The following is a 126,161-nucleotide window of genomic DNA, read 5'->3' as shown; positions in this document are numbered from 1 at the left end:
GGCCATGGAGGAGTCCTGGAGCCACAGTTCACCACCAGAGTTGTCCCCTGTCTCCCAGTAATGGCTTGCCTTAGTGTGCCTGCTGTGACCGGTCACTGGCTAGGAACAACTCATGGGAAGCAGGGATTCTGCACTAATCCTGCTGAGGATGTCAGAGCACAGGAGCACAGCCTTGGGAGATTACCCAGGAGTATCACTCAATCCTTCCTTCTTGAGTGTTCTGGGCTCTTGAATATCAAACCTTCTCAGGGTCAGTTGCTGTATGATTCTGCTCACACTTAACAATAGGACAAGGGGAGCAAGGAGATCCCCATGTGGATCTCTTATGTCCACACACACTTCTCCTGCCCTCCTTGTGTGATAGCAGCCCTGTATCCTCCTCTTCTCACCTGCTTGTGTCTGGACACATACTATTCAAACATCCCTGAGGACAACCATAATGTGTAGTTCCATGGACTCTCATTTGTCCCCTTGCCAGGGTGCCCCCTTTGGGAAACCAGGACCTCCTACCCTACACAGTCCAGATTTTGGAGATGAGAAGTACAAGATCACTCTGAGACTGAATATAAGGGATGAGACATTGAGCCACACCTGTTTCAACTTCTTGGTTTTTGGACCCACGAATTCTTTTTTCTGAAAACACAGCACCATAGAGACATCTTTGATTTAATATGTGCAGCACATCCTGAAAGATGGCCCCATTCCTCAGAGGGTTTCATCCAAGCCGGTACTAAGTTGTGTCTGTGGAGACCTGTCCATGACTCTGTGTGTCTGGCAGCCCCTGGGAGGTGCAGGTGGTGATATGACCAGGGGATCCCATGGTCATGGCCCACGCTTCATCCCCTTCCCTCTGAGGTATGTCCCGCAGGCAAATAATGTACTGAAATTGTGAGCCAGTGGATCAGGACTGTCTATAGTGATGCTGGCTGAAGGTCTTCAGAGCAGAGAGAAAAACCACACCACATTGAATAGGTGCCTATCCCTGTGAGGATGAACCCCTGGCCCTTCCAGGATAGATGGGGCTCAAGCTATTCAACTTGTCACTTAGGGGCTAGTCAGTTACCTGAAGAAATAGTGCCCTCTCGGGGCCCATCATTGCTCTGGAATGCTCATCAGCAGAGTATTCAGAGGAAGCAGCAGCTGGATGGGCCTTGGTAGCAGGGAGTCAGTGCTGCTGGACCCATTTGTAGCCTCATCCCTGCCACTGTGGTTGCTCCACTCATGGGTCTTTCCTGTCAGGCCTGGGATGATCCATGATGCGGGCTGGCTAACTTCAATTTGTCTTCAATTTGTTTGGTTATTCAGGGCCACGTCAGGGCTGGGTGTTTTCTGTGGGTGTTAACATGGAATTGAGGCTCAACCCACATGGACCATTTTCATCTCATGATAGATGCCGCTAGGCCTATCCAATCTGTGATTCTGTGGGTCACATAGAAGCCAATACATTTGGGCACTTGGAATCATATTGTTGCTTGGTGTCCCATGATCAAGCATTCTCTTATTAGGGCCAGTAAGATGAAAAAAGTTGCCTCTAACAGGCAGCATATTTCTCTGTTGTGGATTCCATGGCCTTACTCCAGATCCCAGGCCCTCCATTCTGACTCTCACTGATGCGTGGTTCAGCTCCATCCTGCATCTTTCCCCACATCACCACCTCCAGCACCAGGGGTCTGAGGGATGGTGACTGACTGCACCACAGCCTGGGTCGGCTGCAGTGTCCTTTCCTGACCAGGCCCCACTCAAAGCTGGCCTCCTCCTATATCACCCAGAGTGTGGACCAAGGCAATATACTTAGATGTAGAATGTGGCATTGCCAGAACCCAGCGAGGCTCACCAGGCAGTGTGCGTCCTTCCTTCTAGTGAGGATGCAAGATGCAAGTGTGTCTTTTACTTTGGAGGGAGAGCCCTGCATGCCTGTAACCACTGGACATATCACACCTCACTGCAGTGGCCACTCTTGAAGCTCTGTAAGGTTAATCTTCACCTTCTGTAGTGCAAGTTTTGCCAAGGAATTCAGTGTACTTTCCTCCTCTTGCTCATCCTTCCCAATCCATGTGATATTGCCAATGAGATGAAGAGATTTAGTATTCTGTGTGATGTCTGATTTGTCCAGATCTCTTAAGGCGATTTTTATAGAAGTTTCAGGAGTTAAGGTAGCCCTGAGGGAAGCTATAAATAAATGCATTATAAATCCCATGTGAATGTGAATCATTCCATATCCATTTTCTAAATGGAATGGGAAGGAATGCAATCACCAAATTCACAGCTGCTTGCCATGTGCCTGAGGCCTTATTAATCTCCCCAAGCAGTGATATCCAGCCAGCATGGCAGCTGCAATCAGGACTCCTACTTGGTCAAGTGTGGAGAAATTCCATTCATTCTTTATCCATATCAGGCTTCTTTAGGGACAGATTGCTGAATGATATGGAAGTAACAGGATCTTGGCAGGTGGCCAACACCATCCCACATCCTTCAGCTCTCTAATGGCAGTGCTACCCCTACAATACCTGTAGTACCCTCCACAAGACCCACCCTGTGACACAATATTGCTTCTGGCTTGGCTGGGATGAGGGAAGTTTTAGAGGATTCCCTTTGGGCTTCAGCACAATGAGAGCCCTTACTCTCCAGACTAGGGATGCAGTGTGGGGTGACTCCAGTTGCCAGTGCATCAAGGCCAATTATGCACATGGGGAAAGGGGAGATAACCAGGACCGGGTTTATGTATCCAGTGCTCCCACTCTGGGTCATAATGTGTCCAGGTTTATTCCCTGGCCTCTGTAAGCCCCACTGTGATGGGGATGTGATGGTGCTGTGGGAATCTGGGTATCAATGTCTGCTCACACCCAGTGTTTATACTTATCCGTCTCCTGATTAAATGGCTACAGGCTCCTTTGGAGAAGGGCTGATGGATTTGTCCCAACATGTACTCGACACGGTGTCCCAAGGTCCCTCCTTTTAGGAATGTGGACACCTCCTCAGTCACTGGATTCTGAATCTGAAGCTTGGCCAAAGTCTAGGAATTGAGACTGGGATCATGACTTTGTATTTCCTCAAACACCCTTGGCCTTCTGCTCCTGAATTCTTGCATTCCTGTCATAAATATCAAGCAGTGTCCTTGCTGGCTGCCCTTCTGTTCTGACCCTGGAACACCACTCTGTTAACCTTCCCCACAACTCCTTGAAGGTCGAGCCTGCTTGGCTGCTACTCTGGGTTCTCACAGTAATATGGCCTCTATTTTTGCAGATCACTGCAAAGGAGGGTTCTAAAGCATTCACTCTTGACCCTGAGGGAGGTGGGTGCACTCACTCCAGGTCTCAGGTCTGCCACAGATAAGCAAAAGAGTCCTCATATTCAAAACCTGTCCTGGGCCACATGCAGCGTGCAAGCCATGCAAGTTTGCATCTAGAACGCATGCACCAGAATGCCAGAAACCTTTCTGTTTTTACTTTAGTGATGCTTTCTAAATGCAAAAACAGGTCATATCCCTAGCAGACAACAAATGTCAGTTGAATGAATGATCACTGTAGTGCACCTCCCTATTCTAAAGGCAATATCTTTATTAATGTAGCCTCAGGACAAATGCCGTTTTGTGGCATCTAAATAACAACATCCTCTCATGCAGACATCGATGCCACAGTACTTTTCTCACCAGGGCTGCTTTTGTGTCCTCCCTCCCTCCCTCCTCCCACACCAACCCTCCTGGACACTGCAACACACAACCATATTTTTCTCTTCAGGAAAGATAACCCTAGACTTATGGGTCCAATTATCCAACCACATATGAATCTAAATTAGTCTCTACTTTATAAAACCATGAGTTTGGCTTGGAACCAGCGCTAGGATGACTACAACTCAGGGCAGGAAGAAGAGTAGGAGAGCAGAAGAGGAGCTCCAACAGAAACTTACCTACGATGAGAAATTATGGGACCCCTCCTCTCTGCAAATTTCCAAATCTCATTCCTTTAAAGACTGGAGAGAAGATGGAAAATACAATCCAGGAAAGAGCCCCGGGAGGAGGGCAAGAGGTGAACAGGTGTGAAAATTTGTTTCTTGATACCACAAGGACCCTCGTATGTAGGGACCGCCCTAGGTGACATCCAAATCTCTGTGATCACAGGTCGTGGTGGGTCAAGGTTCTACTGAAGGGCTACAGACAATGGAGCAGCAAAGATGACTCAGCTGAGCAGTGACCACATAAAGCCCACGGTGGCCTGAGCACCCACTGAGCACAGCCCCGTCTACTCTCCACCCCTGCAACAAATCAGCACAAGAAACACGTGGACCGTGGAAGGTTCTCATGTCTTCCATTTATTTTTTCTCTTAAATTTTAGGAATCTTCTCCTTTAATTAACTCATCTACCTCTTATGGCAAGAATTTTAAAAGTAAATTTATACTCGGATTCTAATTTCAATAGGGAAGTAAGAAGTTACAGCTCAGTGCATATAAAGTTTAGACAGGGATGCAGACATCTCAGCCCCACCTCTCTGGAGCAGGAAAGATGATTGGGGAGGGAGCACAGGTCGGCGTGGGGAAGAGGGTCATGGTGAACATGGGGGTGGGGTGATCTCCCCATCTACTCACATTATGCCTACAGGAACACAGACACATTCAGGTGCCTTTGCAGAAAGCAAGTCAGGGTTCTTGAAGTCGCAAAGGGAAGGTGTGGACAAATCTTGCCTCTCAGTCCCACACAAGGCAGCTGTCTCACACTATAGAAAAAATACTCATGAACAAATTCATATCCATCACAGTGAAGAGTCACACTTTAAACAACCCATCCCATGTTCAAAACATCCAACCCAAAGAAACCCTATGGCACAGCTGCATCCACTGTTCCCCCCAACAACCCACATGCATCAGGCCCCCCAGGGTCTCACCTTTACAAGCCTTGAGAGACACATCAGAGCCCTGGGCACTGCCACTGCCTGGGGTATAACAAAAACAGGACCTGGTCAGAGCCCACAGGAGATGTGGCTAGAGGAGGAACTGTGGGCTGGGTGAGCTCCCACATACGCTCCCGACCACAATATCCCAAGGATCTCAGGGATCAGCCTCCTTCACACTTACTTGCAGCCTGAGAGTAGCTCCCTCCTTTTATATCTGTGGGAAGAAAATGTCCTGTAAGAAACCAGAAAGGACGCAGCGTCATGAGGTCCTAGAGGAACCTCCTAGTCTTGGAACTTAGAGAAGTTTCCAGAAATGTGTGACTGTAGACCTTGGACAGGATCAGGAAACACGAAGAAAGCAGGTGTGGGTCCTGGACCAACTGCCCTCCTAAGATCTGTCCTCTGCTGCGACCTTCCTCCGTGACCTGTGACTGCTGGGATCAGGTCCCCATCACCACAATCATCAAGGTGATAAATCTGTCCTTCATTGTCACAGGTGCTTTACAAAAGAGTAGGTGCTGGCACACAGGGCCCAGGCTGGGTCGGCCCATGAGTCTGGATGGTGCTTCCCAGTAACCAGGCAGGGCACATTTCTATCTGGGGCTTGAAACCCCCGGTTGGACAAGAAATCTCAGACTTCCACTCCTCACCCCTTCCTCACCTGAGCTCCTCCTCCTCCACATCACAGCAGCAACCACAGCTCCAGTGACCACAGCTCCAAGCAGAACCAGGCCAGCAATGATGCCCACGATGGAGATGGTGGACTGGGAAGATGGCTCTGGGAAAAGAGGGGAAGGTGAGGGGTCCTGACCCCTAGGCCCTAGCCCCGACCTTGCTAAAGGTGTCCAGAGAGGCTCCTGATTTCCCGAGGAGACATGACATCCCCATCTCCCTCCTCACCTCATCTCAGAGTGAAGGGCTCAGGCAGTCCCTGATGCTGTACATGGCAGGTGTATCTCTGCTCCTCTCCAGAACGCACCACCACAGCTGCCCACTTCTGGAAGATTCCGTTCCCTGCAGGCTTGGTCTCCACAAGCTCTGTGTCCTGGGTCTGGTCCTCCCCATCCCGCTGCCAGGTCAGTGTGATCTGGGTAGAAGCCCAGGGCCCAGCACCTCAGGGTGGCCTCATGGTCAGAGATGGGATGGTGTCACATGTGTCTTGGTAGGGGGTCTGACGTGAAGAATCAGAAAATTCAGACATTTTGCATCTCTCACGGGACACTCCAGTAGCAGGCATGTGGCCCTCATGAGAATGGACAGGACACCTAGGATAGGGAAGAGAGCACAGAACCCAGACACCAGCCTGGTCAATGGCACCTGGGATATCTGCGGAGCCACTCCACGCACTCGCCCTCCAGGTAGGCTCTCCACTGCTCCACTGCGTCCTTGGCATCTGGGGAGAATCTGAGTCCAGGTAGGTGACTGGGGACTTTAAAAAAGGGGCCGCAGCGACAATGTTTGGCTTCTCTAGAAACTCGACACCCAATGGGAGTGAGAACTGAGTCTGCCTCATGAGTATCCAGGAAGAAGGATCTGACGCAGGTTGGGAGAGGAAGAGAAACGCTGCGGAGCTGGAGAATCCCTAACCTTGTGCCTCCCTAGTCCATACACCGCTTGTGGGGCCTGAGATCCTGAGAGCCACGCCCGGGGTCCTGGGACTTCACCCTGACCTCGATCCTCCTGTGCCAAGTGTTCTGTCCCAATGTCTCCCTGAGTCTTGGCCCAGGAGTCTGAGAAACCAGGGAGAAACCGTGGGCATGGTCCCTGTCCCTCTCCCTTCAATTTCATCCCAGAAACCCCGTCCCAGGACTCCCTGCCTCCCACTACTTACATGTCCCCCTGAACTCTTCTAGGAGAAAACTCAACCCAGGGAGCTTAGCACCAGAGAGTGAGCCCGCCCCGGGAATGGAGGTGTAGAGACAGGTTTCTTTTCTTTTCTTTTCTTTTTCTTTTTCTTTTTCTTTTCTTTAAACCTAGAAAAGTTGTACTTGCATGCATGAGATAGAATAGAGACCAGTTTGCTTTTTGTTTATTAAATACAACGGGTAGCAGAATCTCGGTAACCCCTAAATGATCAGAAATCTAGTCGGTAAAAAGTGTGTCTTTAGCCGCTTGATATATAAATGTGTCTAAAAGCATTACAACAGCACTCACAAAGCTCCTAAGTTTCACTTTCCCAGACAATGTATCTGTGACTCCCACTTGTATTTTAAATATACTTTCATTCCATAGCCCTGAGTTTCTGTGTGAGTCCAGGACATCTCCTCAATACAAAGTAGCACACTGTGTTACTGTATGTTGCAACCAGGAGCCAGTAGACTTTATTCACCTCAAAGTTGCAAGTGTTCACAATGCCCCTCACCAGTGCTAAATGCACTGCCTGATTTTAGGAAGTATACACATCTAAGTGGTGGTGTGTATATTTTATAGGAACACTTAGTATTTTATAAATCTGATTAACACAAAAAACAACTAGTTTTTTGGCAGACTCATATAAGGTATTAAAGGCCAACTGCAAAGAACACCCTGCGAGGCTCTATAGACAGATGTATTAAAATCTATAAAACAATGTGTTTAAACCTCAGAATTCTGCAGCTTTTGAATTCTTCCCTCTGCTCCTTTTCCTCACCTCCTGCTTCTCCAGCCCTTCCCTCCGTCACTTTCATCCCTCAGCCCCTCCTCTCCCCTTAGTCATCACCAGGCTGTCACTCCTGAACTGTGGCTCTAGCACTGACCAATTACCTGCTACATGACTCTTCTCTTCACAGTGGTCATGATACTGTGAGTGAGAATGTGCAGCGTGTGTCATTCCTTCACCTAAAACACTCCAGTGGCTCCGTGTTGGTCTTGTGAGGCTTCTAGGTTGTCAGGCACAGGAACATACAAGGGCATACTTGGTTCATCGTAGGGACTAAATTAATTTTGTTAACTGACTGAATGAAATATGAGTGTATTAAATTGCACCACAGAAAATTATAAAATGTAAAACACTGAAAAAATTTTAAAAGATTTTATTTTATGAAACTAGTGTGCATATAAATTCATCAACTCATTCCATGAGTCTGTTGAGCCTGTGTATGAATTCTATAAGACTGGGTAACAAGTTATCACAAACATTGGCTTTAAACAACACCCATTTGTTATATTCATTGATTTATTTTTAAAGACAGAGTCTCCCTCTCTCATCCAGGGTGAAGTGCAGTCACATGATCATGGCTCACGGCAGCCTCAAACTCCTGGGCTCAAGGGACCCTCCTGCCTCAGTCTTCAGAGTAGCTAGGACTGCAGGCAAGTATCATCATGCCCAGCTAATTAAAAAAAAATTTGTGGAGACCAGTGTCTCATTTTATTATCCTGGCTTGTCTCAAAGTCCTGGCTGCAAGTGATCCTCCTGTGTCAGCTCCTCAAATGTTAGGATACAGGCGTGTACTACCACGCCTGGCCAAACAACACCCATTTATCTGCTTATAGTTCCTTAGTCAGAAATGTGGGCATGATGTGGACAAAATCTCTATTCTGGGCTTCCCAAGCTGCATTTTCATTTTGAATCCTCCTTTAGGCTTATACAGAGGTGGCAGAATGCAGTTTCTGGAAGTTGTAAGACTGAGGTCCCTGTTGCTTGCTGGCTGACACTGTAGAGAACAGAGAGGGCTGCGCTCAATTCCTGATGCCCATCAGTGTTCTTTCCTACACAGCCTCTTCATTTTCAAAGCCCACAGTGGAGAAAACCCCTCATGTTGAATCCCTCTCACACTGTGGATCTCTATGCTCAGGAAGAACCCGGTCCTTTCAAGGGCTCACCTGATTAGGACAGTCCAAGCAGGATAAACCCAGTCTAAAGTCAACTAATTGAGGCCCTTAATTATAGCTGCTAAATTTCTTCATAGCAGCACCTACATTAGAGTTGGCTGAATAACTGGAGGAAGGTGAATGACCAGGAGTTGGTTGTTGAGGCCATCGCAGAGTCAGCCTAGCAAGGGTTAGATCTTCTTTTGTGTTTTATAGGGACACAGTTGGAAATTGAAGTTGTAGTAAAGTGATCATTGTGAACAGTAATAAAATACATCCTCTTCAGCCATGGACATTCTCCTTACCTTTTAAAACTAAGTTACATGTTTAATGTCTTATAATTAGTTTAGGCAAGGTGTGGTGGCTCATGCCTGCCATCGTAGTACTGTGAAAGGCAGAGGAAGGCAGATTTGTTGACTCCAGAAGTTCAAGATGAGCCTGGGCAACATGGTGAAACCCCCATCTCTACAAAAAAATTAGCAAATTAGTCAGGCATGGTGGTTTATGCCTGTGGTCCCAGCTATTCAGGAGGCTGAGGTCAAAGGATCCATTGAGCCCAGGAGGTCAACACTACAGTGCATGGTGATCATGCCACTGCCCTCCAGCCTGGGTGACAGAGTGAGACCCTGTCTCAGTAATAATAATAAATAAATAAATTTAGAGTAAATGCAAATTACCATGTAATAATACATCCTGTCTTGTGAAAATGTATTAGTTATTTACTATTGCATAACAAATTATGTAAAACTTAGCGGCTCAAAACAGCAAATATTCATCATCTCCCGCAGTTTCCAATGGTCAGGAATCCAGGAGGGGTTTCCCTGAGTGCTTCTGGCTCAGGGCCTCTCACAAGGTTGCAGTCCAGTTGTCAGCGTAGGCCTGCATCATCTAAGGGCTTCACTGAGGATTCACATGAAACATGGCTCAGTCACATGGCTGTTGGAAAAGGCCTAGTTCCTTGTTGTCTGGTCCCAGAAGTCTGCAGTTCTTAGCCACATGGACCTTCCTTCAGGGCTGCTTACAGCACAGCAGCTGGCTTCCCCCAGAGCTCATGATCCCAGAGAGAGAGAGAGAGAAGGGGGAAACCACAGAGTGTTTTATTTTCTACCCACAGAGTCAAAAACTGTTATGTCAGCATTACTCTATCAGTTAGAAGTTGTATTAGTCCATTCTCACACTGCTATAAAGAAATAACAGACTGCAAAATTTATAAAGAAAGGAGATTTAATTGATACACTTCTGCATGGCTGAGGAGGCTGTCCCAGAAAATTTACAATCATGTCAGAAGTGGAAGCAAACACATTCTTCTTCACATGGTGGCAGGAGAGAGAAATGCAGAGCAAAGTGGGGAAAAGCCCCTTATAAAACCATCAGATCTCATGAGAACTCACTCACTATCGTGAGAACAGCATGGGGGAACGATTCCCATGATCCAATCACCTCCCATGAGGTCTTTTCCCCAATACCTGGGGATTGCAATTCCCATGAAAATTCAAGATGAGATTTGGGTGGGAACACAGAACTGGGCCATATCAGAAGTGCATCATTAAGTCCAAGCCACACTCAAGAGAGGGAATTAAGCTGCATCTCTGGAAGGGAGCAGTATTAAAGGATTTGCATATATGTTAAAAACAAAATTGAAACTATTGTTTCAGTATTTCATAAATCAAAGGCTTCTTTTATCTAATTATTTTTTTAATGCTTTAAGCTTGTCTTTTAATTAAATTTAATTTTATTTCAAGTTCCCCGGTACATGTGCAGGATGTGCAGGTTTGTTACATAGGTAAACGTGTGCCATGGTGGTTTACTGCACTTATCAACCCATCACCTAGGTACTAACCCTGGCATGCATTAGCTATTTTTCCTAATGTTCCCCCCACCACTGCCCTCCCCCAACAGGCCCCAGTGTGTGCCATTCCTCTCCCTGTGTCCATGTGTTCTCATTTTTCAGCTCCCAGTTATAAGTGAGAACATTGGTGTTTGGTTGTCTGTTCCTGTGTTAGTTTGCTGAGGATAATGGCTTCCAGCTTCATCCATATCCCTACAAAGGACACTGTCTCACTCATTTTTATGGCTGTATAATATTCCTTAGTGTATATGAACCACATTTTCTTTATTCTGTCCATCATTGATGGGCATTTGGGTTGATTCCATGTCTTTGCTCTTGTAAAAAGTCCTGCAATGAAGATACACATGCATGTATCTTTATAATAGAATGACCTATATTCCTTTGGGTGTATACCCTGTAATGGGATTGTTGGGCAAAATGGTATTTCTGGTTCTAAATGTTTGAGGAATTGCCACACTGTCTTCCACAGTGGTTGAACCAATTTACATTTCCAACAACAGTGTAAAAGCATTGCTATTTCTCCACAACCTCACCAGCATCTGTTGCTTCTTGACTTTTTAATAATTGCCATTCTGACTGGCATGAGAAGGTATCTTATTGTGGTTTTGATTTACATTTCTCTAATGATTAGTGATGTTGCGCTTTTTAAAATATGTTTGTTGGCCTCATGTATTTCTTCTTTTGAGAGGTGCCTGTACATGTCCATTTTCTACTTTTCAATGAAGTTGTTTTTTCATGTAAATTTGCTGAAGTTCTTTGTAGATTCTCAATATTAGACCTTTGTCGGATGGATAGATAGCAGAAATTTTCTACCATTCTGTAGGATGTCTGTTCACTCTGATAATAGTTTCTTTTGCTCTGCAGAAGCTCTTTTGTTTAATTAGATCCCATTTGTCAATTTTTGCTTTTGTGGCCATTGCTTTTGGTGATTTCATCATAAAATCTTTGAACATGCCTATGTCTTGAATGGAATTGCCTAGATTTTCTTCTGGGATTTTTGTAGTTTTGGGTTTTACATTTAAGTCTTCAACCCATCTTGAGTTAATTTTTGTGTAAGGTGTAAGGAAGGAATCCAGTTTCAATTTTCTGCATATGGCTACCAGTTTTCCCAGCATCATTTATTAAATAGGGAATCCTTTCCCCATTGCTTGTTTTTGTCAGGTTTTTTGAAGGTCACATGGTTTTAGATGTGCAGCCTTACTTCTGAGTTCTCTATTCTGTTCCATTGGTCTATGTGCCTGTTTTTGTACCAATACCATGCTGTTTTGGTTACTGTAGCCTTGTAGTATAGTTTTACGTCAGGTAGCCTGATTCCTCCACTTTGTTCTTTCTGCTTAGAATTCTCTGGGCTATATGAGCTCTTTTTTGGATCCACATGAATTTTAAAATAGTGTTTTTCTAATTCTGTGATAAGCTTTTCTTTTTAAATTAATGAATAAAAATTCAAGACATCACAGAGCCTTGGGTGCGGAGGGGAAAACAGTTTGAGACAGAATAGAGATAAAACAGCATCTCTGAGTTTTTCTTGCAAATACCTTTAGTAATAATGTTCTCTTCAATGAGTTAACATGGTCGAGAACATAGAGTAACTAGATCAAATAGTTCCAAGACTTCAGTGCCATAAAAATAATGTCTTGAAAATAAGTCTTTGTTTTGTCTGAGATGTCTGAAATTTAGTGGAAGCATGCCCCTAGTGCCAACTTTATTACTGAATTATCATGTTTTAAAAAATATTTGCCTACACTTAAGAAAAAAAAAAAACAACAGCACTGCTCTCTCTATGGAGTAGCCCTTCTTTTGTTTCTTTACTTCTCTAATAAACTTGCTTTCACTTAGAAGACAATCGCCTAATCAGATTGCTCTTCATTTACAAAAATGTGAATTTCATACTTCAGTCAACACATCTAGATGCCAATAACTTTGGTTTGACGCAGTAGCCCGAAGCGGTTAACTCAAATGGAGAAATAAGTTTTTGCAAAAACTGGCTGTTCAGTGGGCATTCTATAATAAACTTAACATCTTTCTTTCTGCTATTGAATGAGATGTGATAGAAGTGATTTGGACACCAGTATGATTGTAAAGGCACTGCTATTATGTGTTTCTGAAGTTTTTTTCCATTCATAGTTGCTATTCCATCACCGGCTATTCCTTCTACTCTTTTTTGTTTCATTTATTTTGATCAATAATACTCATTTCCAACTCTGTAAAAGTTTATTTCAGTTGTATGTGTGGTAAAATGTAACATCAAATCCTTTGCAAGATGGAATTACCTTGCACATCAGATTGAAGATTGTATACTGGAAAATCTAGAGATGCCGGTGACCAAGGATCAAATGACCTATTTTTAACCAAGGCCATTTTCATGGCATCCTGGTCCTCTCTGTCACATGGCTCCTTACAATTCTCTGTGGTTTTCTTCCAAATGCAAGTAGTCCTTGCTAAGGATCCTTGCAATGAACTTTGGTATTCTTTTCTCTTTCATTTTTATAAAATGATTGGGGCCATTAGCCACTTGATAGGCAATGCTCTCCTAGTCAGTCTGCCTGTCTGCCTGTCTGCCTGGTTCCTTCTGAGGGTTTATGGCTTGACTGGGTTCACCAGCGCCAGCCCCAGCAAGAACAGGGAGAAGTGACTGGGCAAATCCCCCAACAGCAGTGGGATCCCTACACATGAGATGGGGCAAAACCATCATTCTAGTCCCTCCCATACCTGAGACTTCTTGCACATCACAGGTCCCAGGACCAGAGCAGGAAGTAGCTCTGAGTCAGAAATGGCTTCCATGATGGTTAGGATGAGCTGGGAAGGGGGTTCTGAGAAGGGAATGAAAGGGGTCTCGACCTGCAGGTCAAAACTCTGAGCCTGTCACAGGGTCCAGAACAGCTCCTGCCTGCCAGTTCTGTGAAGGGGTTTCCACCTGATACCCGGTTTTACCCACTTCAGCATAAAAGGCCTGAGCAGCCCCTCACGCTACACACACACGGGGATTCCTGCTCGTCCCCAGAAGGCACCACCACAGCTGCCCACTTCTTGAAGGTCCTATTGCCCTGAGGCCTGGGGTCCCCATGCTGTGCGTCCTGGGTGTGGTCCGCCCTCCCACAGTCAAATCAATGTGATCTCTGCTGGGTAGAATCCTTTGGCCCAGCACCTCAAGGTGACCTTCCCATTAGGTCCTGAGTGATGGGTCGCAAGTGCTGATGGCTGATCTGAGGAGAGTCTCAGAGGTGGAAAAAATTTAATGAGAATCCCAGCTCTCAGCCTCCTTGTTAGAGGTCGAGAAGAAATTTCAAAATTAAAAACAGGTGCAGGATAAGCAATTGTCCTAACATCTAGTGCGCTTTTTCTACACATGTGTCTCATTGTCTGGGAAGCCACTATTATGCTTCTAAAGTTGGTGATACTATTTTTCAGTTTTAAAATTTCTGGTTTTATTTTCTAATTTACATGCAGATTTTACAACCTTCTGACAGTCACCAACTATTACATTGTGATGTTAGAAACTAGCAGTCGTTTGTGGCACTTTCATGCACTGTGTCTCTGCTGATTCAGTTTCCTGGTATTTTATCTTCTGGTTGTGTTAAAGGTTATCTCTAATTGTTGGGCACAGAAGACCAGGGAAGAAAAAGATCCCCCGGTGAAGTACACCACTACTGACAAACACATCACTGTTGACAAGGGGAACTGCTGTCCTTTCCTAGTTACCTCCCTGCACTCCTCCTCCCTGTCCCTTCTCCCCACCCACCCTCAAGACAGCCTCAGGAGCCTGGGCAGAATCCCCAGATCCACAATAGAAATGCTGAGGAGGAGAAGGAAGCGGCACGATTCGGGCCTCCTTCCTTCCTACAGGGACGCCTCCAGGTAACACAATTCCAGCTTCAGGAGATCCTGACGCGCGGCCCCGAGGACTACAGTACCTTCCAGCAGCATCGTCTGTTTACCATGTTCCGGGCTTCTGCGCCTAGTGTAGTGACCCATTACTGGTTCCCTTGCAGCCTCGGTGATCCAGAACCTCTTCCAGGTGCGCTTGATCCTCTGAGCCGCGGATCGCGCCGCTGTCCAGGTCTTTACGTCCTGCTTCAGGGACATGGACTATTATTTCCCGTCCTAGGCGGGCTGGAAGTGTCCTCCAAGAAAGTCCCCAACTGGTGCCAGCACGCAGCCGCGCAGCAACTGCAGGTATGGGACCCTGAACCTCTCCAGGTGTCAGCCCCAGGGAGGGCCAGAATCCCCGCTTCGCCCCGCCCACGCCAGCTTCCTCCCTCCCACTGTGATTAGTCACAGCAGAAGTCAGTCACCATCCAGATGAAGGAGAGACCTGGAGCAAAATGTCCCTAGCGCTTCCCCACCCGTGGGGGGTCAACTGAGGCCCCGCACCCCCACGCCTGGGATACCCTGACCAGTCAGCCAGGGTAGGGTGGGAGGGACACCTGTGCCCGGAGCCTGACGTCACTCACCCGCTGGCCGGGTGGTTGTGCCGGCTCAGGAACCTCAGGCCACTCAGTAACACGTTCTTTGCGGTCATCGAGAACTTTCTTCAGGGCGTCCACAGTCCTGTCCTATCTTCAGCCGCGGCGCCCGCGGCTTCATTCTCTGATCCTTGCCACGGCTGTAGAAGCGCAGGAACCGCATGTTGCCCACGAAGGGGCCGCCGAGGAGCCCAGGGAGCACGTGGATGGAGGCGGAGCCCGGCCTCCACCTACTGGGGACTGCGGGCCTGCGCCCCGGGAACCTGCATTTTGGGGGTAGGAGAGGCCCAGGGAGCCTGGGACCCCGCCCCGCTCCCCTCGGGTCCCAATCTGCCCACTGTCTCCGGGACGTGCTCCCTCCGCCTCCCCGCCGGGACCCAGCCTCCCGGGCTCCCTCCCACGTCCCGCCCGTCCCCCGGAGCCGCTCATCTGGGAGTTTCTTACTGTGTGTGGGGACCTGGGGAGAGGACAGCGGGGCGGGGACCAAGGAACGGTGGCTTAGGGCGGCGGCATTTGGAGATAGGACCTCAGGAGTCTGCAGACCCCAGCCCGGGGCAGAGGCCCCCCGGGAGGAGCTGCTGAGTCCTGCAGGCCGCCCTTTACCTCCTGTCTCCCCAGCCCAGTTCATCCTGATTCTCTCCTCAACAGCCCAGGTCTTCCCCAAAGTCAGGGCCCACAGAGTAGCAGGGTAGGGGTTCCAGGACGCGGGATCCGGCTTCTCTGGGTATCTTGGATCCAGGGAGAATCCTGGAGATCTCCCACTTTATGAATCCCATTCTCCACTCACTCTGATGGTTTCTCTAGACCCCGGTGGAAACCAGATATTACGCCCTCATCAGTCCTGGGGGAAAAACAAGAGTAAAGTATAAGAGGTAGCCATGAGGTCAGGAAAACTCCTATAGAATTCTCGGGAGAGGAAACTCTTCTGAGCTGGACCCTTGGCTTAGTTTGTCTTCCCTGCCCAGCCACCTGTCCCAGAGCCGGAAACGCCCCAGTTTAAGCCAGAGACTTTGGATACTTTCCTTGATGCTGACATAATTTTTGTCTTCTCTCCTGGAAAGGAAGCCCCAGAACCATCAGAATGATCCCGTCTGCCCACTCTTTTTATTCTTCTGTGTCTCCAATCTCTCTCCCTGAGCTGGACTCTCCACCCACCCTCACATTCTGGACAGTGCAGAGATGAGTGAGCATGACCCTCGGTCAGGATTGGCTGCATGCAAACCCAGCTCCACCACGATTTGTGTGCAACCTTCATTCCTATTGTATCACCTGAAAATGGAAAATTTTGCAGGCACACCCCATAGAGGTGTTGTGAGAATTAAATGAATTCATATTTTTAAAATGCTAAGGACACAGATTAACACATAGCACCATGACAGTGTATGATATTATCACTGTTGCTATTTCTTTCCTTTTGTTTTAATTTTGATATGGACTTCTGCCCTTGTTGCCCAGACTGGAGTGCAGTGGCACTATCTTGGCTCAATGCAACCTCCGCCTCCTGCGTTCAAGCGATTCTTCTGCCTCAGCATCCAGAGTAGCTGGGATTACAGGCGCCTGCTACCACATCTGGCTCATTTTTTTTATTTTTATTTTTTAGTAGAAACAGGATTCGCCATGTTGGGCAGGCTCGTCTTGAACTCCTGACCTCAGGTGATCCACCCTCCTCGGCCTCCCAAAGCTCTGGGATTACAGGTGTGAGCCACCGTGCCCAGCCATGGTTGCTATTTCTTTCATCCCTTTTGCCTGAGCCTCTTCTCTTCTTTCTGGGTTCCCAGGGAAATTCTCTGTTGGAAGATTATGTCGGCAAGAGGCCTCCACCTGGGAAATGCTGGCCTGTGGTGGGATCTCCCTTTTATTAAATGGAATGATTGTTGGTGAATTGACAGCTAGTGAGCCACTTACAGTACAGTTCATGTAAAAAAGACCACATACCTAGGATTAACTCCATTTTAATAAAGACACATCCCACACATTATAAGTCCAATGTGATTTGTGAGGAGATTGGTTTGATTGGGTCATGGGGATATCACTCTACTTTCTTTGAGAGAGTTTTGCAACACATTTCAAATCTCTGCTTCTCATTTCACACTATCTGGCTCACGAGTGAAGGTGATGAGAAGTGTCCTTGTACTATGGTCCCTGGTTTGTCTATCAGAATCATAGTCATATATTACACATAGAGATTATTTTCTTAGAATATATAATTTATTTATATATATTATACTCAGGGTATATAGAGAGATATTATTACAGTGCTTAAGTGGCTACTTGTATCTATGCATTTTCTATCTTGGTACATGACATTAACATATAGAATTGTACACTGTACTTTGGTTTCCAGCAATTGCTGATTAGGTCATTTGGACCAGCTCTCCCACTGAGTATCACTGGAAAAGTGGGAGGAAAATACATGTTTGAAAATTGTGCTTGAATTTATCGATGGGCTAGTAAAGCAGTGAAGATTTGCCAGGCCAGGAACTAGGAAGAGGCAGAAATCCAGAAGAGCACCTTGAGCTGTGGGGCTGCTTCTGTGGACCAGATGCAGTGACACCTGCCTCCCAGGCAAGAAGGCAGCTTCTGGGATTCAGAACTAAAGTGTCCGAATATTTAGAAGGTCTCTTGGTCTCTCTAGAATTCAGTGCTCATTGGCCAGGGCTAAGATGTTCACACTCATTCCTCGGAGGAGCCAAGCTTTGGGTTTGACTGCCTTTTGGGCATTTCATGCTAGAAAAACCCCAACATGTGTAGATAAATGGTGTAGAGGACACCAGCCACTGGAGCTCTGCCTAGTGGTCTCCCCTGACTTCCACTGGTAGACAACATGGCCATTTCACTAAATTCCTGAGGACATGGCCAACATAATAAGAGAACACTGGGAGGTACCTTGGACAGAGTTCCAGGCAGTTACAACTTTTGGGTTTCTGTGTCCTTTGCCTTCATCTCAACCAGAGAACATTTGTGGAGGCTGAAGAACAAAAGACTTTAAATATCAGAGGTGAATCTAGGACCATTGATTCATTGTGGTCAAGAGGCTGGAGCCATGTGGTCCAGCAGTAATGAAGTCTATGAGTCTTTGGTCACCCCGAGGCTCTCTCCCATTAGGAGCAGCTTATCACTGCTATCAGGGACCCCAGTAGCTGGACAAGGCATTTTTTTTTGTCATTTCTGATGAGAACTTGGAGAGGTCCCAGAGCATAGAGACCTTAGATTGAAATGAGATCAGAGTAGAGTCAGGCAAAACTTTGCAATGATTCAGAGGTACCTAAGTATAAAATAAAATTTCAACTCAGAGCTTCCATTAGAGCATCAGGCTCAGTAGCTCCTGTGTTTGCACTGTGAGAACTGGGGCTTGATGAGAACAGAAATAGTTACATGTGCAGAAAAGCATATATAGTTAGAAAACAGTCATGATTCAAGGCGTGGGAGGGCCATTGTCTTTACCATGGTAGAAAGTGGGGCTTTCTGTCATCTTGGTTCTGATAGGCCAAGTGCAGAAGATTAACCTTCCTGCTTTCAGCTGAGTGACTGGTAATAGAAGCTGGAATTAAGAGAATCAGTGGCAGCCTCTCTCCCTCCACCCCCCAGCCCAGTAAATATAAGCGAAAGACTTGGGGCTCTGGCAATTTATTCTCATTGTGCGTTCTCCTTCTCTGGCTCAAAAGAGAACCACATGTATCAGAAAACAAGGGCTACAATTCTCATAGAACCCAGAAATTGGACTAGAGGCCTGGAATGTCATGTGCCCATCATTGCTCCACCACCCAGGTGCTGTGTGACCTCAGGAGAAGCTCTCTGCTCCTGGGATCTCTTTGATTCATCTGTGAATCATTGACAAACACCTCCACTCTAACAACGTTACTGAAATGCAGGGAGGAACAAGCAATCAATGGGTAGGAAAAAAGCAAAGTGATAACATTTACTCCTAGACAAAACTTTTTAGGAAAACGTATCTTAAAAATAGGAGAAAAAGCATATAGTACCTGCGATCCCCTGCCAGAAAAGCCTCTCTATTTAGTAATTGTGATTGTTCATCATCTTTCTATAAAATTTGGGCAAAACTACCTTCTTCAATATCTCAAATAAATTAAATACAGTTGTGATTCTATGTCAGTTTAGGTCTACAACTTTTGCTTTGTGTGAAACTGAAAGGCGATGGGCACATCTTCATTTTTCTATGGTGGCCAGGGGACACTCAGAGACTTGGAAATGACCCTATATCTTCCATTTTCATTCGACTTATTCTATCCTTTGGAATTCCAGGTAATTCATACTCCTAAAAAATCTCATGTTCATACGTAGAAGAAGGTAGAAAAGGTAATATTTCTGTTTTAATTTGCTAGAGCTGCCATAACAAAGTACCAAAGGCTGGGTGACTTAAATAATAAATATGTATCATCTCACAGTTCTAGAGGCTACAGGTGCAAGGTCAAGGTGCTGCAGGGTTGATTTGTTCTGAGCCCTCTCTCCTTGGCTTGCAGATGGCCACTTCTTCTGTCTTCTCAACATAGGACTTCAACATATGGATTTTGGTGGCATAGTGTAGCAGGACAAGCTGCAGACAAAACTCCTCAGACACTAGATTAAAGAAGGAAGAGCTTTATTCGGCCAGGAGCATCACCAGACTTGTGTCTTAAGATCTGAGCTCCCTGAAAAAGAAATTCTTGGCCTTTTTAAATGCTTACAACTCTAAAGGGTCCACGTGAAAAGATCATGATAAATTGAGCAAGCGTGAGGAACATGACTGGGGGGCTACATGCATCAGCTAACAGAACAGAAAGTTTTGCAATGCTTTTTCATAACAATGCCTGGAATTTACAGATAACCAAGTAGTTTAGGTCAGGGGTTGATGTTATTATTATTACTTTTTTTTTTTGAGACGGAGTCTTGCTCTGTTGCCCATGCTGGAGTGCAGTGGTGCAATCTCAGCTCACTGCAAGCTCCACCTCCTGGGTTCACGGCATTGTCCTGCCTCAGCCTCCCCAGTAGCTGGGACTACAGGCGCCTGCCACCAAGCCTGGCTAATTTTTTGTATTTTTAGTAGAGGTGGGGTTTCACTGTGTTAGCCAGGATGGTCTCGATCTCCTGACCTCGTGATCCACCCACCTCAGCCTCCCAAAGTGCTGGGATTACAGGCGTGAGCCACTGTGCCTGGCCTATTATTACTTTTTTAACTCCTAGGGCCGGGTGGTGGTGCCAAGGTTGTCTGGCTATATATCTTACTTCTGTTTCTTTCCAGCTTTTTGCTTTCTCCCTTTTCTCCTGTCTTATAAACTAGGCAAGGTGAGGGGAGGAGGGCAGCAGGAGTAGTAGTGGTCTCCTTCCTTAATAGGAACACAATTCTTCTTGTAACTGTCTGGATCTTCTTTGGCAGTGGATATTCTAAGAAATTAAAGAGAGTAAAAGACAGTACATCCCTTTGACTGAATTCTTTCTCTTGGTTTTCTGAAATTTTGATCTTGCAATACAAATAAACAAGAAAGAGAACCAAAGTTTAGTTCTTCATGGAAGGTGAACCCTCCTCCCTAAGTCTTGGTAATTCCAGACACTAAGACGTGGTGCTGTGCAGTTCTCCAAAGTCCAACTCACTCCAATGATTCTGTTTCTGTCTTTTTAACTGGGAAGAGGATTCTCTCTCAGGAGAGCCACCTCTTCTGATGCTGTATGGACTTTATTATCCTTAAACATACAGAATGAAAAAGATGTTAATATAAAGGAAAATATTTGCTAAATTTTTATCATGCTCATAACTTTTGTACCTTTTAAAATGCCCCATATTGTGTTGTTTATTTTTAAAATATTTTAAAAATTGGTGCATAATATTTGTACATGTTTATGGGATACATGTGACGTTTTGATACATGCATAGAATGTGTGTATAATAAGTCAGGATATTTAGGATATCCAGCACCTCAAGCATTTATCATTTCTTTGTGTTGGGAACATTTTAAATCCACTCTTATAGCTATACTGAAATATACATTTTTGTAACTTTAATCAGTCTGCTGTGCTATCAATATTAGAACTTATTTTCTCTAATAACTGAACATTTGGATCCATTAACCTGCCTTTCTATATTTTCCTATCCATACATTCTTTCCAGATTCTGGTAACTGTTATTCTACTCTCTTGAATTCCCTGAGATTAACCATTTTGGCTCGCACATATGAGTGACAACACGTGATATCTGCCTTTCCTTGCTTGGCTTATTTCACCTAACGTAATGGCCTTTGGTTCCATCCACGTTCCTGCAACTGACAGGATTTCATTCTTTTTTATGGCTGAATTGCATTCCATTGTGTATATATACCACTGTTTATTCAGTCACCCATGGATGGATTCACCTACTGATTTTATATCTTTGCTACTGTGAACAGTGCCTCAATAAACCCGAGAATGCAGGTACTCTTTTGATATGATTTCTTTTCCTTTGTATAAATACCCAGCAGTAGAGTTGTTGGGTCAGCCAGTAGTTCTATTTTTAATTTTTTGAGAAATTACTATACTGTTTTCTATAATTGCTGTACTTACTTTCCCACCAACAGTGTACAACAGTTCTGGTTTCTCCACATGCTCGACAGTATCTATTATTTTTTATTCCCAACGATAACCACTCTAACTAGGATAAGATGACATTTTACTGTAGTTTTGGTTTGCATTTTCCTGCTATTTAATAATGTTGAGTGCTTTTCACATCCTGTTGGCCATTTGTATGTCTCCTTTTGAGAAACATCTATTCAGATCCTTTGTCCACTTTTTAATTGGATTATTTGTGTTTTTACTGCTGAGTTTTTGAGTTCCTTATATATTGTAGATATTAGTTCCTTGTAGGATGAATACATAGCAAATATTTTCTCTATTCAACAGGTTGCCTTTTAATTCTGTTGATTGTTTCATTTGCTGTGTTGAAGCTATTTAGCTTAATGTAGTCTCATTTGTCTATTTTTATTTTTGTTGCCTGTGCTTTTGAGGTACTTAACCATAAAATTTTTGCCTAGACCCATGTCTAGAGTGTTTCCTATATGCATTATTGTAGTCATTTTATAGTTTTAGGACCTGCATTTATACCTATTTTGAGTTGATTTTTGTATATAGTGAGAGACAAGGGTCTAGTGGTATTCCTCTGCATCTGGGAGCATTTTCTCAGCTCCATTTATTTAAGAGACTTGTTCTTTCCCCGTTGTATATTCTCTGTTCCTTTGCCAAAAATGAGTTGGCTATCAATACATGGATTTATATGTAAGTTCTCTTTTGTGTTCCATTGATTTATGTGTCTATTTTTATGCCAGTACCATACTGATTTGGTTACTCTAACCTTACAGTATATTTTGAATTCAGGTAGCATCATGCCTTTAGCTTTGTTCTTCTTGTTTACAATTGCCTTGGCTATTTGGGATATTTTATGGTTCCATATGAATTTCATATTTTTTCTAGATCTGTGAAGAATGATACTGGTATTTTGATAGGTATTGAATTGAATCTGTAAATTGCTTTGGGTAGTATGAATATTTTAACAATATTAATTCTTCCAATTTATGTGCATGAAATATGTTTCATTTTTTTTTTCCTTTAGAGACAGGGTCTCACTATGCTTCCCAGGCCTTGAATTCCTGGGCTCAAACAATTCTCCTGTCTCATCCTCCCAAAGTCCCAGGATTACAGATGTGTGTCACCATGCCTGGTTCTTTCAGTTTTGTGTACTCTTCAATTTCCTTCATTGGTGCTTTATAGTTTTTGTTTTACTTCCTGGGATAAGTTGATTTTTAGGTATTTTATCTTCTTTGTGATTTGTAAATGGTGTTGCTTTCTTGATTTATTTTTCAGATTGTATAGTGCTGGTATATATAAATGCTATGAAAGTTTGCACATTAATTTTGTATCCTGAGGTTTTGTTGAATTTGTTTATTAGTTATAACTATTTCTTTGGTGGAATCTTTCATTTTTTCTAAGTAAAAGATCATGTCACTTGCGAATAAGGCTAAGTTGGCTTTCTCCTATCTGACTTGGATGCCCTTTATTTCCTCACTTGCCTGATTGCTCTGGCTAGGACTTCTAGTACTGGATAGAATAAAAGTGGTGAAAGTGGGAGTATGTGCCTCCTTCCAGATCTTACAGAGGAGGCTATAAACTTGTCTCCATTCACTATACTGTTAGCTGTGTGTTTTTCATATATGGACATATCATGGTGCATTATCCTTTTGGTGCGCTGTTGGATTTGGTTGCTAATGTTTTTAATTATTATTTTTATCACTAACATAATTTTTATTATAAGCATTTTAAACTTATAAAATTTACATTTACCAAAATAAGCAAATCTTCATCAACTTTATCAGTGAATTTTGACAAATATAGCCATATCACTCTTGCCACTATCAATGTACACAAAGATCCCTTTTTCTCCCTTCAACTCAGCTTCCCTGCCCCCAGCAGCCATTGATTTGATGGCTATCATGATAGCGCAGTTCTTTCCTGTTTTAACACTTCGTGTCTGACTTTTTGCACTTGGCATAATAATTATGTGATCAATCCATGTTGTTGCATGTATCAGTAGTTCATTCATTTTTATTTCTGATAATATTCCGTTGTATGAATGAATCATGATTTTTGTACATTGGCAGTTATTTCTGATTTTTTACTATTATAAATAAAGAAACTATGAACATTCTTATACAGAGATTTTTGACAGAATCTTCACTTCTCTTGAGTAAATATCTAGGAGTGGAAAGGTAGCCGTAGAGTACTAGGTTGTTTAACTTTATTACATGATACAAAATTGATTTTCAAAGTGGCTGTTTTATATTCCTATAGGTAATGGATGAGAGTACAGATTGTTCGACATCCTTGCCAACATTTATAGTTATTAATCATTTTAAATTTAGCCATTTGAATGGTTGCTTAGTGGTTTCTCACTGTGGTTTTACTTTGTGTTTTTCCCTGAAGACAATTGGCCATTCACATATCTTTTTTTGTAATGTTTCAGATTTCTTTACAGATTGTGGAAGGTGCTAAATAAACATGAGTTCTCTTTCTCTAGTGCTGGACATAAAGCAGAATGTTCAGAGTCCATCGACACCTCCCAATCTGGCCAAACACACGTCATATTTGCCTCCAGAAGTTCCTACTCCTTCATCCCTCTTTCACAGTCTATCCACTTCGTTCTGGCTCCAGCTCACACTCCTCCAGGAAATCTGTTATTGTGAAGGTCACTAACATGCTCAGTATTGTCATCTCTCCATCTGTCTTTACTTCTCTGCAGCTTTCCTCACACTCAATACATCCTTTTTTATTTTGCTCAATTTCTATGGACTCACTTCACAAATTTTTATTATGAATTAGTTCTAGCTGGAAGTAAAAATAGAGAATTATAAGAAATCTTTGTGAAGCCACCACTCAGGTTTGTCAATTTGGGACATTTTAACATTATTGGCTATATGTAGTATACACAGCAAATAATAGAAATACATGTAGATAGCCCTGATTTTCCACACTTCTGATATGCAAGTGTTTCAGTCAATGCTGTACTGAGCAAACCAAGAACTGCTGGTGAACGTTTGTCTTGAATTTGATGTATGCCCTTATATTCTTACTAAATTTTAGAAAAGTCTCTTTGTTTGACATGCTTTCAGTCTTTTTTTTTTTTTTTTTTTGAAACAGGGTCTCAGTCTGTCACTGGGGCTGAAATGCAGTGGCATAAACACAGTTTGCTTCAGCCTCGACCTGCCAGACTCAAGCAATTCCTCCCACCTCGGTCTCTTGAGTAGCTAGGACTAGAGGTTTGCACCACCATGCCTGGGTAATTTTTGTACTTTCTGTAGAGATGGGGTTTTGCCATGTTTCCCAGGCTGGCCTGGAACTCCTGGGGTCAAGCAACCCTGCTCTCCTTGGCCTCCCAAGGTGCTAGGATTACAGGCATAGGCACCCACACCTGGCTTTGCTTTTAAACTTTTTATAAATTGTTTGTTGCTGATATTATTCATTGTCAAGACCAGCTCGGTCGGGGAGACCCCAACCCAGCAGCGCTAGAGGAATTAAAGACACACACACAGAAATATGGCATGTGGAGTGGGAGATCGGGGTCTCATAGCCTTCAGAGCTGACAGCCTCCAACAGAGATTTACACACATATTTATTGACAGCAAGCCAGTGATAAGCATTATTTCTGTAAATTATAGATTAACTGAAAGCATTTCTTATGGGAAATAAAGGGATGGGCTTTGGCTAGTTATCTGCCACAGGAACATGTCCTTAAGGCACAGATTGCTCATGCTATTGTGCTGGTTCAGGAACACCTTTAAGCGGTTTTCCGCTCTGGGTGGGCCAGGTGTTCCTTGCCCTCATTCCGGTAAACCCACAACCTTCAACGTGGGCGTCATGGCCATCATGAACATGTCACAGTGCTGCAGAGATTTTGTTTATGTCCAGTTTTGGGGCCAGTTTATGGCCAGATTTGGGGGCCTGTTCCCAACAATTCTTTTGCTTGTTTTTTCAGTTAACGTGGTCTACAAGATGAATCAATGTTCAGACAAATAGTTCATTTGTTTACGTTGCAGTGTAGTATTCCATGGCAGGAATGTGCTACAATTATCTCTTCCCCTTTTCATTGCCTCTATATAGTCTCTAGTAGACACATTGCTGCAATGAACATGCTTTAAATTTCAAATTTAAATAAGTAAATAAAAATTCTACCTCACCAAAACTCCTCAGGACCCAGACGCAGGCACTGCAGCGGCGAATGGAGAAGAGGGCGCTGGGAACAGAAAGGACACCACCACTTGGCCTCGGGCACCTGAAGGACCACCTGGAGGGCTCCGGGAGCACAGCAAAGGTCCAGACAGAGCCAACTCTCACAGAGCCCAGGGAAGGGCAGCCCCACAGGCCGACAGGGCAGTCCCACCTGCCGCGAAGAGGGGCAGCCCAAAAGGCAACAGCCACAGGAGATGAGCAGGGGTAGGACTCATCTCCCCAACCCCACCGACGCCACGAGGCAGACGGGCGGGGACAGCGAGGTCGGACCGGATTCCGCACCCCTGTCTCCCACGCACCACCCATATGCGGGGAGGAGAGACTACGGGCTGCAGGCAGAACGAGAAGAGTGGTCTCACTAGCCATGATGTCAGTCCCTCATGTGTGGTACCTCCTGCCCCGCCCGGGAGAACGTGACGTCACCACATCCATCACTTGTTCTCTTTCACTCTTCCCATTCCTTCCTCTTCCCGGTATATTTATATAGTAATTATGTTTAGTTTGTTGTAACCAAGCGAGTTATAGAGAAACGCCACACTTTGAGACAAATTATGGAGTCCTTTATTAGCTGGAGACCAGGAGGCAGCTGGCGCTCAAAATTCTCCTGGCCCCGAAGAAGGGGCTAGATTTTCTTTTATACTATGGTCTAAATAGGGGAGGGGGGGTTAACTGAAGCAATTTTACAGAAACAGAATAGGCAAAAAAAAATAATTGGTTATAGAAGAAGTTACAAAAAATAAACAGTTCCAGGGGCAGGGGCTTAAACCAATATCATTAAAAGATAAATGCAGGTGCTTTAGGTACCTTCCACTGAGCACATTCCCAGGAGCTACTGGTACAGCCTGCTCAATATCTTATCAGCAAGTGCATTCCTGGATGTGCTTGGAGTCAGTTTGCACTAGTTATTCCCTTAAGAGGGATAAAAGAGGCTGCAAGTGAAGAAACTAAAATGGAGTCTGTCCGGCTATCTCTCCTAGGAGAGAGTCACTCAGGTAAAAACAAGGCAAGGTATCACAAGTTCAGCCATTCCTTGTTTCTTTTTCTGTGACTAATCTTCTCATATGACAACTTGACTACTTTTCACTTGCTTCGTAGTATTTGCTCTTCCTCAAGGTAATACTTGCCTTTGTTTTTATTTTCTTTTCTTTTTTTTTTTTTTTTGAGACGGAGTCTTGCTCTGCCGCCCAGGCTGGAGTGCAGTGGCCGGCTCTCAGCTCACTGCAAGCTCCGCCTCCCGGGTTCAAGCCATTCTCCTATCTCAGCCTCCCGAGTAGCTGGAACTACTTTTTTTTTTTTTTCTGGCTTTGTCACCAGGCTGGAGTGCAGTGGTGCGATCTCAGCTCCCTGTACCCTCTGCCTTCCAGGTTCAAGCGATTCTCCTGCCTCAGCCTCTCGAGTAGCTGGGATTATAGGCATGCACCACAACACCCGGCTAATTTTTGTATTTTTAATAGAGACAGGGTTTCACCATGTTGGACAGGATAGTCTCGATCTCTTGACCTTGTGATCCACCCTCCTCGATCTCCCAAAGTGCTGGGATTACAGGCATGAGCCACCTCGCCTGGCCTGTTTATTTTCTACATAACTCTCTCATTAATTTAAATTTTGATATCTCATCCATTTGTATGATTCTTTTAAGAAGTTAGAGACTTTGGACATTCCATTAATTTTACTTTCTTGGAAATGTCCCTCCTGGGCCCTTCTGGCTGCTCCCATCTGGACTGGAGGCTCCTACCTGTGGGGCAGAGTCACCATCCTAGGATGTCCCTCCACCACCACCTGGGGCAGTGCCTTACATGCAGTGGAGCCACCTGGGGTCCTGACAAATGCAGACTGATTCAAGATGCCAAGGCTGGGCCTGTGAGCCTTTCTGTCTAGTTTCATGAGATGCTGATTCTGTCGATTCATGGGTGATAGCTGGGGTAGCAAGGATCTCTCTTTTTGTTTCAAGTTTTCTGTGTCTCTTTTTCATAGTAAGCACATACTGATATATTTTCAATGAATTCATGTGCTTTTTTCCTAAGTTAGTAAGAGAGCTAATTATCTTTTATTGTGCCAAAAACCATATTATGTAAAATTTTGTATCATAGCCATTTTAAGTATAGAGTACTATCATATTAACTGTAAGCACATTGTTATGCACCAGATCTATAGAATGTTGCATTTTGCAAAACTGAAACTATGCCCCAAAACTCCTCATGAATCCCCAACTGAACCCCTGGCAGCCACCATTCTACTTTCAGGTTCTAAGAGTTTAGACGCCTCATATAACTGGAATTGTGCAGTATTGGAATTTCCTTGTGATTGGCTTATTTCACCTAGCATTGTTCTCCAGGTTCATCCATGTTGCAGCATATAACAGAATTTCCTTCTTTTTAAGGTTGAATCATATTCCGTTGTCTACATAGACCACATGTTCTTCATCTATGCAGGTGTTGATGGCTGCTTTGTTTGCTTCCTTGTCTTGGCTATGGTGAGTAATGCTGCTGTGAATACGAGTATACAATGTTGTCCGTTTTCACACCTTCCTCATTTTGGTGGAATTAATGTTTTAGTAGCTACTTGTGACAGCACATATTTAAAGTATGTTTGCATGTTTCAATGTGTCCATTGTTGTTTTGATTCTCTCCTGGAAGAGGATAGAAATGTATGAAGGTGCTATTTGGCACAGCATTTAATGGTGAAGAAAGAGAAAGTGTAACTGACCACTGCTGGCTCTCAGCATCCTGCAATTTCAGAACTACTGTGAATACAAAAAGAATAAAAAACAGTTCTACCCAGAAAGGGGGAGTCATCCCAAAATATGGTGGCCCTGGGACAACTGGCCTCCCTGCCAGGCCTCTTCCATGGGGGCCCTTTTCTGCAGTGACTGGGGTTTCTTCCCATTTCTCTCTATCCCGTGTCCTGACCCAAAAGACAAGGCATGTCTGCAGCTGTGCCCACACTTGGAGTGTGTCAGTACATTATAAACACTGGCTCAGTGGTATCAGTACATTATAAACATTGGCTTATCATGGGTTATTTTATTATTTATTAAGTGTGTATTTTCACTTTACTGACAACACAATAAACCAGGACAATCTAGTGATCGCATCCTCTTTCTTGTGTCAAAAAGCACCTTCGAGGAACGTGAGAAGGAGACACTTTTCGCTAGAGTTGGTTAAGGGAGAGCCAGATGGGCTGGGCAGGAGGATTTTTACCTGGAACCTGTGCGATGAGCTGTGACATCCCTCTCCCCACCTTCAATCTCAGCCCCAGCATCCACCTCCTGGGCGAAGAGGCCTGCAGTGGCGCCACCTGGTGGTCTATGCTCTTCCAATCCCAGATCAAGCACAGCCCTGAAATCCACCTGTCCCTTCTCTGTGCCAGGGTTTCTTCACTGGACACCAGCATGAGTCAACTTTCCTGTAAAGCAGAACGAGCATGAAATGGGACCATGTTAGAGGAGGAATGGTGTCATCTCCACCTCTGGAGAGATCCCTGTCACCCTGTTCAGGGGAAGGACCAAGCCTCACTCCCACGCAGAGAGGAGACTCTGGCTGTAACTGCGCCTGTGGAGAGGTGAAGACCTGTTCGCTCTATGCTGACGGCCAAAGCCTACACACTGGGGCCAGACTTCCCCTCAGCTGTGTCCTATCAGGTTCATCCAGGCCTCAAGGAATAGATCATGGACATTGCCTGCCAGTGATGGGGAGCTGGGTGCACACTCAGAAATGAGGTAGTCCTGGCAGGAGTCCTGGGGCTGCCGGTTGTTCTGGGTGCTCAGTGTCCAGAGAGGAGGATGGGGTGGAGGCTTTGTGCAGAACAGGAACCTATGCCCCATAACTTATTTTACTCTGCATTGGCCTTTTTATCATAAAATAAAACACAGATAACATAAAAGAAAAAAGATCTTAAAATGGTGACCTTTAATCAAAGGTAAACACCCTTTAACCATCAGAGAGGGAGAAGTTTGGCAGCTGACATAGAAGCCCCATCAATTGCCCCGGCTCAATAATAAACTCTTCCCCTTTTCAAATAAAAATCAATCACATCCTGACTTTTATGGTCATCACTCCTTTGTTCTATTTTATATTTTCATCATCCAAAATTATGGTTTAGTTTTACCTTTAAAATATGTTTTGTGTTCTCTTTTGTTCTATAGGTTCCTCCTTGAAATTTATATTGTATGGTAAGGTTTCCTATTGTTTGAATTTTGTGGTTGCGTGCCAAGGTGTGGTTTGACATTTATCTTTATTACCTGTATTTTCTATAAATTGGTAGTTTGGTATACAGGCTTGTGCATATTCAGGGTTTTTTCTGTAAGTATTGATGGTTCTGTAAGAGGAAAATAAATCTTGGGGCCCCAAAATTACTAAGCTAAAAGGGAAAAGTCAAGCTGGGAACTGCTCAGGGCAAACCTGCCTCCCGTCTATCCAATAGTCACCCCTCTGCTCACTGAGATAAAGTCATGTCTGATTGCCTCCTTTGGAGAGGCTAATCAGAAACTCAAAAGACTGCAACCATTTGTCTCTCATGTACCCATGACCTGGAAGCTCCCTCCTTGCTTCGAGTTGTCCCTGCCTTTCCAGGTGGAATCAATGTTCAGCTTACATATGTTGGTCAATGTCTCGGGTCTCCCTAAAATATATAAAACCAAGTTGTGCTCTGACCGCCTAGGGCACATGTCGTCAGGACCTCCTGAGGCTGTGTCATGGGCATGTATCCTCAACCTTGGCCAAATAAACTTTCTAAAACTGAGATCTGTCTCAGATTTTCAGGATTCACAGTACAATATCGTGTTTTTCATCAAGGAAGAATAATGTAATACCTGGTTAATTCTTTTCCTGTGATGTTAATTGCCATCGCTGTTCAATGGCGAAATCTGTTAGTTCACTGTGGATTGCAAAAGGGTTATTTATTTCATGTATTAGCTGAATAATTTGTAGAATAAGAGATTTACCCTCTGTCTATTATTTGTCGGTTCCATAGACACTTGTGTTTTGAGATACTAAACCAAGCATCCACTCACCTACGACTCAGCAATTGCACTATTGGTTATATACCAATAGAAATGCATGCATTTGTGTCCCAAAATATGTGAAAATATTATTTATAGCAGCACATTTGTAAAATCTGGATATAACACACATGTTTATCAACAGTGGAAGGATAAGAAGAGTGAGTTATTTGTAAAATGGAGCACTGACAGCCATGGGAGTGAATAGGCTACAATCACACACAGCAAGACCCGGGACATGAGGGTGACTGTATTCAGAACTGATGGATCTCGTCTATGGTGTTAGAAATGAAGAAAGTGGCTGCTCTAGCATCGGGGGTTGATTTACGATCAAGTAGAATCTAAGGATGTTTCCTGGAGGCTGGAAATACTGTACCTTGATGTGAGTGTTGTTTACTCAACTGTTCACTTTATGAAAATCCACTGGCACACTCAAGATTTGTTCACCTCTCTCCAAGCATGTTGTCCTTCAGTTCCAGCATACATTTCTGATGTTTTGAAACAATTCTCTCTCAGCTAATATTAGAATCTCCCTTGCTGGAAGTCCTTAGAAATGCTTGCATTGAACAAATCAGTGCAATTTTTAGAAATCCCAGGAAATAGATGCCTGTGACTCAGATATAAAGAGGAGAGCCTACAACAAGAGCAGTAGGCTTGGGAGCTGACACAGGTACAGCTTTGGTAATGGCTGTTGAGCCAGGAACTAGAAATCAAATCCCAAACAGGCCCATAGAAGGTGGGGGGTGTGAAATGATGCCCCAATAGTGCATGAGTGAATGAGTCATGGGCAGTGGCTCATGGGTCATCTTGCCAGTCAGGAACTTGGGAAAAATAGAGGGGTCTGCATACGCCTCTTGCTATGGGCAGACTGTGTGATGATAGTGATTGCACGTGGATGCCCAACAGAGGGGCTCCAAGGGGCTGGGGCTCCCTGTAATCAGGTGGGCAAGATGGCTTGACAGACGATGCCACTCCGCCACACAGGGCTTGCTCATGGAGTCCGTGCACAAAGTGGCCATGGTGGCTGCGATAGACACTCCATGGACACAGCAACTGACTCAACTCACCAAGGCTGACCTGGCAGCTGCCACTGCTGAGAACCCAGCCTGCCAAAAGCAGCTGTTCATTGAACAGAGAAATAAAACAGGCAATGCTAATTAAGAACAAGACAGTGTCATAACAGACAAATATACCACTGCAGATATAGGAGAGATTTAAACAGTCTTGAAACTGAAAAAAATTTTGTCAACAGAAAGACTCACTATAAGTAAACAAGTTAAAACAATTGTAAGTATTCTATTTCCCTTCAAACATATCCAGTTTTATAAGTACGCTCATATATCAAAAATATACTGGACTTACATAAAATATTAAAGATATATAGGGAAACGTAGGAAAATCCAAACAACTCAAATTTTATTAGGCATGAATAACATTGATTCAAGAATCAGTTAGGAAATCAATAAGGAAAGATTACTATAGGAGAATCACTTTTATGTAACTATGTGTGAAAATCCTGAGAAAAATATTAGTAGACTATATCTACCTGTGTGCAATGAACAGATTATCTTGACCAAGTTATGTATCCCAAGAATGCAATAATATATAAACTGTAAATCTTTTAATGCATTTCACCACTTAAAGAATTAAAAAAGCAGAGATGACCATATTTTAGTAGATGAAGAAATTACTGTAAAAGAAATTCAACACTCCATCTGACCCACATTTCTTCAGTCATCTCTACTTTTAAGAATTCATGATCAGATTGGGCTCACCCAGAAAATCCAAGATAATCTCCACAAATAAAGGTCCATCCTGTTAATCATATTGGCAATTTCTCTTTTGTTTCGTAAGGTAACATATGTAAAGATGATGAGGCTTAGGGCTTGGAGATATTTGTGGGGCCATTATTTTAGATTTCACAGTGTACATGGTGGTCAAATGAGATTTAACATTAGTCTAGTCAAATTCCTACACATCAAAAAGTGAGTAAATGTATGAGGCATTCCATAAAAAGGTTATGGGTAAAGATGAAGCAAATGTATACACAGCACTGTGAATGAAGGATCCACATTTACTCACACTGCACTGGAACTTCAGATGTTAAAGGGAAATGATCATCTTAAAAGTAGCCACAGAAGAAACACAGATCATCTAAGAAGCAACTGGTTTAAGATGTAATTGATTTTTCCCTGTCAGCCACAGCAGCCAGAAGAGGCATAATGATCAAGAGCTGAGAGAAAACCAATGTCCAACCAGAAGTTTGTGGCTGGCAAATCTCTCTTTAAGGAATAAGAGTCAAACAAAATATCATCGTATAAATGAAACTGTTGAACTATCTCCAAAATGCCCAGTCTAAAAATATTTACAAAGACAGAGAAATATATAAGAAAGAAACAGAGAAAGAAAGCAGAAATTTTAATTTGTAATCATTGGTACCTGTCAGTAGTCATTATAAAATATTAATAATGTAGCATTCAAAGGAAAAAATAATATAAAATACTGTAACATGTTGTGTTATGATTTCCTTACCCGTATTCCAACCCCCCACCTGTACCATCTATGAGGTCCAACGAATTTGATTCTTTTTTCTGAGATCAACTCCATAGAGTACAGCCCCAAGAACAAGTTAGGTGCTTGATGAATTTTGACCATATGAATAACTTTCTTGAAAGTACTTAGCAGATCAGGAATGTGATGCATAAGCACAATTCAAAAGTGGCTGAGGAGTGACACAAAAGAACATAGTGGCATAAGAACTCCAAGGACCTCCCCTCCACAGCGGCAATGTGCTTGTTGAAACACCAGTATTAAAAAATCTCGGTGAGAGCTGTGATTGGATTTAGTGTGGATACATTTTTTAAAATTGTGGTAAAACAAACATACTGTCATGCGCGTCTGTGTGAAGAGACCACCAAACAGGCTTTGTGTGAGCAACATGACTATTTATTTCACCTGGGTGCAGGCAGGCTGAGTCCGAAAAAGGAGTCAGCGAAGGGTGATAAGGGTGGGGCTGTTTTATAGGATTTGGGTAGGTAAAGGAAAATTACAGTCAAAGGGGGGTTGTTTTCTGGCGGGCAGGAGTGGGGGTCACAAGGTGCTTAGTGGGGGAGCTTTTTGAGCCAGGATGAGCCAGGAAAAGGACTTTCACAAGGTAATGTCATCACTTAAGGCAAGGACTGGCCATTTTCACTTCTTTTGTGGTGGAATGTCATCAGTTAAGGTGGGGCAGGGCATTTTCACTTCTTCTGTGACTCTTCAGTTACTTCAGGCCATCTGAGCATATACCTGCAAGTCATAGGGGATGCGAGGGCTTGGCTTGGGCTCAGAGGCCTGACACATAATATATAATTTACCATCCAACTATTTTTTCAGTGTACAGTTTGGTGACATTAAACACATTTACAGTGTTATGTAACCACCACCAATATCCATTTCCAGAACATTTTCATGTTCCCAAACAGAAACTGTACCCATTAAACCATAACTGCCCATTCCCTGGTAACCTCTATTCTACTTCCCGTTTCTGTGAATTAGCTTATTCTAGCTACCTCATATAAGTCAAATATCATATTTGTTTATTTCTGGCTTATTTCACTTACAGTGCTTTCAAGGTTCATTCAATCAGAATTTTATTCACTTTTAAGGCTGAATAATATTCCATGTGTATGTGCACTGTGGACTGTTTCCTCCGAGTGTCATCCTCTGATGGACACTCGGTTGCTTCCACCTTTTGGGTATTGGGAATAGTGCTGCTATGGGCCTGAGTGTACAAATATCTGTGTGAGTTCCTGCTTTCAATTCTTTTAACTATATGCCTCAAAAGTGGAATTGTTGTCTCCTACAGTAATTCTATTTTTACTTTCTTGAGGAGTCAGTATACTGTTTTCCATGGTGGCTGCACCACTGTACACTCTCACCAGCAGTGTGCAAGTGTTCCCATTTCTCCATATCTTCAACACTTGGCCTAGTGAAGTTTACCATATTTTTATGTCCTTGTTGGAATTCCTTATTTTTATGTCCTTATTGTATATCTTCTTTGGATAATTGTCTATTCATGTATTTCACCAATTTTTGAATGAGATTGTTTTGCTATTGTTGAATTATAGTTCTTTACATATTCTGGATATTAATTCTTTATCAGATATATGATTGGCAAATAGTTTCTCCTATTCTGTGCATTTTCTTTTGCCTCTTTTAATAGTGTCCTTTGATGCAAAAAAGCTTTTACATTTTGAGGAAGTCTAATTGTCATTTTTCTTTTATTACTTGTGCTTTTGGTCACCAGCCAAGAAACCACTACCAATTCGAATGTCCATAAGCTTTTCCTTAGTGCTTTCTTAAGGGTTTTACAAGTTCAACTCTTAAGGTTAATTCTTTGAGTCATTCTGACTTAATTTTTGAAAAGGGTGTAATGGAAGGGCATGAATTTTCTCCAGCATCATTCTTTTGCATGTGGATATCCAGGTTTCCAGCACCATTTGTTGATGCACCATGTGTTGCAGTGGGGCTGACACATTTGTAAGAGGCAGTGAGCACTAACACATGGGAGCACCATGCATTTATTCACCTGTCTTTCCTCCACAGTTGTTTTGAGAAGGCTTTCACTAACAAACCCAACAGAAATGAATATATATGACTTCCTATAAAATGAAATTTAAGTGAAATTATATATTTTTAAATGTTAAGACTGGAGCAAGACTAGAACATCACCAGACAAAGACGCTGAAATGAAGGGTTTATGTTTACCTTGCTACAAATTCTGTTGGCCCACGATCTCTTATGTTTATTGCATAAGAGAGCCACAAAGTGGGGTGATAGCTCATAACCAGTCCCTGGTTTTCTGCTTCAGAAACAAGTTTAAATCCTCTGCTTAGATAGAGTAAGGAAAATAACGGAAAGATGTCGAATGTGAAATTGGCATCTACAAAGTCAAAGAAGTGAGTAGTAAATGTAAACATCAGGAATCAAGGAGATTCTTTTTTACACAGCAACGGCCTCACTATATACTGCTAAAGGGAGAAGGTCCCTTCAGGGGACCTTCATGATGAGGAAAAACCCTATATTGAAGGGGTGGCCTGCCCCTCCACACCTGTGGGCGTTTCTCGTTACGTGGAAGGAGAGACTTGAGAAAAGAAATGAGACACAGAGACAAAGTATAGAGAAAGAAAAAGTGGGCCCAGGGGACCGGTGCTCAGCATACAGAAGACCCGCGACGGCACCGGTCTCTGAGTTCCCTCAGTATTTATTGATCATTATCTTTACCATCTCGGAAAAGGGGAAGTGGCAGGACAATAGGATCATAGCAGGGAGAAGGTCAGCAGAAAGACATATGAATAAAGATCTCTGTGACACGAATAAGTTTAAGGAAAAGTGCTGTGCCTTGACATGCATATGCAAATATCTCCATAAACCTTTTTAGTGCATAAAGAGCAGCATTGCCACTAGCAAGTCCCACCTTCAGCCCTAAGGTGGTTTTCTCTTATCTCAGTAGATAGAACATACAATCGGGTTTTACACGGAGACATTCCATCTCCCAGGGACGGGCAGGAGACAGATGCCTTCCTCTATCTCAGCTGCCCAGAGGCCTTCTTTCCTCTTTTACTAATCCTCCTCAGCACAGACCCTTCACGGGTGTCGGACTGGGGGACCATCAGGTCTTTCCCTTCCCACAAGGCCATATTTCAGACTATCACATGGGGAGAAACCTTGGACAATACCTAGCTTTCCTAGGCAGAGGTCCCTGCGAACTTCCACAGTGTATGTGCCCCTGGGTACTTGAGATTAAGAGAATGGTGATGCCTTTTAACCAGCAAGCTGCCTTCAGGCACTTGTTTAACAAAGCACACCCTGCACATGCCCAAAATCCTTTAAACCTTGAGTCACTACAGCACATGTCTCTTGCAAGGACAGGATTGGGGATAGGGTTACAGATTAACAGCATCTCAAATACAGAACAGAATGGAGTCTCTTATGTCTACTTCTTTCTATATAGACACAGTAACAGTCTGATCTCTCTTTCTTTTCCCCACACTATATAATGTAGGGGTTTTCTGCTGCACCCCCAAATTGAATTGTCCTTCTCTGTAACTACAGGTCTCACAAAGTTTCATAGCTTCAATGATTTCACCTGGGCTGATACTTTGTTTTGTTTTTGATGTTGTTTGTTTTGAGCTGCTGCCCAGGGCTTAGAAAAGTGACTTGGATATTTTGCCAAAATTGTATTTCTTTGATGGAATTTGAAATCCATCAACTCTCTGCCTTCCCGGTGTATCCCCAGAGCAGGTTGAGTACTTTGCACTTCTTTTCAGCACTTCCCTGGAAGTGGTAGAAGATTTGGAGTTAGGACCTCCCTCAATCTCTACCTTTTCTTTAATTCAGAGTATCACAAACTGTTGGGGGAAGAGTGATGTCTTGGGCCCCCCGCTGATCTGATGAATATTAATATCCAATGTCCTGTAATGAAGTCATGTGTGCATGTAACATCACTTCTGCATGCAGTGTCATAGGAAAGTGGGTTCGCGGACCCCAGGTTAAGAGCCTAAGCACTAAACGCACGGAGTTAGAGCTCTAGGAAGGGAGGGATGGCTGGGGTGGAACCTCGTCTTGTCCTTTAGTCCTGGGGCCTTTTCGCTCCTCACATGGTGGGTGCTGGGCATCTGGCAGGTACTGATGTTGATGCAGTCGAGGGAGGGAACTGGACGGGACTGGGAAAAACAGGGTTGGAGAGATAATTAAGGCGGACATTATTTTTTCTGAGTGTAAGTCATGGCTTGAAATCTGGAGAGCCTGAAGGAGTATCCCGCTATCCAAACCTGTTTCCTTTTCTCTCAAGCCTCATTTGGCTCCAGGGCCAGTGTCAACACCAGGGGGCGCCCACAGACCATGAAGGCGCCCACAGACCATGAAGGCACCACGCAGCTGGGATTGTTTGTGGTCGGCTCCCGGGTCCCTGACTTAATCAGGGGAGCCAAGACCCTGCAGCCAGGTGGCCTGGATTCAGCCTGCAGCTCTGGTCGTACTGACACTTTTCTTCCTGGTGCCTCAGTTTCTTAATCGGTGAAATGGTGAGGACACTACAGCACTTACCTCTGGGGCGGGTTTCTCAATAGCGCACTATTAACAGTTTGGGACAGAGAATCCCTTGTGGAGTGGCCTGTGCATTGTGGGAGATTTGCCAGCAGCACCCCCACTCACCCACTCCCACCAATCCCCATATGACAACCGAAAATGTCCCGGGATTTTTAGGTCTCCCTTAGGTCTGGAAGCTGCACTTAGGCATTTTCCCACCTGACACTTGAACTCATCTTTACTTTGGTCCACATAAGTCCACTTAAAAAAAAAATGTTGTTTCTTTAAAGATTCTGTCCATCTTTTAAACAAATCTATTTTCTTCCTTTATTTCTGCGTTCAATTAATCCTCCCAAACCCTTTGTTTAGTGTATCTCAAAATGTATCAATTCCAATTCTAGTAATTAGCGGCGTATCTGACTTGCATGATACCTGCTATGACCCCTGGTAGAGCTCTGATTCCTTTACCACAGGGAATATGTTCTCAGTTCTGCTCTGGATGATGTAAATCAGTTTATTTTACTTGTCTGGGATGTTGCTCCTCACCTGTAAAATGTAAATGTGGATATGGCTTGGATTACTAAATAGTTTTATTTCTTAATTTACCCGACATTTGTTATGTACCTGCTGCAAGTCAAATATATGGCACGATATTGTTTCCTTGATCACACCTCAGCAAATGAGAAAATGAGACATTATAGTAGGTGTGGTGGCACATGCCTGTCGTCCTAGTTACTCGGAAGGCTGAGGCAGGAGGATTGCTTCAGCCCAGGAGTTTGAGGTTACAGTGAGGTATGATATCACCATTGCATTGCAGCCTGGGCAACAGACCTTGTCTCTGAAAAAAAGGAAAAACACATTGTGAGCTGTCTGCATGTACTCTATGTCTCAGGAGACTCATGTCCTGTAATTTTTCTAAATGACATCTCCATGTGGTTTCTCATGAATGTTTGTCTGGTATTTCTTTTCTATCCTTTTAACTTTTCTGTACCTTCTACTGAAATTATGGCATTTGTAAATAGCCTATGGTTATTTATTTATTTACTTATTTATTTTTACCCCTCTGCACTATTTGTCTTGTAATTGGAGTGTCTGAGTCCATTATGTTTAATGTAATTGTTGACCTCATTGGGTTTATTTAAGTCTGTACATTGTCATTTGCTGCCTTCTAATATTATTTCTTTCTTGCTCAACTATTTCCTTATGTTGCCTTCTTTAGATGAATAAAAACTTTGCATTATTGTGGTCTTCTCAATAAGTGTTCTAGTTAAAAATTCTCTTATTATTTCTTTAATTATCTGAGAAAGTATAATAATCTGTGACTTATAACCAACAGCAGACCGTAACTTCCTTTTCACCTGCCTGTGCAGACAGCCCAGGGGAGAATCAGTGCTCTGGCTCTGAGACACAGGGGTGGTGGAATTAGGAGAGTGATTGGATGATGAATCTGTAGCTGCAGAGGCATCTGGGCCCCTCACCTGCATTCCTCACAGATGTCTCCTCCACGAATGCCTGCGATGCCCTCTCCTCTGTATGCTCCTGCCAGAGTCTCCCCATCTCCACTGACAGCAGCTCCACCCTTCTGCTCACTCAGTCCAACACTGTGGGTGCCCTTGATTCTTCTTCTCACACCACAGATAAATCCATTAGCAAGTGCTGTGAAGTCCATCTTCACATTCATCCAGAGTCCCTTCACTTCCCACTATTTCCCCTGCTCACACCCCAGTCAAGGTAAGCAACATCTCCATCCTGGAATACTCCACTGCTTTCCCACCGTTTTCCCCACTGCCTCACTGGTCCCCACCTCTGAATTCTGTTCTCGGCACAGCAGCCAGAGAGAAGCTTTCAAAGGATAAGTCCTACCATGTCCCACTTTTCAAAACTGTCCTCTAACTCCCCATGTCATTCAGAGCAAAGGTCAACACCCTTCCCACACCCTCCAGGGCTACCTGCTCTGTCCACACCTCTGACCTCATTTCAGTTTCTCTCTGTTCAACCCTTCTGACCTCTTCATCCTTCCAGGAACACAGACAATTTCCTGCCCTAGTGCATCTGCACTAAAGGTTCCCCTGCCTGAAAAGAACTTTCCCAGGCATCCTTGTGGATAACTCCTCACATACCTCAAATCTTTACTTCAAGGTCACATTTGCAACAAGGCCCATGCTGACCACCCAGCACAACAGCCACCTCCCTGTCCCCACAGCCCACACTCTGGATCACCTGCCACACAGCACTTGCCACCTTCTCACTCAAGCATCTTCTGTTCCTACTCTGCTTATACTATATCTATCATCTGCCTACAGAGGTGTCCAATCGTTTGTCTTCCTTGGTTCACATGGGAAGAATTGTCTTGAGCCACACAAAAAAATACACTAATTACAGCTGATGAGCAGAAAAAAATAGAGAAAAGAAAAAAAGGTGCATGGATAATTTTCATGATATCTGCCACTACAAATAAGCAAAAAAGTTGTCACATTCTAAAGCTGTCCTGGGCCCCATGCATCGCGAGAGCCACGGGTTGGACAAGCTTGCATCTAGAACGTATACACCACAAGGCCAGAAATGTTTCTGTTTTTACTTTAGTGATGTTTTCTAAATGCAAAAACAGTCGTATACCTAGCAGACAACAAATGTCAGTTGAATGGATGATCACTGTAGAGCACCTCCCTATTCTAAAGGCAATACCTTTATTAATGTAACCTCAGGTCAAATGTCATTTTGTAGCAGCTACAGAACAATATTATCTCATGTGGACATAAATGCACCAGTGCTTTTCTTGCCAGGGCTACTTTTGTGTCGCCCCTCCCTCCCTCCTCCCACACCAACCCTCCTGCACACTGCAGCACACAAACGTATTTTTCTCTTCAGGAAAGATAACCCTAGGCTTATGGGTCCAATTATCCAACCACATGTGAATCTAAATTAGACTCTGCTTTACAAATCCATGAGTTTGAATTGGAGCCAGCACTAGGATTACTACAACTCAGGGCAGGAAGAAGAGTAGGAGAGAGAGCAGAAGAGGAGTTCCAATAGAAAATAACCTATGATGAAAAACTCTGGGACCTCTCCTCTCTGGAAGTTTCAGAATCTGCTTCCTTTAAGAATGTTGGGAAGGCCAGGCTTGGTGGCTCATGCCTGTAATCCCAGCACTTTGGGAGGCAGAGGTGGGCGGATCACAAGGTCAGGAGATCAAGACCATCCTGTCTAACATGGTGAAATTCCATCTCCACTAAAAATACAAAAAATAAGCTGGGCGTTGTGGCACGTACCTGTAGTCCCAGTTACTAGGGAGACTGAGACAGGAGAATCACTTGAATCCAGGAGGTGGAGGTTGCAGTGAGCCGAGATGGCGCCACTGCACTCCAGCCTGAGTGAGACTCAGTCTCAAAAAAAAAAAGAAGGTTGGGGAAAAGATGGAAATACAATTGAAAGAGCCCTGGAAGGAGGGGAAGAGGTATAGGGGTCTGAAGATTTTTCTTCTGATAACACAGGAACTTCTATGTATAGGGGCCACCCTAGATGATATCCAAGTCCCTGTTGTAAAGGTAAACTGAGGCTGGAGCCAAACCGGGAACGAAGACACAAGGCAAATGGCAGTGAGAATAGCCTTTATTAGGACTCGCTGGTGAGATTCCTCAGTCCAAAGGTGCGGGCCGAGGAAGTCGCGCTGAGGGAGGAGGGTAGGGACTTTTTGTAGCCCGAGAGGTAGGGAAGCTGGTTGTGCAAACAGGGCCTGGGGGGTCTTGAAACTACTAGGGCAGGAGTTGAGTAAGGGTCATGAGAAGGAGTCTTTGGAAACTGTCAACCGAAACTGCTGTTTAGGAACTTGTGGAATGCAGGTGAGCTGCAGGTCATGGGAGAGTGTGGCTGCCTAGCCAGAACTCTGACGCATGTAAGTCTGCGGGTGTGTACAAGGGTGAAGGGAGTCTTTAACAAAAGGCCTGCTACGCCGGGTAATGCCGCCATGTTGGGTCTAGATTCCTGCCTAACACCTGTGATCACAGATCCTGGTGGGGCAAGGTTGTACTGAAAGGCCAAAGACAATGGAGCAGCAAAGACGACCCAGCCGAGCAGTGACCACATGAAGTTCATGGTGGCCTGAGCACCCACTGGGCACAGCCCCATCTAGTCTCCTCCTCTGCAACAAATCAGCACAAGAAACACCTGTACCGTGGAAGGTTCTCATGTCTTCCATTTATTTTGTCTCTCAAATTTCAGGAATCTTCTCCTTTAATTAACCCATCAACCTCTCTTGGAAATAATTTGAAAAAGTAAATTTATACTCAGATTCTAATTTTAATAGGGAAGTAAGAAGTTATAGCTCAGTACACCATAAAGTTGAGACAGAGATGGAGACATCCCAGCCCCAATTCTGGAACAGGGAAGGTGATTGGGGAAGGAATGCAGGTCAGCGTGGGGAAGAGGGTCATGGTGGACATGGGGTTGGGCTGGTCTCCCCACCTCTTCACATTATGCCTACAGGAACACAGACACATTCAGATGCCTTTGCAGAAAAAGAAGTCAGGGTTCTTGAAGTCACAAAGGGAAAGCGTGAACAAATCTTGCCACTCAGTCCCACACAAGGCAGCTGTCTCAGACTGCAGAAAAACATTCATGAACAAATTCATATCTGTCACAGTGAGGGGTGACACTTTAAACAGCCCATCACGTGCTCAATACATCCAAGTCAAAGAAACCTCATGACACAGCTATGTCCACTGTTCCCCCCAACAACCCACACACATCAGGCCCCCAGGGTCTCACATTTACAAGCCGTGAGAGACATCAGAGCCCTGGACACTGTCACTGCCTGGGGTACAACAAAAACAGGACCTGGTCAGAGCCCACAGGAGATATGGCCAGAGGAGGAAATATTGCCTGAGTGAGCTCCCCCATGGGCTCCCAACCACAAGATCCCAAGGATCTCAGGGATCAGCCGCCTTCATTCTTACTTGCAGCCTGAGAGTAGCTCCCTCCTTTTCTATCTGTGGGAAGAAAATGTCCTGTGAGAGGTCAGAAAGGTGGCAGTGCCATGAGGCCCTAGAGGAAACTCCTAGTCTTGGACCCCAGAGAAGTTTCCAGAAATGTGTGACAGCAGACCGAAGGCAGGATCAGGGAAAACAAGGAAAGCAGATGTGGGTCCTGGACTAACTGCCCTCCTAAAGTCTGTCCTTAGCCAGGGACCTTCCCCTGACCTGTGATTACTGGGATCAGGTCCCCATCACTACAATCATCAATGTGATAAATCTGTCCTTCACTGTCACAGGTGCTTTACAAAAGAGTAGGTGCTGGCCCACAGGGCCCAGGCTGGGTCGGCCCATGAGTGTGGATGGTGCTTCCCAGTAACCAGGCAGGGTACACTTCTACCTGGGGCTTGGAACCCTCAGTGGGACAAAAAAACTCAGACCCCACTTGTCACCCCTTCCTTACCTGAGCTCTTCTTCCTCCACAGCACAGAAATGACCACAGCTCCAGTGACGGCAGCTGCAAGGACAGCCAGGCCAGCAATGATGCCCACGATGGGGATGTTGGGCTGGGAAGACTGCTCTGGAAAAGGAGGGGAAGGTGAGGGTCTCTGATCCCAGGCCCCACCACCGACCCTGTTAAAGGTCTCCAGAGGGGCTCCTGCTTTCCCTAAGAGACATGATACCTCTATCTCCCTCCTTACCCTATCTCAGCATGAGGGGCTCAGGCAGCCCCTGGTGCTGCACATAGCACGTGAATCTCTGCTCCTCTCCAGAAGGCACCACTACAGCTGCCCACTTCTGGAAGGTTCCATCCCCTGCAGGCCTGGTCCCCACGAGCTCCATGTCGTGGGTCTGGTCCTCTCCGTCCTGCTGCCAGGTCAGTCTGATCTCCACAGGATAGAAGCCCAGGGCTCAGCACCTCAGGGTGGCCTCATAGTCAAAGACAGGATGGGGGGTCACGTGTGAATTGGGGGGGTCTGAAAGGAAGAGTCCCAAAACTCAGGCACTTTGCATCTCTCATGGGACACTCCAGCAGCACCAGTATGTGACCATACTAAGAATGAATCAGATACTTGGCAGGGGAAGGGGGAAGGGAGCACAGAACCCAGACACCAGCCTGGACACGGGCACCTGGGATAATCTCCTAATCCTTGGAAAGTTCTAGTCTCTAAGCGGGGGAGCAGGGAATTCCGATTCTGACCTGAGTGAAGGCCAAAGGACTCAGAGGAGCTAGAGTCAGACTCCCACACACATTGAGTGTGAGGCAGAGAACAAGGCCTGAGGGGAGAAGTCCTGGTGCCCAAGGCTGCTGTGGGGTCAAAGGGAACCCCGATCAGTATTCCAGGGATTGTCTTCCCCTCCACTTCCTCAGAGACTTCATCCCTTAATTGTCCCAGAGAGCAGGACGAGCCCTCAGAATCACTCTCTGGTACAGGATCTGGAAACCCAGGAGAATTCCTCTCCCTCAGGACCAGAGGGAGGGCGCTATTCTAGTGTTGGTCCCATTTTCTTCCTCTCCTTGTGCTAGGCCAGCCTGGGAGGTCTACAGGAGATCAGGGAGGCGCCCCATGGCCCCTGGTACCCGAACGATGCAGCATCTCCTTCCCATTCTCCAGGTATCTGTGGAGCCACTCCACGCACGTGCCCTCCAGGTAGGCTCTTCTTCGTTCAGTCACTTTGGCCGCCTCACACTTGCGCTTGGAGATCTGAGCCATAGTGTCTGCTGTGGTTCAGGAGCACAGGTCCTCGTTCAGGGCGAGGTAATCCTTGCCATCGTAGGCGAACTGTTCATACCTGCGGAGTAGGCGCCCGTCGGGCCCCAGGTCGCAACTAATCATCCACTGGAGGGTGTGAGACCCTGGCCCCGCCCCCTCGGTCAGCCCCGCCCACCGAGCCTCGCCCCCTCCCGGACCAACCCGCAGGGATTTTGGTAAAGGCGCATGGGCTTCTCCCAGGTAGAGGGTCTGGGCGGGTCCCGTGGCCTCGGGGTGGATCTCAGACCTGGAGATTCGGGAGTACCCGGGTGGACCGTAGGGCATGGAGGTGGGGGGTTGTGATCTGCACCCCCGGCCGGGGTCACTCACCGGCCTGGCTCTGGTTGTGGTAGCTGCGCAGGGTCCGCGGGTTCACTCTGTCAGTCTGTGCGTGGGCCTTGGTGTTCCGTGTCTGCTCTTCCCAATACTCTGGCCCCTCCTGCTCCACCCACGGCTCCCGCGGCTCCATCCTCGGACTCGCGGCGTCGCTGTCGAACCGCATGAACTACTTCATGAACTACTTGTCGTCCACGTAGCCCACGGCGATGAAGCGGTGGGCCTTCATCGATGATGCCGGGCCGGGACACGGCAGCGATGAAGTACCTCATGGAGTGGGAGCCTGGGGGCGAGGAGGGGCTGAGACCCGCCCGACCCTCCTCCGGGCGCGGCGCGGCTCCCCTGGTCCTGCACCACCGTCGGGCGCGCCCCTGGTCCCTCCCTGCAGAGGCCATCTCTCGACCGATCCCGCACTCACCCGCCCAGGTCTCTGTCAGGGCCAGAGCCCCCGAGAGCAGCAGGAGGAGGGTTCAGGGCGCCATGATCACCATCCTTGGCGTCTAGGGAGAATCAGAGTCCGAGTGGGTGAGCGAGGACTTTAGAACCGGGACCGCGGCGACTCTGGCTTCTCTAAAAACCTGTCACCTAATGGGAGTGAGAACTGGAGTCGCCCGGTGAGAATCCAGGAAGAAGGACCCGACACAGGTTGGGAGAAGGAGGAGAGAAACTCTGCGGAGATGGGGAATCCTCAAGACGGGGCCTCCCCAATCCACACACTGCCTGTGGGGCCTGAGACCCTGGGAGCCACGCCTGGGGCCCTGGGACGTCGCCCTGACCCATTACTCCTGTGCCAAGCGCTCTGTCTCAATGTCTCCCTGAGTCTTGGCCCAGGAGCTGTCTAAGAAACCAGGGAGAAGCCCTCGACATGGGCCCCGTTCCTCTTCCTTCACTTTTCATCCCGGAATCCCTGTCCCTGAACTGGACTCCCTGCCTCCCATTCCTTGCTTGTCCCTCTGTACTCTTCTAGAAGAAAACTCACCCCAGGGAGCTTGGTGCCAGAGAGTGAACTCGCCCTGGGGTTGGAGGTGTAAAGACACGGTGTTTTGTTTTGTTTTGTTTTGTTTTTTTCTTTCTTTAAATCTGGAAAAGTTGTGCCTGAGTGCATGAGATAGAATACAGACCAGTTTGCTTTTTGTTTATTAACTATAGTGGTAGCGGAATCTTGGTAACCCCTGAATGATCAGAAATCTAATCGGTAAAAAATGGCCGGGCGCGGTGGCTCAAGCCTGTAATCCCAGCACTTTGGGAGGCCGAGACGGGTGGATCACTAGGTCAGGAGATCGAGACCATCCTGGCTAACACGGTGAAACCCCGCCTCTACTAAAAAAATACAAAAAACTAGCCGGTTGAGGTGGCGGACGCCTGTAGTCCTAGCTACTTGGGAGGCTGAGGCAGGAGAATGGCATGAACCCGGGAGGCAGAGCTTTCAGTGAGCTGAGATCTGGCCACTGCACTCCAGCCTGGGTGACAGAGCAAGACTCCGTCTCAAAAAAAAAAAAAAAAAAATGTGACTTTGGCTCCTTGATATATAAATGTGTCTAAAGCGTTACAACAGGACTCACAAAGCTCCTAAGTTTCATTTTCCCGGACAATGTATCTGTGACTCCCACTTGTTGTACTTTAAATTTACCACCATTCTGTAGCCCTGAGTTTCCCTGTGAGTCCAAGACATCTCCTCAATACAAAGCAGCACACTGTGTATGTTGCAACCACGAGTCAGTACAGACTTTATCCACCTCACAGTTGCAAGTGCTCAATGCAGTCACAGTGCCCCTCACTAGTGCTCATGCACTGGCTGTTTTTAGGAAGTATCCACATGTAAGTGGCGTGTATATTTTTTAGGAATACTCAGTACTTTTAAACCTGATTAACATAAAAACGATTAGTTTCTAGGTAGACCCACATAAGACATTAAAGGCCAACCTCAAAGGTCACCCTGCAAGGCTCTGTAGATGGATGTATTAAAATCTATAAAACAATGTATTTAAACCTAAGAATTCTGCTGCTTTGGAATTCTTTCCCTCTGCTCCTTTTCCTCAACTTCTGCTTCTCCAGCCCTTCCCTCCGTCCCTCTCATCCCTCAGGCCCTCTTCTCCCCTTAATCCCCACCACCCTGTCACTCCTGAATTGTGGCTCTAGCACTGTCACATGACCTGCTGCGTGACTGTTCTCTCCACAGTGGTCCTGCTGCTGTGAGTAGAGTGTGTCATTTCTCCACCAAAACACTCCAGTGGCTCCACCTTGTTCTTGTGAAGCTTCTAGAATGTCAGGCACTTGAGCATATGAGGGCATACCAGGTTCATCGTAGGGATTAAATTAATTTTTGTTGACTGACTGAATGAAATATGAATGTATTAAATTGCATCACAGACAATTATAAAATGTAAAACACTGAAAAAGTTAAAATACATTTTATTTTATGTAACTAGTGTGCGTATCAATTCATCAATTCATTCCATGAGTCTTTTGAGTCTCTATGAATTTTATAAGACTGTGTAACAAATTGTCACAAGCATTGACTTTAAACACACCCATTTATTGTATTCATTGATTTGTTATTAGAGACAGAGTCTCCCACTGTCATCCAGGGTGAAGTGTAGTCACATGATCATGGCTCACGGCAGCCTCAAACTTCTGGGCTCAAGGGACCCTCCTGCCTCAGTCTTCAGAGTAGCTAGGACTGCAGGCGAGTGCCACCATGCCAAGGTACTTTAAAAAAACTGTAGAGACGAGTGTCTCACTGTATTATCCTGGCTGGTCTCAAAGTCCTGGCTGCAAGTGATCCTCCTGTGTCAGCTCCTCAAATGTTAGGATACAGGTGTGCGCTACTACACCCGGCCAAACAACACCCGTTTATCTGTTTATAGTTCCTTAGTCAGAAATCTGGGCATGATGTGGATAGAATCTCTGCTGCGGGCTTCCCAAAGCTGTGTTTTCATTTTGAATCCCCTTCAGGCTTATACAGAGGTGGCAGAATGCAGTTTCTGGCAATTGTAAGACTGAGGTCCCTGTTCTTCACTGGCTGTCACTGTAGAGAACAGAGAGGGCTGTGCTCAATTCCTGGTTCCCCCCCAGCGTTCTTTCCTACACAGCCTCTTCATTTTCAAAGCCCACGGTGGAGGAAACCCCTCATGTTGAATCCCTCTCACACTGTGAATCTCTATGCTCAGGAAGAACCCAGTCCTTTAAAGGGCTCATCTGATTAGGACAGTCCAAGCAGGATAAACCCAGCCTAAAGTCAACTAATTGAGCCCCTTAATTATATCTGCTAAATCCCTTCACAGCAGCACCTACCTTAGAGTTGGTTGAATAACTAGAGGAAGGTGAATGACCAGGAGCTGGCTGTTGGGGGCCATCACAGAATCAGCCTAGCAAGGATTGGATCTTCCTTTTGTGCTTTATTGGGACACAGCTGGAAATTGAAGTTGTAGTAAAGTGATCATTGTGAATGGTAATAAAATACGTCCCCTTCAGCCATGAAAATTCTCCTTACCTTTTAAAACTAAGTTACATGTTTATTATCTTATAGCTAATTTAGACCAGGTGTAGTGTCTCATGCCTGCAATCCTAGCACTGTTGAAGACAGAGGAAGGAAGATTTGACTGCAGAAGTTCAAGATCAACCTGAGCAACATGGTGAAACCCCCATTTCTACAAAAGAATAAAAAATAGAAAATTAGCCAGGCATGTTAATTCATGCCTGCTGTCCCAGTTGCTTAGGAGGTTGAGATCAGAGGATCCCTTGAGCCCAGGAGGTTGACACTGCAGTGCATGATGATCATGCCACTGCACTCCAGTCTGGGTGACAGAGCAAGACCCTGTCTCAAAAATAGTAATATGATGATGATAAATTTAGAGCAAATGCAAATTAACGTGTAATAATACATCCTCTTGTGAAAATGTATTATTTACTATTGCATAACAAATTATGTAAAATTTAGCAGCTCAAAACAACAAATATTCATCATCTCCCACAGTTTCCAATGGTCAGAAATCCAGGAGAGGTTTCCCTGAATGCTTCTGGCTCAGGGCCTCTCACAAGGTTGCAGTCCAGTTGTCAGCCTAGGGCTGCATTGTCTGAGGGCTTCACTGGGGCTGGGGACTCACTTGAAACATGGCTCACTCACATGGCTGTTGGAAAAGGCCTAGTTCCTTGTTTTCTGGTCCCAAGCAGCCTCAGCTGTTAGCCACATAGACCTTCCTGCAGGGCTGCTTATGGCACAGCAGCTGGCTTCCCCCAGAGCTCATGATCCCAGAGACAGAGAGAAGGTGGAAGCCACAGTGAGTTTCACATTCTACACCCAGAGTCACAAACTGTTATGTCAGCATTATTCTATCAGTTAGAAGTTGTATTAGTCTGTTCTCACATTGCTATAAAGAAATACCTAAGACTGGGTAGTGTATAAAGGAAAGAGCTCAATTGACTCGTAGTTCTGCATGGCTGAGGAGGCTGCCCCAGGAAACTTACAATCATGGCAGAAGGGGAAGCAAACATGTCCTTCTTCGCATGGTGGCAGGAGAGAGAAATGCAGAGTGAAGTGGGGAAAATCCCCTTATATGGTACATACACACCATGGAATATTATGCAGCCATAAAAAGGAATGAGATCAAGTCCTTTGCCGGGACATGGATGAAGCTGGAAGCCATTATCCTCAGCAAACTAACACAGGAACGAGAAACCAAACACCGCATGTTCTCACTTATAGTTGTGAGCTGAGCAATGAGAACACATGGACACAGGGAGAGGCAAAACACACACCGGGGCCTATTATGGGAGGGCAGTGCTGAGGGGAGCATTAGGAAAAACAGGTTCAACCACTGACTTCCACAGCTTGGGGGAACCATCCCCATGATTCAATCACCTCCCATGAGGTCCCTCCCCCAATATGTGGGGATTACAATTCACAAGACAATTCAAAATGAGATTTGGGTGGGAACACAGAGCCAGGCCATATCAGAAGTGCATCATTAAGTCCAAGCCAGACTCAAGAGAGGGAATTAAGCTGCACCTCTGAAAGAGAGCTGTACTAAAGGACTTGCTGTACGTTAAAAGCAAAATTAAAATTATTGTGTCAGGATTTTGTAAAACAAAGCCTTCTTTTATCTAATTATTTTTCTTTAATGCTTTAAGCTTGCCTTTTTATTTTATTTTATTTTATTTTATTTTATTTTATTTTATTTTATTTTATTTTATTTTAAGTTCCAGGGTACATGTGCAGGTTTGTTACATAGGTAAACATGTGCCATGGTGGTTTGCTGCACCTATCAACCCATCACCTAGGTGTTTACCCTGGCATGCATTAGCTATTTTTGCTAATGATCCTCCCATCACTGCACTCTCCCAACAGGCCCCAGTGTGTGCTGCTCCTCTCCCTGGTTCCATGTGTTCTCATTGCTCAGTTCCCAATTATAAGTGAGAACATGTGGTGTTTGGTTTTCTCTTCCTGTGTGAGTTTGCTGAGGATAATGGCTTCCAGCTTCATTCATATTCCTGCAAAGGACTTGATCTCAATCCTTTTTATGGTTGCATAATATTCCATGGTGTATATGTACCATATTTTCTTCATCCAGTCCATCATTGGTGGGCACTTGGATTGATTCTGTGTCTTTGCTATTGTGAATAGTGCTGCAATGAACATACACATGCATATACCTTTATAATAGAATGATTTATATTCCTTTGGGTATATAACCTATAGTGGGATTGCTGGGTCAAATGGTATTTCTGGTTCTAAATCTTTGAGGAATTGCCACACTGTCTTCCACAATGGTTGAACAATTTACATTTCCACCAACAGTGTAAAAGCCTTCCTGTTTCTCTGCAACCTCACCAGCATCTGTTGTTTCTTGACTTTTAATAATTGCCATTCTGACTGGCATGAGATGGTATCTCATTGTAGTGTTGATTTGCATTTTTCTTCTGATCAGTGATGTTTAGCTTTTTTTCTTATGTTTATTGGCCACATGTATGTCTTCTTTTGAGAAGTGTCTGTTTAGGTCCTTTGTCCACTTTTTAACGAAGTTGTTTTTCTCATGTAAATTTGCTTAAATTCTTTGTAGATTCTGAATACGAGACCTTTGTCAGATGGACAGATTGCAAAAGTTTTCTCCCATTCTGTAGGATGTCTGTTCACTCTGATAATAGTTTCTTTCGCTCTATAGAAGCTCTTTTGTTTAATTAGATCCCATTTGTCAATTTTTGGTTTTGTGGCAGTTGCTTTTGGCGTTTTCATCATAAAATCTTTGCCATCCCTATGTCCTGAATGGTATTGCCTAGATTTTCTTCCAGGGTTTTTATAGTTTTGGAATTTACATTTAAGTCTTTAATCCATCATAAGTTAATTTTTGGGTAAGGTGTAAGGAAGGAGTCCAGTTTCAATTTTCTGCATATTGCTAACCAGTTCTCCCAGCACCGTTTATTAAATAGGGAATCCTTTGCCCATTGATTATTTTTGTCAGGATCGTTGAAGATCACAAGGTTTTAGATGTGTGATCTTATTTCTGAGTTTTCTATTCATTGGTCTATGTGCCTGTTTTGTGCCAGTACCATGCTGTTTTGGTTACTGTGCCTTGTAGTATAGTTTTAAGTGGGGTGGCCTCATGCCTCCAGCTTTGTTCTTTTTGCTTAGGATTCTCCTGGCTATATGAGCTCTTTTTTGGATCCATATGAATTTTAAAATAGTTTTTTTGTAATTCTGTGATAAACTTCACTTTTTAAATTAATGATTAAAAGTTTGAGACATCACGGAGCCTTACGTGTTGAGGAGAAAACAGTTTGAGGCAGATAAAGGAGATACAACAGCATCTCTGAGATTTTCTTGCCAATATCTTTAATAACAACAATGTTCTCTTCAATGAGTTAACACAGTTGAGAACATAGAGTAACTAGATCAAATAGTTCCAAGACTTTAGTGCCATAAAAATAATGTCTTGAAAATAAGTCTTTGTTTTGTCTAAAATGTCTCAAATTTAGTGGAAGTATGTCCCAAGCGCCAATTTTCTTATTGAAATACATGTTCAAAAAACATTTGCCTACACTTAAAAAAAGAAGCACTGCTCTATCTCTGGAGTAGCCGTTCTTTGTTTCTTTACTTCTCTAATTAACTTGCTTTCACTTAGAAAAATATTGCCTAATCAGATTGCTTTTCATTTACGAAGATGTGAATCTCATACTTCAGTCAACACATCTAGCTTAGCCTGATGCCAATAACTGGTTTGATGCAGTCTAATGAAATTGTTAGCTCGAATTGAGAAACAAGGTTTTTCGATAACTGGCTATTCGATCAGCATTCTATAATACACTTAACATCTTTTGTTGTGGTGTTGAATGATATGTGATAGAAGTGATTTGGACACCGGCCGGGCGCGGTGGCTCAAGCCTGTAATCCCAGCACTTTGGGAGGCCGAGACGGGCGGATCACGAGGTCAGGAGATCGAGACCATCCTGGCTAACATGGTGAAACCCCGTCTCTACTAAAAATACAAAAAACTAGCCGGGCGAGGTGGCGGGCGCCTGTAGTCCCAGCTACTCGGGAGGCTGAGGCAGGAGAATGGCGTGAACCCGGGAGGCAGAGCTTGCAGTGAGCCGAGATTGCGCCACTGCACTCCAGTCTGGGCGACAGAGCGAGACTCCGCCTAAAAAAAAAAAAAAAAAAGAAATGATTTGGACACCACTATGATTCTAAATAGCACTGCTATCAGGTGCTTCTGAGGTGGTTTTGTTTGTTTCTTTGTTGTTTTAGCAGTCCTATTGCGTTTTCTATTCATATTGCTATTCCGTCACTGGTTATTCCTTTCTACTCTTTTCTTGTTTCATTTATTTTGATCAATGATGTGTATTTCCAATTCTGTAATTGTTTAACTCAGTTGTATGTGTGGCAAAATGTAACACCAAATCCTTTGCAAGATGGAATTACCTTGCATATCAGATTGAAGATTGTATACTTCAAAAATCTAGAGAGATGCCAGTGAGCCAAGGATCAAATGACCTATTTGTAGCCAAGGACCATTTTCATGGCATACTGGTCCTCTCTGTCACATGGCTCCTTACGATTCTCTGTCGTTTTCTTCCAGTGTAAGTAGCTCTTGTTAAGCATGCTTGCAATGAAGCAAGCATCTTTTCTCTTTCATTTTAATAAAAACCAGGTATATTTTAATTTGAAAAACTCTGTTTAAGGAATTATAAATTTAAGTCAATTCTTTCAACTCAATGTTTTCAGAACACATCATCAACATCAAGTATTACAAATTTATTTTAAAAGTTCCCTTTTAAGAGGGAATGGATATGTTGTATGGACTTTAGTCAGCACTGTTGTAAACACAGACCCTGTAAACTACCCTGGGCTGCTGCCCATTCACATCCCCCAAAACGAGACTCATCCTGCGTCTTGTGATTATTTTTCCTTTATATTTATTTAAAGATTTGTGTAACAAGTATAGATATATCCCCAATCCAAATATTAGTTTTGTTGGTTTTTAAGCTTCCAGTACAGCAAATTCCTACTGCATTTATTTTCCCATGATGCGCATTACGTATAGGAGTTATCTGTGGTGTGGGAGGCTGTCATTCACTCATTTTTACTGCTGAAGGTTTACATTTTATGGTTATACTATAATTGCACTAGTTTTCTATTGATGTATATGTAGCTGATTCCAGTTTTTGCCATAAACATTAGTGTGCATGTCTCCTGGGCACATAGGCAGGAAAGCCCGCAGAGTGTATGATTAGGAGTAGGATGGTTGCATTATATGTTGTATGTACTTTAACCATACTAGATAATAATAATATTAGTTCCAAAGTGATTGTGCCAACTTAAACTTATTTATTTATTTATTTTTGAGACAAAGTCTTGCTCTGTTACCCAGGCTGAAGTGCAGTCGTGCCATCTCGGCTGATTGCAACTTCTTCCTCCCAGTTCAAGCAATTCTCCTGCCTCAGCCTCCAGAGTAGTTGGGATTACAGGCATTCACCACCACGCCCAGCTAATTTTTGCATTTTTAGTAGAGACGGGGTGTTGGAGGCCAAAAGAATGAGGGTCGTGATCAACTCACTATACCACTGGAGGACTGTATGAGCAAACAACAAACTATTCTCATGAAAGCAGGATGTTGGCAAACTGACAAACTGCGTTTGCCACCAGAAGGAATCACTAGTAGCAAGAAGCCCCCGACCCCTTCTTTCAGAACAGATCTTTTTGTCTTTGTCTTTATTTCTGTGTTCGTCCCCTTCATTATATCCCGTAGTAACCGATTGCAACAATGGGGTTTCACCATGTTAGCCAGACTGGTCTTGAACTCCTGACTGCAGGTGGCCACCCGCCTCGGCTTCCCAAAGTGCTGGGATTACAGGCGTGAACCACCACGCCTGGCCTAAACTTTTGAAATAAATGTGTAATACTTGATGTTGATGATGTGTTCTAAAAACACTGAGTTGAAGGAATTGAGTTGAAAGCCACTGTCTTGGCTGCAGAATTATTGCAGGCATTTTTGTTTAGATTCTGTTAATAACTTCCTGTTGTTTACTTGTTTCTCATATACCATGGCATTATACTTTTGACATATAGATCCAGAAAATGCTTACTTATAGCCCAAACTCATAGGGTTACTTTATATGTTAGGAATATTTCATAATAAAAAGGAAAAAATGGAGGAAGGGAGGGAAAGAAGGAGGAATGGAGGAAGGAGTGAAAGAAGAAAAGAAGGAAGGGGAAGGGGAAGGAAAGCGGAATGAAAAGGAGGAGGGCGGGCGGTTGAATGGAAATAGAGAAGAAAGAGAGGGAGGGAGAGACAGAAGGAAGGAGAAACGGAAGGAATAAAAAATAAAAGAAACTAAAATAAAGAAAAGAATAGACGTGAGAAACTAGAAACCCTATGTATGGCCAATATTATGAAAATGGGAGGAAATAAAACAGATGTAGTGAACCTCTATAGAATAATGGAAGTGTAAGAGGGCTTCATTTGTTTATCCATTGCTGTGTAACAAACTACTCCCAAATTGAATGCAAATTGAATTTAGTGATTAAAGCAACAAACATGGACGAATTCAAAAACATAATACAAATACCAGCAAAATGGAGCCAATGCAAGTAGAAAAAGTTGAATAAACAAAAGGATTTTACAAATTGGAATAAGTAAGAGGTCACCGGTGTGCAGATGAAAATGATTCTGTAGTCCAAATCCTCCAAAAAGCAAGTGCCACCATGGAGTAAAGTTACAGCATTTTATTAGGGGACACACCTGTCAGACAATATTGCAAGGGAGGCAGGTTACCCTGGGAAAGGCAACAGACCAAGATGTAAGTGTGACCCTCCCATGATGGACAGAAGGAGAGAAGATTTACTGGACGTGTCCTAGACCACAGGTAATCAAGGAGAGTTGAGCAAGGCCATGGAGGAGTCCTCGAGCTACAGTTGGCCATCAGAAGAGTCCCCCACCTCCTAGGAATGTCCTGCCTTAGTGTCACTGGTATGACCCGTCACTGATTGGGAGCAGCCCATGGGAAGCAGGGCCTCAGCACCGATGCTACTGAGGATATTAGAGCACAGGAGCAGGGCCTTGGGAGATTACCCATGAGTGTGACTCAAACCTGCTGCCCTGACAGGTCTGTGCCCTTGGAAATCAAATCCTCTCAGGCTGAATTGCTGGATGATTCTGCTCACACTTACAATGAGGTAAGGGAAACCAGAAGGCCCCCAGGTGGATCTCTGGTTTCCACACATGCTTTTGTCCTCCTGTGTGAAAGTAGCCATGCCTCCTCCTGGGAATGAGGGTCTATTACCTGGGCCTGGAGAGGAGGAGACTCCTCTTCTCACCAGGTGGTCTCTGGGCACACACTGTCCAAACTTCTGTGGTGACTAAAGTAATGTGTAGTTCAACAGGCTCTCTTTCGTCTCCTTTTAAGTGTACCCTCCTTTGGAAACCAGGACCTCCTAACCTGCACAGCCCAGTGTTGGAGATAAAACATGCAAAATACCCTAGTGGGTGAATCAAAGAGATTGGACATGGAGCCATACCTGCTTCCACCTTTTGATTTCTGGACCCACATGTTCTTCCACTGAGAACACAGCACCATAGAGACGTCTCTGATTCAAACAATGTACCATGTTCTGAAAGATGGCACCCACCCCTCAGAGTGCTTCCTCCAGGCTGGCACTGAGCTGTGCCTATAGAAGACCTGTCCAGCATTCCTTGTGGCTGGCAGCCTCTGGGTGGTGCAGATGGTGATAGGATTAGTGGAACCCACAGCCATGGAAACACTGAAACTTTTCCCTGCCAAGTGGGTCCTTCAGGGAGATAATGGGCTAGGAGCACTGCCTAGCATGTGGATCAGGAATGTCAACATCACCAGAGAGTGGTGCTGGTTGAGTGTCTGAGAACAGCACAGGAAAACCCACCCCTGGAATAGGAGCCTATCCCTATGAAGATGAACCTCTGGCCCTTCCAGAATGGAAGTAGCTAAATGTAGTCACTTGTTACTTAGTGGCTAGGTAGTCACCTAAAGAAATAGTGCCCCACTGGGGCACATCATGGGCTCCAAATGCTGATGAGTTGACATTCAGAGGTGGCAGTAGCTGCATCTACCTTAGTAGGGCTGGGGGAGAGGGTCAGTGTTTCTGGCCCCATATGTAGCCTCATACCTGCCACTGTGGTTGCTCCATTCATGCGCCCATCCTACCAGGCCTGGGCTGACCCATGGTGAAGGCGGCTAACTTCCATTTGTCTGTTTAGCTGTTCAGTGCCACATCAGACTTGGGTGTTTTCTGTGGGTGTCAATATGGGATTCAAGTTGAACCCAGGTGGACCATTTTCACCCCATGATGGATGCTGTTGGGCCTGTGCAATCTATGACTTTGTGGGTCATGCAGGCACTTGGAACTATATCACTGCTTGGTGTCCCATGGTCAAGCATTCTACTGAATCAGGACAAGGAACACTAAAGGCTGCTTCTAACAGGGGGCATATGTCTCTGCTGTGGATGACAGGATCTTACTCCAGAATCCCAGGCCCTCCACTGTGACTCTCCCACTGGTGCTTGGTTCAGCTCCATCTCTCATCTTTCCCCACCACTGGCACCACTAGCCCCAGGGTGTCAGAGAGATGCTGGCTGCTTGCACCATGGCCTGCATCTGCTGCAGGGTCTTTTCCTGTGTGGGCCCCACATGAAAGTGGCCTCCTCCTACTTCACCTAAAGTGTGGGCCAAAGCAATATACCTAGATGTGGAATGTGGTGTCGTCAGAACTCAGAGAGGCTCACCAGGCAGTGTGCTTCCTTCCTTCTGGTGAGGATGCAAGATGCAACAGTTTGTCTTTTACCTTGGAGGGGACACAACTGCATTCCCCTAAACACTTGGCACTTGTTCACCCATAAAACTTCACTTCAGTGGCCACTCTTGAAGCTCTGTAAGGTTTACCTTCACCTTCTGGAGTGCGCTTATTTTGCCAAGGACTCCAGTGCACTTTCTATCTGCTGCTCATCCACCCCAGTCAACATGAAATTGTCAATGAAATGAGCTGATTTAATATCCTATAGGATATCCAGTATGTCTACTGTAGTCTTAAGACTATATACTACAGAGGGCAGAGGAGTTACAATAGCCCTGAGGCAAATGATAAATAAATGTGTTGTGTATCCCACATGAATATGAATCATTCCGTATCCCCTTTCTAATTGGAGAGGAAAGAAATGCACTCGCCAAATCCACAGCTGCACGCTGTGTGCCTAAGGATTTATTGATCTGCTCTACCAGTGATATCCAGACAACACAAAAACTGCAATTATAACTCCTACTTGGCCATTCCTAGAGTAATTTCATTCATTCTTTAGGCCTCACCAGGCTCCCTCAGGGACAGTTTGCTGGATTATGTAGAGACAATAGACAGCCCAACACCATCCCACATCCGTCAGCTCTCTAATGGTGATGTGACCCCCCACAGTACTTTCAGTGTCTCCCACGAGACACACGAGGTTGCCTGCTTGCCATGGTGCCTGCTTTCCACCCCCCTACGCCCCCTTGTCACTTTCATTGTGTACTGAATAACAGTTTCAAGTTTGTCTATGGTTTCTGTGAGAAGCCGGGCCACATGAATCAATTGGTACGTGTTTCTCCTCTCAGGCAAAGTCTCACTCACTTCACACAAGCACAGAGATCCCCATACAGGCCACTAGACTATGAGAAACAAACGCACCCATCCAAACCCAAAGAATGGACTCAGAGACCCGGAGAACAGCAAAAGTGAGACTGTGAGTGACAGTTTTGCAATATCAGGTGTCTGGAATGCAGACACACCAGGGACGGTTTCAACAATTTCAACAATGTATTCGCTAGTGCTCAAGTCCCTCCCCCATTTCCTCATTAGCAGAGTACCAAGGGCTTATGATCTTCCCAGATGTCACCTATTGGTAGTTTAAGATTTCAAGTATGTTCCTTAGTGTCTTTTTGCTGCATTTTGTTGCAGCCCATAATGCATTGCTATTGTCTCAGGACTCTTTAAACATTTGACTTATGGCCCTAATGGCTGCTAATATAAGAAGGGGTATAATTATCTATGTTGCAAGCTAGCCTAAACTAAATTTTTGGTGAGGTGGGGAGGGGGTCGTTGAGGGGACCCCAACCGATAGGCTCCTGGCCAGTGTATGAAAGGGAAAGCCAGAAGGAGAGGGGGTGGTGGCTTAGTACATTTTGCTTTTTTATCTCTTTATGACCATGTGGGCTGCTTAAACCTATACTAAGGCACATAGAATTGAAAATGAACCATCACATGTAGATTATTTTTTATACCCTTAAGTCCTGCCCAAGCCAGGGCTGGGCCAAGGCCCTCAAACGTCCAGCCGTGGCCTCCTCCTGCTGCAGGTGAGGAGTGGGCTGCAGGGAGGGCCATGGTGCCTGCTCTGTCCCCATCCCGGTCTCTGTCTCAGGCTGACCAGGGCACATCCAGGTGGGTGAGTTGGGAATTGTGTGCTGATTGCTGAGGGCCTGGATGATCACTGTCTCAGAGGGAGCAGCTGTGATCTGGTGAGGGCTAGAAACTGGAGAGGAATCCAAGGAGAGGTGGTGCCTCTAGTCCCTTCCGCTCTGCATCCCCCTCCCCTGTTTCTCCAGCCATCAGGAGGACACCAAGAAAAAGACCCACGAGGCCCAGACTGAGGGCCCCTGTGTGTACAGTCCTTTTGAGGTCCCCTTGTACCAGGGAGGGTCCTGAGTGTACACGGCCATCCTCTGTCCACTTTGCAGCTCCCCATATCTCTCATCTGGGAGCTGTCTCAGGGGTGTCATGTCTTCTGGGTCCCTCGAGGCCGTGCTTTTTCCAGGTTCCCACCATGTGACCCCTGTCTCCCTGTGTTTCCTTGCAGCTGATATGGACGAGGTGATAAGCAGATGTCCCTGGGCTATTTGGGGAGTGAGGACCAGCCCCCTGTCAGGGCAGCTGTGGTCCCTGTTTTCATCCTATGTCCAGGTGTTACTTTTTCCAGCCCCCAAGGGTCATAGTCCCCAGGGGGCTGTTTTGGGGGCTTTGTTCTGTGCTCTGTGGCCTCACCTTGCCCTCTTTGAGCCAATTTTTTTCTTCTTAACATAGTCATGGCCTGGTAAGTTTAAAATAAGAGACAGTCAGAATCATTTCCCCCACAGCCAGGTTGTTTGAGGGGAGAGGAAAAGAGCAAGCAGAAAGTTTTCAGTTTCTGCAAAGACAGAGTCAGTGCAGGGCACAACGAGAGTCTGGGGTGTCCGGGAGACCCAAGTCTTTCTGCCATTTCCCCACTTCTGTGTGTCTGGTCAGTGAGGTGGTGGTGACTCATCCTTGAACCTAATGGCACTGTCAGTCGGTGCCTCAGGCCTGGGCAGATGAGACGGTTCATCCCCTGCCCTGCAGCAAGAGGGCCCGTCCAGGAGGCACCTACAGCACAGGCAGTGCAGGTCTGTGGTCGCTCCTGCTCTCACCTGTGGCATCTCCCATAGAGGGATTCAGTTCTGGTTCCCTGTAGGCAGGAATGGTTTCACTGGGACAATGGCCAGAAAAAGGGCATGAAAATCACATGTCAATTTCTCAAAATTCCTGCTTTAAATGTTGATGTCCATGAACATAATTTCAGCTGGATAATCTTAATAGGATGTCCTCCAGTACTGATGTTGTAAGGGACGTTGAATGGAACAGGAACACAAGTTTAGAGCTTCCTTTCTCAGAGGATCCATGTGGGAGATGGTGCCTGTGGCAGTGGCAGTCCCCAGGTGCAGAGGATGCATAGAGGCAGCCTCAGGCTGAGGGGTCTGAAGAAACCCCCTACTCCACAAGGAGAAGGAGAAGATCCCTTGTGGGCAGCAATGGCGGTGGCCTGGGTGGAAGCCCTGTTAGGAACTGGACAGGAAGGTCCTGCAGCCCCACTAAGCAGCAGCCCTGGGGTGGAGCTGCATTTCCAGGGGTGAGTGGACAGGCAGGAGCAAGCACAGCTCACATGCAGGTTATGGGGAGGGGAGGTTGGGCCTCCTTGAGCAAGGGAATCACCAGCATCACATCAGGTGCAGACTCCATGGCAGCCACATATTTCCATGCTGGGCCTGTGAGTCCCAGGGCTTCCTGATGGGATCTCCAGTTAGGAGCTGTGTGCTCAGAGCTGGGAGGGGAGGAACGCTGAGCTGCAGGTGGAGGGCAGAACCCACAGTGTGCAGGGCCTGCCCTGGTATGCAGGTGTCTCCGCAGATGAGGAGGTCTTGGGGTCTGAGGGGTAGAAGGACTGTGTGTGTGACCCAGCCCAGGACTGGAGGACATGGAGACACAGCCAGGGCCTCTCTTGGGGAGGCCTCCCACTGTGTCAGGGCTGGTCAGGCATGAGAGGAGGAGGAAAGGGCACTGAGTTTCCTCCTGGGTCTTGTTCCTGAGTCCTGAGGTCCTCCCACTCATTGCCGGATGGGTGCTGGGCACAGGGCAGGTGCTGATGCTGATGGAGTCATGGGAGGGGACTGGCAGGGGCTGGGAAAGTGTCATGGGAGGGAGAAAAAAGTGGGGATGTCATCTTCCCTCAGAGAAAGGGTGCATCTGATTTTGGAGTGACTGAGGAAGGAGAAGTCCTCAGGGAATAAAAAGCAGCGCTCTGCACCCAAGGGAGCATTTACTGTTTCTTTCTTTAATCCAGAGCTGATGAGCCTACAAGGCCTGGATCAACACCTGGTTGGGACAGGAGACCACCAGGGCAGTGCACAGTTGAGATCTCAGTCTCTGGTGTCAGCTCCTGGGTCCGCTGGCTCCACTGAGGGCAACTAGACTCTGCAGCCGGGCGGTCTGGATTCAGCTCCTTGCCTATGTCTCACCAGCATGTTCTCTCTTGGTGCCTCAGTTTCCTCATCTATGACATGGGGAAACTATGAGCATTTATTTCTTGTGGTTGGATGAATGAAAAGGGTTAATATATATATGAGGTGTTTGCAGCTGTGCCATATTATTTTTGTTATTTTATTATATTTGATATATTACATATGCAGTAATTTTATTATTATAGGTGACATTTATGAGTGAGTGTCCTGCTTATGGCTCCTTGTGGGGAGCCCAGGATCAGCTTTCCTGGCACCTTGAGGTCCTGTCATCTCTGTCACACTCTCCTGCATTACCCCATTCTATTCTGTCTTCATATTTTATACTATAGATATTTAGCTCTTAAATAGACATTTCCGGTCTGCGTTTTATTTCAAGTGTCTGGGAAGGGATAGAGTGTGAGGTTCAGGAGAGAAGGAGAAGTCTGTCTCGATGCCTTGACACAGCACAAAGAAATCTCCCCTCCTCCCCCACATCTCCACACCAGTTCTCATTGAGGGACAGATTCACAGCAGCACCGAAAGGGCTGGGAAGGGATGGGGGGAACATCTGGGGCCAATGTTTAGGGGCTGACCCTGTGGGGGACACCTGCCCTGCAGAGTTGGAGCTCACATGTGATGACGTAGAGCTGAAGGGTGATATCAGGCAGGTGACAGAGAGTGCTTTGTGGTTTCCTGATTACAAAGATTAGAGGTCAGTCAGCTTCTGGGGTGAAGTGACTGTTGGGGAGATTGGACTGAATTAATGAAGAATAAATGAGCTGGGAATGAGGATGAGTAAAGCAAGCATCAGTATCTCCTGCCATCAGTTCAGACTGACTGGGGAGGTGGGAGAGTTCCTGACCCTGTTGCGTGGTTCCTCCTAACTTCCTGGTCTTGGGGGCACAGGTGGGTGGTGCTGTTCTTAGTCAGGGCAGCCTCAGCCTCCATCCAGGTAAAGCAGTGGTGGCAGAGAGAGTTAGGGGAGCACCTGTGAAACTGACCAAGGCAGGGATGGGAGCCCCCTGTGCAGCAGGAGTGGATGCAGGACCTGCCTGGAAGCAAGAGAAGGATGAGGGAATCTAGTTGGGTCCTGTTCCCTGCCTGCCTGTGTTCACAGGGTAACCAGTAAGGGAGCTGGTGTAGGGAATTCGTTCATAAGCTATCTATCCAGAGATGTGTTTATAGATATATTCTTTCATGTTTGTATTCAGGTTTGTTGTCACAGACACATTTATCCATGTATGTTTTATGTTTAAGTTACTTTGGAATGGTTCAGTCACAAAATCTTAATCTCTTAACTTGTGCTGCTCTCTACACAGACACACACACACATTCACACACATGCTATACAAACATGTCTACCTGTATCTATAAAGAGACATGTTATGTTATTTTTAATTTTTTAAATTCATATATATTCATGGGGCACAAGTGCAATTTTGCTATATTGCTATATAGGTTGTGGTAAAGTCAGGGCCTTCAGAGCATCCAGCACTGGAGACAAGCACATTGTACTCACCAAGAAATCCCTCTATTATACACCCAATGCCAACCACCCTTACCCTTCTGGGTCTCTGTGATCCATCATTTCACACTCTGCTTTTATGTATATAAAGAGATATTAACCAAATATGGTAGAGTGGTAACTTGAATTTTACTGCACCATTCTTTCAGCTTATTTGCACATTTGAAAATTTATACAATGTAAGTTGGAAGAATGAGGGAAAGAGAGAGGGGGGAGAGACAGAGAGAGAGAGAGAGAGAGAGAGAGAGAGAGCTGAACTGGAATAGGCTAGGGGTTGTGTCCCACTAGGAACCATAATCGATCTTTGCCATTTTGAAGGTGTATCCCCTGAGCTGCCTTCAGAGAGTTCAGGAGGGAAACCTGTTTTCACAGAAATACCAAGATGCCATCTGCCTGTTTCATTATGTTGACTTTTCCATTAATGCTGCAAATGCCAAGGTCGGTAACACACCCAGCACCTTAGCAGAACCAAGGCAGTGGCTCTAAACTGCATTGCCTTTTAAGAATGTCTTTGATGGTGCAGTAAAAAATTTATGTTCATTAAAGTTTGATCCTTGAGTACACATCTTTAATATTCCTTGTGAGAAAATGGGAAATATGCATAAAACACTTATTGCACAGAGAAGCTGGATGGTAGCCTTGAGAAAGGGCACTTGTGTGACTCAGTTATGAGTTCAAACAGCAGATCTCACTCACCCACTGAAAGGCAGTTGCATTAACTCCTGTTTGGGGGTATTATGAATAAAGCTGCAAGAGTATTTGTGCACAGGATTTTCGTGAACATAAAGATTTCCCGTGTTTGAAATAAGGAGGGAATTTGTTAGTCATAAGGTAAATTGCATGTTCAGTTTGAAGAAAACTGCAATACTCATTTCCAGAGTGGCTGTCCAATTTTTAAAAAACATTTCTACCAGCAATATAAGAGTGACCCAGTTTCTCTGCATCCTTGCCAGCATCTGTTGCTACCTTTATTTTGTATTATAGCCATTCTCATCCTTGTGGTTTTAATTTGTGTTTTCCTACTGGATAATCATGTTGAGTGCCTTTTCATCTGCTTATTAGCCCGGTGTTTATCCTCTTCAGTGAAATATCTGTTCATGTCTTGCTTATTGCCTATTGTGTATTTGGATTTCATTTTTACTGTTGGGTTTTTTAATTTCTCCATATATTCTGAATACAGTCTTTACAGAATATGTTGTCTGTAAATATCTTCTCTCGTTCTGTAGCTTGTCTTTCTAGCTCTTCACAGGTCTCTCACAGAGCAACAGTTTTTAGTGTTGGTAGGATCCAATTTGTTAACTTTATTTTTGATGGAACATATTCTGGTGTTATGTCTAAGAACTCTTTGTCCAGTCTTAGTTCGGATGACTTTTTCTTAAAAGGTTTGTAATTTTAAGTTTTAACTTTATTATTTATTTTAGAAAAAAAAAATTCTTGCCTAGGCTGGCCTTGAACTCCTGGGCTCAAGGGATCCTCCCACCTCAGCCTCCCGAGTAGCTGAGAGTGCAGGCCTGTGATACCACACCTGGCTCAATGTTTGCCATTTTAACTCTGTGTTTTACATTCAAGCTGGTGACTCATTTTGAGTTATTTTTTGTATAAAGCATGAGGTTTGGGCTCAGGTTATTTTTTTCCACTGTGGTTGTCCAGTTGTTCCAGCACCATTCGTTGGGAAAGCGCTCCTTCCTTCATTGAATTGCTTTTGTGCTTCTGTAAAAGTCAGTTGTGCATATTTGTATGATTTGCTCATTTTTGGTTGAGTTGCTCGTCTTCGTATATTGAGTTTAAGAACTTGTCTTATATTCTGGATACATGTTCTTCATCACAAATGTAATTTGTGATAAACTGTGAAAATTTTTCCCTCAATCTATGACTTGTCTTCTCATTTTCTCAATAATGTCTTTTGAAGCACTTAAGTTTTAAATTTTAACTAAGCCCAATTTCTCTCTCTCTTTTTTCATTTGTAGATCATGTTTTTGGTATTTTATCTAAGAATCTTTTGCCTGACTACCCAATGTCACAAAAATTTTCTCCTATATTTTCTTTTAGAAATGTGATAGTTTTAACTCATAAATTTTAGCTGTCTAGGTCTCTAATTTGTTTGAGCTTATATATTTTTTCTTTTTTTATTATGCTTTAGGTTCTAGGGTACATGTGCATAACATGCAGGTTTGTTACCTATGTATACATGTGCCATGTTGGTGTGCTGCACCCATTAACTCGTCATTTACATTAGGTATATCTCCTAATGCTATCCCTCTCCTCTCCCCCCTCCCCACAATAGGCCCTGGTGTGTGATGTTCCCCTTCCTGTGTTCAAGTGATCTCATTGTTCAGTCCCCACTTATGAGTGAGAACATGCGGTGTTTGGTTTTCTGTTCTTGCAATAGTTTGCTGAGAATGATGGTTTCCAGCTGCATCCATGTCCCTACAAAAGACACGAACTCATCCTTTTTCATGGTTGCATAGTATTCCATGGTGTATATGTGCCACATATTCTTAATCCAGTCTGTCACTGATGGACATTTGGGTTGATTCCAAGTCTTTGCTATTGTGAATAGTACCACAATAAACATACATGTGCATGTGTCTTTATAGCAGCATGATTTATAATCCTTTGGGTATATACCCAGTAATGGGATGGCTGGGTCAAATGGTACTGCTAGTTCTAGATCCTTGAGGAATCACCACACTATCTTCCACAATGATTGAACTAGTTTACAGTCCCACCAACAGTGTAAAAGTGTTCCTATTTCTCCACATCCTTTCCAGCACCTGTTGTTTCCTGACTTTTTAATGATTGCCATTCTAATTGGTGTGAGATGGTATGTCATTGTGGTTTTGATTTGCATTTCTCTGATGGCTAGTGATGATGAGCATTTTTGCATGTGTCTGTTGGCTGTATAAATGTCTTCTTTTGAGAAGTGTCTGTTCATATCCTTTGCCCAGCCCCTTTTTGATAGGGTTGTTTGTTTTTTTCTTGTAAATTTGTTTGAGTTCTTTGTAGGTTCTGGATATTAGCCCTTTGTCAGATGAGTAGATTGCAAAAATTTTCTGCCATTCTGTAGGTTGCCTGTTCACTCTGATGGTAGTTTCTTTTGCTGTGCAGAAGCACTTTAGTTTAATTAGATTCCATTTGTCAATTTTGGCTTTTGTCGCCATTGCTTTTGGTGTTTTAGACGAGCTTATATTTTATGTGGTGGTAAGTGTCACTTCGTATTACCTATGCAACTTTATTGACGATCAATTGACAAAAAATGTAATAATGTCTTTCTAGATTCTCACTTCTGTTCATTGATCTCTGTGTCTCTCACTTTCACACTGTCTGGATTATTGTAGTTTTATAAGACATTCCATTTTACACTTCTCCTGGACACATAGCCAACAGTGTCCCCAGAGTGTATGATCAGGAGGCAGACGGTGGGATTATATGGTATATGGACATTAATCAGACTAGATAAGGCTAATTTGATTTCTCAAGTGCTTGTACCAAGAATGGGAAAGAGCTCATGTTGCTCGTGTGTTCTGAAAACATTCAGTTGAAGTAGGAGATTAAATATTAAAAGCCACTGTCTTGGCTGCAGAATCACCCTAGACATTTTCTTCATATTCAGTTAATGACTTCCTTTTCTTTACTTTTATATTATAAATTATGGCATTATACTTTTGGCATTAGGTTCAAGTGATGCTTCCTTTTAGCCTGAACACTTAGGTTTTATGAAAAAAATAGAGGGAGGGAGAAAGCTCTGAGGGAAGAAAGAAGTAAAGAAGGAAGGAAGGACAGAGAAAGACAAAATAAAAATGTTCAAAAAAGAATAGGAGGAAAGGGTTGGAAACGGCAAATATGGCTAATGTTATTAAAATGCAAGGTATTAAAAGATGTGTAGATAATATCCATGGAATAATGGAAACTTGAGAAAGCCTTGGCCAGGCGCAATGGCTCACGCCTGTAATCCCAGCACTTTGGAAGGCTGAGACGGGCAGATCACGAGGTCAGGAGATCGAGACAATCCTGGCTAACATGCTGAAACCCTGTCTCTACTAAAAATACAAAAAATTAGCGGGGCGTGGTGGCAGGCGCCTGTAGTCCCAGCTACTCAGGAGGCAGGAGAATGGCGTGAACCCGGGACGTGGAGCTTGCAGTGAGCCGAGATTGAGCCACTGAACTCCAGCCTGAGCAACAGAGTGAGATTCCATCTCAAGAAAAAAACAAAAAAAAAAGGAAGCCTTAATAGTTATCAAGTGCTGTGACAGAAACTACCTCAAAATTTAGTAGCTTAATAGAACAAATATCCGTTAACTCAAAGAGACTACAAACACAAGTAAAATAGATTCTATGGGGGTGGCAGAAGTTGGACAAAGAGAAGGATTTTACAAGTTGAAATAAGTAAGAGTTATTGATGTGCAGATGGAAATAATTTTTAGTCCAAGTCCTTCAAGGAGCAGATGCCAAGATGAACTTCAAGTCTGTGGCATTTTATGAGGGGACACACCTGTAAGGGTATATGGGAAGTGAGCCAGAAATCCCTGGAAAAGGCAGCACACCACAATGCAAGTGTGACCCCAAGTGCTGGACAGAAGGATAGAAGGTTTGTTCCACACATCCTAGAGCACAGGCGATCTAAGGAAGGTTGAGCAAGGCCATGGAGGAGTCTTCTAGCCACAGTTGGCCATCAGAGGAGTCCCATATCTCCCAGTAATGGCCTGCCTTAGTGTGCTTGCTGTGACCGGTCACTGGCTGGGAACAGCCCATGGGAAGCAGGGCTTCTGCACTAAACCTTCTGAGGATGTCAGAGCACAGGAGTGGAGCCTTGGGACATTATCTAGGTGTATCGCTCAATCCTTCCTTCCTGAGGGTTCTGGGCTCTTGAATATCAAACCCTCTCAGGCTGCGTTGCTGGATGATTCTGCTCACACTTACAACAGGACAAGGGGAACCATAAGGCCTCCAAGTGGATCTCTTATTTCCACACACACTTCTGCCTTCCTTGTGTGATAGCAGCCCTGCCTCCTCCTCTTCTCACCTGCTTGTGTCTGGGCACATACTATTCAAACATCCCTGGGGGCACCCATAATGTGTAGTTCCATGGACTCTCATTTGTCTCCTTGCCAGGGTGCCCCCTTTGGGAAACCAGGACCTCCTCCCCTGCAGAGCCCCGATATTGGAGACGAGAAGTGCAAAATCACCCTGAGGGTGAATATAAGGGATGAGACATGCAGCCACACCTGTTTCAACTTCTTGGTTTTTGGACCCACGTATATCTTCCTTCTGTAAACACAGCACTATAGAGACGTCTTTGATTTAATACAAGCACCACATCCTGAAAGATGGCACCCATTCCTCAGAGGGTTTAATCCAAGCTGGTACAAAATTGTGTCTGTAGAGACCTGTCTGTGACTCTGTGTGGCTGGCAGCCCCTGGGAGGTGCAGGTGTTGATATGACCAGGGCATGCCTTGGTCACGGCCCACGCTTCATCCCTTTCCCTCTGAGGTGTGTCCCGCGGGCAGATAATGTACTGAAATTCTGAGCCAGTGGATCAGGAATGCCAGTAGTGATACTGGCTGAGGGTCTGAGAGTAGAGAGGAAAAACACACCACATCGAATAGGTACCTATCACTGTGAGGATGAACCTCCGCCTCGCCGGCAGCTTCCCACTTGAGCTGGGTGATCTGAGCCGCCGTGTCTGCGGCGGTCAAGGAGCACAGGTCCTGGTTCAGGGCGATGTAATCCCTGCCCTCGTAGGCGAGCTGGTGATATTCCCGGAGGAAGCGCCCGTCGGACCCCTTGTCGCAGCCAGGCATCCTCTAGATGGTGTGAGACCCTGGCCCTGCGCCCGCGGTCAGCCCCGCCCACCGAGCCCCACCCCCGCCCCGACCAACCTGCGGGGATTTTGGCCTAAACTGAAAATGAAACCGGGTAACGGCTCCTAGGCTTCTCCCCGGTCAAGGGTCTCCGGGTCCTGCGGCCTCGGGGTGGATCTCGGACCCGAAGACTCGGGGAGACCCGGACTGTCCGTGGGGGATATGGAGGGGTAGTGACCTGCGCCCCCGGCCGGTGTCACTCACAGGCCTCGCTCTGGTTCTAGTAGCCGCTCAGGGTCCGCAGGTTCATTCGGTAAACTGTGCGTTGGTCTTGGCGGTCCCTGTCTTCTCCTCCCAATATTCCGGCCCCTCCTGCTCCATCCACGGCGCCCGCGGCTCCATCCTAGGACTCGCGGCGTCGCTGTCCAACCGCACGAACTGCGTGTCGTCCACTTAGCCCATGAAGATGAAGCGGGGGCACCCCGCGGCCGGGCCGGGACGTGGCGGTGTGGAAATACCTCAAGGAGTGGAAGCCTGGGGGCGAGGACGGGGCTGAGACCCTCCCGACTCTCCTCCCGACACAGCAACCGGGTTCCTGCGCCTCCGCTGGGCGGACCCCTAGCTACTCCCCACAGAGGCTGTTTCCCTCCCGACCCCGCACTCACCCGCGCAGGTCTGGGTCAGGGCCAGGGCTCCCGAGAGCAGCAGAAGAAGGGTCCGGGGCGCCATGACCCCATCCTTGGCGACTGGGGAGAATCGGAGTCCTGGTGGGTGCGTGGGAACTTTAGAACCGGGACCTTGGCTACATTGATTGACTTCTCTAGAAGAAGTCTAGAAACCCGACACTCAATGGGAGTGAGAACTGGGGCCGCCCGGTGAGTATCCAGGAAGAAGGACCAGATGTAGGTTGAGAGAGGGAGAAGAGAAACCCTTCGGAGATGGGGAATTCCCAACGCTGGGCCTCCCCAATCCCCACACCGCTTTCTGAGCCTGAGATTCTGAGAGCCATGCCTGGGGCTCTGGGACTTCGCCCTGACCCCTCTACTCCTGTGCCAAGCGCTCTGTCTCAATGTTTCCCTGAGTCTTGGCCCAGGAACTGTCTGAGAAACCAGGGAGAAACACACGGCATGGGCCCCGTCCCTCTCTCTTCACTTTACATCACGGACTCCCCGTCCCAGAACTGGACTCCCTGCCTCCTACTCCTTACCTGTTCCAGTGGACTCTTCTAGAAGAAAAATCACCCCAGAGAGCTTGGTGCCAGAGAGTGAGCTTGCCCTGGGAATGGAGGTGTAGTGACAGGGCTTTTTTTTTTTTTCTTTTCTTTTTTCTTTTTCTTTAAAACTGGAAAAGTTGCGCCTGAGTGCATGAGATAGAACAGAGACCAGTTTGCTTTTTGTTTATTAACTACAGTGGGTAGTAGAATCTTGGTAATCCCTGAATGATCAGGATCTAATCGGTAGAAAATGTGACTTTGGTCCCGTGACATATAAATGTGTCTAAAAGCAGTACAACAGGACTCACAAAGCTCCTAAGTTTCACTTTCACAGACAATGTATCTGTGACTCCCACTTGTAGTATTTTATATTTACCTTCATTCCATAGCCCTGCGTTTCTGTGTGAGTCCAGGGCATCTCCTAATACAAAATGGCCACTGTCTTATTTTATGTTGCAACCAGGAGCCAGTACAGACTTTATTCACCTCACAGTGGCAAGCACTCAATGCAGTCACAGTGCCCCTCACCAGTGCTCATGCACTGCCTGGTTTTAGGAAGTATCCACATCTAAGTGTTGTGCATATTTTATAGGAACACTTAGTATTTTTAAAATCTGATTAACGTAAAAACAATTAGTTTTCGGGCAGACCCACATAAGGTATTAAAGGTCAACTGCAAAGAACACCCAGCGAGGCTCTGTAGATGGATGTATTACAAATCTATTAAACAAGTGTTTAAACCTAAGAATTCTGCTGCTTTCGAATTCTTTCCCTCTGCTCCATTTCCTCACTTCCTGCTTCTCCAGCCCTTCCCTCTATCCCTCTCATCCCTCAGGCCCTCCTCTCCCCTTAGTCTCCACCACCCTGTCATTCCTGAATTGTTGCTCTAGCACTGTCCCATGACCTGCTGCGTGACTGTTCTCTCCACAGTGGTCCTGCTCCTGTGAGTCACAGTGTGTCATTTCTCCACCTAAAACATTCCAGTGGCTCCACCTTGGTCTTGTGAAGCTTCTGGAATGTCAGGCACGTGAGCATATGAGGGTACACCTGGTTCATCGTAGGGATTAAATTAATTTTTGTTGACTGAATGAATGAAATATGAATGTATTAAATTGCATCACAGAAAATTATAAAATGTAAAATACTGAAAAAGTTCAGAAAGATTTTATTTTATGTAACTAGTGTGCATATCAATTCATCAATTCATTCATGCACTATCACGACCAGCAAAACAACACCCATTTATCTGCTTATAGTTCCTTGGTCAGAAATCTGGGCAAAATGTGGAGAGCATCTCTGTTCTGGGCTTCCAAAAGCTGTGTTTTCATTTTGAATCCTCCTTCAGACTTATACAGAGGTGGCAGAATGAATTTTCTGGCAGTTGTAAGACTGAGGTTCCTGTTCCTTGCTGGCTGTCAATATAGAGAACAGGGAGGGCTGTGCTCAATTCCTGGTGCCCAACAGCGTTCTTTCCTACACAGCCTCTTCATTTTCAAAGCCCACAGTGGAGGAAACCCCTCATGCTGAATTCCTCTCACACTGTATTTCTCTACGCTCAGGAAGAACCCAGTCCTTTCAAGTACTCACCTGATTAGGACAGTCCAAGCAGGATAAACCTAGTCTAAAGTCAACTAATTGAGGCCCTTAATTATATCTGCTAAATCCCTTCACAGTAGCACCTACATTAGAGTTGGTTGAATAACTGGGGGAAGGTGAACGACCAGGAGCTGGTTACTGAGGCCATCACAGAATCAGCCCAGCAAGGATTGGATCTTCCTTTCGTGTTTAATTGGGACACAGTTGGAAATTGAAGTTCAAGTAAAGTGATCATTGTGAATGGTAATAAAATGCATCCTCTTCACCCATGGACATTCTTCTTACCTTTTAAAACTAAGTTACATGTTTAATGTCTTATAGTTAATTTAGGCCAGGTGTGGTGGCTCACGCCTGTGATTCTAGCACCGTGGAAGGCAGAGGAAGGCGAATTTGTTGACTCCAGAAGTTGAAGATCAGCCTGGGCAACATGGAGAAACCCCCATCTCTACAAAAAAACTTAGAAAATTAGCCAGGTATGGTGCTTCATGCCTGTAGTCCCAGTTACTCAGGACGCTGAGATCAGAGGGTTCCTTGAGCCCAGGAGGTCGACACAGCAGTGCATGGTGATCATGCCACTGCACTCCAGCCTGGGTGACAGAGTGAGACCCTATATAAATAACAATAATATTAATAGTAATGATAAATTTAGAGCAAATGCAAACTAACAGGTAATAATAGATTCTCTTTTGTGAAAATGTGTTAGTTATTACTATTGCATAACAAATTATGTAAAACTTAGCAGCTCAAAACAGCAAATATTCATCATCTCCCACAGTTTCCGACAGTCAGGGTTCCAGGAGAGGTTTCCCTGAGTGCTTCTGGCTCAGGGCCTCTCACAAGGTTGCAGTCCAGTTGTCAGCCTAGGCCTGCATCATCTGAGGGCTTCACTGGGGCTGAGGATTCACATGAAACATGAATCAGTCACATGGCTGTGGAAAAGGCCTAGTTCCTTGCTGTCTGTTCCCAGAAGGCCTCAGTTCTCAGCCTCATGGACCTTGACTCAGGCCTCAGGGCTGCTTATTGCACAGCAGGTGGCTTCCCCCAGAGCTCATGATCCCAGAGACCTTGAGAGAGAAGGGGGAGCCTGCAGTGAGTTTTATGTTCTACACCCAGAGTCACAAACTATTATGTCAGCATTACTCTATCAGTTTGAAGTTGTATTTGTTCGTTCTCACACTGCTATAAAGAAATACCTGAGACTGAATAATTTATAAAGGAAAGAGGTTTAATTGACTCACAGTTCTGCATGGCTGAGGAAGCTGCCCCATGAAACTTACAACCATGGCAGAAGTGGAAGCAAACATGTCCTTCTTCACATGGTGGCAGGAGAGAGGAATGCAGATCGAAATGGGGAAAAGCCCCTCATGAAACCATCAGATCTCATGAGAATTCTCTCATGGAGGTACCATACTCATGATCCAATCACCTCCCATGAGGCCCCTCCCCCAATACACAGGGATTATAATTTGCATGACAATTCAAGATGAGAATTGGGTGGGAATACAGAGCCAGACCATATCAGAAGTGCATCATTAAGTCCAAGCCACACTCAAGACAGGAAATTAAGCAGCACCTCTGGAAGGGAACAGTATTAAAGGATTTGAATATATGTTTAAAGCAAAATTAAAACACTTGTTTCAGGATTTTGAAAATCAAAGTTTTTTTTTTATCTAATTATTTTCGTTAACGCCTTTAGCTTGTCTTTTAATTTAATTTAATTTAATTTAATTTAAGTTCCAGGGTACATGTGCAGGATGTGCAGGTTTGTTACATAGCTAAATGTGTGCTATGTGGTTTGCTGCACCTATCAACCCATTACGTATGTATTAATCCTGGCATGCATTAGCTATTTTTCCTAATGCTCCTCCTACCACTGCCCTCCCCCAGCAGGCCCCAGTGTGTGATGTTCCTCTCCCTGTGTCCATGTGTTCTCATTGCTCAGCTCCCAATTATAAGTGAGAACATGTGGTGTTTGGCTTTCTGTTCCTGTGTTAGTTTGCTGAGGATAATGGCTTTTGGCTTCATCCATACCCCTGCAAAGGACTTGATCTAATTCCTTTTCCTGACTGCATAATATTCCATGGTATATACGTACCATATTTTCTTTATGCAGTCCATCATTGATGGGCATTTGGGTTGATTTCATGTCTTTGCTATTGTGAATAGTGCTGCAATGAACATACACATGCATGTATCTTTATAATAGAATGGTTTATTCTCCTTTGGTTATATACCCTGTAATGGGATTGCTAGGTGAAATGGTGTTTCTGGTTCTAAATCTTTAAGGAATCACCAAATTGTCTTCCACAATGGTTGAACCAATTTACATTTCCACCAACAGTGCAAAAGCCTTCCTATTGCTCCACAACCTCGCCACATCTGGTGTTTATTTACTTTTAAATAATTGCCATTCTGACTGGCATTAGATAGTATCTCATTTGTGGTTTTGATTTGCATTTCTGTAATCAGTGATGTCGAGTTTTTTTTTCATATTTTTTGGCCACATGTATGTCTTATTTTGTGAAATGTCTCTTCATGTCTTTGTCCACTTTTTAATGAAGTTTTTTTCATGTAAATTTGCTTAAGTTCTTTGTAGATTCTGAATATTAGAACTTTGTAAGATAGATAGATTGCAAAAATTTTCTCCCATTCTGTAGGGTGTCTGTTTGCTCTGATGACAATTTCTTTTTCTGTGCAGAAGCTCTTTTGTTTAATTAGATCCCACTTGCCCATTTTTGCTTTTGTGCCAGATGCTTTTTGCGATTTCTTCATAAAATTTTTGCCCATGCCTGTGTCCTGAATGGTATTGCCTAGATTTTCTTTCAGGGTTTTTTATAGTTTTGCATTTTACATTTAAGTCTTTAATCTATATTGAGTTAATTTTTGTTTAAGGTGTAAGGAAGGGGTCCAGTTTCAATTTTCTGCATATGGCTAGCCAGTTCTCCCATCACCATTTACTAGATAGGGAATCCTTTCCCCGTTGCTTGTTTTGTCAGGTTTGTTGAACATCAATTTGTTGTAGATGTGCAGTCTTTTTTTGTGAGTTCTTTATTCTGTTACATTGGTCTATGTGCCTGTTTTTGTACCAGTATCATGCTGTTTTGTTTACTGTAGTCTTATAGTATAGTTTTAAGTGGTGTAGCATGATGCCTCCAGCTTTGTTCTTTTTGCTTAATATTCTTTTGGCTATATGAGCTCTTATTGGATCCATATGAATTTTAAAATAGTTTTTTTCTAATTCCATAATAAGCTCTTTTAAAATTAATGATTAAATGTTTGAGACATCACAGAGCCTTGGGTGCTTAGGAGAAAACAGTTTGAAACAGAGAAAGGAGATGCAACAGTATCTCTGAATTTTTCTTGTGAATACCTTTAATAACAATGTTGTTTTCAACGAGTTAACACAGTTGAGAACATAGAGTAACTAGATCAAATAGTTCCAAGACTTCAATCCCATAAAAATAATGCCTCAAAAATAAAACTTTGTTCTGTCTAAGATGTCTCAAATTTAGTGGAAGCATGTCCCAAGTGCCAGTTTTCTTATTGAAATATCATCTTCACTAAATATTTGCCTACACTTAAAAAACAAAAAACTCTGCTATATGGAGTAGCCATTCTCTTGTTTCTTTAATTCTCAGTAAGCTTGCTTTCACTTAGAAAAACTTTGCCTAATCAAATTGCTTTTCATTTACAAAAGTGTGAATCTCATACTTCAGTCAACACATCTAGCTTAGCATGATGCCAGTAACTTTGGTTTGAAGCAGTAGCCTGAAATGGTTAGCTCAAATTGAGAAACAAGGGTTTTTCAGAAACTAGCTATTTGGTGGGCATTCCATAATAAACTTAACATCTTTTGCTCTGGTATTGAATGAGATGTGATAGAAGTCATTTGGAGACCACTACGATTTTTAAATAACACAGCTATTATGTGCTTCGGAAGTTTTTTGTCTTTTTAGCAGTCCTATTCTGTTTTCCATTCACATTTGCTATTCCATCACTGGTTATTCCTTCCTACTCTTTTCATGTTTGATTTATTTTGATCAATGATGTGCATTTCCAATTCCGTAAAAGTTTAATTCAGTTTTATGTGTGGTAGAATGTAACATCAAATCCTTTGCAAGATGGAATTACCTTGCACAGCAGATTGAACATTGTATAATTGAAAATCTGGAGAGATGCCAGTGAGCCAAGGGTTAAATGACCTATTTTTAGCCAAGGTCATTTTCATGGCATCCTGGTCCTCTCTGTCACATGGCTCCTTACAATTCTCTGTGGTTTGCTTCCAATGTAAGTAGTTCTTGTTAAGGATCCTTGCAATGAATTTTGGTATTCTTTTCTCTCACATTTTTTTTAAAATTATACTTTAAGTTCTAGGGTACATGGGCACAACGTGCAGGTTTGTTACATATGTACGCATGTGCTGTGTTGGTTTGCTGCACCCATTAACTCGTCATTTACATTAGGTATTTCTCCTAATGCTATCCCTCTCCCATCCCTCCATCCCACAACAGGCCCCAGTGTGTGCTGTTCCCCATCTTGTGTCCAAGTGCTCTCATTGTTCACTTCCCACCTATGAGTGAGAACATGTGGTGTTTGGTTTTCTGTCATTGCAATAGTTTGCTCAGAATGATGGTTTCAAGCTTCATCCACGTTGCTACAAAGGACATGAACTCATCTTTTTTATGGCTGCATAGTATTCCATGGTGTATATATGCCACATTTTCTTAATCCAGTCTATCATTGATGGACATTTGGGTTGGTTCCAAGTCTTTGCTATTGTGAATAGTACTGCAATAAACATACACTTGCATGTGTCTTTATAGCAGAATGATTTATAATCCTCTGGGTATATATCCAGTAATGGGATTGCTGGGTCAAATGGTATTTCTAGTTCTAGATCCTTGAGGAATCACCACACTGTCTTCCACAATGGTTGAACTAGTTTACACTCCCTACAGTGTAAAACCTTTCCTATTTCTCCACATCCTCTCCAGCATCTGTTGTTTCCTGATTTTTTAATGATCACCATTCTAACAGGTGTGAGATGGTAGCTCATTGTGGTTTTGATTTGCATTTCTCTGATGACCAGTGATGATGAGCGTTTTTTCGTGTGTCTGTTGGCTGCATAAATGTCTTCTTTTGAGAAGTATCTGTTCATATACTTTGCCCAGTTTTTGTGGGGTTGTTTGACTTTTTCTTGTAAATTTGTTCAAGTTCTTTGTAGATTCTGGATATTAGCCCCTTTGACAGATGGGTAGATTGCAAAAATTTTCTCCCATTCTGTAGGTTGCCTGTTCACTGTGACGGTAGTTTCTTTTGCTGTGCAGAAGCTCTTTAGTTTAATTAGATCCCATTTGTCTAATTTGGCTTTTGTTGCCATTGCTTTTGGTGTTTTAGTCATGAAGGCCTTGCCCATGCCTATGTCCTGAATGGCATTGCCTAGGTTTTCTTTTAGGGTTTTATGGTTTTAGGTATAACATTTAAGTCTTTAATATATCTTGAATTAATTGTCGTATGAGGTGTAAAGAAGGGATCCAGTTTCAGCTTTCTACATATGGCTAGCCAGTTTTCCCAGCACCATTTATTAAATATGGAATCCTTTCCCAATTGCTTGTTTTTGTCAGGTTTGTCAAAGATCAGATGGTTGTAGATGTGTAGTGGTATTTCTGAGACCTCTGTTCTGTTCCATTGGTCTATATCTCTGTTTTGGTACCAGTACCATGCTGTTTTGGTTACTATAGCCTTGTAGTATAGTTTGAAGTCAGGTAGCGTGATGCCTCCAGCTTTGTTCTTTTTGCTTAGGATTCTCTTGGTAATGTGGGCTCTTTTTTGCTTCCATATGAATTTTAAAGTAGTTTTTTCCAATTCTGTGAAGAAAGTCATTGGTAGCTTGATGGGGATGGCATTGAATCTATAAATTACTTTGGGCAGTATGACCATTTTCATGATATGGATTCTTCCTATCCACGAACATTAGATGTTCTTCCATTTGCTTGTGTGCTCTTTTATTTCATTGAGCAGTGGTCTGTAGTTCTCCTTGAAGAGGTCCTTCACATCCCTTCTGAGTTGTATTCCTAGGTATTTTATTCTCTTTGTAGCAATTTTGAATGGGAGTTCACTCATGATTTGACTCTCTGTTTGTCTGTTATTGGTCTATAAGAATGCTTGGGATTTTTGCACATTAATTTTCTATCCTGAGACTTTGCTGAAGTTGCTTATCAGCTTAAGGAGATTTTAGGCTGAGACGATGGGGTTTTCTAAATATACAATCATGTCATCTATGAACAGGGACAATTTTACTTCCTCTTTTCCTAATTAAATACACTTTATTTCTTTCTCTTCCCTGATTGCCCTGGCCAGAACTTCCAACACTACGTTGAATAGGAGTGGTGAGAGAGAGCATCTCTGTCTTGTGCCAGTTTTCAAAGGGAATGCTTCCAGTTTTTGCCCATTCAGTATTACATTGGCTGTGGGTTTGTCATAAACAGCTCTTATTATTTTGAGATACATTCCATCAATACCTAGTTTACTGAGAGTTTTTTAGCATTAAAGGCTGTTGAATTTTGTCAAAGGCCTTTTCTGCATCTATTGAGATAATCATGTGGTTTTGTCTTTGGTTCTGTTTATGTGATGGATTATGTTTATTGATTTGTGTATGTTGAACCAGCCTTGCATCCCAGGGATGAAGCTAACTTGATCATGGTGGATAAGCTTTTTGATGTGCTGCTGGATTTGATTTGCCAGTATTTTATCGAGGATTTTTGCATCGATGTTCATCAGGGATATTGGTCTAAAATTCTCTTTTTCTGTTGTGCCTTTGCCAGGCTTTGGTATCAGGATGATGCTGGCTTCATAAAATGAGTTAGGGAGGATTCCCTCTTTTTCTATTGATTGGAATAGTTTCAGAAGTAATGGTACCAGCTCCTGTTTGTACCTCTGGTAGAATTTGGCTGTGAATTTATCTGGTCCTGGACTTTTTTGATTGGTAGGCTATTAATTATTGCCTCAATTTCAGAGTCTGTTATTGGTCTATTCAGGGATTCAATTTCTTCCTGGTTTAGTCTTGGGAGGGTGTATGTGTCCAGGAATTTATCCATTTCTTCTAGATTTTCTAGTTTATTTGTGAGAGGTGTTTATAGTATTCTCTGGTGGTAGTTTGTATTTCTGTGGGATCGGTGGTGATATCCCCTTTATCATTTTTTATTGCATCTATTTGATTCCTCTTTCTTTTCTTCTTTATTAGTCTTGCTAGTGGTCTATCAATTTTATTGATCTTTTCAAAAATCCAGCTCCTGAATTCATTGATTTTTTGAAGGGTTTTTTATGTCTCTATCTCCTTCAGTTCTGCTCTGATCTTAGTTATTTCTTGCCTTCTGCTAGCTTTTAAATGTGTTTGCTCTTGTTTCTCTAGGTTTTTTAATTGTGATGTTAGTGTGTTGATTTTAGACCCTTCCCGCTTTCTCTTGTGGGCATTTAGTGCTATAAATTTCCCTCTACACACTGCTTTAAATGTGTCCCAGAAATTCTCACATGTTGTGTCTTTGTTCTCATTGGTTTCAAAGAACATCTTTATTCCTGCCTTTGTTGTTTACCCAGTGGTCATTCAGGAGCAGGTTGTTCAGTATCCACGTAGTTGTGCAGTTTTGAGTGAGTTTCTTAATCCTGAGTTCTAATTTGATTGCAGTGTGGGCTGAGAGACAGTTTGTTATGATTTCTGTTCTTTTACATTTGCTGAGGAATGCTTCACTTCCAGCTGCATGGTCAATTTTGGAATAAGTGTGATGTGGTGCTGAGAAGAATGCATATTCTGTTAATTTGGGGTGGAGAGTTCTATAGATGTCTATTAGGTCTGCTTGGTGCAGAGTTGAGTTCAAGTCCTGGATATCCTTGTTAACCTTCCATCTCATTGATCTGTTTAATATTGACAGTGGGGTGTTAGAGTCTCGCATTATTAGTGTGTGGGAGTCTAAACCTCTTTTTAGGTCTCTCAGGACTTGCTTTATGAATCTGAGTGTTCCTGTATTGGGTGCATATATATTTAGGATAGTTAGCTCTTCTTGTTGAATTGATCCCTTTACTGTTATGTAATGCCCTTCTTTGTCTCTTTTGATCTTTGTTGGTTTAAAGTCTGTTTTATCAGAGACTAGGATTGCAACCTTGGCTTTTTATTTTCCGTTTGCTTGGTAGATCTTCCACCATCCCTATATTCTGAGCCTATGTGTGTCTCTGCACATGAGATGAGTCTCCTGAATACAGCACACTGATGGGTCTTGACTCTTTATCCAATTTGCCAGTCTGTGTCTTTTAATTAGTGCATTTAGCCCATTGACATTTAAGGTTAATATTGTTATGTGGGAATTTGATCCTGTCATTATGATGTTAGCTGGTTATTTTGCCCATTAGTTGATTCAGTTTCTTCCTAGCATCAATGGTCATTACAACTTGGCATGTTTTTGCAATGGCTGGTATGGGTTGTTCCTTTTCATGTTTAGTGCTTCCTTCAGGAGCTCTTGCAAAGCAGGCCTGGTGGTGACAAAATCTCTCAGCATTTGCTTGTCTGTAAAGGATTTTATTTCTCCTTCACTTATGAAACTTAATTTGGCTGGATATGAAATTCTGGGTTGAAAATTCTTTCCTTTAAGAATGTTGAATATTGGCTCCCACTCTCTTCTGGCTTGCAGAGTTTCTGCCGAAGGATCTGCTGTTAGTCTGATGGGCTTCCCTTTGTGGGTAACCTGACCTTTCTCTCTGGCTGCCTTTAACATTTTTTCCTTCATTTCAACCTTGGTGAATCTGACAATTACGTGTCTTGGGGTTGCTTTTCTCAAAGTGTATCTTTGTGGTGTTCTCTGTCTTTCCTGAATTTGAATGTTGGCCTGCCTTGCTAGGTTGGGGAAGTTCTCCTGGAAAATATCCTGAAGAGTGTTTTCCAGCTTGGTTCCATTCTATGCATCACTTTCAGGTACACTAGTCAAATGTAGATTTGGTCTTTTCACATAGTCCCATATTTCTTGGAGGCTTTGTTCGTTTCTCTTTACTCTTTTTTCTCTAAAGTTCTCTTCTCACTTCATTTCATTAATTTGATCTTCAGTCACTGATACCCTTTCTTCCACTTGATCGAATCAGCTACTGAAGCTTGTGCATGTGTCACATAGTTCTCGTGTCATGGTTTTCAGTTCCATCAGGTCATTTAAGGTCTTCTCTACACTGTTTATTCTAGTTAGACATTTGTCTAATCTTTTTTCAAGGTTTTTAGCTTCCTTCTGATGGGTTTGAATATCCTCCTTTAGCTCAGAGAAGTCTGTTATACCGACTTTCTGAATCCTGCTTCTGTCAACTCATCAAACTCATTCTTTGTCCTGCTTTGTTCCATTGCTGGCAAGGAGCTGCAATCCTTTGGAGAAGGGGTGCTCTGGTTTTTAGATTTTTCAGCTTTTCTGCTCTGGTTTCTCCCCATCTTTGTGGTTTTATCCAACTTTGGTCTTTGATGATGATGACCTACAGATGGGGTTTTGGTGTGGATGTCCTTTTTGTTGATGTTGATGCTATTCTTTTCTGTTTGTTAGTTTTCCTTCTAACAATCAGGTCCCTCAGCTGCAGGTCTCTTGGAGTTTGCTAGAGGTCCACTCCAGACCCTGTTTGTCTGGGTATCACCAGCGGAGGCTGCAGAGCAGCAATATTGCAGAACAGCAAATATTGCTGCCTGATCCTTCCTCTGGAAGCTTTGTCTCAGCAGCACACCCGGCTGTATAAGGTGTCAGTTGGCCCCTACTGGGAGGTGTCTCCAAGTGAGGCTACACGGGGATCAGGGACTCACTTGAGGGTCCAGTCTGTCTATTCTCAGAGCTCAAACACCATGCTGGGAGAACCACTGCTCTCTTTAGAGCTGTCAGACAGGGATGTTTAAGTCTGCAGAAGTTTCTGCTGCCTTTTGTTCAGCTATGCCCTGCCCCCACAGGTAGTGTCTACAGAGGCAGGTGGGCCTCTTTGAGCTGCGGTGAGTTCCACCCAGTGCAAGCTTCCTAGCCGCTTCATTTACCTCCTCAAGTCTTAGCAATGTCGGACTCCCCTCCCCCAGCCAGGCTTGCCGCTTCACAGTTCAATCTTGGACTGGCAGTGAGCAGGGCTCCGTGGGCGTGGGACCTGCTGAGCCAGGCATGGGATATAATCTCCTGGTGCGCTGTGTGCTAAGACCTTTGGAAAAGCATGGTGTTTAGTTGACAATGTCCCAATTTTCCAGGTACAGTCTGTCATGGCTTCTCTTAGCTAGGAAAGGGAAGTCCCCTGACCTCTTGCATTTCCTGGGTGAGGCGATGCTCTACCCTGCTTTGGCTCACCCTCCGTGGGCTGCACCCACTTTCTGACCAGTCCCAATGAGATGAACCAGGTACCTCAGTTGGAAATGCAGAAATCACTCATCTTCTGTGTCGATCACACTGGGAGCTGCAGACCAGAGCTATTCCTATTTGGCCATCTTGGAATGAACCTTCTCTTACATTTCTATAAAAAACAGGTATATTTTAATTTGAAAAACTCTATTTTAGGAAATATAATCAAGTAACTAGCAGGCTGCCCAGCACTGGTGTAAAATACAAACCTGTAAAGCCACCCTGGGCTGCTGCCCATTCACATCCCCCAGAAGAAGACTTCATCCTGAGTCTTGTGATTAGTATTCTTTTGTAATTCTTTAAAGATTTGTGCAATAAGTATATATATATTCCCAAAGCAAATATTAGTTTTGCTGGTTTTTAAGCTTCCTATACAGCAAATTCCTACTGCATTTATTTTCCCATGATGCACATTACGTATAGGAGTTATCTGTGGTGTGGGAGGCTGTCATTCATTCATTTTTACTGTTGAAGGTTTACATTTTATGGTTATACCACAATTTCACTACTTTCCTTTTGATGTATATGTGGCTGATTCCAGTTTTTGCAATAAACATTAGTGTGCACGTCTCCTGTGCACATAGGCAAGAAAGCTCCCTGGAGTGTACGATTAAGAATGGGTTGGTTGGATGATACATTGTATAGGACATAAACCCTACTAGATAATGATAATATGATTTCCAAAGTGATTGTGGCTGCTTAAACTTTTACAATAAATATGTAATACTTGATGTTGATGATGTGTTCTGAAAACACTGAGTTGAAGGAATTGAGTTAAAAGCCACTGTCTTGACTGCAGAATTACAGCAGGCATTTTTATTCAGACTCTGTTAATAACTACCTGTGGTTTACTTGTTTCTCATATACCATGGCTTTATACTTTTGACATATAGATTCAGAAAATGCTTACTTAAAGCCCGATCACATAGAGTTATTTTATGTATTAGGAAAATTTCATAATAAAAAGGAAAAAATGGAGGAAGAGAGGGAAAGAAGGAGGAATGGACGGAAAAGTGAAAGAAGAAAAGAAGGAAGGGGAAGGGGAAGGAAACGGGGGTGAGAAGGAGGGAGGGAGAGAGGCTGAATGGAAATAGAGAAGAAAAGGTGGGAGGGAGGGACAGAAGGAAGGAGAAAGGGAAGGAACAAAGGAGAAAATAAACTAAAATAAAGAATAGGTGTAGAGAAACTAGAAACCCTTATATTATGAAAATAGGAGGACATAAAACAGATGTAATTAACCTCTATAGAATAATGGAAATGTAAGAGGGCTTTATTAGTTATCTGTTGCTATGTAACAAACTACCCCCAAATTTAGTGACTTAAAGCAACAAACATCGACTAACTCAAAAGCATAATGCAAATACCAGCAAAATGGAGCCAGTGCAGGTAGAAGAAGTTGAATAAACAAAAGGATTTTACAAATTGGGATAAATTAGAGGACACTGGTGTGCAGATGAAAATGATTTTGTAGTACAAATGCTCCAAAAAACAAGTGCCATTATGGGATTAAAGTTACAGCATTTTATTAGGGGACACACCTGTCAGACAATATTGCAAGGGAGGCAGGTTACCCTGGGAAAGGCAACAGACCAAGATATAAGTGTGACCCTCCCATGATGGACAGAAGGAGAGAAGATTTACTGGACGTGTTCTAGACCACAGGTAATCTAAGGAGAGTTGAGCAAGGCCATGGAGGAGTCCTCGAGCTATAGTTGGCCATCAGAAGAGTCCCCCACCTCCCTAGGAATGTCCTGCCTTAGTGTCACTGGTATGACCCGTCACTGGTTGGGAGCAGCCCATGGGAAGCAGGGCCTCAGCACCGATGCTACTGAGGATATTAGAGCACAGGAGCAGGGCCTTGGGAGATTACCCAGGAGTGTGACTCACACCTTCTGCCCTGCTGGGTCTGGGCCCTTGGAAATCAAATCGTCTCAGGCTGAATTGCTGGATGATTCTGCTCACACTTACAATGAGGCAAGGGAAACCAGAAGGCCCCCAGGTGGATCTCTGGTTTCCACACTTCTGCCCTCATTGTTTGAAAGTAGTCATGCCTCGTCCTGGGGATGAGGATCTATTACCTGGGCCTGGAGAGGAGGAGACTCTTCTTCTCACTAGGTGGTCTCTGGGAACATACTGTCCACACTTCTCTGGTGACAACCGTAATGTGTATTTCTGTGGGCTGTCTTTTGTCTCCTTTTAAGGGTACCCTCCTTGGAAACCAGGAACTGGTACCCTGCACAGCCCAGTGTTGGGAGATAAAATATGCAAAATACCCTAGTGGGTTAATCAAAGGGATTGGACATGGAGCCAAACCTGCTTCCACCTTTTGATTTCTGGACCCACATGTTCTTCCTATTGAGAACACAGCACTATAGAAACATCTCTGATTCAAATAATGCAGCCTATATTGAAAGATGGCACCCACCCCTCAGAGTGCTTCCTCCAGGCTGGCACTGAGCTGTGCCTATAGAAGACCTGTCCAGCATTCCTTGTGGCTGGCAGCCCCTGGGTGATGCAGATAGATGGTGATAGGATTAGTAGAACCCACAGGCACGGAAACATTGAAAATTTCCCTGCCAAGTGGGTCTTTCAGGCAGATAATGGGCTAAGAGCACCGCCTAGTCTGTGGATCAGGAATGTCAACAGCACCCGGAAAGTGGTGCTGGCTGTGTCTGAGAGCAGGACAGGAAAACCCACCCATGGAATAGGTGCCTAACCCTGTGAAGATGAACCTCTGGCCCTTCCAGGATGGAAGTTGCTAAATGTAGTCAACTTGTTACTTAGTGGCTAGTCAACTAAAGAAGCAGTGCCCCACTAGGGCACATCATGGGCCTCAAATGCTGATGAGTTGGACATTCAGAGGTGGCAGCAGCTGGATCTGCCTTGGTAGGGGGGAGTCAGTGCTGCTGGCCCCATACATAGCCTCACGTCTGCCACTGACGTTGCTCCATTCATGCGCCCATCCTACCAGGCCTGGGCTCACCCATGGTGAAGGCAGCTAGCTTCCATTTGTCTGTTTGCTTGTTCAGTGCTACTTCGGACTTGAGTGTTTTCTGTGGGGGTCAACATGGGATTCGGGGTCAACATGGGATTCAAACTCAACCCGGGTGGACCATTTTCATTTCCTGATGAATGCTGTTGGGCCTGCGCAATTTATGACTTTGTGGGTCAGAAAGACACTTGGAATCACATCATTGCTTGATGTCCTGTGGTCAAGCGTTCTATCTAATCAGGACAAGAAACACTAAAAGTTGTTTCTGACAGGGGCCATATGTCTCTGCTGTGGATGACTTGATCTTACTCCAGAATTGAGACCCTCCATTGTGACTCTCCCACTGGTGCTTGGTTCAGCTCCATCCTGCATCTTTCCCTACCACTGGCACCACCAGCACCATGGGATCTGAGGGATGCTGGCTACTTGCACCGTGGCCTGGATCTGCTGCAGGGTCCTTCCCTGTGTAGGCCACACTTGAACTTGGCCTCCTCCTATGTCACCTAGAGTGTGGGCCAAAGCAACTTACCTAGATGTGGAATGTGGTGTCGTCAGAACTCAAAGAACCTCATCAGGCAGTGTGCTTTCTGCCTTCTGGTGAGGATGCAAGATGAAACAGTTTGTCTTTTACCTTGGAGGGGACACATCTGTAAGCTGGTAAACACTTGGCACTTGTTCACCCATAAAACATCACTTCAGTGGCCACTTTTTTTTTTTTTTTTGAGATGTAATTTCACTCTTGTTGCACACTCTGGACTGCATTACCGCCACTTTGGCTCACTGCAACCTCTGCCTCTCGGGTTCAAGTGGTTCTCCTGCCTCAGCCTCCCAAGTAGCTGGGATTACAGGCATGGGCCACCACACCTGGATAATTTTGTATTTTTAGCAGAAACGGGGTTTCTCCATGTTGGTCAGGCAGGTCTCCAACTCCCGACTTCAGGTGATCCACCCACCTTGGCCACCCAAAGTGCTGGGATTACAGGCATGAGCCACTGCTCTCGGCCGAGTGGCCACTCTTGAAGCTCTGTAAAGTTTATCTTTACATTCTGGATTGCATGTGTTTTGCCAAGGACTACAGTGCACCTGCTGCTCATCCACCCCAGTCAACAGGAAGTTGTCAATAAAACAAGCTGATTTAATATCCTATATCCAGTGTGGCTAGTACAATCTTAAGACTATGCTATAGAGGGCAGGGGAGTTACAATAGCCCTGAGACAAACTATAAATAGATGTTTTGTGGATCCCACATGAATGTGAATCACTCCATATCCACTTTCTAATTGGAGTGGAAAGGAAGGCACTCACCAGATCCACAGCTACATGCTGTGTGCCTGAGGCTTTATTAATCTGCTCTATCAGTGATATTCAGACAACATAAAAGTTGCAATTATAACTCCTACTTGGCCATACCTGGAGTAATTTCATTCATTCTTTAGACCTCATCAGGCTTCCTCGGGGACAGGTTGCTGAATTACATAGACACAATAGACAGCCTCAACACCACCCCTCATCCTTCAGCTCTCTACTGGTGGTGCAACCCCCAAAATACTTGCAGTGCCTTCCATAAGACCCACCTGGGTCACGCTATGATTTTTGATTTGACCAGATGGGGGCAGTGTCAGAGGTTTCCCTTGGGCTTTCAGCACAATGACAGCCCTTACTCTATAGACTAGGGACCCAGTGTGGGGGTGACTCCACCTAACAGTGCATCAGTGTCAATTATGCACTCAGGGAATTGGGAGATAACGAGGGCTGAGTCTATGGATCCAGTGGTCCCATTTTAAGCCATAATGTGTCCAGGTTTACTCCCTGGCCTCCGTAAGCTGTGATGGGAGACATGATGGTGCTGTGGGCATCTGGGCATCAATGTCAGCTCACACCTAGTGTTAATAATCCCCCCAGTTCTGCCTGTTTCCTTTCCCCAGTGTACAGTCTCCTGTGTAAATTACTATAGGTTCCTCTGCCGAATGACTGAGGGAATTGTTCCAGCGTATACTTCCGTGGGGTTGCAGGGTCTTTCTCCTAGGGATATGGACTCCTCCTCTGTCACTGAGATCTGAATCTGAATCTTGTGGACTCCTCCTCTGTCACCGAGATCTGAATCTGAATCTTGGTTGAGGTCTAGGCATTGAGGATGGGATCGTGACTTTGTATTGGGTCAAACACCTTCACCCTCCTGCTCCTCAGTTCTTTCTTTCTTATCATAGACATCAAGCAGCGCCCTTGTTGGCTACCTGTCCTAACCTTGGGACATCACCCTCTATTAACCTTCCCCACACTACCTGCAGCTCGAGTCCTCTTGGCTGCTCCTCTGAAGTTGCCATAGTAACCGTGCCCTCTGGCTTTTGCACGTTACTGTCACCACTTGGTCTCTGTCTCTTCAGGGCCACACTCTTCCCAAGGATATTAATAAATGCAACTCTGAGACCATCTTTACTACCATATCCCCAGCCTGCAGAGGACAACACCCAGACACTTCTTAATGATGCAGGTCCCTCTCACCATCACGTTTCTGAGGCTCTGGTGGAAAGTGTGTCCTCTGGGCCCTCTTGTAGAGCATGGTCCTGGTAGGCCTTCCCCATGCCCACTTTCCTCAGCCTCGTTATTCCATCACCTACATGTTCCAGAGCAACTAAGACATGTCTACCTTGTTGAGAGTTGGGCATCTTTTTTTCCAGTTTATATGGATTCACCCCAGCAATGGAATAACTTCCATTTGTCAAAGTCCTGGGGTGTTTGATAAACCCGTGCCCTGAGAAAGTGCCTTCAAGCCAAATGATTTTTATTCATCCAGACTGAAATTCTGGTTCCTTAATCAAAGGCCCTCAAATTCCAATCCCAGAAGTGGTCCCCAGCCTCCTATGGGGACATGCTAGCTAGTTCCTGCAAAGCTCCTAAGTGGGATTCCCATGGCATCATAGGGATGAGGCTTCTGTAGCATCTTCCAGCATAAGAAGTGGGAACCATTACTAGAAAAGGGTGAGCTTCCTCTGCATGCCCCTGAAGATCCTAGACAGCACCCATCGCATAATCCTATTCCAGTTTGCAGAATCTCAGGTTTCCCCACCAGGGCCCTGACTTTCCTGTAACAGGCCTGCCTTGGCCGAGTGTCAAACATCTCTGGAGCACTGTGGCCCTCATAATGATGTCTTCAGCTACCATTCCATGCTATCTGTCCCTTTTGTTATAGGAGATAAAGACCTTTTGTTACAGGAGATACTGCAGAGGCTGTCACATGTAGCCAGTGACAGATGTTAACATTCCGCAGATTCTCATGATCCTTTCATAGGGCAACACTGCAGCCGAGCAGTAACCAGCCAACTCCCCTGTCTTCGTAGGTTTCCCCCAACTCCATCCCTTATTGTACAGGGCATTCTATCACCACACCTGCCATAGCACCCTCTAACCAGGGCATCTTCTCAGCTCAGCACTGGTGAGACCCACAGCAGCTCAGCTGCACCTTGTGCCATTGAGTTTCTGTGTCCCCCACCAACCCGGGTGGCATCCTCTTGGCCTGCCAGGCAGTGGGAAAGCTTATTTCAGATTCTCATTTTTGCCTATTTTCATGGATCACCCTTCATGCCACTTGTGTTAGTTAGGGTCCCCTGAGGAGCAGACCCCAATACAGTGGTAAACGTGTAAGGTTTTATTAGGGCAAATACTTGTGAGAGAAATTCATGAGAGAGACAGAAAATGCTGGGAAAGCCATCAGATCACAAAGCAACTCTGAGCCCCAGTGATGTAGAGAGTTCAGAAGGTCAGTTGGAAGCATCCTAGACCCCGTGCAGGCTAAGGGAAGTTCAGTAAGGGTGGCAGGGATCCCTGGAGCTTCAGGCAGCCTTCAGAGAAGAAATGTTTCTGCCTTAGTTTCTGCCCTGCTTTCCTCAATCATTGATTGGAAAAGACAGGGGGCAGGTGTGGTCTCAGAGCAAATGTGGCAATAGGTTTCAGGATTCAAAAGTTGGAGCCATCACCAATTCTGCTTCCTCTAGCTGAGGGGCTGGGATGTGCATTCTCATGACTGCCACAGTGATCCAGTGGGGAGAGAGGAAAAAGGTTGATGATAAAGAGAAAAAAAAAGGTATTAATGGATGAACTGACATCTTTAAGTGGATGAGAAGGGATGACGTTTGGGGCACCAGAAGAGGGACTGGCTCTTTCTGGGAGCAGGATGGTTAACCCACAACAGTCCCCCACATGGTAAAATGCCTGACATGTGGTGCAGCCGCAAATGCATGAGCAGACAGTGGTGGAATCTGGGAAGTTGTCTTCTAATGTGTTCAGTTTTCTCAGTGAGGTAGGAACCAAGGTCATCAGCCGATGTAAGAATGGGGAAGGAGGGTTGGATATGTGAGCACACAGAGAAGGTGTGTAAGAGTCACCCAGGCCCGGAGGAGGCTGAGGGTAAGCCATGCAGGGAGAGGGTGATTGCTGGCCGTGGTGGGGGCTCCCCATGAGGTCTGGGTTGTGAAGGTACAGAGAGCAGTCAGTATGCTGTGTGCTACTCTCCTGCAGCTCAGGGAGCAGGTGCAGTGTAGGCAGAGGTAGAATCCACCAGCTGTGTAGTTTTGCCAGGTGAGTGTGACAACTCAAGGGAGAGGCAAGGGAGGGATAGAAATTATTTACCATAGAATTCAAAATGGGTAAGGAGGGAGGAGAGGACACCAAGGGTGAGTAACAGGGAGTAGACGGCAGGATCACTAGATTGGGAATCTCAGTGGGGTGGAAGGATTGTTGGAATTGATGTACTGCAGAACGGACTTCAAGCCTGGAATGCAGGCACATAGGCAATGAGTAGTCACTGATATTACATCACAGCATATGAAAAAAAAGATAGTATCTGTGTCCTCAGAGCCTGTGGCCATCTTGCATGGGATGAGTGGAAAGATGGCCAGAAGGGGGGAAGTGTGAGATTGAGAGCATGGAAGGGCTGGGGTTCTTGGGCATGATGAGGGCCTAGGGGATGACAAGGGCACGAGATTCAGGCAGAGAGAGGAGAACGTCATGGAAGAGAGGAGTTCCAGGATCCGAGAGGCCAGGGAGAGAGGGCATCTTCTCTGCTGTATGGGTGTCTATTGCTGTCATAGCCATAAAAATTACCACAAACCAAGTGGCTTTAAACAGCACCTAATTATCATGTCACAGTCGTGTCGGCTGCAAGTCCACACAGTCTCACAGGGCTAATATCAACGTGTGGGCAGGTCTGTGTTCTTTCCTTGAGACTCTGGGGATCCACTTCCAAGCTCATTCAGGTTCTTAGTCTGAATTCACTTCCCTGCAGATAGAACAGAGGTTTCCACTTCCTTGTTAAGAGCCAACCTTAGAGGGTATCCTTAAAAGAAGACAAAAGACAGCCCACTGAACTACACATGACAGTTGTCACCAGAGAAGTTTGGACAGTGTGTGCCCAGAGACCACCTGGTAAGAAGAGGATTCTGCTCCTCTCCAGGCCCAGGTAATAGACCCTCATTCCCAGGAGGAGGCATGGTTACTTTCACACAATGAGGGCAGAAGTGTATGTGGAAACCAGACATCCACCTGGGGGCCTTCTGGTTCCCCTTGCCTCATTTTAAGTGTGAGCAGAATCATCCAGCAATTCAGCCCAAGATGACTTGATTTCAAAGGGCCCAGACTGGTCAGGGCAGAAGGTTTGAGTCACACTCCTGGGTAATCTCCCAAGGCCCTGCTCCTGTGCTCTGACACCCTCAGTAGCATTGGTGCTGAGGCTCTGCTTCCCATGGGCTGTTCCCAACCAGTGACGGGTTAAACCAGTGAAACTAAGGCAGGACATTCCTGGGAGACAGGGGAGTCCTCTGATGACCAACTATACCTTGAGGACTCCTCTATGGCCTTGCTTAACTCTCCTTAGATTGCCTGTGGTCTAGGACATGTCCAGGAGACCTTCTCTCCTTCTGTCCATCACGAGGGGATCACACTCGCATCTTGGTCTGTTGCCTTTCTCAGGGTAACCTGTCTCCCTCACTATATCTTCCCCTATAAAATGCTGTAACTTTAATCCCATGATGGAACTTGCTTTTTGGAGTATCTGGACTACAAAATCATTTTCATCTGCACACCAGTGTACTCTTACTTATTCCAATTTGTAAAATCCTTTTGTTTATTCAACTACTTCTATCTGCATTGGCACCATTTTGCTGGTATTTGTATTATGCTTTTGAGTTTGTCAATGTTCATGGCTTTAAGTAAATTTGGGGGTAGTTGGTTACACAGCAACGGATAACTCATGAAGCCCTCTTATATGTCCATTATTCTATAGAGATTAACTACACATATTTTATTTCCTCCCATTCTGATAATGTTAGCCATACATAGGATTTCTAGTTTCTCAACACCTATTCTTTTCTTTATTTTAGTTTCTTTTCTCCTTTGTTCCTTCCCTTTCTCCTTCCTTCTGTCCCTCCCCCCTCTTTTTCTTCTCTATTTCCATTCAACCTCTCACCCTCCCTCCTTCTCACTCCCCTTTCCTTCCCTTTCCCCTTCCTTCTTTTCTTCTTTCACTTTTCCTTCCATTCCTCCTTCTTTCCCTCCATTCCTCCATTTTTTTCCTTTTTCTTGTGAAATTTTCCTAAATATAAAATAACCCTGTGTGATTGTGCTATAAGTAAGCATTTTCTGAATCTATATGCCAAAAGTATAATGCCATGGTATATAAGAAACAAGTAAACAACAGGAAGTTATTAACAGAGTCTGAATGAAAATGCCTGCTATAATTATACTGCCAAGACAGTGACTTTTAACTCAATTCCTTTGACGCAGTATTTTCAGAACACCTCATCAAGTATTACACATTTATTGTAAAAGTTTAAATAGCCACAATCACTTTGGAAATCATATTATCATTATCTAGTATGGTTAAAGTCCATACAATGTATCATCCAACCAACCCATTCCTAATCATCCACTCTGGGGGCTTTCTTACCTATGTGCACAGGAGACATGCACATTAATGTATATGGCAAAAAGTGGAATCAGCCACATATACATCAATAAGAAAGTAGTGAAATTGTGGTATAACCATAAAATGTAAACCTTCAGCAGTAAAAATGAGTGAATGACAGTCTCCCACACCACAAATGACTCCTATATGTAATGTGCATAATGAGAAAATAAATGCAGTAGGAATTTGCTTTACAGGAAGCTTAAAAACCAGCAAAACTAACTGATACTTGGTTTGGGCATATGTGTATATATATATATATATATACACATACATACACACACATGCATACACACACACACACACATACTACACACACACACATATATATATATACACACACACACACATTTATTGCACAAATCTTTAAAGAAATACAAAAGAATAAAAATCACAGGTTCAGGATGGAGTCTCCTTCTGGGGAAAGTGAATGGGCAGCAGCCCAGGGGCGCTTTACAGGTTCTGTGTTTTACACCAGTGCTGGGCACCCTGGTAGTTACTTGATTGTAATTCCTAAACAGAGTTTTCCAAATTAAAATATACCTGTTTTTTATAGAAATTAAAGAGAAAAGAATTTCAAAGTTCACTACAAGGATCCTTAACAAGAACTACTTACATTTGAAGAAAACCACAGGGAATTGTAAGGAGCCATGTGACAGAGAGTACCAGGATGCCATGAAAATGGCCTTGGCTACATAATAGGCCATTTGATCCTTGACTCACTGGCATCTCTCTAGATTTTCAAGTATACAATGTTCAATTTGCTGTGCAAGGTAATTCCACCTTGCAAAGGATCTGATGTTACATTTTACCACACATAAAACTGAATTAAACTTTTACAGAATTGGAAATGCACATCATTCATCAAAACAAATGAAACAAGAAAAGAGTAGGAAGGAATACCCAGTGATGGAATAGCAAATATGAATGGAAAACAGAATAGGACTGCTAAAAAGAAAAAAAAATTTGGAAGCACATAAGAGTGCTATATGGAATCATAGTGGTGTCCAAATCACTTCTATCGCATCTCATTGAATACCACAACAAAAGATGTTAAGTTTATTATAGAATGCCCACTGAATAGCCAGTTTTTGGGGAAAAAAAAACAAAAAAAACTTGTTTCTCAATTCGAGCTAACCATTTCGGGCTACGGCATCAAACCAAAGTTATTGGCATCGTGTTAAGCTAGATGGGCTGAATAAAGTATGAGATTCACGTTTTTGTAAGTGAAAAATGATTTGATTAGGCAATTTTTTTCTAAGTGAATGCAACTTTATTAGAGAAGTAAAGAAACAAAAGAACAGCTACTCCATAGAGCAGAGTTTCTTTCTTTCTTTCTTTTTTTTTAAGTGCAGGCAAATGTTTAGTGAAGATGATATTTCAATAAGAAAATTGGTGCTTGGGGCATATTTCCACTAAATTTGAGACATCTTAGACAAAACAAAGACTTATTTGCAAGGCGTTAGTTTTAAGGGACTGAAGTCTTGGAACTATTTGATCTAGTTACTCTATGTTCTCAACTGTGTTAACTCATTGAAGAGAACATTGTTATTTAATAACAATGGTATTGGCAGGAAAAACTGAGATACTGCTGTATCTCCTTACTCTGTCTCCAACTGTGTTTCCCTCAGCACCCAAAGCTCTGTGATGTCTCAAACTTTTAATCATGAATTTAAAAAGAGAAGCTTATCATGGAATTAGAAAAAAACTATTTTAAAATTCATGTGGATCCAAAAAAGCTTGTATAGCCAGAAGAATCCTAAGCAAAAAGAAAAAGCTGGAGGCATCAGGCTACCCCACTTAAAACTATACTACAAGGTTACAAAAACAGGCACATAAACCAACGGGACAGAATAGAGAACTCAGAAAAGAGACTGCACATCTACAACCATTTGATCTTCAACAAACCTGACAAAAACAAGCAATGGAGAAAGGATTCCCTATTTAATAAATGATGCTGCGAGAACTGGCTAGCCATATGCAGAAAATTGAAACTGGACCCCCTCCTTACATTTTACACAAAAGTTAACTCAAGATGGATTAAAGACTTAAACGTAAAATCCAAAACTAGAAAAACCCTAGAAGAAAATCTAGGCAATACCATTCCAGACATAGGGGTGGGCAAAGAATTTATGATGAAATCGCCAAAAGCATCTGCCACAAAAGCAAAACTTGACAAATGGGATCTAATTAAACAAAAGAGCTTCTGCACAGCAAACAAACTATCATCAGAGCAAACAGACATCCTACGGAATGGGAGAAAATGTGTGCAATCTACTCATCTGACAAAGGTCTAATACTCAGAATCTACAAAGAACTTAAGCAAATTTACATGAAAAAAACAACTTCATTAAAAAGTGGACAAAGGACCTGAACAGACACTTCTCAGAAGTAGACGCACATGTGGCCAACAAAAATATGAAAAAAAGGTCAACATCACGGATCATTACAGAAATGCAAATCAAAACCACAAATGAGATACCATCTCATGCTAGTCAGAATGGCAATTATTAAAAAGTCAAGAAACAACAGATGCTGGCGAGGTTGCAGAGAAACAGGAATGCTTTTACACTGTTAGAGGAAAAGTAACTTGGTTAATCCATTGTGGAAGACAGTGTGGCAATTCCTCAAAGATTTAGAACCAGAAATACCATTTGACCCAGCAATTCCAATACAGGATATATACCCAAAGGAATGTAAATCATTCTATTATAAAGATATATGCATGTTTACACTCATTGCAGCACTATTCACAGTGGAATAGTGAATAGTCTTCAGCGAAGACATGGAATCAACCCAAATGCCCATCAATGATGAAGTGGATAAAGAAAATATGGTACATATACACCATGGAATATTATGCAGCCATAAAAAGGAATGAGATCAAGTCCTTTTCAAGGATATGGATGAGCTGGAAGCCATTATCCTCAGGAAACTCACACAGGAACAGTAAACCAAATAACACATGTTCTCTTTTATAATTGGGAACTAAGCAATGAGAACACATGGACACAGCAAGAGGAACAACACACACTGGGGCCTGTTGGGAGAGGGCAGTGGTTGGGAGGATCATTAGCAAAAACAGCTAATGCATGCCAGGGTTAATGCCTAGGTGATGAGTTGATAGGTGCAGCAAACCACCATGGCACATGTTTACCTATGTAACAAACCTGCACATCCTGCACAGGTACCCTGGAACTTAAAATAAAATTAAATTAAAAGACAAGCTTAAAGAGTTAATGAAAAATAATTAGATAATAGAAGTCTTTGATTTTGAAAAACCAGAAACAATAGTTTTAATTTTGCTTTTAACATATATTCAAATCCTTTGATACTGTTCCTTTCCAGAGGTGCAGCTTAATTCCCTCTCTTGAGTGTGGCTTGGACTTAATGAGGCACTTCTGATATGGACTAGCTCTGTGTTCCCACCCAAATCTCATCTTGAATTGTCATTCGAATTGTAATCCCTATCTGTTGGGGGAGGAACCACATAGGAGGTGACTGGATCATGGGGACAGTTCCCCCATGCTGTTCTCATGATACTGAGGGAATTCTCATGAGATGTGATGGTTCTATAAGGGGTATCTCCCTGCTTCATTCTGCATTTCTCTCTCCTGCCACCATGTGAAGAAGGACATGTTTGCTTCCACTTCTGCCATGACTCTAAGTTTCCTGGGGCAAGCTCCTCAGCAATGCAGAACTGTGAGTCAGTTAAACCTCTTTCCTTTATAAATCACCCCATCTCAGGTATTTCTTTATAGCAGTGTGAGAATGGACTAATACAACTTCTAACTTATAGAATAATGCTGACATAACAGTTTGTGACGTTGGGTGTAGAACATAAAACTCACTGCAGCTTCCACCTTCTCTCTCTCTCTGTCTCTGGGATCATGAGCTCTGGGGGAATCCAGCTGCTGTGCCATAAGCAGCCCTGCAGGAAGGTCCATGTGACTGAGAACTGAGGCCTTCTGGGACTAGATAACAAGGAACTAGGCCTTTTCCAACAGCCATGTGACTGATCCATCTTTCTTGTGAATCCTCAGCCCCAGTGAAGCCCTCAGATGATGCAGCCCTTGACTGACAACTGGACTGCAACCTTGTGAGAGGTCCTGAGCCAGAAGCACTCAGGGAAACTTCTCCTGGATTCCTGACCATTGGAAACTGTGGGAGATGATGAATATTTGTTGTTTTGAGTTAAGTGTTACATAATTTGTTACTCAATAGTAAATAAATAATACGTTTTCACAAAAGAGGATGTATTATTACATGTTAAATTGCATTTGCTCCAAATGTATCATCATTATCATTATTATTTTCGAGACAAGGTCTCACTTTGTAACCCAGGCTGGAGTGTGGTGGCATGATCACCATGCACTGCAGTGTCGACCTCCTGGGCTCAAGGGACCCTCTGATCTCAGCCTCCTGAGTAGCTGGGACTACAGGAATGAACCACCATGCCTGACTAATTTTCTAATATTTTTGTAGAGATGGGGGTTTTGCCCAGGCTGATCGTGAACTTCTGGAGTCAACAAATCTGCCTTCCTCTGCCTTCCACAGTGCTAGGATAGCAGGCGTGAGCCACCACATATGGCCTAAAGTAATTATAAGATATTAAACATGTAATTTAGTTTTAAAAGGTAAGGAGAATTTCCATGGCCAAAGAGGATGTAGTTTAATATCGTTCACAATGATCACTTTACTTGAACTTCAATTTCCTACTGTGTCTCAATTAAACAGAAAAGGAAGATCCAGCCCTTGCTGGGCTGATTCTATGATGGCCCCAACATCCAGCTCCTGGTCATTCACCTTTCCCCAGTGATTCAACCAACTCTAATGTAGGTGCTGCTGTGAAGGGATTTAGCAGATATAAATAAGGGGCTCAGTTAGTTGACTTTAGGCTGGGTTTCTCCTGCTTGGACTGTCCTAATCAGGTGAGCCCTTGAAAGGACTGGGTTCTTCCTGAGCATAGAGAAACACTGTGAGAGGGATTCAGCATGAGGGGTTTCCTCCACCATGGGCTTTGAAAATGAAGGGGCTTTGGGCCAGGTGCAGTGGTTCACGCTTGTAATCCCAGTACTTTGGGAGGCTGAGGCAGGCGGATCAAGAGGTCAGGAGATTGAGGCCATCCTGGCTAACACGGTGAAACCCTGTCTCTACTAAAAATACAAAAAAAAAAAAAAAATTAGCCGAGCGTAGTGGCGGGCGCCTGTAGTCCCAGCTACTTGGGAGGGTGAGACAGGAGAATGGTGTGAACCAGGGAGGTGGAGCTTGCAGTGAGCTGAGATTGCACCACTGCACTCCAGCCTGGGCTACAGAGCGAGACTCTGCCAAAAAAAAAAAAAAAAAGGGGGGGGGGGGCGCTGTGTAGGAAAGAACGCTGGTGAGCACCAGGAATTGAGCACAGCCCTCCCCGTTCTCTATATTGACAACCAGCAAGGAACAGGGACTTGAGTCTTACAACTGTAAGAAACTGCATTCTGCCACCTCTCTATGAACCTGAAGGAGGATTCAAAATGAAAACACAGCTTTTGGAAGCCCAGAACAGAGATTCTCTCCACATCTTGCCCAGATTTCTGACCAATGAACTAGAAGCAGATAAATGGGTGTTGTTTTGCCAAGGGTGGTAGTGCATGAATGAATTGATGAATTGCTATGCACACTAGTTACATAAAATAAAATCTTTCTGAACTTTTTCAGTGTTTCACACTTCATAATTATCTGGGATGCAATATAATACACTCATATTTCATTCATGAAGTCAATAAAAATTAATTTAGTGCCTATGATGAACCAGGTATCCCTTCATATGCTCACCTGCCTGACACTCCAGAAGTTTCACAAGACCGAAGTGGAGACACTGGAGTGTTTTAAGTGGAGAAATGACACACTGACTGACAGGAGCAGGACCACTGTGAAGACAACAGTCACGTAGCAGGTCATGGGACAGTGCTAGTGTCACAATTCACAAGTGACAGTGCGGTGGGGACTAAGGGGAAAGGAATGTCTGAAGAACGAGAGCAACTGAAGGAAGGGCTGGAGAAGCAGGCGCTGAGGAAAAGGACCAGAGGAAAGAATTCGAAAGCAGCAGAATTCTTAGGTTTCAATACATTGTTTCATGGATTTTAATATATCCATCTACAGAGCCTAGCAGGGTGTCCTTGGCAGTTGGCCTTTAATACCTTATGTGGGTCTGCCTAAAAACTAATTGTTTTTATGTTAATCAGGTTTTAAAAATACTAAGTGTTCCTATAAAATATACACAGGCCGGGCGCGGTGGCTCAAGCCTGTAATCCCAGCACTTTGGGAGGCCGAGACGGGCGGATCACGAGGTCAGGAGATCGAGACCATCCTGGCTAATACAGTGAAACCCCGTCTCTACTAAAAAATACAAAAAAACTAGCCGGGGGAGGTGGCGGGCGCCTGTAGTCCCAGCTACTCTGGAGGCTGAGGCAGGAGAATGGCGTAAACCCGGGAGGCGGAGTTTGCAGTGAGCTGAGATCTGGCCACTGCACTCCAGCCTGGGCGACAGACCGAGACTCCGTATCAAAAAAAAAAAAAAAAAAAAAAAAAAAAAATATATATATATATATATATATATATATATATATATATATACATACACACAACACTTAGAAATGGATACTTCCTAAAAACAGGCAGCGCATGAGCACTGGTGAGGGGCACTGTGACTGCACTGAACAGTTGCAACTGTGAGGTGAATAGTCTGTACTGTTTGCGGACATATAGTCTGCAAACTATATGTCTCCTGGTTGCAACATATAGTAACACAGTGTGCTAGTTTATACTGAGGAAATATCCTGGACTCACACAGAAACTCAGAGCTATGGAATGATGGTACATTTAAAATACGACAAGTGGGAGTCACAGATACATTGTTTGCGAAAGTGAAATTTAGGAGCTTTGTGAGTCCTGTTGTAACGCTTTTGGACACATTTATAAATCAAGGGGCCAAAGTCACATTTTTTACCGATTAGATTCCTGATCGTTCGGGGGTTACCAAGATTCTACTACCCAATGTATTTAATAAACAAACAGCAAACTGATCTTTATTCTGTCTCACGCACTCAGGCACAACTTTTCCAGATTTTAAAAAAAACAACCACCAAAAAAAAAAAAAAAGTCTCTATACCTTCATTCCCAGAGTAAGCTCAGTGTCTGGCACCAAGCTCCGTGGGGTGAGTTTTCTTCTAGAAGAGTCCAAGGGGACAGGTAAGGAGTGGGAGGCAGGGAGTCCAGTTCAGGGATGGAGATTCCGGGATGAAAAGTGAAGGGAGAGGAACGGGGCCCATGCCCAGGGGTTCTCCCTGGTTTCTCAGACAGCTCCTGGGCCAAGACTCAGGGAGACATTGAGACAGCGGTTGGCACAAGAGGAGCGGTGTCAGGGCGAAGTCCCAGGGCCCCAGGTGTGGCTCTCAGGGTCTCAGGCCCCGAAGGCGGTGTATGGATTAGGGAGTCCCAGCGTTGGGGATTCCCCATCTCCGCAGTTTCTCTTCTTCTGACAACCTGCGTCGTGTCCTTCTTCCGGAATACTCACGACGGGGACCCAGTTCTCACTCCCATTGGGTGTCGGGTTTCTAGAGATGCCAATCAGCGTCGCCACAGTCCCGGTTCTAAAGTCCCCACTCACCCACCAGGACTCAGATTCTCCGCAGACGCCGAGGATGGCGGTCATGGCGCCCCGAACCCTCCTCCTGGTGCTCTCAGGGGCCCTGGCCCTGACCCAGACCCGGGCGGGTGAGTGCGGGGTCGGGAGGGAAACGGCCTCCTCGGGAAGCAGCGAGGGGCCCGCCCGGCGGGGGCGCAGGACCCGGGGAGCCGCGCAGGGAGGAGGGTCGGGCGGGTCTCAGCCTCTCCTCGCCCCCAGGCTCTCACTCCATGAGGTATTTCTACACCGCCGTGTCCCGGCCCGGCCGCGCGGAGCCCTACTTCTTCGCCGTGGGCTACGTGGACGACACGCAGTTCGTGCGGTTCGACAGCGACGCCGAGAGTCCGAGGATGGAGCCGCGGGCGCCATGGGTGGAGCAGGAGGGTCCAGAGTATTGGGACCAGGAGACACAGAACATGAAGACCGCGACACAGACCTACCGAGGGAACCTGCGGACCCTGCTCCGCTACTACAACCAGAGCCAGGGCGGTGAGTGACCCCGGCCCGGGGAGCAGGTCACGACCCCTCCCCATTCCCCACGGACGGCCCGGGTGGCCCCGAGTCTCTGGGTCCCAGATCCACCCCGAAGCCGCGGGACCCCGAGACCCTTGACCCGGGAGAGCCCCAGGCCCCTTTGCCCGATTTCCTTTTTAGTTTAGGCCAAAATCCCCGCGGGTTGGGCGGGGCGGGGCGGGGCTCCGGGGACTGGACTGACCGCGGGGGCGGGGCCAGGGTCTCACACCATCCAGGAGATGTACGGCTGCGACCTGGGGCCCGACGGGCGCCTCCTCCGCGGGTATGAACAGTTCGCCTACGACGGCAGGGATTACATCGCCCTGAACGAGGACCTGCGCTCCTGGACGGCCGCGGACATGGCGGCTCAGAACACCCAGCGGAAGTGGGAGGCGGCCCGTGCGGCGGAGCAGCACAGAACCTACCTGGAGGGGACGTGCGTGGAGTGGCTCCGCAGATACCTGGAGAACGGGAAGGAGACGCTGCAGCGCGCGGGTACCAGGGGCCACAGGGCGCCTCCCTGATCGCCTGTAGATCTCCCGGGCTGGCCTCCCACAAGGAGGGGAGACAAATGGGACCAACACTAGAATATCGCCCTCCCTCTGGTCCTGAGGGAGAGGAATCCTCCTGGGTTTCCAGATCCTGTACCAGAGAGTGACTCTGAGGTTCCACCCTGCTCTCTGACACAATTAAAGATAAAATCTCTGAGGGAATGAAGGGAAGACGATCCCTCGAATACTGATCAGGGATTCCGTTTGACACCGGCAGCAGCCTTGGGCCCTGTGACTTTTCCTCTCAGGCCCTGTTCTCTGCTTCACACTCAATGCGTGTGGGGGTCTGAGTCCAGCTCCTCTGAGTCCCTCAGCCTCCACTCAGGTCAGGACCAGAAGTCAGTGTTCCTTCCTCAGGGAATAGAATTTTCCACGGAATAGGAGATTATCCCAGGGTGCCTGTGTCCAGGATGGTGTCTGAGTTCTGGGCTCCCTTCCCCACCCCAGGTGTCCTGTCCATTCTCAAGATGGCCACATGCGTGCTGGTGGAGTGTCCCATGACAGATGCAAAATGCCTGAATTTTCTGACTCTTCCCATCAGACCCCCCCAAGACATATGTGACCCACCACCCCGTCTCTGACCATGAGGCCACCCTGAGGTGCTGGGCCCTGGGCTACTACCCTGCGGGGATCACACTGACCTGGCAGCGGGATGGAGAGGAACAAACTGAGGACACAGAGCTCGTGGAGACCAGGCCTACAGGGGATGGAACCTTCCAGAAGTGGGCGGCTGTGGTGGTGCCTTCTGGAGAGGAGCAGAGATACACCTGTCATGTGCAGCATGAGGGTCTGCCCAAGCCCCTCACCTTGAGATGGGGTAAAGAGGGAGATGGGGGTGTCATGTCTTTTAGGGAAAGCTGGAGCCTCTCTAGAGATCTTTAGCAGGGTCAGGACCCCTCACCTTCCCCTTTTTTCCCAGAGCCGTTTTTCCAGTCCACCATCCCCATCGTAGGCATCATTGCTGGCCTGGTTCTGCTTGGAACTGTGGTCACTGGAGCTGTGGTTGCTGCTGTGATGTGCAGGAGGAAGAGCTCAGGTGAGGAAGGGGTGAGGAGTGGGGTCTGGGATTTCTTGTCTCACTGAGGGTTTCAAGCCCCAGGTAGAAGTGTACCCTGTCTGGTTACTGGGAAGCACCATCCACATTCATGGGCCGACCCAGCCTGGGCTCTGTGTGCCAGCACCTACTCTTTTGTAAAGCACCTGTTAAAATGAAGGACAGATTTATCACCTTGATTATGGTGATGGGACCTGATCCCAGCAGTCACAAGTCACAGGGGAAGGTCCCTGCTGAGGACAGACCTCAGGAGGGCAGTTGGTCCAGGACCCACACCTGCTTTCTTCATGTTTCCTGATCCCGCCCTGGGTCTGCAATCACACATTTCTGGAAACTTCTCTGGGGTCCAAGACTAGGAGATTCCTCTAGGACCTTATGGCCCTGACTCCTTTCTGATATCTCACAGGACATTTTCTTCCCATAGATAGATAAGGCGGGAGCGACTCTCAGGCTGCAAGTAAGTATGAAGGAGGCTGATCCCTGAGATCCTTGGGATATTGTGGTTGGGAGCCCATGGGGGAGCTCACCCAGCCCAGAGTTCCTCCTCTAGCCACATCTCCAGAGGGATCTGACCGGGTCCTGTTTTTGTTCTACTCCAGGCAGTGACAGTGCCCAAGGTTCTGATGTGTCTCTCACGGCTTGTAAAGGTGAGACCCTGGGGGGCTTGATGTGTGTGGAGTGTTGGGGGGAACAGTGGACGCAGCTGTGCTATGGGGTTTCTTTGACTTGGATGTATTGAGCATGTGATGGGCTGTTTAAAGTGTCACTCCTCACTGTGATGGGTGTGAATTTTTTCATGAATATTTTTTCTATAGTGTGAGACAGCTGCCTTGTGTGGGATTGAGAGGCAAGATTTGTTCACGCCTTCTCTTTGTGACTTGAAGAACCCTGACTTTCTTTCTGCAAAGGCACCTGAATGTGTCTGCGTTCCTGCAGGCATAATGTGAGGAGGTGGGGAGACCACCTCACCCCCGTGTCCACTATGACCCTCTTCCCCACGCTGACCTGTGTTCCCTCTCCATTTATCTTTCCTGTTCCAGGGAGGTTGAGCTGGGATGTCTCTATCTCTGTCTCAACTTCATGGTGCACTGAGCTGTAACTTCTTCCTTCCCTATTAAAATTAGAACCTGAGTATAAATTTACTTTTTCGAATTCTTGCCATGAGAGGTTGATGAGTTAATTAAAGGAGGAGATTCCTGAAATTTGAGAGACAAAATAAATGGAAGACATGAGAACCTTTCAGAGTCCACGTGTTTCTTATGCTGATTTGTTGCAGGGGAGGAGAGTAGATGGGGCTGTGCCCAGTTTGTGTTCCGGCCACACGTGGGCTTTATGTGGTCACTGCTTGGCTGAGTCATCTTTGCTCCTTTATTGTCCTTGGCCCTTCAGTAGAACCTTGTCCCCCCAAGACCTGGGATCACAGGGAGTTGGATGTCACCTAGGGCAGTCCCTGCATACAAATCTCCTTGTGGTATCAAGAGATAAATTTTCAGACCTGTTCAGATCTTGCCGTCCTCCCAGGGCTCTTTCCTGGATTGTATTTTCCATCTTGTCTCCAATCGTTTTAAAGGAACCGGATTCTGAAATTTGCAGAGGAAGGGTCTCCTAGTTTCTCATCACAGGTAACTTTCTGTTGGAGCTCCTCTTCTGCTCTCCTACTCATCTTCCTGCCCTGAGTTGTAGTAATCCTAGCGCTGGCTCCAATCCAAACTCATGGATGTATAAAGCAGAGTCTAATTTAGATTCATATGTGGTTGAAAAATTGTACCCATAAGGCTAGGGTTATTGTTCCGAAGAGAAAAATATGGTTGCGTGCTGCAGTGTGCAGGAGGGTTGGTGTGGGAAGAGGGTGAAAGAAGGGAGGACGCACAAGCAGCCCTGGTGAGAAAAGCACTGGCGTCATTGATGTCCACGTGAAATGATGTTGTTCTTTAGCTGCCACAGAACAGCATTTGCCCTGAGGCTACATTAATAAAGATACTGCCTTTAGAATAGAGAGATGTTCTACAGTGATCATTCATTCAACTGACATTTGTTGTCTGCTAGGGATATGACTGCTTTTGCATTTAGAAAGCATCATTAAAGTAAAAACAGAAAAATTTCTGGCGTTGTGGTGCATACATTCTAGATGCAAGCTTGTCCAACCCACGGCTCGTGGGCTGAATGTGGGCCAGGACAGTTTTGAATGTGAGGAGTTTTTGATTCTCTGTGGCGGACCTGAGACCTGGAGTGGGTGCACCCGCCTCCCTCAGGATCAGGAGTGAATGCTTTAGGAACCCTCCTTTTCAGTGACCTGCAAAAGATAGAGGGTACAGTTACTGTGAGAACCCAGAGTAGTAGCCGAGGGGGCTCGGCCCTCAAGGAGTTGTGGGGAAGGTTAATAAAAGGTGGTGTCCCAGGGTTAGAGCAGATGGGCAGCCAGCAAGGGCACGGCTTCATATCTGTGATGAGAATGCAAGAATTGAGGGGCAGGAGGCCGAGGGTGTTTGACCAAATACAAAGTCATGATTCCAGTCTCAATTCCTAGACTTCAGCCAAGCTTCAGATTCAGAATCCACAGTGGGGCTTAAGGAGGCCAGGAAATAAACCTGGACACACTATGGCCCACAGTGGGACCACTGGGTCCATAAACCCAGTCCTGGTTATCTCCCCATTCCCCACATGCATAATTGGCCTTCATACACTAGCAACTTTGGTCACCCCCACACTGCGTCCCTAGCCTGGAGAGTAAGGGCTCTCATTGTGCTGAAGCCCAAAGGGAATCCTCTAAAACTTCCCTCGTCCCAGCCTAGCCAGAAGCAATATTGTGCCCCAGGTGGGACTTGTGGAGGGTACTGCAGGTATTGTAGGGGTAGCACTGCCATTAGAGATCTGAAGGATGGGGTAATGTTGGGGTTGCCTGTTATCTCCATATAATTCAGCCATCTGTCCCTGAAGAAGCCTGATATGGATCAAGAATGAATGGAATTACTCCAGACTTGACCAAATAGGAGCCCTGATTGCAGCTGGATATCACTACTTGGGGAGATTGATAATGCCTCAGGCACATGGCAGGCAGCCATGCATTTGGTGAGTGCATTCTTTCCATTCCATTTAGAAAATGGATATGGAATGATTCACATTCACATGGGATTTTTAATACATTTATTGATAGCTTGCCTCAGGGCTACCTTAACTACTCAACCTTCTATAAATATCACCTTCAGAGATCTGGAAAAATCAAATATCTCACAGAATACTAAATCTGTTCATTTCATTGGCAATATCACATAAATCAAGATGGATGAGCAAGAAGAGGAGAGTACACTGAATTCCTTGGCAAAACATGTGCACTACAGAAGGTGAAAATAAACCTTAGAGAGTTTCAAGAGTGGCCACTACAGTGAAGTATTATGGGTCCAGTGATTACAGGCATGCAGGGCTCTCCCCTGCAAAGTAAAAGACACACTTTCATCTTGCATCCTCACCAGAAGGAAGGAAGCACACTACCTGGTGATCCTGTCTGCGTTCTGGCAACACCACATTCCACATCTAAGTATATTGCTTTGGCCCACTCTCTGGGTAAAATAGGAGGCTAGCTTTGAGTGGGGCCTGGACAAGAAAGGGCTGCAGCAGACCCAGGCTGTGGTGCAGTCAGTCACCATCCCTCAGATCCTTGGTGCTGGGGGTGACAGGGAAAGGAGGATGGAGCTCCATCCTGCAGGATGGAGCTCATCCAAGCAGCTGAGATCAAGTGAGCTGAGATTGTGCCCCTGCACTCCAGCCTGGGCAGCAAGAGCAAAACTCCATCTAAAAAAAAAATAATAATAAAAATTAAAAAGACAACTAAATGGAAAAGCAGCCTCCTGCATCAGAGATAACACTCTTACACATAACGTGCATCACAGAAGAATACATAGAGTGTGAGTTCTCTGTATGTGGAAGTTAAAAAAACAGGTCAAACTGTGATTTGGGTATATATATATACTTATTGTAAACATCTTTAGTGACAATGCAAAGGAATAGTAAATACAAGACTCAAGATATAGGTTCCTTTTGGGGGATAGGATTTGACAACAGTCTAGGGTGGCTTTATAGGTTTTGTTTCTTATGCCAGGAGGGGATGCCCAGGTAGTTAGCTACTTGATCTTAAAACTTTACTTATTTATTTATTTTGAGTCTTGCTCTTGTTGCCTAGGCTGGAGTGCAGTGGCACAATCTCAGCTCACTGCAACCTCTGCCTCCTGGGTTAAAGGGATTTTCCTGCCTCAGCATCCCAAGTAGCTGGGATTACAGGCACACACCACCACTCCTGGCTAATTTTTCTATTTTTGGTAGAGACGGGTTTCACCATGTTGACCAGGATGCTCTCAAACTCCTGACCTCAGATGATCCACCGACTTCAGCCTATGAAATTGCTGAGATTACAGGTATGAACCACCGCTCCTGGCCCACACACACAAAAAAAAGTGGCGTTTTTCAAAATGCACCTTGTGTGCCTTTCCTGATTGATTATTTGGAAATGAAAGAGAAGGCCGGGTGCGGTGGCTCAAGCCTGTAATCCCAGCACTTTGGGAGGCCGAGGCGGGCGGATCACGAGGTCAGGAGATCGAGACCATCCTGGCTAACACGGTGAAACCCCGTCTCTACTAAAAAATACAAAAAAAACTAGCCGGGCGAGGTGGCGGGCACCTGTAGTCCCAGCTACTCGGGAGGCTGAGGCAGGAGAATGGCGTGAACCCAGGAGGTGGAGCTTGCAGTGAGCTGAGATCCGGCCACTGCACTCCAGCCTGGGCGACAGAGCGAGACTCCGTCTCAAAAAAAAAAAAAAAAAAAAAAAAAATTAGTCAGATACAAGAAGTATTTGATTTACAAAATCCTGAAACAATAATGTTAATTTGACTGTTAACATGCATATAAATTCTTTGATTCTCCTCCTTTCCAGAGGTGCAGCTTCATTCCCTCCCTGTGAGTGTGGCCTGGACTTAATGCCTCACTTCTAACTGATAGAGTAGTGCTGACATAATAATCTGTGACTCTGGGCGTAGAACACCAGACTCACTGCAGCTTCTAACTTGGTTCTCTTTTTCTCTGGGATCATGAGCCCTGGGGGAAGCTGGCTGCTGGTGTCATAAGCAGGCCTGTGGAAAGGTCCATGTGACTAGGAGTGAGGCCTCCTGGGACCAGACAATAAGAACCTGAAGCCCCTTCCAACAGCCATGTGAGAGATTCTTGTGTCTTGTGAATCCCCAGGCCCATCTGAGCCCTCAGATGATTCAGCCCTGGATGACAACTAGACTGCAACTTGGTGAGAGGCCCTGAGTCCGAAGCTCACAGAGAAACCTCTCCTGGATTCCTGACCATTGGAAACTGTGAGAGGTGATAAATATTTGTTGATTTGAGCTGCTAAGTTTTAGGTGACTTGTCATTGAACTTTTTCATTTCCTCTAAATTCATAAGATATCAAACATGTCATTTGCTTTTAATATTTAAGAAAAATGTCCATGGCTATATGAGATATATTTTATTATCATTAACAGTGACCTATTTTTTGACCTCCAATTTGTATGTTCTATTTAAACACAAAAGGAAGATCCAAGCTATGCTAGGCTGATTTTATGATGACACCCCAATAACCACCCTTGGTTATTCACGTTACCCCAGTTACTCAGTTGACACTAATGCAGGTGCTGCTGTGAAGGGGTTTTGCAGATAGATTTCAGGTCCCCGGTCAGTTGACTTTAAGATGGGGATTATCCTGCTTGGACTGTCCTGATCAGGTAAGCTCTGAAAAGGACTGGGTTCTTCCTGAGAATAGAGACTCACAGTGTAGAGGAGTTCAGTGTGAGGGGTTTCCTCCACTGTGGACTTTGCAAATGGAGGGATCATGGGGAAAGAACACTGGTGGCCAATAGGAATTAGAAACTCTCCCCACTGTCTACTCTGATAGCCCGAAGGAAACAGGAATCTTAGTCCTACAATTGCAAGGAACCGAATTCTGCCAATGAGCTCTATATAAGCTTGGGGAAGAATCACAATCTTAAGATGAGGGTACAGCTCTGCGAAACCCTGAACAAAGAATCTGTCACACTAGGCCTGGATTTCTGATGAAGGAAATGTAGACAAATAAATGGGCGCTGTTTTAAGCCACTAAGTTTGTGGTAATTGGTTATGTACTAATAGAAAATTAATAAACAGATTCAACAGCTAAACATATGACGTGTTCTCCACTGGAATGAATTTATGAACTGATATGCACAGTAGCTGCATGAAACCAAATGTTCGCTAACTTGCTTTGCATTTTTCATTTTGTGATTTTTGTGTGATGCAATTTTTAACACAATCATATTTCATTCATTCATTCAACAAAAATTAACTTAGAGCCTACTATGTGGCAGATATGCTTTTATATTCTGTAGACACAACTTTGATCAAAACAACCCAAAGACCCTGTGCTTGTGCCTTCCATTCTAGAGGCTTCTTGAGAGTGAGATGGAGCCATTGGAGGGTATTAAGTGAATAAATGACACAATCTGACTCACATCAGCAGGACTGCTGACCATTGTGGGGAGAAGAGTCATGAGCAGCAGGAGAGGGGACAGAGCTAGGGCCACAATTCAGTAGTGAGAGGGTGGTAAATACTAAGGGGGAGAGGAGGGCCTGAGGGATGACAATGACAGAGAGAAGGGCTGGAGAAGCAGGAGGTGAGGTAAAGGAAGAGAGAGAAAGAATTCTAAAGCAGTGGAATTCTCAGATTTAAACATAGTGTTTTATAGATTTTTAATGCATTTATCCGCAGAACTTGGCACAGTGTTACTTGCACCTTGGTCTTTAATGCATTCTGTGGGACTGTGTAAAAACTAATTAACCCCCTGTGTTAAACAGGTTAAAAAAGAATACCAAGTGTCCCAATAAAACCTGCACATAGCTTAGATGTGAATAATTCATAAAAATAGGCAGGTGTATGGGTCAGCCACTGTGGCTTATGCCTGTAATACCAGCATTTTGGGAGGCTGAGGATTACTTGAGCCCAGGAGTTCAGGACCAGCCATAGCAACATAGGGAGACCTTATCTCTAAAAATAATTTTTTGGAGAAATTAGCCAGGAGTGGTGGCACAAGCCTGTGGTGCCAGTTACTTGGGAGGCTGAGGGAGGAGTATTGGTCTCATGATCCCAGGAGGTCGAGGCTTCAGTGAGTCATGAGCGTGCCACTGTACTCCAGCCAGGGTAACAGAGTGACACCCTGCCTAGAAATAAATAAACAAAGGCAATTCATGAGCACTGGTGAAGGGCACTTTGGCTGCATTGAGCACTTGCAATTTTGAGGTGATTAAATTCTGTACAGGCTCCCGGTTGCAACATTGTGCTTTGTCTTGTGATGTCCTGGACTCGCACACACAAACTCAGGACTATGAAGTAAAGATAGCTTAAAAATACAACAGACCAGAGTCACAGATACATAGTCTGGGAAAGTAAAACTTAGCTTTGTGAGTGCTACCCACTGTAGCACAATCGGAGACCCACCCCGAGGCTGCGGGACCCGCGGAGACCCTTGACCCGACAGGAGCCCCAAGCGCCCATACCCGATTCTATTTTCAGTTCAGGCCCAAATCCCTGGGGGTTGTTCGGGGTAGAGGCGGGGCTCAGCGGCCTGGGCCGTCAGCGACCCCGGAACACGGTCTCACACCCTCCAATGGATACACAGCTGCGACCTGAACCCGAACTGGAGCCTCCTCCGCGAGTATGAACATAACCTCCGAGGGAGCCAGTTACCTAGTCCTAAACCAGGAACTGCGCTCTTGGACCCCAGAGGACAAGGCGGCTCAGATGCCCTGGCAGAGGAACATGCAGAGCTGCTGAAAACCTACCTGCAGAGAAGGTGGCCGGAGCGGCTCAACAAAGGTCTTAAGAATGGGAAGGAGACGCTGCAGTGCGCAGGTACCAGGGGCCACGGGGTGCCTCCCTGATCTCCTGCAGATCTCCTCAACCCACCTTCCAAAAGAAGGGGAGGAAAATGGGACCAAAGCTAAAACATCCCTCTTGCTCTTGCCCTGAGGAAAAAGATTCCTCCTGGGTTTCAGATCCTATACCAGAGAGTGACTGAGGGCTCGCCCTGCACTCTGGGACAATTAAGGAATGAAGTCTCTGAGGAAAAGGAGGGGAAGACAATCCCTGGAATACTGATCAGCTGTCCCCTTTGACCCCGCAGCAGCCTGGGGCACCAGGAATTTTCCTCTCAGCCTTTGTTATCTGCCTCACACTCAATGTGTATCTGTTGGTCTGATTCCAGCTCTTCTGAGTCCCTCGGCCTCCACTCAGGCCAGGGCCAGAAATCTCTGTTCCCGCCTCAGAGACTAGAACTTTCCAAGGAATAGGAGATTATCCTGGACACTGCCTGTGTCCAGGCTGGTGTCTGGGTTCTGTGCTCCCTTCCCCACCCCGGGTGTCCCGCCCATTCTCAGGATGGTCATACGGGTGCTGCTGGCATGTCCCATGGGGAATGCAAAGTGCATGAATTTTTTTGACTCTTCCCCTCAGATGCCCCAAAGACACATGTGACCCACCACCCCATCTCAGACCATGAGGCCACCCTGAGGTGCTGGGCTCTGGGCTTCTACTCTGTGGAGATCACAATGACCCAACAGAGGAATGGAGAGGACCAAATTTAGGATGCACACTTCTGGGGACCAGACCTGCAGGGTACAGAACCTTCCAGAAGTAGGCAGCTGTGGTGGTGTCTTCTGGGGGGAAGTAGAGATACACATGACATGTGCAGCCTGAGGAGCTGCCAGAGCCCCTCACCCTGAAATGGGGTAAGGAGACGAATGAGGCGTCATGTCTCTTCCCAGGGTAAGCAGGAGTCCTTCTGGAGCCCTTCACCAGGGTCAGGGCTGAGGCATGAGGGTCAGGGCCCCTCACATTCGCCTTCTTTCTCAGGGCCATCCTCCCATCCCACATTCCCCATCATAGGCATCATTACTGTCCTGGTTGTTCTTGGTGCTGTTGTCCCCAGAGCTGTAGTCACTGCTGTGATGTGGAAGAATAAGAGCCCAGGTAGGAAAGAGTTGAGCTCCAAGTTTTCTTCTTCCATTGGTGGATTTCAAGCCCCACATGGAAGTTTTCCTGCCAGTTGTGAGGCACCATCTCTATGCACATTTACCCTGTTCAGATGCCCTGTCAACTCTTACTCTTTTGTAAAGCACCTGTGATATTGAAGGACAAATATATCACCTTGATCGTGGTCATGGGAACCTGACTCTCTGCAGTCACAAGTCAGGGGAAGTTCCCTGCTAAAGACAGACCTCAGGAGGACAACTGGTCCAGCTTCAACACATCCTCTTCCCTCAGGTTTCCTGATCCTGACCTGGGTCTGCAGTCACAGTTCTGGAAACTCCTCTGGGATCTCATGGCCCTGCCTCCTGCCTGGACTCTCACAGTTTGTTTTCTTTCCACAGATGGAAAAGGAGGCAGCCATGGTCAGGCTTCAAGTAAGTGTGGTAGGGGTGGGAGAGTGATCCCTGAGATCCTTGGGATAGTGTAGACAGGAGCCCATGGGGGAGCTTACCCACCCCACAATTCCTTCTTTAGTCACATCACCTGTGGGCTCTGAACAGATTTTGTTTTTGTTCCACCCCGAACAGGAACAGTACCCAGGGCTCTGATGTGTCCCTCAAGGCTTGTAAAAGTGACACCTTAGAGGGCCTGAAGTGAAGGAGGAGTTGGGGTAGATGGGACACAACTGGGTTCTGGAGCTTCTTTGATTTGCAATTTTTCAATGTGTTGGGCTGTTCAGTGTCACCACTTACTATGACTGACTTGAATTTGTTCATGACTATTTTTTTTCTAAGACTTCCTTGTGAGGGACTGAGATGCAAGATTTGTTCATGGCTCCTCTTTGAGACTTCAAGGGCCTCTGGCTTCTCTTTCTGTCAAGGCATCTGAATGTGTCTGTGTCCCTGGTGACAGGTGAGATGCAGGGAGACCAGCCCACCCTCATGTCCACTATGACTCCTGATATCGTTTGGATCTCTGTCCCCACCCAAATCCCATGTCCACTTATAATCCCTAATGTTGGAGGTGGCGCCTGATGGGATGTGATTGGCTTATAAGGGTGGATCCTCCATGAATGGTTTAGAGCCATCTCTTCGATGCTGTTCTTGTGATAGTTCTCACAAGATCTTGTGTTTGAAAGTGTGTGGCACCTCCCTGCTCTCTCTCCCTCCTGCTCCAGGTAAGTCAGTCATGCCTGCTTCCCCTTAACCTTTCAGCATGCTTGAAAGTTTTCTGAGGCCCTCTCAAAAGTTAAGCAGATGCCAGAATCATACTCCTGTATAGCCTGCAGAACCATGAGCCAATTTAAACCTCTTTATAAATTACTAACTCTGTGGTAGTTTTTCATAAAAGTGTGAGAATCAACTAATTCAAAAAGTTGGCACCAGGATTTGCTTATTACTATAAAGGAAGCTGAAAATGTGAAAATGTGTTTGCAACTGGGTAACAGGCAGAAGTTGGAAGAATTTGGAAAGTTGACAAGACAAGAAAATGAGTGGAAATTTGGAACTTTGTAGAGATTTGTTAAGTTGTTGTGACCAAAATGCTGATAGTGATATGGACAATAGAGTCCAGACTGATGAGGTCTCAGATGGAGATGAGGAACTTCCTGGGGCCTAGAGTAAAGGTCACTTGTTATGCATTGGCAAAGAACTTGGATGCATGCTGCCCCCTCCCTAGGGATCTGTGGAACTTTAAACTTGAGAGTGATGATTAAGGGTATCTGACAAAAGAAATTTCTAAGCAGCATAGTATTCAAGATTTGGCCTGGCTGCTTGTAATAGCCTATGCACATATGTGTGAGCAAAGAAACCAGAACTGATATTTAAAGGAGAAATGTAATACACAGGACAATTCCTAGTGGAGCTGCAGCAGCAGGACCCCTGCCAGGACTACTAAATGGTAGAGCCACTGGCAATGTGCGACCTTAGCCTGGAAAAGCCATAGGCGTTCAATTTTTACGCCTGAGAGCAGCTATATGGGTTATGTTCAGCAAAACCATAAATGTGGGGCTGCAAATGGCATTATGAGCCCAGCACATGCACCAGCCAGTGTGCTCAGGATTCAAAATATAGAGTCAAAGGAGATTATTTTAGAGCTTTAAGTTTTTAATGTCTGCCATGATGAGTTTCAAACTTGTGAGGAAACTGCATTCATTTCTTTTGGCCCATTTATACCTTTTGGAATGGAAATGTATAAGAAATGTCTCTTCCACTCTTGTATTAATATTTTGGAAGTAAATAACATTTTTTTAAATTTTGTAGGCTCAAAGCTTTAAGAACTTACCTTGAATCTCAGACGAGACTCTGGAATTTTGAGTTGATGCTGGACAACCTAACACATTTGGGACAATTGGGAGAAAATTATTGTATTTTGCAATGTGAGAAGAACACGAGCTTTGGCTGACTAGGGACAGGATGCAGTGATATAAATATTTATCCCCTGATACCTCATGTTAAAATCTGATGCCCATTGTGGGACGTGGGGTCTAATGGGTGGCGTTTGGGTCATGGGGACCAATATTTTATGAACAGAGAGATACTGCCCTCTCTATGGAGTGAATGAATTGTTGTTCTATTATTTTCCATGAGAACTAGTTGTTAAAAAGAGCCTGGCAAATTCCTACTCTCTCTGTTCCTCTGTTACCGTGTGATCTCTGCACATACCAGCTCCCCTTTGCCTTCTGCCATGAGTGGAAGCAGCCTGAGGCCCTCACTAAATGCTCAAACATTTCCAGCCATCAGAATCCTGAGCCACATGAACCTTGTTTATATAAATTAGTCAGTCTCAGACATTTCTTTATAGCAACACAATATGGAATAAGACAACTTTCTCATCATAGGTATGTATCTCTGGCAGCCAGCCCCAGTTCTCAAGATATCCAGGATCTGCTCAGCCAAGAGTTTTCTCATCAGTACTCTAAAGACATTCTTATCACTCAAGAGTCTAAGGTTTTTAGAAGAAACCAGGGACAAAGACTAAATGTTTTTGTTATACTTCAGATTACCCACTTTTCTTTGATTACGTATCTTTTATAGGAAAAAGGATTATAACAGTAAAGAGGTATTGTCATATTATCAGAGTCTCCTTCAGTCATTCAAAATTAGAACAGTTCACCATCCTCTTGTAAGAATATGTCTCCCAGAATGACGTCACTCAGGTTTGCAGACACCACTCAATCTTACCAAGTTCCAAAAACAAGAATGGTCTCAGGGACATATGGCTTCATACTTTTAGGCATCCAGTATAACTGACCTAAGAGAAAACATCTGTCTTGCTCACACCATCTTTGAGGAGTTAAACTAATATTGAATTTTCCTCATTATATAACCCTTTGACTTATTCACTTACCCTCAGCCACTATTCCTCCCTCTGTCCCTTTATATCAGTCTTTTCCAGGTTTGGAAGTGACATTTGGTCTGTCTGCTGTGCTGGTCTAGACCGCAGGCAGCAGTAGTATTCTAAAATGTCTTCCCTAAATCTACTCTTGATCATAGAGGGTAGGTTACATAGGTAAGGAACTAGTGGGGGCTATCTGACCACCAGGCTATGTAGCTCTACTTACTGTTAATACTAACTTTGCCAGGTGAAATGAATGCTTGAGAATTCTTACATAAAGGTATAAAAATATAGTTATGGTTTTTGGCTTAGGGGTAATTCCTCTTTCTGGCACTTTTATTTACATCCCTATTCCTGATACCACGGCATCACATATAAAAAAGGAAATTTGAGGTGAAGTGTAGTCATTATTCCAGCATCCTCTCCCCTTAGGAAGAATTGTATGTATAATCATAACAGCAGTGTCCTGATCCATCAGGACAAAGAGAAGGAGCTATCTAGTGGAGTCACTCTTGCAGCTCCACCCATGTTGACAGTGAGTGCATTCATGGAGATATAAAAGCCAGTCCTTCATGTTTATATTGCCCAACAATTATTTTGGCAGTTTTTAGACAACCAATGTTTTAATTGACTATTTCAATTTTCTATCAAAGTTTCCTTCTGAGGTGGACATCTCCTTGTGCATTGTTGGCAGTTTGAGGCTGTAAAGTGTGCTTTCTTGTGTAAAGAAATGGAACTCAGCAGTCCAAATTTGTTCAATCTCTCCTTTTCTGGTTCTTTCACAGCCCTTGAAGTACTGACATCTTTCCCTGGTTGAGCATAGCGCAATCCAGAGTCAGTGACTTTCCTGTCAAGATCATTGGCAGCTCCTTTGGGGTTGTCAAAGGCATCAGTCTGGCTTGCCAGCTATGTATGATCAAAGCCTTCCCACTAGGGACTCTGTCACAGAGCCGTCTGCTGCCTCTGCCTGTTTTCTTGACCAACAGTCAAAACAGAGATTGTGAGAAATGAGATAAATTACCAAAATTGTGAACAAAAGAGAGATTATTACTAATGATCCTTAGGAAGTCAAAAAGCATTATGAGTGAACACTCTGAAAAACCTGAAGCCAATGAGCTAGACCACTTAGATAAAAAGGACGGATTATTAGAAAGATAGAAACTGCCAAAACTGACTAAAAAATAGCCAGAAAACCTGAACTGTACATTAAGTTAGTAATTTAAAAACCTTCTCAAAAAGAAATGCCAAAGCCGAGATATCTTCACTGGTGAATTCTATCAACTATTTTGAAAGCTCTTTCAGACAAGAAGAGTGGAGGGAAGATTTTCCAGTTCATTTACAGAACTGGCATTACCCTCATATCAAAGTCACAGCAAGACTCACAGGGAAAGAATACCACAGACCAGTATCACCAATAAACATAAGTGAAAACATCCTTAGCAAACATTGGCAGATGATACACCACCACATAAAAAGGAATTACACTCCATGACCAATGGGATTCATCCCAGAAATATAAGGTTGGATTAACATTTGAAAATCAACTCATGGAATGCACTGTATTAATGAAATAAAAGACATAATTATCTCAAAGTATGCAGAAGAAACTGTTGACAAAAGTGTTAACACCACTCATGTTCATAAGTTTCAACAAAATAGGAATGGAGGGGACCTTCCTCACTCTGATAAAGGGCATCTGTAAAAAACCCACAGATAAAATCAAACTTAATGAAGAAAGATGGAAGACTGAATACCTTCTCCTAAGATGGGGATCAATGCAAGGATGTCCAATCCCATCACTTCTATTTAACATTGTACTGGAGATTGTAGCCAGTGCAATAAGGCAGAAAATTAAAAATTAAAGGCATCCAGATAAAAAGGAAAACATAAAACTCTATTCACAGATAACATGACCTTGTCTGTAGAATTCACAGGCAGATAAAACACCTGCTAGCACTAAGCACTAAGAAATAAATCCAGAAGGCCCCATAAGGTATCAAATCAATATAAAAATTAATTATTAACATATTTCTCTATACAAGCAATGAAAATCTCACCTTTCCTATCACACTAGTTACAAAAAGAGCAAAATAGGAATAAATTTAGGAAGAGAGCAGTGTTTGTTCACTGAAAATAAAAAAAGATTCCTGAGAGAAATTAAAGGTCTAAATAAATGGAGAGATGCGAGTTGGAAAGCTCAATAATACTGTTAAGATGGCAGTTCTCCCGCAGTAGATCTATAGGTTCAACACAATCCCTATCAAAATCGCAGCAGGGATTTTATAGAAAATTGACAAAATAATCCTAAAAATGTATATGAAAATGCAGAGCATGCAGAAGAGCCAACACAAATTTGAAAAAAAAAAATGGAATGTCATAGGAAAACTACAATAATCCAGACAGTGCGAAACTGAGAGACACAGAGATCAATGAACAGAAGTGACAATCAAGAAGATATTCTTACATTTTTTTGTCAATTGATTTTCAATGAAGTTGGATAGGTAATACAATGTTACATTTAACACCATATAAAATATCAGCTCAAACAAATTAGAGAACTAACCAGCTAAAATTGATGAGTTAAAACTATAAAATTTTTTTTTTTTTTTTTTTTTTTTTTATTTTTTTTTGGGATGGAGTCTCACTCTGTTACCAGGCTGAAGTGCAGTGGTATGATCTCGGCTTACTGCATCCTCCACTTCCCGGGTTCAAGAGATTCTCCTGCCTCAACCTCCTGAGTAGCTGGGACTACAGGCGAGTACCACCACGCGCGGCTAATTTTTTGTGTTTTTAGTAGAAATGGGGTTTACTGCGTTAGCCAGGATGGTCTCGATCTTCTGACCTCGTGATCCAACTGTCTCAGCCTCCCAAAGTGTTGGGATTACAAGCGTGAGCCACCATGCCTGGCAAAACTGTACAATATCTAAAAGAAAATACAGGAGAAAATTTTTGTTACTTTGGGTAGTTAGGCAAAAGATTCTTAGATAAAATACCAAAAGCATGATCTACAAATAAAAAGAGAGAGAGAGAGAAATTGGACTTAGTTAAAATTTAAAACTCCAGCTCTCAAAAGATGTCGAGAAAATGAGAAGACAAGCCATAGACTGGGAGAAAATATTTCACAATTTATCACAAATTACATTTGTGATGAAGAACTTGTATCCAGAATGTGACAAGTTATTAAACTCAATATAAGAAGATGAGCAACTCGACTAAAAATGAGCAAAATACAGAAATATGTTCAACTGACTTTTACAAAGCACAATAGCAATTCAATGAAGGAAGGAGAGCTTTCCTAACAAACGGTGCCGGAGCAACTGGACAACCGCAGTGGAAAAATAAACTCAGCCCAAACCTCATGCTTTATACAAAAAATAACTCAGAATGAATCAAAAGCTTTAATGTAAAACATACAGTTAAAATTACAAATGTTGAGTCAGGCGTCGTGTCACAGGCCTGTACTCTCAGCTACCCGGGAGGCTGAGGTGGAGGATCCCTTGAGCCCAGGAGTTCAAGGACAGCCCAGGCAAGATTTTTTTTCTGAAATAAATAATAAATAAATTAAAAATTTTAAATTACAAATCTTCTAAGAAAAAGTCATCAGAACTAAGACTGGACAAGTAGTTCTTAGACATAACACCAAAAGTATGATCCATAAAAGAAAAAGTTAATAAATTGGATCTTATCAAAACTAAGAGCTGTTGCTCTGTGAGAGACCTGTGAAGAGCTAAAAAGACAAGCTACAGCATGAGAGAAAATATTTACAGACAACATATTCTGTAAAGACTGTATTCAGAATATATGAAGAAATTTAAAAACAATAGTAAAAAATGAAATCCAATTACAAAACAGGCAATGAGCAAGACATGAACAGACGTTTCACTGAAGAGGATAAACACCGGACTAATAAGCAGATGAAAAGATGCTCAACATCATTATTCAGTAGGAAAATACAAATTAAAACTGCAATGATGAGAATGGCTGATATACAAAATAAAGGTAACAACAGGTGCTGGCAAGGATGCAGAGAAACTGGGTCACTCTTATATTGCTGGTAGGGATGTATTTGAAAATGGTACAGCCACTCTGGAAATGGATATTGCAGTTTTCTTCAAACTGAACATGTAATTTACCATATGACTAGCAATTGCCCTCCTGGGCACTTATTTCAAATAAGGGAAAACTTAATGTTCATGAAAAACCTGTACACAAATACTCTTGCAGCTTTATTCATAATACCCCCAAACTCAAAATAATGCAATTGTCTTTCTGTGGGTGAGTGAGATCTGCTGTTTAAATTCATAACTGAGTCAAACAAGTGCCCTTTCTCAAGGCTACCATCCTGCTTATCTGTGCAATATGCGTGTTATGCATATTTCCCATTTTCAAACAAAGAATATTAAAGACATGTACTCAAGGATCAAAATTTAATGAACATAAATTTTTTACTGTTCCATCAAAGACATTCTTGAGTGGGAATGCAATTTGATGATACTGCCTTGGTTCTGCTGAGGTGCTGGGTGTGTTACCTACCATGGCATTTGCAGCATTAATGGAAAAGTGAACATAATGAAACAGGCAGATGGCATCTTGGTATTACTGTGAAAACAGATTTCCCTCCTGGACTCTCTGAAGGCAGCTCAGGGGACACACCTTCAAAATGGCAAAGATTAATTATGGTTCCTAGTGGGACACAACCCCTAGCCTATTCCAACTCAGCACTCTCTCTCTCTCTCTCTTTTTTCGCTCATTCTTCCAACTTGTAATTGTACAAATTTTCAAATGTGCCAAGAAGCTGAAAGAATAGTGCAGTAAAATTCAAGTTATCACTCTGATATATTTGATTAATATCTCTTTATATACATGAAAGCAGCATGTGGAATGCTAGGCAATAGAGACCCAGAAGGGTAAGGGTGGCTGGCAGTGGGTGTATAACAGAGGGGTTTCTTGTTGGGTACAATGTGTCTGTCTGCAGTGACGGATGCACTGAAGACCCTGACTTTACTGCAACTCAATATAGCAGTGTAGCAAAACTGCATCTGTGCCCCATGAATATATACGAATCTAAAAATTGTAAAATAAAGTAATATCTCTTTTTGTAGATACAGGTAGATACGTTGTATAGCGTGTGTGTGTGTGTGTGTGTGTGTGTGTAGAGAGAGAGGTAGCAGGAATGAAGCGATTAAGATTTTATGACTGAGCCATTCTAAAGTAACTTAAACATAAAACATGCATGGACAAATGTCTGTGTGACAACAAACCTGAATATAAACATGAACGAATATGCCTATAAACACATCTCTGGATAGATAGCTTATGAACAAATTCCCTACCCCAGCTCCCTTACTGGTTACCCTGTGAACACAGGCAGGCAGGGAACAGGACCCAGCTAGGTTCCCTCATCTCATCCTCTTGCTTCCAGGCAGGTCCTGCATCCACTCCTGCTGCACAGAGGGCTCCCATCCCTGCCTTGGTCTGTTTTACAGGTGCTCCCCTAACTCTCTGTGCCTCCACTGCCTTACCTGGGTGGAAGCTGAGGCTGCCCTGACCAAGAACAGCACCACCCACCTGTGCCCCCAAGACCAGAAGTTAAGGAGGAACCACGCAACAGGGTCAGGAACTCTCCCACTCCCCCAATCAGTCTGAACTGATGGCAGGAGATACTGATGCTTGCTTTACTCATCCTCATTCCCTGTTCATTTATTCTTCATTAATTCAATCCAATCTCCCCAGCAGTCACTTCACCCCAGAAGCTGACTGACCTCTACTCTTCATAATCAGGAAACCACAAAGCACTCTCCACCCACTCCCTGATATCACCCTTCAGCTCTACATCATCACATGTGGGCTCTAACTCTGCAGGCAGGTGTCCCCCACAGGGTCAACCCCTGAACACTGGCCCCAGATGTCCCCCATCTCTTCCCAGCCCTTTCTGTATTGCTGTGAATCTGTCCCTCACTGAGAACTGACAGGGAGATGTTGGGGAGGAGGGGAGATTTCTTTGTGCTATGTCAAGGCATCAAGACAGACCTCTCCTTCTCTCCTGAACCTCACACTCTAGCCCTTCCCAGACACTTGAAATAAAACGCAGACCGGAAATGTCTATTTAAGAGTCAGGACAATTACTTTTTCTAGACAAGTTTATCTTCCTTCTCAGGGCTCAGCCATGACTGTGGGTGACCAAACAACTGTTCACAAAGGGCAGTGATCTCTTCAATGCCAGTTTATGAATCCACACTTTGCCACCTGCAGAGGTGGAAAAAGGCACCTTAAACCACGATCCAATAGTTATTCCTGGCCTTTATTCCTCACACCCATCTGGACACTTGGAGAGTGTGGAGGGCACCCAGGGTGCATGGTGGCAGTAGAGGCCTTGGGAAAACTGGCCAGGACAAGGAATGCACCTCAGGTGACTAAATTTTTTTACAGTTCTGCACTTGCTGGAGAATGACCCCAAAAGATAAGACCAATTTGTTGACTACCAACTGATTTGGCTGAGTCATGGACATGGAGCAAATGAGCATTGCCTTTACCTATGACATGCATGGGGATTCTGAGACCTACCTGCATCAGGTGAGCTCCACACCCAGAGGGACACCCACTCTCCCACCTCCTTACTCTCTGTATCTTTTCACACTTTACACCCTCATCCCTCCTTCTGGGAGTCTTCCCTCTTTGGGGTCTTCTAGTCCTAACCTCTGTCTCCTTCCAGGTGGCATAGGGCTTGGCCATCATGTTTGTGTCAGGTGACAATGATGCCAGGATCTTCAGTATGGGCAGCATTGCTTTGAGGTCAGTGTTAGGAGCTGCCTGATGAGACAGACGTCTCCACCATAGTGAGTGCTGATCTCAGGAAGCCCTTTAGGTCCTCCTCGTTCCTTAGTATGTTTGTCTTCAATCCTGTCATGTAGGTCATGGGCACCTCATGCATAATGGACACTTGGTTGGTTCATGCACCCTGGTCTTTGATGCTGTGTTGGGATGTTTTTCTGACCTTTATGTGGGGTCTCTGTTTTCTTTCATCATATTACATCTCTTCCCCCACTCCCGACTCCATCCTCTGAACCCACACAGTACACCAGCGTCTGCAGGTGTGCCATGTGTTCCTGCCTCACTTCTTCCTTTTCATGCCTTATTCTCACCATGCCACATTTTCCCCTCAGTTGAACAGACACAGTAGGGGACTCACCCATTCTGGAATGTGACTGCCCTTCAGGAGGGGACAGCAGGTTGGGGATGAAGGAGACCCTACTGACCCCACCCCGACATCCTCTTCCCCGACCCACTGGCTTCCGTCTTCTGCATCAGCACCACTCCTGAACCCCCATTCCTGATTGTCAGAATTTTTAACATAACTAAAAATGAAACATAAATGCATCTGCAGTATGTGTGGGTGCTCTTTCCCTTTATTGTATTTGGGGTGAGGTTATTTTAGGGCATGGTCCAGGGTAAATTCCTGTAAGGCCTGGGTGCCCTACTGTGAGGTCAAAGGGGGATGGGACTAAGACTGCAGAGCCCTGGCTCCCCCACTACTTGCCAATTGCTGGCCCTTTGTGGGAGTCTCTTCTGCTTTCTCTGGCCTGGGAGATGCTGGGGTGTTTCTGATCCTGGGGGCTCCTGGGGGGTGGTGCACATTAGCTCCAGGGATGGAGGGTGCTGTGGACACTGGTGGGAAGCTTGGATGTCTCCTCCCAGGATCTCTCCTACCAAACTCTCTCAGTGCCTCCTCATCTGTTTCTTTAGCTTTTAGATCTTGAGCACCAGGGCCTGGGCCCGCACCCACTCAGTTCCCTTCCAGGAAGACCTGGTCCAGCTCCAGCTGTTGCTCAAGCAACTCCTCAGCTTGGGCCAGCTCAGCTGTGTCTGGGGCTCCCTACTGTAAATTATTGGCGGTTAGTCCATTTTGGAGTCTATAACTTAAAGCAGAAACTCAGATATTTGAAACGTCATTTTCATGAAGGGTTGTTAGTAGTGTACCATTTAGATTGTCTTGCAAAAGTCTCATTTGTTTTGTTTTTTTTTTCCTAAATGACTGCCAATCTTGTTTTAAATTTACAAATGTAGTTAGTTGGTTGTGGGTTGTTTAACCTTATACTGTATAGTTTTACATATCTATAACAACAGTAGTTTGGGCCTCTTATATTCTAATAGTTAAGACTTTAAGCTGTGTACACATTGCAATTCCAGTATGAGTCATGCATAACCCTAGGACTAAGAGACAAGACAGACAGTCCCCCTCTCCTAAAATTTTGCCAAAGTTCTGGCTTTCTTTTTCCACTGAGTGGGTACAAGTCAGCTAATGATGAACATGAGGTCTTTGTCCTCATTTAAAGGTGCTTCGGAAGAAGCACTGCCCCCTAGGAAGGCCTCCTTGTCTTGGTCCAGGACCCCTACCCCATGGCAGAGGCCATCTTCCCTCCCAGTGCACAGTGATGTCCCAGATAGCAAACTGGTTAGCTGCTGTCCACTCCTGGGCAGTTTTGTCTTCTAAAACATGAGTTTTTATCTGAGAATCTTCCTGTTCCCAGATGATCAAAACTGGGGCCATCCACTTCCTTCTGAGCCACCTCTGCCCAGGGGCTCAGTGGCTGTGTCCTCCAGTCACAACAGAAAACCCCTTCAGAACACCCTTCAGGAAGGTGGCATCTCCTCACAGGCTCACACATGCTTGGTGTGTGCACAGAGCTTTTGCTCTAGTTCAGGAGGTGTGTGGGGAGGCTCACTAGTCCAACAGAACTTGGTACCAGTGTCATATGCCAGGAGCCAAGGTTACAAGGGATACAATGTTCCCAGACCTACCAGAGAAGGCAAACCCCTACAGCATGCAGGGCTAGACAGGGACAAGAAACAAGTTCATTCTAGGCCGCAAGAAGAGGGAAAGGGAAATTATAGACATACATCTGAGACACTGCAGATTTGGCTTCAGACCATAGACCACTGGCAACAAAGCAAGTCACACAAATTTTTGTTTTTCCAGTGAATATAAAAATTATATTTGTACTCTACTGTAGCCTACTAAATGTATAATAACATTATGTGTAAAAGAACTATGCAGATACATTAATTTAAAATTATTGCTGAAAAATGCTAACGATCGTCTGAGGCTTCAGCTCATCTTAATCTTTTTGCTGGGGGAGGGTCTTGCCTCAGTGTTGATGACTGCTGGCTGATCAGGAGGGTGGCTCCTAGAGGCTTCTGTGACAATTTCTTAAAATAAGACAATGAAGTTTGTGGCACGGATTGCAAAGCGGGAATCAGTACTTAAGTAAGGTCAATAGGAGTTTTCGAGTTAAGTGAACCTGAATATGAGCCCTCCAGGCCTTTCCACCAGTTAGCTATAGAGCCTTGAGTACATCTGACCCACAGCTGGCTCAAGCAGACACTTGGCCAGTGGGTGAGTGCTGAATGAACCGATCTGAGCCGATTTCCTCATCTGCAAACCAGTGATATAATTCCTTCCTTGCAGAAGAATAAATGAAAAAAGTCACAGTGTCAAGAAAAACAGACACGACCTGTGGAAGGCTGGGCACCAGTGCTCTAAAGCAAGTTCTGCCTAAACTGGCAGAAACATTTTTCACATTAGGAATAGGAGTTTTTCAAGATCCTGTCTGAGGCCAGGTTGAGAGCAGAGCAGGAGTGGGGGCCTGGGCAGGGCCAGGCACTGAAGTGAAGACAGGCCTGGAGAGAACCGGCTCCTGGTGGCTGCTCAGTGGCTCAAACAGCTCCTCGCCTCACCTGCCACTGTCCTCCTTCTCCCTTGGCTCTGGTGGTGCTGTTTCCTTCCCCTCCTGCCCTCCTGGTCCCTGGGAACCCACGGCTCCTAAACATGCTACTTCCAGAGCCCAAAGGCAAGCATGGAAGAGCAAACAGCTTCAGGGGCAGTGGGAAGATAAGGCCAGCTCACATGTCACTGCAAGGGCGCGAGTGGAGGAGGTGAAGGGGATCAGCACAGGAGTGGGGGAAAGCCTCTCAATCCCACCCTTCACCACCCTCACCCCTGCAGCGTTTTGCCTATTTCCAGCTCTCAGCTCCTTCCCACCCTAGCCCAGCCCAGACCTCAGCCCCTTCAGAGCAGCACAGTCCAGAGATTTCCTTGAACAGGAGTAACCCCTCATCTAACAGTTAATTATTTCTTAGTGGGAAGGGACAGTCAGTCATCTTTTTCCAGTGACCCCATATCCTTGTTGAAGGCATCCAGTTATAATCCCTGATGCAGCGATCTCTACCTGCTCTGCAGAAGCCTATGCCCAAGACAGGGAGTTCCCTGGACTTCTCAATACAGGTGGACTTAAGCTAATGGGCTGGAAAAAGAGAAAGGGAGGTTGAATTCCTCACTTGCAGCCAGACCCTGCAACACAGCTTCCTAAGGCTTCAGCCCCCTTCCCTGGCTGATGCTCCCTCCCCCACTCCCTCTCACCAGGATCCTGAGCCCCCAACACAGCTGAGCTGGCCAAAGCTGAGGAGTTGCTAGAGCAGCAGCTGGAGCTGGACCAGGCCCTGCTGGAAGGGCAGGAGGGGGTGGTGGGCCCAGGCCCTGGTGCTCAAGATCCAAAAGCTGAAAAAACAGATGAAGAGGCACTGAGAGAACCTGGGAGCAAACACCGAAGCTTCCCACCGATGCCCCGGCACCCTCCATCCCTGGAAATACTGCCCACCACCCCCCACAGGAACCCCAGGATCAGAAACACCCCAGCCTCTCCCAGGCCAGGGAAAGCAGACAAAGGGCAGGACAATTGGCAGGTAGTTGGGGAGCCAGGGCTCTGCAGTCTTAGTCCCATCCCCCTTTGACCTCACAGCAGGGCACCCAGGCCTTACAGGAATTTACCCTGGACCATGCCCTAAAATAACCTCACCCCAAATACAATAAAATGAGAGAGCACCCACACATAATGCAGATGCACTTGTGTTTCATGTTTAGTTATGTTAAAAATTCTGACAATCAGGAGTGGTGCTGATGCAGAAGAGGGAAACCAGGGGGTGGGGGAAGACGATGTCAGGGGTGGGAGTAGTACGGTCTCCGTCACCCCTACTCTGCTTGCAAAGCTTATATCTTGCAGTGAACACCAAGAATGAGTTTTCAGACAATTCCAGCTGAGCGGGACGGGGACAACTCTTCTGAGAGAGTGCCCCAGCATCCCTCCACCAAGTATTTACTGAAAGGGCTTGTAAAACTAGTAACATCCACTAGATGGCTTTTTGAGGCTGGGTCATGAGATACCTGTGGCCTTGTAAAAGCACTCAAACCTGCATTCTCAGGAGGCTGTTTTCAGTGTTCCTTATCACACACTCCACTCCTTGTCCTGATTTCAGGGTCAAGGAGTTACGTTCTGTTGCACAAATAACATGCATACAGTGCCTCAGTATTTTTCCTTGTCCCGACATCAAATGCCACGTACATAAGGTTGAATATGGTGCCATGTACCACCCACACTGCTGTCCTCTCCTGAAGGGCAGATGGTCACATTCCAGAATGGGTGAGTCCCGTATCGTGTCTGTTCAACTGAGGAGAAATGTGGCATGGTCAGAATACGGCTTGAAAAGCTGAAAATGAGACATGAACACATGGCACACATGCAGATGCTGGTGTACTGTGTGGGTTCAGAGGACAGACTTGAGAGTGGGGAAAGAGATGTTGTATGATGAGAGAAGACAGATACCCCACATCAGGGTCAGAAAAAAATCCCAACACAGCATGAAAGATCACGGGCATGAGCCAGTCAAGTGTCCATTATGCATGAGGTGCCCATGACCTACATGACAGGATTGAAGACAAACATATTAAGGAACTAGGAGGACCTAAAGGGCTTCCTGAGATCAGCACTCACTGTGGAGGAGATACCTGTCTCATCAGGCAGCTCCTAACACTGACCTCAAGGAGATGCTGCCCATACTGAGGATTCTGGTATCATTCTCATCTGATACAAATGTGATGGCCAAGCCGTGTGCCATCTGGAAGGAGACAGAGGGTAGGACTAGAAGACTCCAAAGAGGGAAGACTCCCAGAGAGAGGGATGAGGATGTAAAGTGTGAAAAGATACCGAAAGTAACGAGCTGGGAGAGTGGGGGTCCCTCTGCATGTGGAGCTCACCTGATGCAGGTAGGTCTCAGAATCTTCAGGCATGTCATAGGTAAAGGCAGTGTTCACCTGCTCCATGTCCATGGCTCAGCTGAATAGGTTGGTAGTCAAAGAATTTGTCTTTAAAAATATTTTGGGGTCATTCTCCAGCAAGTGCAAAAGTATAAAAAAATTTAGTCACCTGAGGTGCATTCCTTGGCTTCCTGGCCAGTTTTCCCAAGGCCTCCAATGCCCCCATGCACCCTGGGTGCCCTCCACACTCTCCGAGTGTCCAAATGTGTGTGAGGAGGTTAAGGGCAGGAAGAACTATTGGATCA

General features: G+C 44.8%; 1 protein-coding gene, 1 long non-coding RNA gene and 1 pseudogene across 3 annotated transcripts; 2 read left to right on the top strand and 1 right to left on the bottom strand.

The window, feature by feature from the left end:
* Positions 1–4,663: 4,663 nt before the first annotated feature.
* On the bottom strand, positions 4,664–69,211 carry LOC104676776 (annotated as a pseudogene).
* A 29,738-nt stretch (positions 69,212–98,949) lies between these two features.
* LOC104678084 (HLA class I histocompatibility antigen, B-38 alpha chain-like) lies at positions 98,950–102,642 on the top strand. 2 transcript variants are annotated; one of them, XR_004056659.1, is made up of 8 exons: positions 98,950–99,369; positions 99,500–99,769; positions 100,013–100,288; positions 100,886–101,161; positions 101,264–101,380; positions 101,823–101,855; positions 101,998–102,045; positions 102,214–102,642. XR_004056659.1 is itself a non-coding variant. In XM_030928089.1 (8 exons), exons 1-8 carry the CDS (start codon positions 99,216–99,218, stop codon positions 102,343–102,345), a joined length of 1,302 nt encoding a protein of 433 aa, XP_030783949.1. In that variant the 5' UTR covers positions 98,950–99,215; the 3' UTR covers positions 102,346–102,642. The 2 variants fall into 2 exon arrangements, 1 of the variants encoding a protein (XP_030783949.1); XM_030928089.1 differs by having other exon boundaries at positions 101,827–101,855.
* A 3,117-nt stretch (positions 102,643–105,759) lies between these two features.
* Positions 105,760–109,310, top strand: LOC104676781. The gene is made up of 3 exons (XR_004056674.1): positions 105,760–105,807; positions 106,631–106,756; positions 109,084–109,310. It is a non-coding gene; the product is annotated as an uncharacterized LOC104676781 (long non-coding RNA).
* Positions 109,311–126,161: the final 16,851 nt, after the last annotated feature.

The sequence above is a fragment of the Rhinopithecus roxellana genome, chromosome 4 (assembly GCF_007565055.1).
Source record: "Rhinopithecus roxellana isolate Shanxi Qingling chromosome 4, ASM756505v1, whole genome shotgun sequence".
Taxonomy (NCBI): Eukaryota; Metazoa; Chordata; class Mammalia; order Primates; family Cercopithecidae; genus Rhinopithecus; species Rhinopithecus roxellana.
The sequence above is the reverse complement of the archived record's forward strand: the minus strand, read 5'-3'. Positions and strand labels throughout refer to the sequence as shown.

Excerpts from the sequence above, each read along its gene's own strand:
- LOC104678084 (XM_030928089.1), top strand. The coding sequence starts at position 99,216 with ATGCCAATCAGCGTCGCCACAGTCCCGGTTCTAAAGTCCCCACTCACC. Across the intron at positions 100,289-100,885 it reads GGAGACGCTGCAGCGCGCGG|ACCCCCCCAAGACATATGTG; the intron begins GTACCAGGGGCC and ends TCTTCCCATCAG. Across the intron at positions 102,046-102,213 it reads GTCTCTCACGGCTTGTAAAG|TGTGAGACAGCTGCCTTGTG; the intron begins GTGAGACCCTGG and ends TTTTTTCTATAG.